Raw genomic sequence first — 109,818 nt, 5'->3', positions numbered from 1 at the left:
AGACTACAAGGCTCGTGACCTAAGTTTTAATGTCAAAATAGTATTTAAACATTATTATAATTGTATAAAAGAGAAAGAGGATGGGTTATAATAAATACAAAAATATTTATTACAAAACAAGAAGAAAAATGATATGGTGGGCTAATTAGTCCTCATTCCCATTCACATTTTCACAATTTTATTTACTTTCACATTTTCCTCAGAGAATAAAAGTTGAATAATTATTTAGACATAGACTTGGTCTCATATTTGTCATCTTATAATATACTCCAGCTATCATCAAAATAAAATTAAATAAAAAAAAGAGTCAAAATTTTCCTTTTTTTTTTCTGACATCAGTCAAAATTTATCTTTATTTATAGTTAATATTGATTAATAAGAGACGGCCCTTAGGTTTTTCTTCTCTTTTTAACAGATCTTATAGATTATTCCATACCTTTTAATGACTTAATAGTTAATCTTCACTTTTTTTTTTAGATATCAAAATTACAAGATTTTCTTTAAATAAATTTATGTAATTGATAGGTGTCTTGACGGCTGAACTACGCTCCTCTAGTATGTTCGTCCATAATTTATATTCTATTATCAACAGCAAAATTTTAAAATTTAATGATAACTTTTTAAAGTTAAAAATTAATTTAGAGATTAAAATATATGTGATCATCGATTCAACGTCCGTGGTAGGTGTAGGAGCTGGAACTTTAGATAAAAAGATTAGAACTACTTTTTTTTAATATTTATTCATAGTTTAAAATTCTTGTTCAATTTTTTGTTTAGATTATACAATATTAAAAAAAAAAACTAAAAGTTATTACTTAAAACTAACTTTTTTTCTTTTCTTTTTTTTTTCCTTACATTTTTCCATCCATCATTCTCTTTTAAGATAAAATTTTCATTGTCAACTTTAATATAAGTCACGAGTTAAGGCATCTATTGTGACCAAGAGGTAGTTCGAATTTTCACTCCAAGTAAAATTTTTATTAATATGTCAACATTTTCATTTGTCCCTGAATGGATATGGTATCAAAATAAAACATAAAAAAATATCAACGTAATATCACCCGGTACCAACGTAGATATAATATTAATATTAATAATTTATAATAGAAGTTCTATTTTTATAATTTTTCAAAAAAGTTTCCATCACATCATTTATAGCATTGGTTCTCCCACCAAAAATTCGTATCAAGAAAAAAGAAAAAAAAATTCACTATAGATGCCGCCAAAAACCTAACCGTATCTGAATTCGTCATTTTTCTTTTTGACAAGAGCAGCAAAAGATCTCTAAAATTTGACAATTTACCCTCCCAGATTTGAAATCGATTGTGGTTCAGCCAATTTCACGCTTCTTTGATTAAGTTCGGTAATCGGTGGCAACTTTTGAAGAAATCAAAATCGATGATATACAATTCGGCCGGAGATGGTTTTGATCGTTGAAATTGAAAGGACATCCAAAAAGGTTGCGACTTTTCCATTTCCGTTGTTTTCATCTCTGTGGCGCATCCCAAGCGAAAGACGTCAGCAGTTTCCCCTTTCTTTGCTTTTACGGTTTCTGATTCTCTCTCTAATTTCGTTTTCTCTCTCTTTTCAGCCGTCAATCGCCATGGAAGATTCATCGGGCGGCAGACTTTTCTTGTACTTCCACTTTCTGGCATTTTGTGCGGTTTTGAGTAAATTTTCTGACCCGGAAAACTATTGATTCGCTTGCATTTTGATTCTCTGCATGTGCCATTGCTATGAACTCGTGTGGAACAATATATTCGTGTTTTCTTTTCAATTCCCAATGCTGAAACCTGATTGTTTTCTGAATTGTTTGAGTGGAATTGTTGGGTTCCTTCTGAAACAACACAAGAAAATGGGATTTTAACTAAAATGTGGAAGGCCAAATTCTGATATTAGGACTTTGCACTCCGCGTGTTTGATGAAATGCCTGTGTGGCAATCATGCGAGTTTAAAAGGCAGAGCATCATCTTATTAATTCTGTTGCCATCATTTATTAACAATTATTGTTCTTTATGGATGTTCTTTGCTTTTTAACTGCACTTCTAATGATTACATTGGAAAATTCTAGGAGTCTAAGGCTGTGGACGTATAGCAAGAATATTAACATAAGTGTTTACTTTCTGTTACTCAGGATGGAACATCTGAAAGCCAAACTTCTCCGTTATATTACACTATTAACAAAAACTATGCATAGATCTATCAAAGGGGAAAGAGAGAGAAGAAAAAGAAGCCGAGAGAGTCTTAGCGGAAAAAAAAAAATGGAATACATCTCATCTTGTGCCTTAATTTTGTTGGAATTACTTTGGTTTTTCACTGTATTCCCAGAGCTTGGATCCTCTTAACCAGTGACAAAGAAGTTGCATTTCTCTGTTTCCAACCTTCTAGGCTCTCTATTTTTTCTTCTTTAGTGAAGCATTGGTCATTTCCATCTAGTATCTTAACTATCTGCCTCATTCTTGGTCTTAAATCTGGATTTGAGTGAGTACATGCGATTCCTAATCTCAACAGTCTCATGAGTTCTCTGTGGTTGTATTCTCCATTCAGCCTTATGTCAGCAAGTTCTTCCAGTGGTCTTTTACGGGCGTGGAATTCATGGACCTTCCTCACCAGCAATACCTCTGGCCGTCGAAAATCAACAGCCATTTGTCCTGTAATCACCTCGAGCACCACCACGCCAAAGCTGTATATGTCAGCCGTGGCCACCGCATCCCCGGAGTCTAAATACTCCGGTGACATGTATCCGAAAATCCCACGAACTGATTTGCTTTTATCTATGGTTACATGATGATTGCCGTGCTCGTTTCTGGTTAGGAATTCTGCGAGGGCAAAAGAACTCAACCTTGGGTTGAGATCAAGATCAAGAATGACAGCTGATGAAGTGATGTTTCTATGGATGACTTGTTCGTCCCACTCGTCATGGAGATAAAGAATGGCAGAAGCCAGAGATTTGATAATGTTGTATCTATGACACCATTGCAAGCCTTTATTGTCATGGTGGAAAAGAAGGTGGCTCAAGAGACGATCTGCTGAATATTCATACACCACAAGCATCTCCCCCTGCTCTGTGCACCACCCACGAAGTTGAATCAAGTTTCTATGGCGGAGCCGCCCCAAGTTTTGGAGTTCATTAGAGAATCTCTCCCTCAGTGCAGGACAAGTCTTCATTCCCAGTCGCTTCACCAGGACATGGTGGCTACTGTCCAGGAAGCCATGGTAGGCGGTTCCGAAGTCGAGCTCCGCCACACGCTGCGAGTCAGAGAAGTTATTGGTGGCTGAAACGATCTCCTTGAAGGATATTTCTCTTGGGGTTTCAATCATTTGGAAGGTTTTTGACCTGTCAAGAAACCTATCAGAAGAGTTGGTGTAATTGCTTCCATTTTCAGCACTCATATATATGGTTTCTCCATTGGCTGTGACGAAATCTGAGGAGCTGACTGTGATTGTTGTGTCTGATCTCGTCGCTGTGGTTCTGCTGCTGCTAGTGCTTCTGGTGGTGCTGCCATTAGAGGAGAGAGAAATGTACTGAGGATGAGACTGAAACGAAGGAAGAGCCGGCAAATTCCCAATTATTCCTCCAGAAAGTGCTTCCACAACCCATTTCATGCTTGGCCGAGATTGAGGGCTTTGGAGTGTACAGAGGAGGCCCAAATGGATCAAACGCTCCATTTCGATCAGATTGTAAGACCCATCTGGCAGCCGGTTGTCGCCGGAGAGCAGCGGCGTCCCCTCATCGGAAAGCTTGCGGATCCAATCCAGCAACACAATCTGATCATCAGGGCAGGTAAGGTCCACCGCCCGCCGGCCAGAGACCACCTCAAGAACCACAATACCAAAGCTGAAGACATCAGATTTTGCAGTGGCGATGCTCCTTCTCTGGAAACTCTCCGGCGGGAGATAGCCGATCGTGCCGCCGATTCTGGTTGTTTCCACCAGCCGGAACTGGTGGTGGCCCATCGACGGCACCCTGTTTTGGTACTCAAGTTCATGCTCCAACCACCGTGCCAAGCCAAAATCCCCCAATCTCGCATTGTAATTAGAATCAAGCATCACGTTGCTGGTTTTGACATCTCTGTGAATGATCTGAGTTTCCAATTGATCGTGAATATAGCACAGAGCCGCCGCCAAGCCACTCACAATCTTCACTCTCTGCTTCCAATTCAGAGCCGTCCCTCCGTTCTCCGGCCGTCGGAAAAGTACTCTGTCCAGGCTCCGATTCGGCATGTAGTCATAAACAAGAAACAATTGGTCTTCGTGAACACACCACCCCCGGAGCCGGACAAGGTTCCGGTGGCGGAGGTGGGCCACCGCCACCAGCTCCGCCACAAACGTCTTCTCAAACTTCTCCCCTCTCTCGGCCAAACATTTCACGGCCACCACCGTTCCATCACTCGGCAGAATTCCTCTGTAAACTTTCCCAAAGCCCCCACTTCCGAGAATTTCTTCTGCACTGAACCCTTTAGTCCCAATATAGAGCTCGGCAAAGCTGAAGATTCTGGGGTTGTCGCCGCCGACTTTCTCGGAGAGCTGCACCCCATCGGTGTCGTGAAACAGCCCAGAAACGCCGCCTCCTCCGCCGGACGGCGGCTTTCTGGGCCCGCCGTGGCAGCAAGAAGCAGCCCATTTCAGGTCGTTGAATTTGAACAGGGCATCGCGAAGAAAGGCGTGAAATTGGGCCCAACAATCTCGATTGTGATGCTTGTTCTGTTCTTGGTTGTTGGGTTTTTGGAGCTCTTCCCGATCAAGTGGCCGGACTTCGTCGAAGTCCGCCGGAAGAATAAAGCAGAGGCGGTTCAGTTGCATATTTGAAGAAGAAGAAGAAGAAGAAGGGGCAGTGTAGACATGAAGGGAAATTTTTGGAGAAAAGGTTTGAACTTTGGCATATTTGTATTAATTTTTGGGTGAGTGCTTTGGTTTCTTTTTTTGGGTTAAAAAAATGGAAGAAAAATATATAAATAATTCAAACTAGTTAGGTTGCATGGTTGAATTGAATGCTATCAACCAGCCAACTTAGAACCCACCCCCTTGACAAGATTATCATCAGAATAATATTCTTTTTCTTTTTCAAAAAATAAAAATGTAGTTTTGGAATTTTTACTTTACACCACATTCCAGATGGTTCCCTCTTCACACGTGTGGCATACTTCTTTGCAGAAAAAGTCCATTCCTTAATGGTCCATTTTACATGTAAAACTTTTATGAAATCTCCAAGGCACGTGTCTTACTGATAAAGATTTGAATAAATTTGAACTTTCAAAAAGTAATTAATATCTTAACTAGCTATGCTGAAGTTGATATTAAAATTAGTTTATTCATAGTTATATTTAGTTAAACCTATATATGAATACGTGGGAAAATCAATACCCCCATTTAATTAAGTTTCTAATTTTTCTGTTATGATTTGTTATTAGTTATGAACATTCTTGCCGTAAAAAATAATAATAAAGAAGTTATTAACTTTTTTGTGGCTAGATGAGAATATATATATATTTTGTAGATGTTAATTATCATTTAATGACTTGATTTTAGTGTTTTGTTAGATTAAATTTTGTATGATTTACTAATTTATTCTGAAGAAAATTTCTAATTTAGCTGTGAGGTGGTATTAATTTCTTTATAAAAAAGGATGAGATTGAAGACTTTCAAGTTAAAAAAGAAAATTGAATAGTTTTTTCCTTTTACAAAAAATATATATATTTACGCATTTCATTTTTGCTCTTGATTTCCACATCCGTGTTACATTTTACCTATAAATACTTGGGAAATACTCTGAAAAAAAAATCCAAAACTCCACTTTTAGTATTTTCTTTTAAAAAAATCTAATTCCAATTAAGAATATACCAATTCTATAAATGTCTGACATTCTGCCAAAAACAACTGAAAAAATATCAATTAAATAAGTTTCTTAAATTTAAATATAACTTTTGTTTTTAGATAATTTCAAACTACGATTTGTAATCTTGGAGGAATAGGGTGCCGACACATCGATATTATTGGGTTTGTCATTGATGTAAAGGATGAATCAATATTCCCATTATATGTAAAAATCAATGAATTATTAAAAAAATATCAACAAAATATCATTAATAACACGTCCGAATTTTAAATGTATTAAAAAATGGTAAAATGTTTATGTATTAATTTAAATAATCTGTATGGACTTTTTATTTATAATCTAAAATAGATATAAACATTGACATTTTGTTGATATTTCAATTGACATTTTTATAAAATTGGATCACAACATTTCCATCCACATCAAATTTAAAACCATTTCGAGAAAAAATACATCTATATTTCAAATTTGAATATATATAAGATTATAAATCTCATCGTTCCATTGAGTTTTAACATTATTTTTAATGAACATGCATACACGACTTATTCTATATTTACCCATACACTCAACTTAATATGCAATAGTATGGAAAAACGTTCATACTCCCATTTGTTTGTTTGTCATTTACTGGATTATTTAAAAATGATACGAGATCTATTAAATAAAATAATTTATTACTTGATGTGTCAAATTGTCAACAAAAAGAGCATGAACTATTGTAAAACAAAAAATTTTAATACAAATTTGATGATAACAAAATTATTTGTAAATTTCACAAACTACAATATATTTTAGAAGAACTGTTTTTAGTACCAATATATTTAGTAGAACTTGTCAATTTAAATATAGTTCAGTGTAAAGTATTCTATCACACTCAATTAGATACTCTATTTATAAGGTTGAACTAAGGGGAAAAAAAAAGTATTTATAGCTTACTTTTCTAAAAAAAAAAAAGGCATACTTTTCAAATTTTAGTAACTTCAAGAATTTTACTTTTCTTTTATTCCCAGGGTCAACCCTCTGAAATCAATCCTCATTTCAAGGAAAGTCCCCTTAAAATAGACAAAGAATGAACATTTATGTACAATATATATTTTTTGTTAAGAATTTATTTTAAAAATTATACTTTTTAAATTAACACGCACATATACATATATGATGAAAAATTGAAATTATTTAGATCTATAATTAATGTAAAGTTTTTATTAGTATAAACATCTAATATAATAAATCAACATATGTCATTTTTTATGTTAGAATTATTTGCATTAAATTCTATTCCCATGTTCATTTAATAAAATAAATTATCATATGACATTAAAAGAATAATAATTACAACATAATAAAATTGAAAGAATGAAGAAAATGATGGAAGGGCAATCAAGGTCAAGAACAAGATTTCTTGGTTCCTATCCATAAAATTATAATTGAGAAGAAATATTTTTTTGTTTCAATTTCAAGAAAATATTGACACCTTTAATTACTTTTTTTCAACATTTAAAGTAAAAATTTATATATGAACATAATTACCTTTTTACTTACCAGTATTTTCTTTTTATTTTGCTTTTAATCGAGTTAATTGACTATTAAGAGATGAATATAGTATTGCATACAAAATTCTATGAATTTTAAGCTAAACATAATTCAGCAAAGACATACCGCATCTAGTTCGAATAGAATCATGTTGATTTCTAGGAGTTCGTTTGATAATATTCTCGATTTTTATTCTTGTTTCCAAATTTTTATTAAAAAAACTTAAACATTTTGCGACTAAATATGTTTCTTGTTCTCGTTTTTCTATGAACATTCTCAAAATTGTATACAAATTTTGGAAACAATCAAAACAAGTTTCTTGTTTTTATTTTCAATTCGTTACAATATATAAATATAAAATTATTTGATGATTCTTAAATTTATGGATGTTCGGACTATACAATTCTATTTTTCTTTATTAAAAATGAAGAAATAAAAACAAAAAACAAACACGTTAACAAATGAACCTTAAATTATAAAAAACGATCGAGTTGAATACAGCTGTAGAAATCAAACTAGACCCAATTATTAAAGCTCTATTAATTTTGAATCATTTAAATCATTTAAAATTCTTTTACAAATACATATTAAAAAAAACTAATCAAATCATGACGACCTTTTAATCCTGGGGAAAGAAAGTCAAAGCGTAGACCACATGGAAACGCGGTGCGGTCCATAACGGCTGACTAACCTTGGCGGGTTACCTGGCTGTCACAGATTTATCCGATTGCGCCAATCACGGTCCAATCAGAACCGTTCATAGCGTGAATCATGACTGTCACCAAAGCCGTCGCTCGAACTGTCACAGTCACTGAAACATTATCTATCTCAAATAATTAACATAAAACTTCACTTATAAATAAATTCCACGTGTACTTTAAAATTCTAAATTCCACGTCAGATGACAACCAACGTAAAGTTTTGTTTTTTGTTTCTTTATTAAGTAAAGTTATTTGATTAAATTTTCATTTTCAATTTAAATCATCGTGGGAGGAAATTCAAACGGCTGGACAAATTTTATATTCTTTTGGAATTCAAGTAACATTTAAATTAGTGCAACTACATGACAATTAAATTCGGGTTAAATTATATAAAATATGCTAGAACTTTCCATATGTTCAAACTTCATGATAACTAGCTACCTTAAGAATTAGTAATTGCTATGTATTTTTCGGTCAGACGGTTGTCATGTGAGATTAGTCGAAAGTGCGCGTAAACTGACCCGAACACTTACGGATATTAAAAAAACAAAACTTTTGGGTATGTTTGAATTATATCCCAATTCTTTCAAAAGTTTTAACTTTAATATCAACTATTAAATTTTTTGATAAAAAATATTAAAATTGTTTAGAAAAAATAACCTTATAGTCAAAGTATGCTCAGGGTTAATTGACATATATCTTCAACCAAAAGATTGTTATACCATATTTAGGGTGAATTTCAATTATGTCTTTATTATTATTTTCTTAAATAAAACTTTATATAGTTAAAGTAAAAAGATTTTATAGGAAACTTATTTAAAGTGAATTTCAATCAGCTGATATGTCTTGAGTACCTGTCCAACGTCAACTTATTTAAAGTCGAATTACCCATCTATAAAACAATTAATATTTTTAGCATAATACTTCACTCATTAAATTTCTGGAAAGGTAATCATAAATTTGTATTAAACGATTTTCATCTAGTATAAAATTAATGTTAAAAATTTTCAAATAAAAATTATAATAGTCACTTTTTAAAAGTACAGAGATTAAATGTGAGATTAAAGTAGACCATTTTGAACGTATAGAGAGTAAAATAAAAAAAAAATATATGGAGACCTAAACCTAGAAAATATAATAGGATAATTCTTTTAACGAGTTTATGAAAAAGCTACATACTTATATTATTTTCTTTTCTTTTTCTTTGTGAAGCATTTATTATTTTGAGTGAACTAATTATAATTTTGAGTTCATAATTGCTTTTTGTTAGTTGAAATTTGGAGTTCGGTTGCCTACTCTTTATCCAAAAAATAAACATAAAAATAAAAAACAAAAAATAAATATTTATACATTCTTTAAATTTAAAAGAGACATTTGTCCTTATTATTTAGTGGGGGAAGAGATGAAAGCCTTTTCAAACTACCTTTATTAATTTTTGTCTTCTTCCAGAAAAAAGGGAACCACTATGGTTAAAAAAAAAAAAATTATTATTCGATTAAATAAAAGACATATCATAAATCAACTACTCTATTGATCAATAATAATAATGTACTCTTCCACTTTAAATTAGAAAAAAGTTAATGACATATAATTTTTATTAATAATATCTGTTTTAATTTGTTAAACTCTATTTACATTGAGTTAAAAAATATGTGGGGTGAGAGTTCGAGCTTTTGACCTTTTAGTTGGGGATATAATCTTTAATTAGTTAAACTATATTCAAATTGTTTTGACCTATATTTAGATTAGTAGGCTTTTCTCCCGACATTTTGGTATATGGATTGGGCAGGGTAAGTAGATAAAGATAAGAGAGTGCTTTACTGAGTGGGAGGACAGAGCACTCGACGTAAATTTCACAAGGTCTGGACTCCCATATGGTTGTATCTTAAGCCTGACAAATCTCGAATGTTTAACTTGCCTTCCCACTTTTATTGCTCGTAGCAGATGATAATTAACTCAAAAATAAAGAATATCTTAATCTTGTATTTATTTTTACACAGCAAAAACGTATAATATATAGTTTCATATGAAGCATTTTTTTGGCATTTGGAATTAATTGTGAAGTACTTCAAAAAAAAAAAATTTGTTCCTTGAATACAAATTCATTGAAACTATCAAAACGAAAGGGTTGAAGTTAGGAAAATTTGAATGATTGAGGTTTTCAAAATTGAAGAGGAAAAATTGGGTTTTTAAATTAAATAGGGATGAATCAGATATTAAATATATAAAAAGGTTAAGTTTCTTGTAAAATAATATTTTTAAATGTATTGTCCTAACTGAGATTTTATTAGGAAAAAATTTGACTGAGAGACGTAGTTAAAATTTTTTAAATATTAGAGATAATATATTGAAGGAATAGTAAGACATGTTTTAGTCTTGGATATATTTCTTATTAAGGAATAATGTTTATGTGTAATAATGTTCATTTTAATCTCGAATTTTGATGGGTTTATTTTAGATTTATTTTCAATAAATGGGTCGTTTTTCTAGTTTCTGAAGTTCATACTCATGTTTCTTATACTGTTGGTCTCGTTTTAGTTTGTTGTTGTCCGTGTTCGTGTTCCTGCTACATTTTTGCAAGCCTTTTTTATTTTATTTTTTTATTTTTTGTACCTTGATGTCAAGTGAAGAGATTTATAATTTTTTTTTCTTCCGATATACCTAACATTTACACACGCACAAAAAAAAAACACCAAAAAAAAAAGAGTGTTTGGCTAATTTTATTTCAACCACCAACCCCACTTGAATTTATTTTGAAAATGATAGCTTTGCCATTTCACCAATAATTAAATTGATGTAAAAGTAGGCTGACTTTTGTTTCATTAGCCATTGACAAAATTAACAAAATAAATAAATAAATAGATAATTAATTAATTAATTAGGTTTAACTGTTCAACCAAAATGTTTCTAACAATAAACATTTAAAATACTATTTTTGCCCATTTTATTTTATTTTATCTTTTCTTAATATGAATCTAAATTTTCCCACCAAATGAATTTGAAATCTATTACAAAACTCTTGAAAAATTTTCTCTTATTTCATTAACATTCAATATTCTTCTTAGGTATTTGATTAAAGAAAAACCTTCAAAGTCATTGACATAGAGGGCATAGATAAGTACTATTTTATAATACAAGCTAGAGTTGGGTAAAAAAATTCAATATTCTTTCTTCTCTAAATTAAAAAGATGGAAGGCTAAAAAATTCGTCGAATTGGTGGGAATTTAATAGTGTAGAAAAAAAATTATTATGATTTTATAGGTTCAACTTTTCAGTTCTCACTATATTGTAAAAATCTAAAGAAAGTGACTAGGTTTGATGAAAATCAATATATTGTAATAAGAATAAAAAATGAAAATTAATTTTTGTACTAAGAATGAATTCACTCCAAAAAAAATTCACCATGGAATAACTCTGTCAAAATCCACAAATTTCAATAATAAAAAAAAAACCTCTAATTTCATTCATATATATTTTACTATTCTTCAAATTGATTTTCTTTTCTTTTCTGTTTTGGCTCTTTCTATGATTCTCTATTATTATGTTCTTGTGGAGAAATGATTAGAAAGAGGGTTTGTGAGAAAAAAAAAAAGTCAATGTGAAAATGCAAGTTGGATTGAATAAAAAGAACAAAAGTGGTGGATTTTTCTTCAGCATATCTTCAAAAGTGTGATGCAACAATTTAAATAATGTCTTTTTTCTTTTTTCTTTTTGTTCTTTTTCAAGCTCCCTTTTATTTCTGGGTGTACTCAACTTTTTAGATTTTTTAGAGTTGAAATTTAAACATTCAAAAGAAAAAAAAAAGAAAAAAAAAGGACAAGACAAGAAGACAACCTGCTGTTTCTCGAGCAGACAATTAAAAAAGATTGTTGGAATTGTGTAAGAAAGGAAAAATCAATCGAATTGATCCGTAAATCATTTTTTTTTCCTATTATAAAATGATGAATTTTATTAAAAAATATCGTTTGAAATGTGATGAAAGGACATTTATTGAGAATATTTTCAGTTTCCTACTTAGATCGATTTTTTATTTGGTCCTTGAATTCTTGTGGATTTTTTTATTTTGGTCCTCAAATTTTAACCTTTGATGTTTTTTGCCCATTTGTTTTGGTTTTTTTTATTTAAGATATCAATTTTTGTTCGAGTACAATATATGGAGGTTAAAGATTCGAACTCATAAATTTCTAATCGTATATTAAACTCATTGAGCTAAGTTCAGGTTATGAGTTCAAATCTTTCCATCTCCACATTTATTCTAAATCTTTTATTAAAATTTTATATATGGTCACTATGATATATGATAGATAGACCGTGCATTTGGCTATTTTTAAGGCTTGTTTGGAAAATTTTTTAGAATAAGTGATTTTAGAAAAGGATAATTGATTTTGTGAAAGTTATTACTATATAATTATTTTAATGTCTTTGTTTGGTATACTCTTTTTAAAGTGATTTTTATATAATTAAAAGTGATTTTGAAGGATTAATATTTTGAGTTTAAAGAGAGAATTTGGCAAAAAAAAATTAAGAAAGAGAAAGATAAACAAAAATCTAAGATAGACAAAAAAAAAAAAAAACAATTCAAAGACAGAAATAAACTTAGAATTAGATGAGATTTAAATTTAAAGAGAGATTAAAAAATTTTAGATTATAAAAAACTTATAACAAAATTAAAGATAAATAAAGTTAGAGGGAGACAAAATTTTTAGAAAAATTTCTCAAATTTTAAATTGAAATAGAAGCACAATTTTGAAATTTAAAATAATAACCATTTCAAAAATTAATTTCCTATTATTTTACCAAAATCACTTAAGAAATCACCTCCCTAGTGAAAGTGGTTTTGGATTTTTATAAAATTATCTTAGAATTATTGTAAAAAACATACCTATTTAAAATTAAAGTGATTTTAATATTAGTAAAAGTACGTTAAAATCATTCTCAAACATGCACTGAATAAATTAAACCGGTTTTAATAAGACAAATGTCCAAAAAGGGGAGCCGATGAAAGTTAGTGGACAAGAATTGAAATTTTTAAAAATTAAAAGGGGAAAAGTGGGTGAAAACGTAAATACTAAATTCAATCTTTTAAAAACATTATTCTATTTTTTTAAAATTTTATTTGATTTATTGTTTGACCAAAATAAATGTGTTAATTGCGCTACCATTTTAATTCATAAGAGAAATTTCCACAAATGAAAATTAATAATAACTTTGAAACGACTTTTGAGAGCCAAGCTTTCAAGGGAAGGAGTTGTTTAAAGTGTTAAAAACTTTAAATTAACCAAAACTATTTTTCACAACTTCAAAAATTATTTGGAACTCTTAAATTGTATTTTAAATAATATTATATTCTATCAATTCCCATAGGAATATTAATTCAAAAATAAATAACAATAATGTTAATATTAATAATAAAAAAAGTTGTGATTTATAAACTTTAAACCGTGTATAATAAGTATTTGAATTTGTGTTGAATAAATTTTTAAAATATTAATTTTATGTCTATATATATTGAAAATTTACGAACTTATTGGCTATTTTTAAAATTTGTTTATACTGAATTTTGAGTCTAATATCCGGGGTGAACTTCCCGAATGAGCTATCAAGAATGAGCTATGCAAGAAGACATGCACATAATAAACAAACACTCCAATGCTCGAGTTAGTTTAAAGTTTGAACTAGAAGGTTGGTTCCATACAAAATTACCTACCTGCAGTAGTGAATGAATGTGTATTTATAAGACTCGGGGGAGAGTACGTGAAGTTCCAACCATTGTGGAGTTTGTTACACGAGTATTAATTGGTTCTGCACCATAGCTCGATCATAATATTTGTAGAAACATTCTCTGGTAGAGTAAGCTTCATAGATTAGTGTACTTGTCATAGATAGATAACCTGTCTTAAGTCGAGTTATTGAGCTTGATAAACGTAGAGATGAACGAGTGAGACATGATCATCCCTTCTCATTAATCCACGTGGCATGCTATACTTTCATCTTCCAACAAAGTTCAACTACTAATTAAGCATCCCCAAAACAAGCATCACTAATTGACATATATCTATATTTACAACCAAGAGGTTGTAAGTTCGATTCCCCATCGCACATGTTATATTAAAAAAAAAAACCATATTAGACAATGAAAGTTAAAAAACGAAACTTATGATTTAACCTAATAATTTATTATAAGTTGATGTGGAATTCGACCTATCCTCCCTCTCTTTTTTGTTTTTTGGTTTTTTTTTTAACTTAAAAAAGAAGGCAATGAATGAATAAAGTTCTACATTTGATATTTAAGAAAGCCCAATTTTATGCGTTGGTAGGCCTAATGGGTTTTGATGGGTAAACAGAAAAGGCCGAAAGTTATAAGGCCCATATTGTCACGCTGAACTCATCAACCTTGAGCCCAATAGGCCCTCTTGCAATTTGGAAGCCCATCTTCATCAAAATATATATATATATATATATATATATATATATATATATTCCTTTGAGGTTGATATTAGTACTTTTCGATCTCCATAAACAATAAAATGTAGAGAGTAATTCCAAGAATATTTGAGAATAATTAATTTTTTTGGGTGTTCAATGATGAAGTTACACCAAGAGACTGTGAAAACTAAATTATTTGTAAACTGAATCAGTGATAATTATTTTTTTTATATCTCATCCTAAACTTCTTATTTACCAAAAGAAACTAACCATTGATTCGTTAGTGCCAACATGTCTATTCGTCCACTCTAATTTCATTACAATAGATGAGTGATCTTAAATTAGGCCTATCTCCAAATTCGTATAAACATCTAATCAAGCTAGTATTCCGATAAAATTTTGATGACCTCCTTACGAAGACATACATGTTTATTACATCATATTGCACTGAACTTTCTCACTTTAACCTATGTTTTATACATATCTTGCTTTGGTATGCAAATTAAGTGTGATTGTCTGACCTTGTTCGGCGAGTATTTTTTAAATCGGCAACCTTGTTAAGTTAAGTTAATGAATATTGACAGTTTTTTTTAAAATGCTACATTATTATAATTACTTTTTAAAAAATGTCACACCTAATTAAAACAATAAATGAATAAGTCAAAATGAGCATAACTTAGCGGTAATTAACATATATTTACAACTCGTGATTTCGATCTTCCACTCCAGTTGTACTAAAAAATAATAAATGGAGAAAAATATTAATGTAATAAGCAAATTGTGAATAATAATCCTAACTAACTAAATGATATCCTAACCAAAACAAATCCTAACTAAAGAGCTGACTATGGACTAAATCTATATAACTCAACAAATACATCTAATATCAAATGTTCAATTAAAACAACATTCCAACATATTTATAGCAACATTTATTTCAGTATATATTTATAAATATTTTAGAAAGGAAACCTCCCCTCTCAAATTTTCACAAAAAAAAAAAAATAGTAATAATAATAACAACAACGAATAAATAAAAATTTTAAAAATTCTTATGCATCAGAAGCAATCTTTTAAATGTGGATATTATTGAAAATATTGAGATCTTACCCTTATGAAAATGTGGATGAAAATATAATAAAACGATGAATATTTTTGAAAAAAATAATTATAAATTTTTTTCCTTAAATTAACCCGTAAGGATTTACCATTTTTTGAAAAGTTACTATTTTAGTCTTTGTAATTTTAGTCTTGGTTCATTTTAATCCTTGTACTTTAAGAATGTTCATCTTGGTCCTTGTATTTTTAACTTTGATTCATTTTGGTTCCTATACTTTTAAATAGTGATCATTTTAATCCCTCTTTACAATTTTTTAACACAAATTTTACACATAACGGAAATTCTTTAGTACAAAGTAATGTTTACATTTTAAGAAATACATTGATTGTAATGTCGTATTAAAATTGTGATAGAAAAAATGTGATAAAAAATAAAATCAAGGGACAAAAATAGTCACCATTTTAAAAGTACAGGAACTAAAATGAACATCTTGAAAGTATACGGACTAAAATGAACAAAAAGTTGAAGGTACAATGATAAAATAAACATTTTCAAAGTATAGGTACCAAAATGAATCATAGTTGAAAGTATGAGACCAAACTAGTATCTTGACCTTAATATTATGTCCAGTAGTATTTTGTTATATTTTATCGATTTCTTTTACTTTATAATGAAAATGTCGATTGACATGAACTTTAACCTATAATAATAATTATATCTCAATATTTTCAAAAAAAAAATTATATCTCAATAAAAATTTAATACCCCGATAGAAATAAAAAATCAATAAATATTTATACTTGTTAAATAGTTCAAGTAATTAGGCACTAGTATTTAAAAAAAAAAGCAAATATATATATATTCAACCACAAATACTTCTTCAAATTCCCACCCCATATTTTATTGAGCTAAAAAAAAAGCCATTCTTCAAATCTCATCTTCATATTTATAATACAATAATATTCTAAAAAAAAAAACTCCATATATGTGGTCCTCTTTATTTTACATTCTCATTTATTATAAACCATTTGAAATTTCATTAAATTCTAACTCACAAAAAAAAAAAAAACAGTTTGAGAAATTATGCAAAATAAACCACCAAGTTATTAATTTTTTGAATCAACAATATTTTTAGTATGCACGTTAATGGAGCAAATACTAAAATAATCAAAGGAAAAAAAAAATAGCCGAAAAATTTTCCTTATCAATGCAATAAATAACAGCTTAAGGAGGAAGAACGAACCCCCCGCCATAACGTATTCCTCATTTTCCTCCATAAGTTTCGTATTTTCAATTCCTAATTTACCCTTCTCCTTCATCCAATATTATCGGTTACTTCTTGGTTTTCTCTCGCATCACTGTCCTCTTAATTGGGAGTGGTTAGTTCTAAAGCTTCATCTTCTTCTTTTATAATCTTTTTTTGCCCCCTTTATGATTTTTTTGGCTTCTTCATTCATCTCTCCCTCTATCTTTAAAGTATGTTTATGTACTTTCTTTTTTTTTTCTCCCCCCTTTCTCATGCTTTTTATAAATTTCTTTATAAAAACTGTTTATTCTGTCATATCATCATCTGGGTTGTTTGCATTTCCATATTCTTATTTCAATAATACACATTTGCACTTACGGATTTAGTAATCAAATAATGGGACAGTATTGGGGTATCACTATTGTGTTTGGTAATTCCATTAATTTCTACTTTCTTTCTGCTGTGATTTGTGATTTTCAATGTGGGGTTTCTTTATTATAATGGATGGGGGCATTTGAGCGTTTGGGCATTTGGGACATTTCTTTTAGATTTTTCTTTCTTCTTTCTTTCTTTTTGTTTTTTGGGTTTGTTTGAAAAATCTGCAACTTTTGAAATCTGATACAGTGTCAGATAATGGGGAAATTGGGAGGAGAAGGAGAAGAAGAAGAAGGGAAAGGACCTTTTGGCTTTGTCAACATAGAGGGGACATTTTGTTTAATACCCATTAGATATCTTTGGAATGTCAGGCAAAGGTCAATAGCTCTGTAGTAGGCCTGAAACTTTCCCAGTGAGAGATTTATTGCAATGGCCTAAAAGGGAAGCTATTTTTATCACCTTTTTTTTATCCTAGCCTCTGTAGGTAAAAGGTCTGGCTTGTGTGTTGTTTCTTTGGGTTCTCAGCCCCTTGGTTCTCTCCTCTGAGAGGAATTCATGGCTGTGACAGCTTTGTTGTACCATTTGCTTTTTTGGGTTTTTGAATCTCTACCTTATTACTGGGAGTTATTTCCAGCTGCTCAGGTAGTTGTGGTGTTTCTTGTTATCTCAGTTCTGAACTTCCAATTTGCATGATGTGAACTTTTTCTGTTGTTCTTGGCCATCTGTGACTATTTTGCATGCAGTTCAGCTTGTTTAATCTTTTATTGTAGTTCTGTTTTACTTGAGATTTTATATCACACAGTGACAATGCTTGTATCCTAAATCAAAGGAATTGTGGAAAGATAATCTTGGTGACTGGAAGAGAAGGAAAAAAGGGAGAGGACTTTCTGGTTTTTCAAGACAAAGCTCTCTGTAAAGGTCAATCTCTATGTTTTTGTCCAGTTTTCTTCTTACTGTTATGTGTTCTCTGTGAGCTGCCATTTTTTTTTTTCCAATTCTGCCCAGTTTTCATTTCTGATTCTGAGGGAAATGGTTTGAGAATAATCTTAAAAGTATATAACACTCATATTCTCAGGGCATTCTTCAAGCCAAAACACCAACACCACCATGACGATTGCACCACGAAGTTGCATCTTTTTCAGAATTTCTTCAATATAGCAATCACCTAGTCTAGAGATATTGAATTCGACCGCTTGAGGACAGATTCTAGCTCTGATTGCCCCTTGTAGACCCTTTTGGATTGCTTATAACCTCAGTTTCATCAACATCTTTGATGTAGAGTATCTATTTAGCTAAGGTATGAATGACCTCCCCTTCAGCATTTTTTGATAACTGCTCCTACTGTCAATCTTATTAGGGCCAGACTGGATAGAAGTATTTGTATTTGATTTGTAGATACCGTCGATCCATTTGGGATATATGATCGTTGCATCTGTAGTGTACATTTCGTGAGCCACTGACACTCATTATAAAGGGATATGGCAATATTCTGTGATGCACTTAGGCCTGCCCTTAAGAATGTGTATAATTATTAATTACTGTCTGGCTTAAAGCTTTTGGGGATTTTTTGTTGAAAGCTTTTGGGGATTTCTTGTTGTTTAAAACCTTTATACAACAATGGTTTACATATTTCCCTACAATATACTATAACTTGTGAAAATACGAAGCCAGTAACCCATCAGGGGCTTTGGGATAGATTCATCTGATTACGAGCCACTGAAACCTTGTCGTGGTGTAGATTCTTATGAAAGCCTCACTGATTTCACCACTAACAAATGGCTTGACACCCCTTAGATACTAAGAAACTTGAACTCTGCCATCTTTCCCATTAGAGGAAAACAAGACTATTGAAATAATCAAATGTAACACTCTCCATTTCGACCTCCTCCACCTTCCAAACATCATTATAATTCAAAAGGCCTTCCATAAATTGATCTTCTACCTTTCTTACCTCTATATTAGCTTCAAAAGCTCTTTGTAAGTTCTTCTCAGCTTCCTCAATTTTCTTTACATAACCTTCTCTCTTGTCTTTTGCTCAGCTTTTAGACCTCTGAATACAGCACCAGACTTTAGTTGTGGTGTCTCTTGTTATCTCAGTTCTGAAAAGTCCCAATTTGCATAATGATTCTAGAGAGAGAGGGGGGTATTTATCTCTTCTTGTTGTTTTTGTCCATTTATGACTACTCTTTGCATGCAATGCAGTTGGTTTAACCTTTTGTTTCTGTTTTATTTCCTCGAGATTCTATATAACTCCGTGACAGATGTGCTTGAACAGTTCAGTGGTTGATGGTAGAAGAGGAAAGGACAGAGGCAGGCTGGGGTAGTAGGAAGGAGTTGACAATGGCATCGACTTCTTTTCCTGGCGGGAAGCCATTGCCAGTGATTGAAACTTCTTCTAACTGTGTTCTGTACCCACCGCCACAAGCGACGTATGAGGATATCATAGGCAATCCCAAGATCTTCATGACATCCCTGGAAAAGCTCCATTCTATCATGGGAACCAAGTTCATGTAATTTTCTCAAACATCGGATACTGCTTTAAGTAGATAGAAGCCTGATTCTGTCTCATATTTCTGGTCTTGACATGAAAGTAAAATCTGCTTTTTATTGTGTGAAAGATTTTTCTGTATTTATTATGTTGCCTTTTAGGTGCAATTAGATTCTGTTTTTCACTTTTACGTCCCCAAACTGCAGGATCCCCATTATTGGAGGTAAAGAACTAGACCTGCATCGGCTTTTTGTGGAGGTCACATCTCGTGGTGGCATTGAGAAGGTAAAATGCTATGAATCTTGTGAATCAATGTTTTGACCTTGGAGTTGAGAGTTTTTCTTTATAACTTTATAAGGCAAATTGAAGATGGTTATCTGAGCCTACTGTTTCATTACATGTTTTGGTTTCTTAAATGGAAAAAGTGCCTGGATTGCTCTGGCATGATAAATATTCCCACCTAATGAGTTCCTCTTTTGGGTTGATTATATTATTAAAGCGTCGATGAAGTGAAAATCGAGTGCTGTGCCAAAAAGCCTCAATGGTGATTGGTCTTTGGACCCATAGTGGTTTCTGGCTTGCCCATTGGTGGAGGTAGGATACGATTTGGAGCCTATATCCACAATGGCGCGATAAATGTCATACATTCTTGCTCCAAATTGGAGAGATATATAGCTCCTTAAGTTATCGTTTGGGCTTCATTTACAATGACGTTGTGTTGTGCTATTGCATTTTTGCCATAGTTTTTGCTTCTATGATGTTCCTTCTCCAGGGTTGATGGGTAAAAGTTGAAACGTTCTAGTAACATTGGAAACACACCGTTTGTTTCGAAATCATATAATCATGTGACATGTTCGTGTAACAATCTGTATTTTACAGGTTATAAGGGAGAGAAGATGGAAAGAAGTAACATCGGTTTTCAACTTTCCTTCAACTGCAACGAATGCATCTTTTGTTCTGAGGAAGTATTATCTTTCTTTGCTTCATCATTTCGAGCAGATTCACTTCTTCAAAGCTGTGGGATGGACGCCAATGATTTCTGGCAAGTGTCAATAGAGTGCCTTTTTTTATTTCTTTGTAGAAATCCATATCCTGACATTGATTTTCTAACATAACAACCTTTCAGATTCTCCTCAGTGCCCGAGCCCAGCGCCGATCCCTACGCAAGGGACGCCCTCTATGTGGCCACCATCAGATAATCAGGCAGCCATGTCCCAGCAACCGCGGACTTCCACTACCGAACTTCCAGCAGGTGCATTCTATGGTCTTTTAGAAATATGCACAGAAAATAAGTCAAAACAATACTTTGGTGTGCCTCGACACCTGCTTTACGATTGTGATTTCTGTCTGTGCTTGCTTTGTATTTTTATAGTCAATGATGCTCGGGTTCTCTTGTTGAATGTTGAAGCTGTGAACAGCTTCTGATCAATAATTAGATAGTACTTTTCTCCCTACAGTTGCACCAAGTTCGGCGTCAGCAGCAGGGTTTCCGGTGATTGGAGTCATTGATGGAAAATTTGATAGCGGGTATCTTGTTACTGTTACCATAGGATCGGAGAAGCTAAAAGGCGTGCTTTATCAGTCTCCTCCCGAGCAACCTGCTCAGCAACAAGTATTGCAGCCTGATGGTGTTTTTGCCAAAGATGGTGCTACCTCCATGGCACCAAATGCTCATCGCCGTCGTCGTAGGAAGAAATCCGAGATAAAACGAAGGGATCCCGCTCATCCAAAGCCGAACAGAAGCGGCTACAACTTTTTCTTTGCTGAGCAGCACGCTAGACTCAAACCATTATACCCAGGGAAGGACAGAGAGATAAGTAGAATGATTGGTGAGCTTTGGAATAAGCTTAATGAGTCAGACAGAACAGTAAGGACTGCAATACTCTTATACTTTTAAGGATCAGTCTCATCTTCAGTAGTACCCGGTGTCTGATAATCATCTTCACTTGCAGGTTTATCAAGAGAAAGCCATGAAGGATAAAGAAAGATATCGAATCGAGATGGAGGATTACCGAGAGAAGCTGAGGACGGGCCAGGTCATCAGTGATGCCGTGCCATTACAACAGCGTCTTCCTGAGCCAGACCTGAACATGGTCTATGCTGACAAAAATGAAGAAACTGAGGGTGGCGAATCTCCTCAAACCCCGGATCATGATACTAGTTACGTCGAAGGCGACTCCGGAGAATATAAAACTGAGGAGAAGGAGGAGGATGAGGAAGAGGATTCGGAAGAAGATGCATCTCCACAAAGGGTTGGCAATGTAGATGTTAACGTTTTGGTCGAGGAGGAAGGCGGCGGCGAGACGAGAGCTGCAGAAGAGGATGTTAGAAAAGAGAGTAGTACAGTGGTGGTCGGCGACGAGAAAGAAGTTTTCACCAGAGATTCGTTAATGGAGGAGGCAAAGGAAGAACCAGAACCACCACCACCACCACCAACAACAGCCATTAGAGAAGATTAATCAAGGTTTCTCTCCGTTTTTTTTCTTTTTTCTTTTTTCCCTTGTCTTCATCTAGCTTTACTGCCATTCCTTCTAACCTTCCATTTCTCTTTAGCTAATACTTGTAAAGTTTTTTTCTGAGGGGAAAAATTTTGGGTCTTTCCATCAGTTTTGTTTTGGGAAGAAATTTTGTTGCCTTTTGTTGAACATTTCAACTGGATTCATTCCCTGGTTTGTTTACAAGTTAAGCTGGCTTATCAGTTCTAAGTTCAATCTGTCTGATTCATTGTTGCAAAGATCTCTCCATATAGAACGAACAGAACTATATACTGACTTGAGTATAGTTTAACTAGTTAAGATATATATTTTCGACCACAAGGTCGGGGTTCAAATCTATACTCATGTATTGTTGAATTCGGAAAAAATGATAACTGGAAATATAGTTGGATAGATGATCCAAATCTACAAGATTTATATCAACTGGTTAACAGATTCTGTACAAAGAAAGGAACTGGTCAATGGGCTTTTTCTTTTTGTTTTCTATTTTCTGTTTTTAAATTTAAATGAAGTTTGTTTATTCAAAAGATTCAATGACCAGTAAACCTTGGATTCAAATAATTGATAATTCAAATATTATTTTCAATAAAATTTTATTGAAAATTTTATTGGTTGAGTTGTTTATGGGTTCCCCTAAAATAAGTTGGATTGATCCATACTTATTATTAACTTTTTATGTTTGAAAAATAGGTAAACAAACATTGAAACTATTAATATTTTAATTATCAATGTATATTCTAAAAAATCATATGTTCAAATCCTCGCGTCTTTGAGTATAATTCTATGTATAAATTCTTTTATTTTAAATTGAATTGCATTTTTTTATTTATGAAATAAAAATAATATAAAAATAATGTACATAAATAATTTTATTTATTTTATTTAAATAATAAAATAATACGAAGGCTAGTACCCTTCGAGAAATGATTGGTCTGCCATATGTTATAACGTACTTTCACTCATTGTTAAGTTAGGTTAGGTAGGTATATTTCGATCTCACACTAAACCAAGAAATTCAAAAACGATAAATCTTGAAATATGGAGAAGAGAGGGATAGGGATCAACAAGTTATTGAAAATCGTTTTTCTCTCCTAGTCGAATTGCTTTATCAATGATTCGATGAATAGATCTATGTTAAATCCGAGGTCGGTATTAATTAAAAAGAATCTGAAGTAATCTTTGTCATTATAGACCAAAATAGTTATTATTTTAAAATTCAAGTGTTTGAAATAGATATTTTGAAACTTAAATAAACAAAATGTAATTTAAACTAAATTAAAATAAAAATTAATCACTTTCCAGCTCTTTCAAAAAAAAAAAAAAAATCACTTTCCAACTTCGTTTGAGTACATTTTGAACAATACTCCCTAAACCCTGCAATGTACTTTGTGGAAGGTAATATGGAAATTTTTTCCCACCACATCCATCCATTATATATATATATATATATATATATATATATATATATATTTATTTATTTAGTACATCCATTGTCATATTTAAAAATAATGTGAAATAGATAAGATAAAATAATATATCGATGTATTTGTGTGAATGAAAATATCTTTTGTTTTTAGTATAACATGTGGGAGCGGGAGATAAAACTCAAAATCTTTTAGATTTGATATATATATCAATTATTGCTTAATAATATTTGCTTTTTAACTTTAACTAAGTTTTTTCCCCGCATTCCCTGGGATTGTAGTTCAATTGGTCAGAGCACCGCCCTGTCAAGGCGGAAGCTGCGGGTTCGAGCCCCGTCAGTCCCGATGGATACAAATCTAATAAAAAAATACATCATTCAGCTCTTCCTTTCCTGTGAAAGAGAGAACAAATAATATAACTTAATTTTATCCCAAACAAACGGGATCTCTCTTACTTTTTTTTCCACATTTTTCATAAAAAAAAATGTGGTAATTCAGGGAGGAGCAGAGTTTATTTGCTTGCTAAATTATTTATAGAATAATACTTACCTTCTAATTAATCAAGAGAAATCTCTTATGCTGGAGAGAAAAATAAAAAGTAGAGGAAAAAAAGAATAGATTTTTAATTTTTTAGTGGTGGGTTAGTTGGAAATTTCTTGCTGAAGAGTCTTTAAATATTATTATCTTTTCTTTTTCCTTTTTAATGATAAAAAGGTAAGTAGACAACTTCTAAAAATAATAATAATAAAAGGTAAAAAGACCTAAGTCGACTTTAATTAAAGCTATGACTAGAAAGGGGAATTTTTCCCACCATTCTTCTCCTCCTCTGGACGAAGCTCTCTTTGTGGCAGCGCATGAGCAACTTGGTTAGCTTGGCATTTCACGTTTGATGTGGAGGAAAATAGGAAACCAAAAATATTTTTATGCTAAATTTCTGCCTTCAGGATTGTTTCGAGATTGTCTGATTCTCGTTGACGGGTTAGGAGTTAAAGTATTATGACTATATACATCGTCGAGGATTAAATCGAACAGGACACACGTGCTGCAAGATGTAGGACGACCATCGACGGTTATACGTCGTACACTATAGGGGAGAGAGGAGTACGTCTTCACTCTCGTGGGAAGCACGTCGAGCACTGTGACCAGGCAACTGCATCGACAGGATACAGACCTGCAGGCGAAGGCACCACCCACTAATTGTCGGAGACATACACTCCTAGGCACTGTACAGCTTGGCGTACCCCTGCCATCTCAACTATCGTCCTTCCTATTCGTCTTTCGTGTTTATAAAAGGAAGGATTCTCAACTTTTTGAGATAAGTGAAAAACATGTCACTAAAACTCTAAAGGTGTCTTTTCCTATGTCTTACTCTAATTTCTAACTTGAGCGTCAGAGCCTATTAGGTAGCACACCACACCGGTATATATATACATATATACACACACTTACATACTTTCTATTCTAAAAAGTTACTTTCGAGTTACAACAAACAATTATCCTCATCTTTCCTTCACCGGTGATAATTGGGTAAGAACTCTCGATAACTTTTGGTTAATTTATTTGTACAAAAATACTAGCGAGACCAATTTATTCATAAAAAACAATAGAAATAAACTCATTCTAATAAATTTCCTAAAGACATTCCCAAACAAGCCACATCTTCATATGATGGGCTCGACGTTAAAGAAGAAGTGACATTTATTAATAGTAACGAAAAAAGTAGACCAAATATAACCAAACATCACATAACATTAATATTAATAAGTTTCAACTTATTTAAATAAAAAAAAATCCAAAATACCCATATGTTATTTTAAATATTTATTATAAATTTTTTTTATCTTTTCTCAAAACTATTCATCAACGTCGATACTGTATCATCAAAATATGTGTCTTAACGCGTTTAATTATATGTGCAATTTAAGCTTTTGCTTGGGAGGCAAGTAAAATAATGAGCGTCCGATTTGGGTCGCTCTTAATCGTCACCGTCGGTCCCTCTTTGCCCAAAATTTCCAACTACAAGTCAAAGTAAACGCTCAATTCTTCTTCTATTTCAGTCTTCTCAGTCATTCTCTCATTCGCCGTCGAATCTCCCTCTTCAGCCATGGTTCTCTCCCGTCTCCGCCGTTGCTTCTCCTCTAAATCCTCCTCCTCCTCCTCCTATAGCCGCCTTCGCTCTCCGCCGCCGCCGCCGCCTCTCCCGATCTACCACGGACACTACAGACCGCCGCCGATTCCGCCGCCGCGTCCGGTTCCGATCGCGGCAGGAGCTTATCGACAGCCGGAGACTACGACCGGCGACGGAGCTTGCGGCCGGGTGGAGGAGGCGCCGCCGCGTCGTGTTTCGATCGGCGGCGGAAGTGGAGACGAGGAGAAAACTAGCGCGATGTATCGGATTGAGAACGAGTTGAAGGCGATGAACGAGGAATCGGCGACGCACTGCAGCTTTGGGCCGGTCGGCGGCGACATTTTCCGGTGGGAAGGGTTGGTGATTGGGCCGGCCCATTCTTGCTATGAAGAGGGCATTTTTGGGCTTTCAATTGATTTGCCCTCCGACTACCCCTCTACTCCTCCCCAGATCAAGTTTCAAACCAAGGTTAGTGATGCCCACTTTTGTCATTTCACTCACCTTCATTTTTTATGGCATATATATTTTTTTTCAGAAAATTTCACGTCCATTTCTATTCCGGAATGGGAAATTTTGTAACTGTAATTTTGCTTTGCTTTTATTTTAGTTCTTTTCTTTATTCATTTTACTTCCAATAGATATTTTTTTAGTCATAATTTCAGAACTGGAATCAGTAAATTTTTAAAATGTGAGCATAATTTTATATTAAAAATTTTTTAGTGTATAAAATTTATGTTTAAATTTTAGAAATAGAAATTAAAATGGTCACTAGAAAATTCATAGATGAACTTTTTTAATTAAAAGAAAAAAGCTAGTTAATTGTTCGGGGTTAGAGTTTGTTAGTTGAGATTATTCTGGTCATACATTCACAATTTTATTTTTATTTTTTATTTTTTAAAAAAACCAAATGTTGAAAACATTTATGATCTCTGGTATAAAAATTATGTTTAAATTTTATTTTATGAGAAATTATACTTTAATTGAACTCAAAACAAAAAGTTATATACTTTAAGGGTTAATTAACTATATTCTAAAATTGTCTAGAGAGAAAATATTTAAGAAGAATTATGAAATGAAATGAGAGTAGTTAGATATGTACGTACATGAGATTTTATCTTGTATGAAAGAGATTTTTAATTGATAATAATATTAAACTAACTAGTTATATTATATGTTCGATCCAAATTAAGGTTAGACAAATTTATAAAATAACCAAATTCAAACTTGAACAAAAGAGGAAGAAAATAAAGAAAGAAAAGAAAAAGGTGTCAAAAGGGGAGGGGAAAGCACAATCAATAAAAACCACTAGTGTCCAATAAAAGTTGATACTAAGATGCTTGAAGTCCTACAAAATATCGAAAGAAAGCACATTTACGCGGGTTGGAGGTTTAATGAAAATTCTTGATGTCTCTAGAGCTAGTGTTTGGTAACGAGATGCCGTCCACGGTAAAATTTAATACTACTTACATGGAAAAAAAATGACATTCTAAAGAAGTTTTTTCTGACATCTTAAGTCAAGCTTCCAAGGTTGGATGCTTAATTAACACGTGAAAATGTTTGATGTTATTTTGAGCTAACATTGAGATGGAGCGACCTCGTACAGGTGAACCTAATCTAATACTACAAATATCAAAATAAAGCACATGCGAGTTGGGGTTCAATGAAAACTCTTGATGTCTCTAAAAATAGTGTTTGGTAACGAAATGCCCTCAACACACAAAATTTAATACTACATACTTGGAAAAAAGTACATTCTAGAGGAAGTTTTTCCGACATCTAATTAATTGAAGCTTCCAAGGTGGACAACTTTGCAGGTTGGGGCTTCAATGAAAACTCTTGATGTCTCTAGAACTAGTATTTAGTAATGAGATGTCCTCTACGGACAAATTTAATACCACATGAAAAAGAAAATACATTCTAGAAGAAGCTAGTTTTTTTGATATCTTAAGTTTAGCTTTCAAGGTGGGAAGCTTAATTAACAAATGAAAATTCTTGATGTCATTTGGAGCTGACACCGAGATGGAGTGAAGCATCCTCATACGATAAACCTAACCTAATACTACAAATATCAAAAGAAAGCACATTTGTACGAGCTGGGGTTTCAATGGAAACTCTTGATGTATCTAGAACTAGTATTTAGTAACGAGACGTCTTCTACGGGCAAATTTAATACTACACACATGAAAAAGAAAATATATTCCAGAAGAAGTTTTTCCGACATCATTGAGGGATCCAATGTCTTTGGTGTGAACCTAATAATACAAATATCAAAAGAAAATACATTCTGAAGGGGTATGATGTCTTCGGTTGATCCTCTCAAGTGAAAAATCATCTCCACCAAAGTGGATAAAGCTCAATAATTGAGATGCATTAATACCACATTTATTGAAAGAGAGCACATTCAGATTTTTCCCTCCAAGATAGAAAGCTCGACATGTGAAAACTTTTTATGTCTTAATTACAATTGGAACTAAAATGCGTAAAGTCTCGTTTAGATAAAACTCGATACCTACAGAAATCTAAAAAAACAAGAACGTTAACATTAACAAACATGTCTTTAGAAAATAAAAAATTGAGAATGATAACTGATGTATTTGTTACATGTTGTGTAGTTTTTCCTCATTCACTCGGACTCTGATTTTTCTCTCAATTTTTGATCTAATTCTATCATATTTCTTCAGTGTCCTATCCATAATTTTTCCAATGTTTTGAATCAAGCCTTTAAAATTAGGAAGCTTATAAGAAAACTCTGAAGTCTCCTTACTAATGAAACCTGATCCAACAAATATCAAAAGAAAAAAAAAACATTCAAACATCATTTGAATCAGTTCAAATTTTGATTACTTTGTGAATTTTGGTGTTTCATATTTGAAAGCAACCACATTCCAACTTGTGCTATACCCAAATTTGCTTAGATTTTAGGCCAAAATTTGTGCCATTTCATTGTCTTTCAAGTTGTGAAGAGTCTGTTTAGTAACGTTCTTGTTTCTTGTTTCATTAAGAAATTAAGCATTTGACATTTATTTATATGTTTTGTTTCTTGTTTGTTGTTCATGTTTCCAACCAAGTAAAGTTTCATTCTTTTTTCAATAAAAGAAAATGAAAAACAAAAAATAGTTACCGAATACAATTATGTTTTGCTTTATTAAAAAAAGAGAAAACAAGAAACAAAAACCATTACCAAACGAGCCCAAAGTTCCCTATATTAAAAAGCTCCCTTTGTGCCGGGTTGAAACAGATCTTCCATCCCAATATAGAAGAAGATGGAACCATTCACATTGACATATTGAAAGAAAATTGGAGCCCAGCACTAACCATTGAGAAACTTCTTCTTTCCATTTGCTCAATCCTTTCAAATCCAGAGGCTCAAAACTCCATTAATGAAGCTTCCATGATGTACAAGAATGAATATTTCAGATTCTGTGAGGTTGCAAGAGAATGGACCAAAATATATGCAATGCCAAGCTGAAGTGTGTTCATCACTCAAAAAGGTATATCCTTTTATTGTAAATTTATGTGCACCAAAAATAGTATCTAACTAGACCAATTGGTTTTAGGGATTCATAAGAATGAGATCATTTTCATCTTGGTGATTGCTTTTACAAGTTTAGGAGTCACTTTAGTTTGTATAGTTCGATTGGGTCTACTCAAACAAAACTAAATCGGTTCAGTTTAGTGAGGGTCAATATCGGTCGATCAGTTTTCGATTTTGAAAGGCCTTGTTGAATCATTGGTTTGTAATATATATATATCGATATATAAATTTTGTTTAAAATGATACTTGAAGATCAAAATATTAACTTTTATCTCACAGATGGTCATACTCTTCTTATTTGTCTTAAAATATAGCCTCACTACCAAAGATTAAAATATCGATTTTGACCCATAGTGAAGTCTAAACATTTGTTTAGTCAATCTGAATATAGATAAATGTTTTAAAAATGGATTGCGAAGGGTTTGAATTAACTAAAATTGAACCCAACTATACTAATTAGTATGTCAAATAGACTATTTCGATTCTATTTATTTCTATTTAAAAAAAACTTTTTTTTTCAATTTTATAACGATTGAATGAGACTTCACTTAGCCTTTCTATAGTTGTTCTTCCCCTCCTTCCTCACTACGCTTCGCTTGACGATCTTGTGCTTTTATCTTTTACTGGGTCATTAATGCATCAATGGAGTCAATTGTTTCACCAACCAACCTCGACTTTTATTTTTATTATTCCTACCGGATATAAAAACCATAAGACTATTTGGTCAGGACGAATGAGCGGATGTGCAGCATGCTCCGGAGGAGATTGGTCGGTGCTTGTTTGCGCGCGCGTGAACCAACCCAACTCTCCTGCCTATCGGTGTCTCGTCCCTTCGCTTCACTCCTCTATTAACGTAAAAAAAAAAAAAGGAGTGAAAGACCTACCCGAACAATTGTGAGTCAAAGTCATCTAAACTTGGTAAATAACTAACTCTAGTTCATTGTGATTTTGTCCTATTATTTAAGATAGAAAAATATTTATTTGCTTACTCCTATTTATTTTTATCGTGTAGAAAAAAGAAAGGTAAGAAATTTTCTTTTTCAAAGTTGTCAAATTTTTATTGATAAAAATAGGTGTATGGTCGATGTATCGTTAGAATTTCACACGTCAACCAAGTCAGTCAAGAAACTTACAAGAAAAATATGGGCAACAAAATTATTGGGGTTTCAGAGAAAAAAAAGCCCCTTCAAATAAATCATCATTTCAGAAAGGAGAAAAAAAAAACACTGAGAAGATTGCATTAATTACTATAGCAAAGAACCAATGAAAGAAATAACAAAAAACCAGAAGAGAGAGGAAGTAGAGAGAGAGAGAAATTCATGAATCAGAAACTATAACAGAGCATCCCAAATCATGTCCATGTCCAAAGAAGGCATTCTACTCAGCTGAAAATGTTGTTCAATCTCTGAAATTCCGTCCGAATTCTTCTTCAAATCCGCCATTTCGGATCCGCCGGACATGTTTTCCGGCGGATACCTCGCCGGGTTCTGGCTCAAATTCAAGACTTTCGAATTCTCCGGCGAGAATTCCTTCTCCGGAAAAGAAGAAGAGTCAATGGCGGCGGCGCCGGCGGCCGTCTTTTTTCTACCGGAATTCCCCTCGGAGATCGCCTGCAACTTGGCCTCGAGCAGCGCCGCCGTGGTCCGGTTCAGGGAATTGCTCTTCAGCCGGTGCTTCTGATCGGGAAAATTCAAATGAGCAAATTCCCCGCGCAGAATATAGGCGGCGGTGTCGTAGGCGACGGCAGCCTCCTCGGCGGTGTCGAACGTCCCGAGCCAAACCCGTGTCCGGTTCCTCGGCAGCCGAATCTCCGCCACCCATTTCCCCCAGTGCCGTCGCCGGACCCCTCTAAACAGCTTCCCCGACGCCGCCGCCGGCGACTCTGTTTTCAGATTCCCCTGTTTTCTGCCACTCTGTTTCATCGGCTGCGTCTTTGTCGCCCCCAGCCAGAAATCGCTGTAATTTCTCGATGCAGCCGCCACAGGGGCTCTGTTTTGGCTGCTCTTCAGCCATTGGAGCCCTGTTTGAGCTTCAATCCGAAATGGGGTTCCAGGAAACGGATCAACAATGGCGGGTTCTCGAAGAAACAGAGTCAGATTCGGCGAATCGGACCGTGCTGGAAACAGAGACGGAGGAGTAGAAAGAGGCTCAGATTCTTGCTTTGGAAATGTCTCCAAGAAATTCACAGGAATGAATCTTTCTCCATCTGGGCAAAGATTATTACTTTTCAATTGAATCTCAGATTTTGGAGAATTGGGAGAAGAAGAAGAGGAGGAAGAAGAAGAAGAAGAGGGGGATCTTGATTGGTCAACAGAACCGCCATTTTCAGAGCTTGAAGCTCGAGCTATGGAGGCCCGGAGGATTGAATCGCCATAAAAGTAAGATCCAGAGATCAATTCTTGGAAAGAAGAAGGTGGGAAATTCTTCTGAATAAGGCTTTTTTGTTCTATCAATGGGAAATTATCATCCATGATTGAAAATTGAACACTCTGCTTCATAAGGAAGAAAAAACAGAACACAAAGGAACCAAAGAAGAAGAAAAAAGAAATGGAAGTACAGCAAACTCAAGGCATTAATTATGCTTTATATATAAAACAGAGAGAGAAATAAAAATAAAATAAAAATTACTTCAAGTTCATGTGATGGGTATCTACTTTTTGTTCATATAATAAAGTTTATGTTATCATCTGAGTCAGATCTGTAATTTTTCTTTTCTTTTTTTTTTTGTTTTGTTTTTCCCAAAAGAATCATGTAATTCCATTTGCCTCCTCCACTCCTGAGTTCGTGCATGCCATTTCTCTTATGTTGTTTGCTTTCTGTGATGGGCGAGCCAATCAGAGGGTGACAGCTCAGCCCCGTTTTGCTGACCTGGCAGCCAGGGTTGTTTCATGGTGATGGATGAATATCCTCCATTGAAAGTAACTTAAAGAACCTCAAACTTGAAAGAATATCACTTAGTGGCCTATTTCTTGTTTTAGTTCACTTCTCAACACCCATGTGTCAAAGTTCCTCCTTTTTTCACTTTTTTACTTTCCTAATTGCACTTGAATATGTTGGATTTTAGTGTTGGTGAGAACTTTCCCAAATAGTAGTCCAAAACAAGAATGATAAATGAGAACATAGACAAAGATAGAGAAGTGTGAAACGAGATCGATCATTTTATATTGGTTTATGACTAGTTTTGTGTTAGTGATGTAGGATTCTACTATAATTGACGAGAGGAGTGTAAAATATGATGACAATCACTTGAGGTGTTTCTCTCTCGACTGCTTTCTTAAAAACATTTGGAGAATAAACTTTTTGTAATTTCTTTTAGTCAGCACAATAGGAAGCCTCTAATTGACAAATGGAAAAATAGGTATTTTAAAATATGTATTGAAAGATAAAGAAGTGTGAGAGATGTTTTGATCCTTAATTTTTGTTTTCATAAGAGTGGAGATCAATTCCTCTTCAAATAAAAAATGTTCTTGTTAAGACGAGCATAGCTCAACGGTAATTGACATATACTTTCAACCAAGAGGTTGTGAGTTCGAATTATCTCCCAAAATCTTAATGAAAGAGTTTGAAATGAAATCGCTAGGATTCAAGAACCTAAATTTCTAAATTATATTGAATGGAAATTGGCCATATGGTTGACACATTTTTAATAATAAATAACATTTAAATCTCATTTTAGTCTTCAACGCTTTTCACTATTTATTTCGTTTTAGTCTTTTATTTAACTTTCAAATGTTTTGTCTTAGTCTTTTCACTTTGCATTAGAAAAGAGAAAACTATTGTGATCCTTATCTTATTTTTTAAAAAATATTTAATAAAATATTTGCATAGTGCCCTACGGTGCAAATTATCAAATTTGAAAATAGGTGGTGTAAATATTTAACACATAAATCAAGTGTTTATAAAATTAAAATCGAAGAACGCCCAACAAAGTTTCTAAAAGTATAAGGTATCAAAATAGAATTTAAATCTATATAAAAAGAATTAATAATGTTAATATCCTACAAATTGTTTTAATCTTTATAATGATTGGTCCTAAACCACAGTAAATAATCAAATATAGAGAGACAAGACACTTTGTATATATATGATATTATTATCAATATTATCAGAAACACAAGCATTAGCCTTTGGGGAACAGCTTAATTTGGAAATACTGATATGAAAATTGTTTTCTATGAGCAAAGGAGGAGGAAATTGTAGGTGGGTTTTGTGAATAAACAAATGGGCAATAAATAAATTATATATACTCTACATCCCAATCATTAATAAAGTTTGTTTGCTATATATTTTCATAATTGAATTGTTGTTCTTGTTTTTTCATTATGATATTACGTGGTTTGTTTGCTTTTAGTTATTTAGTTTTTCTTATTCATGCTCCTGTGACATTTCTAGTAGATCTCTTTATTTGTTTTTTTTACTTTGATCTCTCAGACTATGAGATCTATATTTTCCTTACAATATACATAGTCTTTAGTTATGTGTTGTCTTTCTTATTCACGTTCGTACGACGTTTCTAGTAGATCTCTTTGTTCTTTTTGTACCTTGATATCTCAGACGGTGAGATCTATATTTTCCTTGTAATATACATAAGTTTTTAGTTATGTTATCTTTTTTATTCGTGTTCCAACGACATTTCTAGATCTGTTTGTTCTTTCTATACCTTGATCTCTCAGACTATGAGATCTATATTTTCCTTGCAATATACAAAGTCTTTCACGTATATGTGTATGTGTGTGTATGTATATATATATATATATATATATATATATATATATATATATATATAATATGAGTTTTCTTTTTAAATTTTTTTTTTGAGTGTCTTTTGAGATGGGTTTTGGGTCACTCAAGAACCTCATGAGCTAAAAAGAGACAAGAGACAAGCTCCAAAATTTGAGCTTGAGAAAATGATTAGAATTCCCTTTGAGTGGTGGTAGTTTGCAGCCATTTTAAGCTACTTGCTTTGGTCAATGCCACTTGGGATAATAGCCATTCCCAAGCAATCTCCTCACAGAGAAGAACTTGATCAGCATAGAATAATTTCAATGCAAAAAAAAAAAAAAGTGAGAAAAAAAAAGGGCTTCTTGGGAATCTCTCTCTCTTTTTCTCTCTCCAGGTTTTATATATAATTGAGTTAGCACATGCTCCAAGCTAAGCTGGGTTTGCCCTAATGTTTTGGCTATCTAATTGATAATTACAAGGCAAAAAACTAAAACACAAGCCCATCTATACCCTTCCTTTGGTTTTATTGCTTTTTGCCTTTTCTATTCCCACACAACTTCTTTATTCCTTCAAAACTTGCCCTTTTTTGCCTTCAAATCATGGACCACTCTATATAATACCAAACACACAAAATTTAAGGTTGTTTCATAGATAAATTTGATAAATAACATAGAAAAACCAATACCCTTTAAAACAATCAATCTTTGTCAATGACCCACTTGACCATTTTAAAGCAATATTGTCTAAATTTAAATGGGACAATTTAACCCATTTTAATCAATATTGTTCTTGCTTCAAAGTTTAAGGTATATATATGGGCTATGATTGGGTAGGTATAGTTAATTAGGAGAGTGATTAATTATTGGAGCAACCAATAAATGGGCAATTAAGGAAAGTACTAAGTCTCCCAATTAATGGTCATATTTGGACAATATTTTATTGAAAATATGACTTGGTTTTGTCCTTGTTTTTATTCTCTCTCTTGTGAAGCATTTGGCCAACTCAAGCACTCAACTTTGGATGAGAATATAGAGACATTGGGAAGTATTATTTTTACCCTCTCTAGCAATTAGTGTACATTGTATTCAACCAATTGAGAGGGAGAGATTTGTCATTTTGGACTTTGGAAGATGTTGGCTTCACAACTACCTCCAAGACCTTTAGTAAACCAAATAGAAGTGCTTTAGTAAACCAAATATATATATATATATATATGTGTGTGTGTGTGAGTGTCTGGATCGACTTGCGTACATTTCGACTAATCTCATAAAACAACTGTCTGATCTTATTACATTTGATTGTCAAGAAAATACATAAAAATTAATTCCTAGATAGTGAAGGTTCGTGTCAAATTACACTCATCTCGATTAATCTCATGAGATAACTGTCTAACCCTATCATACTTGGTGGTTAAAAAACACCCAGAGGCAGAAATCATGGGTTAATTCCTAAATATGTAATATTATCCAAACAGCCTAAGGGCACTAGTTTTGAGTTTTTACACCATCATCTTCTAGCTCTTTCTATATGGTTCTTTTTTACCAAAAGCATTACAATAAATCTTTGTTTGTTCATATCTGTCACTAATTCTTATTTTTATTTAACTGGCAAACATTGTACTAAAATGTATAGAAATTAACATGAGAGTCACTTTAAATTAGAACAAAAACTTATAGTGCAAATGTTAAACCAATAATTATGTGTACCGTTTTGCCTTTATTCTTTTGTGTAACAATCTTTCTATCAACTATTTTATAAAATTATGTTAAAATATAAATTTCTACCCTACTCAAAAGGTTTTTTTGTTCAATACAATAAATGTGGATATGGGAGATTGAACTTCCAATCTTTAGAGAATGAGCAAGATGTCTTAACTGTTGAACTATGCTCGTGTTGGCCAAAAAAATTCTATTAAGTTATTAGATTTTAAAAAAAAAAAAGTTAGAACATGTCATGAACAAAAACACCTATATAAGAGGGCCTGCTACAAAGGTCATGGAAGAAAAGAATTACAAAAAGATAAGAGGATAGGCCACCAACCAAGGTAAGAAAGACATATAATAGTAGGGCTCTAGATTCTATAATTGCTATTTGTTTATTCTTTTTTTTTTTATTTTTAGTTCAATATATGCAGGTGAAATTTTGAACTTATGATTTTCTAGCCCAAAATATATGCTTCGATCATTTAAGCTATGTTGATGTTCTTAAATTAACTTCTTCAACTTTAAAAACGAACCTCAAAAAAATCACTATACAATATAACATTTTAACACTAGTTCTAAACATTATCTTGAAATACTTGAAAGATTGATGAAAGATTATAAAATCATGCCATATTTCAAATTAAAGCAAGAAAAAAAAAAGACCACAAAACAAAAAAGAAAATATAAGATCAAAAGTAGGGCAAAATTAAAGCTCTCTCTCTCAAATTTACATTGTCTTCTTGCCTTATTTTTTTCATAGCTTTCAAAAGGAATAGAATAATAATCATCTTTATATACTAGAATCTAGAATCTTTGCATTATCTTATCAATCTTAAAACATCTCCACACACTGATATTGAAATTGTTGTTTCCAAACCCAAAAAAAAAAAAACAAAAACAAAAACAAAAGAAAAAAAAAGAACATTTTACATTTGAAGACATTAATGTTTCTCAACTTTAGACACCTTAAAGGTGATAATTTTTTTGCACTTGCTTCTGCTTTTTGTTACCCTAAACGAATAAATGTTGTTCCAAAATGTCCCAAAAAGAGCATCTGGGTATGCCTCAAAACATGAAAAACAAAAGAGAGATCAATCGTCTATAAATTCCATTCAGAAATTAAACTCGAAAAAGAGAGAATGTCTATAAATTCCATTCGAATTAAACGTTTTACTGGTTCAACAAATGTGGGTGGAGATCAAATCTTCGACCCTAGAAAATATTATAAGTATCTTATCTACTAGGCTATGTTTAGATCGTTGAGGTTGCAATGTGTGCAAATAAAGTCTCACATTATGGTTAGGGAAAAATAGTGATCCATGGTATATAGATGAGGAAAATTATCTTTGCTGGTTTGAGACTTTTTGAGTAAAACCAAAAGCAAAGTTGTGAAGATTATGTCCAAAGTTGGACAACATCCTACCATTGGTGGAGATACTTGGGGTAAAGGGTCTCGTTCTCTTTAACCAAGCTTTGGCCATTCAAATTAAACTAGAGAGATAGAGAGGGAGAGAGACTTAGACTATGTAATTTGGATCAACTTTCTAGGTGGTTCTATAGGCCACCCAAAAAAACCATTAAAAACCATTTTTCTAATTTGAAGTATTTTTTTTAGTGCAACATGTAGGGATATATGTTAATCACCGTTGAACTATGATCGCATTGACCTAATTTGAAGTATTTGGTAACACATAAAAATTACTTTTAAAGCAATCAAATTGGTTCATAATATTAGTGTTAGAATCATATTTGTTATATACTTTATGGTAATTTAGTATCTGTAGAATCGCTTTATAACGTATAATTCAACCAAACAAACTAGTAATTAGAATCACTTAAAAAAACACACAAGTTTTTTAAACTATTTCTAAAAAAAAATTATTCTAGAAAGAATATTTGTTTAAAATTTATTTTAACTAGAAGGTAAGTCAAACTTGCCTTGGATTATATTGTTTCACTAAAATTAAAATTCCATTAAGGAATAGACATTTAGACTTGAGAAAGCAGCAAAATGAAAGAGTTTGAAGATAAATTAGAAAAACTTATCCCTTTGCTCTTAAAAAAACAAATGAAAGTTTGTGGATTTCTATATCCAACCAAAGCCATCATGACTTCCACTCCCACCAAACTAAATAAGCAAAGGAGATAGAAGGTGGAAATTAGAAATTTCAAAAAGGTAATATTTTTAGTTAAATTATTGATGAGTTTCAATGTCAAACAAGCATCTTTTAATTCAATATCAAGGTTCAAATACTATAGCCAATATGAGTACAGTTCAACGATAATTAATATGTACTCTTTTCTTTGAAGTTGAAATTTTGATCCCTCGTATCTCCAGATTGTTATACTAAAAAAAAAAGTTCGAATGATACACTGGTATGATCAATTTCTAAACTTTCATAGTCCTCAAACTTTGCATTAAAAAATAAATAATAAAAACTCATTTTGGGTTCTTGTAGTTACTTTTTTGTGTATATATAAATTATTTGATACATACCTTTTTCACATTTATCTTCGGTCGTTAATATCTATTATGGTCAAGCACTTAGAAACCACAATGGTAAGAGATTAAACGACAGAGTATTAAAAAAGACAATTTGTGATTCAGTAATTTATCAAAAACTAGAAGATAACATTTGCAAATTGAAAGATTAAAATTAGCATTTTAAAGTTTTTTGTTTTTTTTTTCTTTTTTGTGTTTTAGTGGTATAAAATCCAACCATCGATCTTTAAAATTGTATTAAAGTGTCAAATTCGATTGAGCTATATGTCAGATTGTTAAATTAATGTTTAATTTTGTTTAAGTTATCATCCTATTGTGATTAAATTAGGTGTAATGGGGATTGGAGAAAGACAGCCCTAGTGGCCTTACTCATTGGAATCATCAGCAAAGGAAATGATAATGTCAAAAAGTGCAAAGGACAGACCAATGGGGCTCTTCCACTTGTCAAATTTTTGATGGTCAACAACTTAGAGCCACCAATTTAATTGCTAAAATTTGTGTGGATGAGGTGATGAGTTGTTTTCTTGCCAATTAATATATTGATATTTCTTATGAGTTTGTGTAATTATGTGTGTGTTTTGCATAGCCAATAAACAAACATATAAGAAGTTTGTAAGATAATTCTTGTTTTTGATTTCTAGACTTTTACACTTATTTTAGTTTGATATTAACTTTAAAAAAAATAGAAATTACATTACCGCATTTAAATCTTTTTTAACTATATGAAATATGAGTCCGAGCATCAATCAAGTAGTCAGACATATGCCCCTCTCGATTATGAGTGATGGGTTGGAATCTTGCCTCATCATTTTATGATGAAATATTAAAAAAAAACTAATATCAAATATAACTAAAGTTTAGTTTAAAAATTATATCTTTTTTTACCCTTTTTCAACCCTCTTGAAAACATGAAATCTCAAATTTTTAAAACAAAAACAAGTTTTTTAGAAGTGTTTTTTCTTTTTTCAGAATTTAGTCTAGATTTTAAAATTGTTTATAAAAAATATATAACAAAACAAAGGACTACATAAGTGAAAGTAACGTTTCTAAACTTAATTTTTAAAGACAGAAAATCAAAAACGAAATAGTCATTAAACAAGACCTAAATTATTTCATTAGAAAAGCTCGACTCTCTCCCTCCTAACAAATTAATTAACGAAAAGATATATGGGTTATTTATTTTATTTTTTAAGAATATAGTTTCTCTCTATTATATATATGATTTAATTATGTAAGTATGAGTTGTAGGAAATGTTTTTATGTGGTCACATTCCCTCCCCTTTGACAAGTGAGAGGTCTTAGGATAACTTAATTTATTAATATTTTCCAACCATTTAATTTCTTCCTCTAAAAAATGACAAAAACTATCATCATTTCATGTCTTTTTTGCCCTTTTTGTTTAATATATAACAAATTAAACAAACCCCATTCATTAAAAGCCTCAAATACCCAACAACTCTAATAAACAAATTTTAAATTTTTGAATGGTAATCCAAAAATTTTGTCATTATCCCCACATTGACCTTGTTTTTGCTCCTTCCCTCCTCCTTTGATTAATTAATTAAATTTGTGTTCTTGTAATAATCTAAACAAAAGTGCCTATAACATGGTTGTGTTAAAAAAAAAAAAGAAAAAAAATGGTGAAATTCGAGACGATTATCTAATAAATTTAATTCATGAAATCAAATATTGTAGAAATAATCATTTTCTTGTCAGTAATGACTTATCTTTGATCTAATTAAAGAGACGAATTTTGATTTAAATATTTTTTAGAGTATATATATTATCACCCACATAAAATACTAATATTGACTTGTGTGTATTTATAAAATAATGTGGATATCAATCGAAATAATTAAAACAAAATTTTAAAAAATTTAGACCAGACTATCTAATACACAACATTAGTGTAGGTTGAATTTCACATACATGGAAAATGATCAAGCACAATAATATGACCTATTGTTTTATCGACATGGGAATTTGGTATCGATAAACACATGAATTTAGGTTCAAATTTTAAGACTTATTTTGATGGAAAATGCAAAAGAAATATGGTTAGAGCTATAATGTTGTTTTGAAGTGAAATATGATAATATCCGTTGGATTATACTTCTAAATGCGTTTTCAATTGCAATAGCCACAAATCACTTAGTGTACTAAGTTGCAAACGAAAGATAGGGACGATGAAGACTAAATTAAAACGTATATTAAAGTATATTAATATTCATGGGATTTCATCTCAAAATCGATTTGCAATGGAATGAGTAGCTTAGTCTATTATAAACTATTGTAAAATCTTTTTTTCTAGTCAACGTGGGATACTTTTGAACTATTAATTATAAATTAACCTAAATAAATAAATAAATATTATATATATATAAACCATGCATATGGCTTGAAAAGAAAGAATCTAGAAGAAGTGCTTTTTGGCACTTTAAGTTCTCATTGTTGACGTGGCTAAGGCAAGAGGCGTGGATAGCACGTTACACATTTGGAAGTGCTTTTTTCAAGTTCCTATGACACCACTTTTCTCCCATTACACCATTTTTCAATTCATTTCATTTATTATTATTTTTATTTTATTTTTTTAAGTTTTGTTTGACATTTTATTATCATAAGCAATCAATTTATTTTCAAACTTTTTTGTCTTTTTTTTAATCTTATAATTTTGAAAATGTTGGACTAAGTAGGCACTAAATTGGGAAATTAAAGATGAATTCATCCTTTTTTTAGGAAATTAAATAGACACCAAAAAGTGTAGTGTCTAATGAGCTCTTTTTTTATGTATATCTTTTATATATAAAGTATGATATTTAATTAGTGATCAAAATATACCCAAAAGAATTGTCTCGAGTTATCAAATGACAACCAAATAAGAGTAAAGTAAACAAACAGGGATTAAATAGTTTTTTTACATCATTACTCTTAAAACAAGTTAAACCACGTCGTCAATAGAGAGACTTTTTTTAAGAGAACTATTACAGGCCTTATAGAAAAAAGATTGTTAAAACCAAACGGCTTGTATATTGTAGGAAAATATATGTCACACTACTAGATCATTATGAAGCAAATACGTGTGCTTACTACTTAAGTTAAATGCTCTATAGAATGATTGAGTTTTAATTGAAAACTTTTTCCAAACATATGGAAGATCCTCACACAAGTGAGTCACATCAAGAAAATCACACAACTTTATTTAAACTGTGACTTGCAAAGTTGGTTTAGAAAGTGTTGAAATATCTATATATAAATTAAATTTATCCAATCCATCTGTTTAAGATTTTGGGTTCAGTAAAAATCAATGAAGGAGACGTATGATTTTAAATAATGTGGTTTTTGAGAACAGCATGACATAATTGACTTTTACTTATCATTTGCTCAAAAAAAATTGCTAATAATAAAAAAAAATTATTTTCATTAATGTAAAAATGAAGTGAAAGATTACCCTTTTTTCCCTTTTTTTTCTTTTTAACCATATAATAAAGTAGGAAAAGTGGCTTGAGGAAAGGAGAAAAGGGAAAAAGAAGAAGAAGATAAAAGTATGTGAAAGTATAAAGTTAAAAAAAGCAAATAGATATTGGACCACATAAAAGAGTAAAAAGAAGTGAGAGCAAGAAATTTTAGTAAATGGCACAAATAATATTATATTATTTTTTTTAGTTCACGATATTATATTGTTATACACATGCATAGGGTTGATTTTTATATAATATATGAAAAAGAGTAGCATAGCATTTTTTCTTTTTTATATATAAAGAAAATGGACATTGTATCTCTATACTTAGGTTGGACCAAAGTTTTAAAATGACAACGTTGATGTCTCAATTTTATGGGAAATGTCAAGAAAAATATTATAAAATGTCGGTATTGATAGATATGTTTTAAAAGGTTATAAAAATTTAAAAAAATCATAACTAATATTTAAATTAACAAATAAACATTCTTTTTTATATAAATTAAAAACTTATTAATATAAATATTAATATTAGTGATATTTTATTGATATGTTTTATATTTTGTTAATTTTATTCAATAGCACGAAAATATCGATTCACCTCTCGTGTACTCAGGAAAATATAGAAATATCAATGGAAATATCCACAGAAATTTAATAAACTGAATTAGACTACTAGTTTTATTTAAAGAAATATCCACGACTTTAGCCATTCTTTCCGCTAATCTACAGTTTCTTCTTCTTCTTCTTCTTTTTTTTTTGAAACATCTACTAATTTATAGTCATTCTTAAGTTCAAGTTTGAATCCTATTTCTATTTATATAATTTCAACTTCCTTTCATTTTTTTCGTTATATTGTGCATACTTTCAAAACGTTCAACATTCTTATCAACTTTTGTCTTTTTTCATCTACGTGTTTAGAATTGTGTTAAAATTTTATAAGACAATGACCAAAACAATCTCCACTAAAATTACAAATACCAAAATGAACAAATGTTAAAAATACCCGAACCAAAAATGAAAGTTTCCACCAAATAGATAAAAGTTGAAAACGCGATACCAAAATAATATTTAAACTTTTTTTTAATTAAAATACATATTTGTAATTATTTCAAAAGATACAGGTGCTCTGCTCAAATTTCCCATAATTTTATTTATGTGACTTCCAAATAGGCTTGATATAAATAAAAAAGACAAACTCTTGGAAATCTTACTAGGTAGCATTTAAAAATAAAAAAATATTTGCAAATGTGTTTTTAATTAATCTTGATGTTTGATCCATGTTTAATTTGTAGAGCAAACGAACTGACTTGCAATCAATTTGCCACCAAAAGATTCATAAAATTCCTTTTTTTTTCCTAAGATGGCTGATTGAAATTGATAACCATACACAAAACTAAATATTCTATTATAGAAACATATTCCATCAATATTCTTACGAAAACCAATTAAAAGAAATATTATTATAATCATATAAACAAATTTCATCTGCTTTTAAAGTTCAAAAATTTATTTGTTAAATAGCTGTATAAACATCCATCTAATTTTATAGGCTAAACAATTTTAAAAAATGATTAAATAGAGCGTACGAATTTCTTTTCCTTTTATAGCCATGGACGAGGACTTTTAGGATATTCGTGAGTGTTCGGACCAATTTATATGCATATCGACTAATTTCACAGGGTAACTGTCTGACCCTACAACGTTTGGTGCCGGGAAACACAAAGGAATTACTAATTTCTAAGATAGGTGGCCATCATGGACTAGGACTTTTATTAAGCACTTTTCATAAAAATAACTCTGAACTCAAGATCTTGGACTTGCAACTTTATCCAAGAACTCGATCCCTCACAAACTAGGCGGCAGATAATAGGAAAACAGAGTTTAAAGATTAGGTTTGTGGATAATGCTTCTATAATGAATGAGACGTTTGTGATTGTAGAGGTGTAATTGGGTCGGGTTGGGTCGGTTTTCATTGCCCATCTTTGATTCTCCAAACACAAACGTCTCATTTTCAGCAATCTTATTTTCAAACTTCCCCATGCTGAAGCTGCTTCTCAGCAATACTAAAAGATAAAACTTTTAAAAGCTTTCTCTAAGGGCTTTTCCAAAAACATCTCCTTCGGTCTCTAGAAGCAGGAGTGGGCAGAAGAATTAATGATTAAAAGAGCAATATTATAAACCGTACATGGATGCATAACCAACCAAATAGTGCATTTGAGCAGTGTTGGCAATGAAGAAACTGGCCCAGGATTTATAACACCAATAGCCTATGATTTCACTCATCTTGCCAGTGTTAAAAATTCGAGACTGTTTTTAGAGGGTAGAGAGATTTTGGGAGGGCGTTTGGGCTCTTGTTTGGTTGGTTTCATGTTTTCCTTTGGGCTTAAGTGTCCAAAGATTTTTGTAATTACTCCTTAGGTTTGATCCTGCCAGATTGGGGCCATTATTTTAGTTTGGCTCCCTTTTGTTGGGCTATTGTTTTTTATGTGCTTTTGTAATTATTCTTCTCAATGAAAGCTTGACTTTTCTTCAAAAATATTCTGGGATTATTTGGTTGAGGAAAGCTACTACTTCATCCACAATATAAAGCTATCTCTTCCTATTCCCCTTATAATGAGGTTATTATTCCAAGACTTGCAGCATATATTTTTCCCCGCACGTCTGATGTCCAAGGTGAAAGTAAGACTTAAGTCTTCATTCTTTCATAATGGTGTCTGGAAAACAAAGTGATAGACATAGAGTTGGAGAAAAGGTTCAAGAGGGTAAAATTATTTATTGTAGTGAAAATTATGAACCAAACCTAAGAGGAAGATCGATATTATGAATATCCTTTGATGCATATCATTGCAAATACAAATATAGAGGGTCGAGTCCTTTTTTCCCTTTCCTTTATGCCCCTTCTAGTGTAGCTAGACCGACTATTCAAGGTTTGGATTGGGATACAATTAGTAATAGAATCTCCTTGTTCCTTGGAGGAAATCAAGAGAATTGGATTCAGTTTTGATGGAAGGCAACAGATCCAAAATGGGTTTACTTTGACTTTTTGTCGGGAGAGCTTGGAGGCCATCAAGGATGAATGGGACTTCTATATGTTTTATTGTCAAAGAATTATGCTAAAGTAGTGAACTTCAGGTCAGGCCCATCAGGTTGGTAGTGGGTTCATGTAAGATCATTGCTAGAGTCCTGGCCTAGTTAATAATTGCGAAGGGTGGTCTAGTTTCACAAAACCAAAAAACCTTTGTGGTTAGGAGATAATTTTTAGATGAGGTCCTCATTGCTAACGAAGCAATTGAAGATTATAGAGCCTGCAAGAAAGAAGAGGTAACTTTTGTAAGTAGCTTTGAGAAGGCTTATGATCATGTTGACTCTACTCTGCTTTTCTGGATAAGATTGTGTGGAAAACCGAAAACAGATTTTGGTTTCGAGTGAAGAACCTAGATTGGGAATTGTTTACGAACAATGAATCTCTTTTCATGTCCATGGTAAACCTGAGGGAAAATCGTTGCTTCCAGGTTGGGTGCCATTTATCTCCATTCCTATTCCTTCTATTTGTCCTAAGCAATATCGGTTCCAAGGGTATGGACATAGGTCTAGTTGAGAGATTCTTCGCAGGAAAGGAAAAGTCCATCCTCCCATCTTCACATTGTTGATAACACTATCTTTATTTTCATCTGTTCAAGAAGGGAAGATGCCTTAGGTAATCTAAATCTTAGTCTTTGAATTCATTTCAAGTCTTAAAACTAACATTTAAAAATAAATAGTAGTTGGAGAAAATCATAGTCAGGCTAAAGTTTCTAAACTAGCCATGTGGGCTTATTTGGTGGGGTGTGAGATCTCTTGCCTACCTAAGTATTACCTAGACCTTCCAGGTTGGGTGCCATTTATCTCCATTCCTATTCCTTCTATTTGTTCTGTGATTCAGTGGTTGAAAGTTCAAAAATACGTAAATGCTCAGGAGACTCACTTGAATCTATTGTCCTCGATGGAATTCTAATTAACTTTCTTTCTTTATTTTAGGATTCCATCCAGAGTTTGCAATAACTTGGAGAAAATTATGAGGGCTTTTTGTTCAGAAAAAGTAGATGAAGGGGTGGTTTCATCTGGTTAAGTGGGAGGTTTATCCAAATACTCGATGAGTTCATTGTGGTCCATGTGTTATAATATAACAGATCATAATTGAATAACTTATTGTCGAGATCCAATCTCCACGAAATCCAGCATTAACAGCATAATTACCCCCAACAGAACATATCAAGATAACTCAGATCATGAACAGAAAGAAAAGAAATAATCATCAACAGTAAACGTTGACAGCATGAATACGTATCCATTCACATCACTGAGAGACAAACATTGATTACTTCTCCAAATATCAAACAGTCAAAACCACGAGATCTCAGCGGTTAAACAAGAACCAAACTAAAAATCAACATAGTTCACACGATTCAAAACCCCACGGCGATTTTATTTCTTATTGCTACTTTTACCTCCGGACGAATCACCTCCCGATGCCGCCTGAGCCGCCTTCTTCGCCGCCTTCTCTTGCAGCGCCTTCGCATCCCTAACCAAGAACACAAAATCAATCATATACCAAATCAAAAACCAAAGAAACAAGAAGCAAAACGAGAGACGAACAAACCTCTCACGGCGCTGCTCGGGGGTCAAACCATCATCCTTGCCCTTGCCCTTGGCGGTGTTGCGAGCTTGGGCCCTCTCTCGGTCCTTCTCCCTCTGGTTTCCGCGTGGAGATCTGAGTCAAGGCAAACAAACTAGGCAGAAAAACAAGAAATCTTCAAACACAGAAAGAAAAACCGCAATTCAGAGAGATCCGTAACCAAAAACAAGAAATCAGAGAGCAGAAAACGAGGAATGGAAAATTGAGAAGGATATGGGTCATTGTGGGAGCTGGAAAGTTGTGGAAATGGTGGAGGAAGCCGAAGAAACTCGCAATTTAATCTCTGAAGCAGAGGGTCAACCGTCGGAAGGACGAGAACAGGGGAAACGGAGATTCCTTTTATATATTTGCCCACTTCTTGTATTCTAATTCTCTTCTTTCCATAATTGATTTTTCCTCTATACCCTTGTTGGTTTAGAGAATATTTCGTTCCATTGGTACCGTAATAAAAAAAGTTTTTCATTTTTCCTCGACCCGACCCATAACATTCGGTGCTGAAAAATATACCGGAGTTAATTAAGTTGAACCAATTTCTTCTTGATTTACCTTAGTTTCTTTGGATCAATTAGTCATCTCGGATGGTTGACAGTTTTTTTAGGTTAAAAAATATTTTTGTTTAATAAACAACCATTTAGTCATTGATTTAGTACTTGAAATTTAGTAAGTATACTTTAGTCCATATAATTTAAAGTTGGTAATAATTTTGTTTCTATAGTGAAAATTTTTGTAAGTTTCTCATACATGTAGATCGATAAATTTATTACAAAGACTAAATTGTTGTATGATAAAAATAGACGCTTAATTTTCATAAGCACAAAAATCAAAATAAACTAAATGTAATTTTGAAAAGTGCAAAAAAAAAACCAAAATAAAAATAAAGTCAAAAGTTAGGGACTAAACCAGCATTTAGGGAGAAATTTTGAATTAAAAAAATTGCATAATTCAAATCAAACTAAGTTGTATTATATTTGAAAAAAAATGAAAAGTGATGATAATTTTTTAATTATAAATGGTGGAGTTTGTTTATGCGAAAAGTTGATCTGGGCCTGGTCAAATGTCGGCCACGTGGAAAAGCTGACTCGCCTCGACGAGAGATGACCTGCACAAGAGGCAAACTCTCTTATGCTCAAGTTAGTAAGTAGTTGAGACTCAATATAAAGATTGAGATAGAATTCGATACTTGTCACTCGATAGTACAGGGATCCGACAGTATTTTCGACAGACAGTTATCGATGTCGGAAGTCAAGTCGGACATGTCCCAAATATTTGGTCGGTCCTTGTGGTAGGTCAGACACTAAGATGATATACATATTCAAACACTAAGATGATATACATGTTCAATATCCGATTTTGTACTCTACCTCGGACCTTCGAGGTGGACCTGAGACCCATATGTATCAAGGTGTACGCATCTATGTCCTCCACGTGTCATGATGATTTACACCCCAACATAATTATTGTATTTTTATACCTTTCAAGAACATGAATTTATTGTAATTAAACTCAACTGTTAATGAAGTTGTAATAATAACTATTTCTCAACTTTTAGAATGTAATTACTCAATTGAAAGTTTATGGTGTAATTGAAACCAACCAATAAGTGAAATTTTTGCAATTTTTTTCGCGACATTAATAAATTTTGCTGTTAAACTTTTTGTATTATATCTAATAAAAATATAATTTAAATATATTACCAAAATCAATATAAACAAACAAACATGACATTAATATTTAATATATAAAAAGGATAAGTTATATATTTAGTTCTTTATTTAGTCTTCAAATTCTAAAAAGTTTTAATTAATTATGTTTCTATACTTTTATTTTTTTATTATAATAAATATTTGTTATTAACCTCAGTTTGTTAAAAGTTGATGTAACTTGTTTATTTTATTCGACTCACAGTGATGATTTGACTTAATATACTATAGTATTAAAAAAGTAGATTAATTATATAAAATAAATGTAGGTGTAAGTGTGGGCCAAAAATCCAAATCAAAATGTATTTCCACTTCGTCCTTTTTTTATATTTTAGTTTAACGCACATTCGAGAGATTTGAACCTTGAACCTATTATTTTGTAGTACTTTATCGATTTGCAATATAGAATATGCATGCTTTTGTAAAAGAATGAGGAGCTCACGACACAGAAAAATGGGAACCATCCTGAGACTACTCGAGTTCATTTTTTTGTCACTACTACTAATTGTCGTTGGAGAAACACAAATTGACGCCTCCTTGAAACGAAGTTCAACAAGCACTTACTTTAAATAGAGACCCACAAGCACCTGACTTTCCCTTTTCTTCTTATTCAATAAAGTCGACCTCTTTTTTGTTAATGTTGCTCTTGTTTGTATGTAGATAAAGAAAGTCAAATTTAAATGGAAGTTGGTGCCTTTTATTTGCACTCTAAATTCTTAAATAAGTAATATTTTGACTAGTTAATCTCCGTAAATATTTGTCGTGCCATTCATGCATAAAAACGAAAAATAAGATTATTAATAATCAACCAAGAGGTGAAGATCAAATTGCTTCTCCATGATTTTTTTTTTATTATTATTATTTTTTACAATTTAAAACATTTGAGACAAGTTTTTTTATCCCTACGTCCAAACACCACAAAAATAAAAAATAAAAATAAGAATAAAAGAAGAACAATTGAGGGTGAAATTCCGAAAAAACCAAAGCTGAGGGCATTTATAGCCACCTTTTTTCTATATGACCACAAGTGCCCGACGGAACGCAGAGATACTTCGATACGACGTCGTATAGCCACATGCTTTTGGGCACTCTACTGACCAATAACGACCACTGATTCAAAAAAATAGTAATAATAATAAAAATAAATTAAAAATAACCACAAAAATATTTTTCAAAAAGAGTTTAATTGTAAATTTGATTTGTGTAATGGTTTGTTTCAATTTGATTTTGATTTGGGCTTAATTTTAATTTGGTATTTTATGATTCGGTCAAATTGTTATCAATCTGACATGTTTTTTTATTCATATGGTTGACTAATTATTATATTAGTAAACTATGTTAGAGTCTTAATAGAGAGTAAAAAATGAAGAAAAAAGATGATAGGTTTTCGTCTATGAACAAATTTTTAAGTTTCGCCCAATAATCAACACCATCGAGAGGGGAGATTGTATTCAAAAGATTTTGTGAAATCTGCCGAAAATCTTCATGCATGGCTTTTTAGCATAGCTCAGATACTCTGTCTTTGAATTCTTATCGTGTCACGTCATATCATTATTAAATCCTAAGCTAAAGTGTATGACATAAGTTAATGGACTAGTAAATTTAAGGTTTAAATACTATTTTGCTTCTTTAAACTTTGTTTATTTTGGTTAATGTGTCTTCAAAATGTCTATTTTGATCTTTATACTTTAAAACTTTTTTCTATTTTACTTCATGTACTATCGAAATCTATATTTCAATCTTTGTACTTTTAAAAAGGGATTGTTTAAGTAGAAATCGCAAATTTTAATTCTTGTACTTTTAAACGTTCATTTTGATAGTAGAATGATGAAGAGGTTAGATCTATAATTCGTGAATTCATTCATTTACAAAAAATGAGATCAATTTAGCACTCGTCTAGAAACCATCCAGAAAAGAATAAAATTATATTTCAAAAATAAAACATAGCCTAAAATTTTGGTCACTATTTTGTAAGTAAATCATGATTATACATGTTTTAATCACCAACCATTTATATTTGTGTCTGATAAGAGGTTATAAGTTTAAATCACACGTCAGTATTCATTTATTGCATTAAAATAAAAAAAAATCTAAGTAGTATTTATTTAAAGGAAAGGAAAAAAAAAGTGAAAAAGATGAAAGTACTATCCTACCCATATGGTTGTCCCCAAAGCTTTTCTGTCTCTCTCTTCCTTTACCAAAGTTGTGTTGTGTTGCGTTCTCCATGGCAATGCCCACACTTCTCTCTAGCTTCCTCCTTCTCGTGATCGGAAGCTCCGCCGTGGCGGACGGCGCGTACTGGTGCGTGGTCCGGAGCGACGCGAGCGACTCGGCGCTGCAGTCGGCGCTGGACTACGCCTGCGCCACTGGCGCCGAGTGCGCCCCGATTCTGTCGAACGGCCTCTGCTTCCTCCCCAACACCATCCAGGCCCACGCCTCCTACGCCTTCAACAGCTTCTTTCAGCGCAAGGCCATGGCCGCCGGCTCCTGCGACTTCGCCGGCGCCGCCACCATTGCCCAGACCGACCCAAGTCCGTCCCCCCCGCGCCCCCCCCCCCCCTTCTACAATTTTATTTTAACCCTTTGAGTTTTATTCATTTTTTTTTTCCTCTTCTTTTTCAGGTTATGGATCTTGCGTCTACCCATCTTCCATCAGGTACGCTAATTTCTGATTTTTTTTTCCTTTTTCTGCGATAAAATTTATTTTAGTTGAATTACTGAGTTTGGTTCGGTGGTAGACTAAAAATATATTCTATATGGAATCGAAAATTTACTAGTCAAATTAAACATAGCTTAACTGTTTCTGATAAAAGATTGTAGGTTCCGATATCTACTAATGTTTAATTGGTAAGACATATATTTCTGATAAAAATTTTATCGGTGAAGTTTTATATAGAAAAAATTTTAAAGTGGAAGAATTTATTTGATACAAATTAGATGGAATTTATTATTTAAATTAGAATGTGCATAGAAAACACTTTATTTTATTTTTGATGGAGATTTCTTCATGTTCACGTAAATGGGTTCTCTTTTTAGGGCAAGATTTGAAAGAATTTGTTTCTCTAAGTCTTATTTGATTTCTTAATCTAGTTTAAGGATTTTAATTTCTTTTATTATTATTATTATTTTATTATTATTTTTTTGTGGGTGGGGAAATTTTAAATTAAAATGGGTAAGAGAGATGGAGAAAGAACCTTTTTTTAGGATTTTATTTGAGGATTCATGGGATGGAGGAGTGAATTCCCTAAACATTTATATTCTAAGTTTAATATTTATAATGCATTTACTAATATCTTATTACTTTTTTTTCCGTAGAATAACTAAATTATATATAACATATAGTTTTTCTCATTTGACATTCAAAAGATATTTCCTTAAATAGTTTTCAAATTGGGGTGGTATGGAAATAAGAATCACGTCTTCTTTTCTCCTTTTGGAAAATCTTTGGTTGAGTATCGATGGTAAAGTATAATTTTTGCCAACATTGTTTTCAAAATTCTCATTTTCTTCCGCTTGATAAAATCAAGATTTTCCTGTCTTTTCTTCTCACATAGAAAATTAATACTCTCTATCTTCAATGCAATTCTTATTACTTAAAAATATATTTTTTTTAATCTATCATTTTATTTACTTGTATTTTTATGACATAGAAATGAAAAATAATAAACTTATACATATATTTGAAAAAAAATAATGACATTATCAATTACCAAATAATTTAAATTTAATTAAAATATTACTATTTTTTTAATACAACATGTTAGGATGGAAGATCGAACTCGCAGTCTCTCGATTTGAGATATATCTCAATTATCACTTAACTGCTACTATTTATTTGAAAAAAAAAAAGCGGTATAATAATAATAATAATACAGATAGAACAGTGTCCAATATCTTTCGGTGGGAATTATCTTAGTTACACACCGTTGGATCAGCGTGGGCCGAGGTTGAGGGCACATCCAACGGTCAGGATAGCATGAATTTATTTTTACAATTTCAAATTAGCTTTTTATTTACTTTTTCCTTATAGAATATTTTGAATTAGCTTTTGAGTGCGCAGGCTGGTCAATAATGATAGTACATGTCAGACTCTGATAGGTCATTCATTACTGACACTTGTCAGATAAAGCTTGTCCTTTCTTGGGAAAACAAAAAAATAAATTAAAAAATGAACTGAGGAGAAAAAAAAAAGGTAGAAATCACATATTTATCCTGTGAATCTTTGTATTAAAATTTTCCTGTGAACACAAAATTGAACGTTTAGGGAATTAATAGACACAATTTTAAAAATTTCGATACAAAATTTAGAGAACATATTAGTAATTTAATCAAAATAAATATATCAATTAGTTCTTAAGTTTTAGTTTAATTAACTTCTCTCTCTTTTTTTTTTTTTTTTATCTTTAGTATTACTTCTCCTTTTCCTCTCTTTCTCTCTTCCTTTGCTAGATCTCGGCGATATCGATCCGCCGCAAAATATTTCTGAAGGGATCTCTAAGATGGTCTAGATTTTTTTTTTTTTTTTTTAAGAAAAAAGACAAGAATAAGAATGAGAAGGAGTGACATGTTGGGTTGTCCCTTAAGGAATCAATTCTTTGTCTAAGAGAATTTGTCCAATTATTTTGCTTATGTTCTCCTTCATTCCTTTGGTCCCTATGGTCCTATAAGTGTCAATAATTTTGCCACCAAGCTTTGTTCAACAATACTTCTTGCCTTGCCCAATGCACTTATCACTGGGCCCACATTTCGAAATTACGTAGCAAACAAAAAATGTTAGGAACCTTACTTTTCTTCAAACCCGTCCTATTTAAGGAAAAAGGTAGATGTACCAAGTTATTCTTACTAAACTTAAAAGATCTATGAAGAAAGATATCTAACAAAGTTCGTTTGTCACAACTTCAGTACTGCAGGAGGACCAATCACACCGACTCCTCCAGCGAACTCAAGCCCAACAATAACAGTGCCAGCCACGACCACCTCACCGAACTTCAACAACGGTGGTACAGATGACACTAATGGACTAAATCCAGTATTCAACCCGACATCAACCACAACTCCAACCAACTCGAAAGCCTCTTCGAGTTTCACGATTCCTAAACTATTGATCTTTGTCTTGTTTTCAATTGCTATCTCACTCACTTTACAAACAATTTAGGGCTGTGGAGGGGAGGGTTTGTTCAGTTTTGTTAGAAATGGGTGAGGCTTCAAATGTAGCTTTGATTTGGATGTTTTATATATGTTTACTTGTCAAAACTAAATGACATACGCAAAAAAAAAAAAAAAGGGTAGTTTTAGTTGAGCCTTCACAAATCTCCCATTTTCTTTAGGTGATTTACTCATTCAATTTAATGGTTCAATTTGATTGTTCTATGTTCCACTCTTGGTTTGTTTTGGTTGGTTTTTTTTAAATTTTATGTAAAAATTATTTTAATTTTTATCGTCAACTCCTCATTAATCATTTAATAAGAACTCAAATTTGTTTTACAAAAGATGTTTCTATATTAGATTCCTATTAAATAATTTATTAGAAGATCAACCACGAGGACTAATATGATTTAGAGATTAAAATAAAAGGGACGAAAAGTCGGGACTAAAATGAAATAAGATTGAAAGCTGAAGGATCAAAATAGGATTTAAACCGGGCCAAATTTGGAATGCTAAAATCACATCCTCATTTATCTAATGCCTCAAGAAAATTGGTTATTTAGGAGCATTAAAATTGGAGGAGTTTCAGAAGAATACAAACCCAATGCTTAACCTCCTCAATTAGTTTCCCCATCTCCATTCTGTCTGTTCTCCAGACTGTTGGCTGAGTTCATCTAAATAAGAACAGAAAGACTTTAGAAAACGGAGGAAAAAAAATCTATATAGCACTATTTAGAACAGCAGGAGTTCTCCTAAGAGTATATACCATGCTTATAATGTCACATTTCTTCTTGTTTTCCATGCCTGTATATGTATACCTTCTTTTCTACTAGACAAATCTCCGGTTGTCGTACGATATAAAGTATATCCCCAACCGATTCGTATGAGTCCTGGTTTCGGTGCCAAGTCCACAGAGCATGAGTTTCGTTTCTCACCTGCAAAGAATACTCTTCAGTTCCAGCAATTCAAACATCGCACCCAACCCGAACAAAGGGAGAGCGTATAAGATTTTAATCCTCCAAAATCTGGAGATACAATGCAGGTTTCAAGAGAAAGAGCTTATTTTATGTGTTTTTGGTGGCGCTTATTGACCTTCAATAGTTGATTTTAGAGTCGGTAGAACATTGAAGCAGTGCCTCAAGCACATACCATTAGATCTCGGGCGTCTAAAAGAGAGGGAGAGAGAGAAGGCGAACCTCCAAAATGCCATGGCCGAAACTACTTTCACGATATGCACTGTAATCAGGTTGCTGATCCCAGCAGAACTTTCCTTTAGCTGGGCCAGATGTGAAATTGAATGCACAGAAGCCGCCCATGAATTCATCCGGTGTCGAGGATGGCTCCGGGCAGTTTCCAGGTTCATCAGCATGATCAATCGCCATCTTCTCTCGGTTACCTCCATCACCTACCGTTATGTAGACAGGACCGCAAGGATCCAAAGTGTAGTTATATACTCTATTTGACCTCTCATAGGCATGAACCTGATCATAAATTTATTCCCCAATCAGAAGAAATATTAACAAACTTGTGTATGTGGCGGAAACAAATAGAAAAACCAAATATGCAATTAACCATTCAAATCCTTTTTATTTACTTAACTTGTACACAGAAAAAGAGCCTGTAAAAGAGCCATTTGCAGCTAGTTGCAGAGAATCTCAATTGGCCTATTAGATGCTTGCACCACATGCTTATGATTTTATAATCAGGAACTTATGGTTTAGAGAGAGAGAGAATGAGAATCTGAAACAAAATTGAATAGTAAAAACATAACAGGTCACCAAAGAATTGTGTTTGGGATGGGAAAAAAATGCTTTTTCAATAAAAAGATTTTTTAAACGCTTTCGGAAGAATTACTAACTTATATTGATTTTAAATGATTTTAGCTTACTAAAAGTACTTTTTTTTTAACTCTACCATGTTTGGTAATAAAAGTGTTTTTTCAAAAATCTAAAAGGTACGCCAAAAGTGACTGTGAATCATAATCTATGCAATTAAACAACCTTTCTGATTTCTCATAGAGTTTGGTTGCATAGTAAAATGTGATTTTGAAAATTATAAAACCCATCCTAAAGTGCTTTTCGATAAGTGCTAATAGAAGTATTTTACTATACTCAAAAGTCATTCCAAATTCCCTCTAAATGATAAGAGTGAAATAAAAAATTCTGTTGATAAGTTGTGTTATCTAGAAATACACATTTTAGTCGCAATGAGTAAAATGACGATATAAAGGGGACATACATGGCCATTGAAGACTATGTCGACTTTATACTTGTAGAGCAAGTCTTCCATTGCCACTCTCATGCATTCTGCTTCTCTGTAATGGGCAGTGTAGGTGCTATACCAAGGGGAGTGCCATGTAGCTACCAACCATGGAGTAACTTTCCTGTCAACTTTAGCCAGGTCTTGCTCAAGCCATTTGTACTGGTCACCTGAACCGGGCAAAAAAAACAAATCACACATTCAGCAATTGTCATCTGTCGGCAAAAATTCCGTTTCCTAATCTAAAAGATTGTGAAAAGAAAAGGCAGGCTATGGATTCACCTGTTCTGTCATATGAAATGTAGGCACCAAGCATTATGAAATGAATGCCACCTGCATTGAAAGAGTAGTAAAATGTCGAACACGAGTTACTCTCTTCGGATGGGAATGCAAATCGGGAACTATAAGCCGCAAATGTTTGATTTCCAGCTTGTAGTTCTATCTCATGGTTCCCTTCCACCACCATTAATGGAACTTTGGACACTAGAGGCTGCATGTACCTGATAATGAAAAGCTGTGAGAGATCATTTCCTAAAACCGACCTTCCCATGTTTTTTCAACAAGCTTCGAGTATGAATATGTTAGTGACCAAGAAGAGGAAGAGGGGGAGATAGAGAGAGATCTAAAAGCAAATAGTCTTTTGGCAAAGTTAGGCATAATAAACCAAGTGAAAGACTGAAAGTAATAGTAACAGAATCTTGATGTAATGATATTCAAATTAATTAAATAATGAATACAACATTCTGATATATATACAACTTAACCAAACATGATAATTAACTAAACTAACTAACTAATAAGCTAGAATAGTATTAAGTCATTAGGATGCAGATTTGCATTCACGCAGAAAAAATGTACATACATTTTGCATAGGAGGCATTACTATGTTATATAATGAATCATAGATGTAGCAGTTATAAATTCTTTTCTTTTCTTTGTCAAACATCGAAAAAAGATATGACAAACATAAACTAAGGTTACAGAATTTATTCTAACAATACCGAAACATTCGAATACTCAACAAGTTAGCAAGATAAGTAAGTTTCAAGTTTTAAAATAAAGAAAGAAAGAAAACAGGGGAAACCTGACACACCTTCCCCAGTAATCCCAACGAGGCTGGTAAGTTTCATGAATAGGAGTTTCAGGAAAGGAACAAGAGTAACAATCAGAGCCGGTGCCATTCGTAAGATATAAGTTGGCATAACTTACATCCCCAACCAGTAGAACAAGGTCAGGATGGTTACTCAAAATATGATCAACTGTTGATGTAGTGTTGTACGTAAGACCCAAATCCCCAACCACCGCTATTCTATTAGGATAACTCTTAGGCCCTGAAACAGGCATTGTGCTGAAATAATACACATCACTCGTTTCTTCTGCAACTGAAGGGTCTCCACACTGATATTGGTACAAAGTATCAGGTTCCAATCCTGCAGTTAAACAGTCGATTCTTAAAATAATCAGCAAAAACCAGGAAGATTTTCCTGCTAAACAAAAAATCAGCAAAATAACAAACGAACCCAATCCTCTAATGGGTGAAGCCGGCTATGTTTGGAAAGATGTACAAGCCTACAAGGTTCTGAGCGCATTGCAAATTTGAATTGATCATACCCGTTAGGCGAACATGGTGTATAATTCCAGAAGTGTAATTCTTGAGGCCTTCAAAGGGATAAAGTTGATTGTAGATAAGAGAGTAACCCTTGGCTTGGTTAGTCATTGGCGTTCTGAACTTTCCATACACAACAATACTCGCGACACTTTTGGGATCTAACGGTTGAATGTTATCTCCAATTTGGAAGTCCCCTGCACATCAATCGAATCTTACTGAATTGAGCCAAAGGGAGATTTATGAGTCATACGCGCAAAAACATGCAACCTTCCGATCAAAACTTGTCAAACTTCGTGACAGAAGAATCAATTCGAAGAAAATTAATAATATGCACCTGCCCCTAATAACCACCCGATGCATCTCCGTAATACAATTTTCAATCTCTGATATATTTAACAGCGTATAAAACCATCAGCCACATTGTTATAGCCTTGCCAAACACTAAATGATCTCTCCAATTCGAGCTTTTGTCATGAGGGGTGTCTTTTACGCATTTTGTCAAACAGTTAACATACATAGTCAGTTCAGCTAGAATTTCCAGAGCTTAAGATTAGCTACTAAGTAATCTCTCACATTTCAGTCTCATGACAGGGAAAGTTGCTAATTCGAGCAAGAAAAAGCAATTTCAATCGAGAAATTGTGCCAACAAGTTACAAAAGCAAGTTCACAAAGACAGTAATCGAATTGCCATATTCAAATTGATCAACGAGAAGAAATAGCAGAAACCTGTAATCCAAGAAATCCAAACGGAGTCATAATTTGCCGAGAGAGAAACAGAGATTTGCTCCGGCTGAAACCGCCCGCCAATCTTCTGGACTCGAGGATCGGTTTCCGGCAAGTCCTCGGCCTTCCCCCGGAAGCTCTTGTCAAGCGGGACAGTTACAGGCTTAAACGGCCCTTCAATGGTGGTCGGAATTCCTCCATGGACCGAATAAAACGTCGAAACAAAGAGCGAAGAGGTCAAAATAAGGGCAAATGGGAAGAGACCCATTTGCCTGGTTCGACTATTTTCACAACCCAGATGAAAATTAAGCACTGGGAGGAGGGAAAATGAGAGGGAAAGGGATTCAAATAAGAAATGACACGAAAATAAGTATCAAATCGAAGGGGGAAAAGGAACAAACATACTGCAGCTGCCATGTGAGGCCAAGGAGCGATCGCGACAAAGGAGATGACATCAAATTTCCTTTTCATGCGAATGGATTCCGTTTGGGGAAAGTAAATTGACTCCATAGCTCCAAATTCGAGGCCGACAGATTGCCAAAATGCACCGATGCCAGCGATTTTGTTACTTTTCCTTTATTCTATAACGCCGACTTCCATTTATTATAGTTTTGATGAATTATTACATGGTACAGCAATGGAATCACCTCGAGCAAGCACTCGCATTTCCAAATTTTTTATACACGAAAAAAAACACAAATTGAAAAGAAAAATTAATTACCAGAACGGTTACCATAAATGAAAATGTGTTTGGAAATTTGCATAAGATAAATCCTTTTAATCTCAAATATTTTTAAGGTTAAAAGGTCTTATATTTTCAGCTTTAGTTTATTTTAATTTTTGTACTCTTAAAATAATATTTTGATGTCTGAACTTTAAAAAATTACTAGTTTTATTTTTTATCTCATTTTTCCTGTCACAATTTCAAAATTACACTAATTTTATATAAATAATTTTTATTATGCGTAGAATTTGTGTTCAATTTTTGAAAAGATCCAAATGAATATTTTGAAGATATAAGAATTAATATGAACTAAAGTTAAAAATATAGAAAGTAAATGAACCTTTTGAAAGTACAAGAACTTAAATTGAAAGTATATGTTCGAACAGTATTTTAACTAATTTTTATATTATGTAGGTTTCATTTTGTACATTCAAAACTTTTTTTTTAGTTTTCTAGGTTTAGTCTCATCATCTTGACGTTCTCTATCAAATATATTATAAACATATATTTAGTAAATTGAGATAAATTTGATATTAAAGTGAATTTTCTTTTAAATTTGTAGGGTTTGACAAAATTATCATGATAATGATAATAAGTTTTTGGAATTTTTTATATTGTATTTTGTTAAAATTAGGTTGTGATTTGGCCTTGAACAAAGAGTAGAAGGTAACATTCTTCTAAATTTGGTTTCAATTCAATGAAATAAGTTTACCAAATTTATCAAATTATCAGAACAGTTACCATAAATGAAAATAAGAGTTTGGTAATCAACTTTTAAATTTGTATTGGATGAATCCTTATAATCTAAAATATTTAACATTTTTATTGGGTATATATTTAGTTTTTTTTAGTACATAAATATAATAGAATTTAGACAAAAATAATAATAAACGACTTTTTTAAAAAAATTTATAAATTATAACGAAATTATTTAATGGTAATAAGTTTTTGGAGCTTTTAATATTATGTTTTGTTAAAATTAGTTGATGAATGAGTAGAGAGTAAAAAAAAAGTAACATTCATCTAAATTTAGTTTTCATTTTGATAAAATAAAAAATGTATGATAAAAATTTATACGGTTTACCAAATTTAGGGGTAAAAAATGGTTTTGTCCCCTAAATTTTGGGAACTAAAAATCTAATATTTCTTTTCCTTCTAAAATACCTCGGTGGCCCTAAATCGGAAATCCAACATGGAAAACGCCAGCAACTGCAACTCTTCGGATTAACTTTTCTTCTGAAGATTTTGTTGATTTTTGGATGAATTAGGGTTCTGGGAAATTGCGAAATCGATCCAACAAGTTTATTTTCCGGCCGATTCGAGCGCCTAGAAAATCAGAATTTTCCGAGCGGGAAAATTTAGAAGAAGACGAAGAAGATGAATATCTTCAGATTGGCCGGGGATATGACCCATTTGGCCAGCATTCTGGTTCTACTCCTCAAGATTCATACCATCAAGTCTTGCGCTGGTTCGTCTTCTATCTCTAATTTTGGGGTTTTTTTTAAGTAATTTTAATTAGGCTTTGGCACAGTTTGATCGCTCGATAACTTTGTGAACTCTCTCCTGAATTGTTCATACGATTGGGCATTATGTTTTATTGGTTCTCATTGAGTTGAATGAGAGTGGAATTTGGAGAATTGAATCCGAAGGGTTTTCGAATTCTGGTTTGTTCTGATTTTCTGTTTCTCTTGGTAATTTGATTCGAGTTATAGCAGCTTGGGTAGCGCCCAATATAACTGAGGTTTCTTTTTCAAAAGCGTGATTATTGGTAAAGTAAAGAAAAAAATAAAGGTTTAGATTGCTTTTTAAGGGTGTTTAGGTCATGACTCAGCTTAAGAACTCTAGTGAGCCACCTGCCTTAGGAATTAATTCTTATTGACATTAAACATTATAGGGTCAGGTGGTTGCCTCGTAAGTAAGCCTGCTTGGACAGATATCAAAAAAATAAAAAACCCTAGTGACCTAGTTTATGTTCGGGGCTTATGAACCCACATTTTATACTATATACTAACTTTTACAAATCATAAACTCAAAGTCACGTAAGGCCAAGTTTCTATAACCACATCCAATTTTACAAATTACACGAGCTCAGGTGCAACTGGGACGAGATCTCTTTGATTTATGAAATCTTTGTCTTTGATGGATGGAACCACCACGAGTTGGTTTAGTGGTCCTTGTGACAAATGAAAAAGGTAAAGGAACTTTGGGAAATGTGTTCAAATCCCATAGTCACCTAATTTTTTGACAACCAAATATTGTAAGGTCAAGTAGTTGTTTGTGTCTTGTGAATCTAGTTATCTAGTTATGTGGGTTAGCTGGCACAACCACACAGGCAATAACAAATATCTTTGATTCATGGAATTAGAATATAAATTTGTGTGAATATCGAGCCAGTTTGTTATCTTTGGATTTTCTGCTATCATTTTTTTGATCATCGAACTACTCAGTTTGTTGTGTCTCTGCATGTCTACAAGCATTATGATGTCTGAATTTGGTAATTGATTCTGCAGGCATTTCTTTGAAGACTCAAGAACTTTATGCCCTGGTTTTCCTTACTCGCTATTTGGACATATTTGGTAGATTTGTATCAGTATACAATACTATAATGAAATTAATTTTCCTGGCGAGTTCTCTCTCCATTGTTTGGTACATGCGACGTCACAAAGTCGTGCGCAGATCTTACGACAAGGATCAGGATACCTTTTGCTATCAATTTCTCGTATTGCCTTGTCTGCTGTTGGCACTAGTTATTAATGATAGGTTTTCATTCAAAGAGGTAAATATTCTGGTCCTTTTTCTTCTGTCTCTTCTTAATCATTCATTTTACAACTTATAATTAAGTCCTTTTGCTGATAGCCTTCCTCATGCTGTTAAACGTGTTACTGTAACTGTACTGTGTTAATGTTCACATTATATACGAGCTTTGTGTCGTTTTTTTTCTTCTTTCCATGTTCTATGTCCTTAATGAATGCAAATGGGTAGGTGATGTGGACGTTTTCCCTATATCTTGAAGCCGTTGCCATACTTCCTCAGTTGGTGTTGCTACAAAGGACAAGAAATATCGACAACTTAACGGGACAATACGTCTTCCTTCTTGGGTAACTCTCCATTTCCAAAGTCTTATCTCAGTATCTTCTTGGGTACATTATATTTTATTTTAGTTGTGTATGGTTTTGAGGGATTCTAGGCCAGAGATTTGTATTTCATCTGTAAGCGTAAGCTACATCTTATTCTTGTCTCTTACCTTCATGTTTCGTGACATGCTTAATGTCAAATTTATCTGCAGATTATGTTCATACCAAACGGTTACTAATGTTTTGGTGTTTTTTGAATCAAGGCCTTAATTTTTAACATTTTCGATTATTTTCCTGTTGGTGAATATTAAAATTGGCTGATGATAAGCTTAAATGGTATCGTACCATCAGTCTAGGTAGAAATTTAGATGAATCAGGTCACTTAAAATAGGAAAGTTTATAATTCCTCCATTCTCCATGAAGTTAGTTCTTCTCTTCGGTTAGATGGCTTAAAACTCCTCTTCTAAATTTCTGTCAAAGTATCATGTCACATACTTACATAAGTTTATCATCAACCAATTTTAACATTCACCGATATTAAAAATCAAAAGATAAAGGACTTGGTTGAAACTTTTAAAACAACAGGGAATATATGGAAAATAACACTCAAAACATTACAGATCAGAACCTAAAACATATATTTGACCTAGTTTAGTTGGGGTATTGTTTTTCTCCTTGATTCAAATTTTGTGCTGGCTTGGTCAAATTGTCAGGATTCATTCATAGGTTTGAGACTTGATGTATGGAAAGCTTTCCAGTGGAAAAATGTAAAAATTTTGATATTTAGAGGTTATATCATATCATATGTTCGTCTTCTCTTTGCTTCTCTTTTCAGCGCGTACCGTGCATTGTACATACTGAATTGGATCTATCGCTACTTCACCGAGCCAGACTTCATTCGATGGATAAGTACGTTGCTCTCCCTCTCCCACACACTCTCGCACGCACCCTCTTGCACACACGTGTGGTGCATCCATAAGGAAAGAAGAAATATATACCTTAACCAAGGAACCGAATTAGCTACTAATTATTAAACGAATCCACTCTTGCAGCTTGGATAGCGGGTCTCGTGCAAACATTGCTGTATGCCGATTTCTTTTACTACTACATCATAAGGTAAATTCAACACTTTAATTTTACATTCCTTGTATATAAATATGTGTCCGCGCCCTCAATTCTTGATAATTTTCCTGCATTGACTCCATTTTAACTGATGCTTCCCAGCTGGAAGAACAACGTCAAGCTTCAGTTACCAGCTTAGCTTTAAGGATTAGTGTTGAGAATTTTTAAGCTTTGGCAGAAGACGCGGTAGATGAAGATCTCAGTGCATATTTATTTTCTCAGCTTTGAATTAATTGTACTTTAGGGAGTTTATTTAATTAGGAATTTGTATTTTTTTTTCTTTTTTGTTCAGATTTTATATAGGATAATTGTATAACATTGTAAATATAGTCTTCATCTGAGTCATCTGCTTCGTTTGCCCTCATTTTCCATCATTTTGTTAGTTTACGCTCTTTAAACGAAGACCAATTTCAAAATTGACAATCTATTTACAGATTTTCTTAAATTAATAGTAGATTTTTTCGTTGGCAATCACGATAATTTTTAGCAAGTCATGATAATTTATTTCCAATTCAACTTTATAAAAGAAAGCTTCGCAAGTCATGATAATTTTTAGCAATTTTTTCTATAAAATCCTTAGTTCTAATTTTAGATAAAATAAGAAAGTTAGGCTTCATGGTTTGTTTATTGTCCCTCATTTATATTTTCGAGAAATATAGGCATTTGATAATGGTTCCTATTTCTCATTATCCATTCCTGAGAAATATCGTGAAATCTGTATAAAAGTTTCGAAAATAACAAAATCACGTTATTCATTTTTTCGGTTTTTTCTCAAACATAAATAAAACGGTATCTTATCATTTTTTACTTATAAGAAATGAGAAACAATGAATGTTACCAAGAGCCCTTCATAACTAATAACTAAGGCCTGTTTGATTAAAAAAAAAAAAAAAATTATTTAGATTTTATAACAAATTGAAAACGGAAACATGAAATAAGAAACTTGTTTTTGTTAAAATTTCTATATAATTTTGAGAATATTTCTACAGAAAGAAAAAACAAAAAAACGATAAACATAAATAGTTTTCCAATACTTAAGTTTCTTAACAAAATAAAGAATGAGAAACAAAAAACAGAAATATTACCAGACGAGTCCTGAAATTCTAACTTTCTAAAAAATTCAAGAGGCTGAGGGAAGTCTTTCTAGAGATTAGAGTGTGTACGGATCACGGACACAATGAAACATTATGCTAATTGATAGATTATAATTTCAACTATCAACAAAGAGGATATTGCTAGATGGTCGTCCTCAAATCCTCTCATTTATGTGTTTCAATATCATTTTTCCTCAGTAATATCAAGATGACAAACTAAACTATATGTTTCAACTTTGTATATCAGAATCAGCAACTAACAATGCATATGATAAAGGTGCTCTAACGAAAAATAGAATTCGCACCTGTATACTTTTAGAACTCAAGGATACAGAGGTACAACCTATGGAACAGATCCTGTTCAAGTAAGGTTGAAGAATTCGCACCTGTATAAGAATGTGCAGCTGATCCATTTACAAATTTGTTCAATCTACAAACCTAACTTCTTCATTGAAAAATTTGGATCACGTATCAATATAATCTGCAGATTGAATGATCCTCAGAAGCTCCTTCAAGTTAGCCAATATGTGGCGTGGGCCCAAACTCTTCATACCAATGAAGTTTAGAAGTTGCTCCAAGTCCTGCAATAGATGGACAGGTGAATACCATCACACAAGTAGTAGCTCAAAAGATTAACACGATGTTGCTTGTCTCCGCAAAAATAAAATCGAGATTCTAGTTTTTAAGCTGGAATGACTAGGAATCAAAAAGCTGCAACAACTAACAAGGGTACACTTGAAATGCTTGAAATAAGAATGGTTTCTATAGAGAACTGAAGAGCAGTGGTGTGACCATCTTTTGCATGAGAAACCAACTAATTATTTGACAACCTAATAAATTACAAAATCAAGTCATCATAAATGAAGGAAACTACACCTTGTTTAACAAAAATACGGCGTAAGCAGCTCTCGTTGTATCTTGTCCATCTAAAAAGAGAGGGAACTCGACATGTTTCATATTTGTGACAGGTAGTGAGGTGGATAAGGAAACAGATGACGAGGGTTCTATTGAAGGCGCGTAGTCACAAATGTAGGAATGAGATCCACCCATGTGCAAAGGGTAGCGTAAAGGAACTTTTAGATATGAAGATATGAGGGAAACAGCCTGCAGAAAACACAGTATAGTGTGTTATATTTTACATTATTGACTCTAGTCTCAACCTAGCATCAAACTTTAAAGGTTAACCATAATCAAATCATAGTATTCTGTAACCGAACCAATACAAATGCCAGAACAATTACATTCAATACTATTTGCAGACCAGAGGGTAGAAAAGTCAATCCAACATTTATAGCAGATAACCAAGATAAGAGAGAACATACATGAGCAACATATCCAAGGGCAGTTGCAGACCTCTGAGTCTCTTTCTTATCACTGAAAAAGCTCATTTTTTTAAATGGAAGCACATTCAGATTTAGACCTAATATCGTCAAGGATCCATGATTGACAGGTTTAGAACCAGAAGAATTCCCTGGTAGAACAGAACAAAATCAAAAGGCACGAACAAACGAAATCTAACACGAGAAAGGAAAATTCTGTAAAGAGGGAAACACTAATATCTACAGATAAAATACAATCTATCTAGCATATGATGCATCCTATATACAGAAAGGTATCACTTGAGGCAGGCTTAACACAATTGATATTTGCTTGGTACTGGTAAAAAATTGATAGGTCTTGCTTCATGGATAGTAGAATCAAATTGAACAGATAATTGAATTCTTATAAAAAAAATAGGCAGACATATCGCAAATTCCTGGAGATAGAATGTTAATTCATAAAAATTTTCCAATAGCTGGGTTAATAATGTCGCTACTCTACTGAAAATAATTCCTCTGACTATCTTGCAATACCTGGATCAAACTAAGTCTCGTATACGAAGAATTATTGAATGTCTCAGACTTACTAGCATATACCTAATCTACTAGTGTTAGGAAATGATTCAAGCTCCTGATCCCTAGCAGGTCCGGTTGAAATTTTTACAGGATAGAGAAATGAAACTTGTGAAATCATATATTGCTGCCTTCTTCTCAGCATCTTCTGCAAGCTTTTTAGACGATCATAGCCTTCTTCTCCAGTGAGTAGTCTATTTGATTCCTGTCAAAGATATGGAATGATGACATCATGCCAGTTACCTAGTTAGTAGAGTGCCGAAGACAGAGTGCTCCAATAACTTTATTTGTTTACTTTTATAAGTTTGTGGGGAAGCCTAAGACAAATTTATATACAACCGGAAGAAATGAAAAACAAAAGAAAAAAATACTATAAATATTTTCAATCCTCAACAATGCCTAGAACATAGAATTCACAAATTTACATTCAGTTTGAGCTGATAGGACATATTAGTAACTGAGGGTTTTTTTCTGCCAGAGGCATCACATCCACATTTAGTATCTACAGGGTTTTCTTTTTCTTCTCATTCTTAAATTGAGAAGAAAAAGAAAAACAAATTCTACAAAAATTCCTAATCTTATACATGCTGTCATTTTAGGGAGATTAAGGTGTGGGATGATATATGTTAAAAATCCATCTCTATGATTTTCAAATATTAAAAACTTTACGCCCCGTTTTACAACCCTTTTTTTCTTTTTTTTTTTTAAAATAAGCCTGTAAACACTACGTTCACGGTATTTCTTTTCTATGCTATCTACTTTTTGAAAACGTTTTCAAAATATAAGCTAAATTTTGAAAACTAAAAAAAGTAGTTTTCAAATTTTTGTTTTGACAACCAAATCTCACGGACAACCACCTGATCCTACTACATTTGGTTGTCAAGATAACTCGTAAAATAGTAAACCCTAGGTAGGTGGCCACTATAGTTTGAACTCATCTCCTCAAAGCCCTTTACTATTGGCCCTTACTGACCACTGGGCCAAACTATGATGGTTGAAATTTGGTTAATAATTCAAATGTGTTTTTAAGAAAAGTGAAAACTTACTTTAAAAAAATTGTGAAGAACTAGCATAATTTTCAAAACAGAAAACTAAAAACAAAATGGTTACCAAAAGGTACCTTCGTGATTATCCTTTTTATGTTATTGACAAGTTGGAGCCTCTCACTATAAGGTAGTTTTACGTGAATGTGTGTTATGGTTCTTTTCACCGGCATGAGTTTTCTACATATGATTACACATTTCAGGTGAACCCAACATACTTCTTGCAAATATTAATGAAATTTATGTAGTGGTTTCTTATCATGTTGAATATAATTACCTGCAATCGCTTCCTAGCTTTAGACAAAGCAGTCCCCGCAACCAAAAGTGATCTAACTTCCACGCTAAGACTCTCCTCTTGTTTCTTAACATCCTCCGATGCAAGTTTAGAACGCATTGACAAATTCTCCACAAAACGTTTCCTCGCTTCAAGTTTCTCTACCATTTCTGCAAGCTCATTTGATCGACTAACAGACTCAGAATCGACCTGCCAACCAAATGACAACCGAAAATCCATAGACTTATCTACAAGGCTTGGGATCACTCAGTCACAGGCAAAATTCTTAACTAAATCATTCAGAATCCAACTCCCCCAAAAAGACAAGCGCCAAAACCAAATCGAGAAGGCCAACGGTCATCTATTTAACCGTTCTCTAAAAAAAATTCACTTATTAGCTTCCTGAAGTGCAATTAAACACCAATAACATGAACAAAAAAGTCTAAAACCCTAGGCCCCGTCCAGTATGCATTAGTTCCCCCGCGGCATAAACAAAACAATGCTCGTTTCTCACATTCTACTTCTCCAGCATCACTCAGACGCTAAATAGATCCTAATACCTCAATTGAATTGAATACAGTCGCCAATATTGAATTAAATCAACCAAAACCTGAATTAGGGAGTCGAGCTTCTGCTTTAGAGTTTCCTTCTGGTGCTTGGCTTCCTCGAGTGCCGAAGAGAGACTCCACAGCCTGGCAAGCTCCTGCTCGAAGTCCTCCCATTCAACGACCTTCGCATTTTCCGGATCCGAAATTCTGCTGGACTCTGAAGGAGAAGAAGAAGAAGAAGGGGCTTTGCCGCGTTCCATGAATCAGTGGAGAACGGAAGACGATCTTCGAGTTCAAGAAGTCACGGCGCCTCGGCGTCATCGTCCTTCCAGTGGAGCTACTGGAAAAGCCTCAAGAAACCATCGGAATCGGAATCGGAATTGCTTATTTCTTTCTTTCTTTCGGACTCTGAGAACAGAAGAGGGAGAAGAAAGAGAGGTTGAGACTTTGAGATATGAATTAATTAATCCAATTGAGAAATTGGGGAAATTTTTGGTTTCAAGTTTTTAACAAAAATTTCCCTTTTTATTAAATGAAAATATGAAAAAATAAAATAAAATAACAGTCCTTCCAAACTAAAATTTAGGGCAGTTTGGGTAAAAGAGGAAAAAATATATATTTTGAATGCTAAGAGAAAATCATTCGATGGTAATTTTTTTTTTAATAAAAGTTTTCCAAATTATATAGGAATTTTGGAAACAACAAAAAAAAATTCTTCTTTGTTTCTTTGTTTTTATTTCTAATTTTTATTCAAAATGTAAATAAAAATATTAATTTATCATTTCAAAAATAAATCATACTAAAAATTTGTAACATTTAATTTTTAAAAATAATTTTCATATAGAATTTTATTCTAAAGTTCTAGAGAAACAATAAATTATTACCTGACATATTTTTTTCCCTAAGAACAAAAAATAAGTCATTAACAAACATGGTTCTTTTCAATTTTTAATTGAAAAGGAGAAAATAGAATACATAAAATGAGAAACAATAATCAAGAAACATGAGTATTATCGAACAGATTCTTTATTTTTCGTTTATTGATTTATATTTCATTTAAGGGGGTGATGTTGTGGAATTTTGGTTCAGTTGATGGTGCCTACATAATTAAGGATGAAAGGGGTTTGACACTAGCATGGTGTCTTATAAAATACTTTTCTATATATTATGGGTCTTAAATTTTTCAGAGCAATCATAGTTCAGTTCATCACTGTTTTAAATGTCGATGTCGATTGAAATTTTGAGATCTCAATTTCACTGATATGTAATTGAGTATACTTTCCACACACTTATTGGCTTATTTGTTGTCAAAGCCTAATTAACTATATAATTTACTAACATATGGTTGATCGATTTCGACTGGTAGTAATAAGAAATTATTGTATGAAATTTTCACTCTAGTTTTGTAGTCGGGTTGGAAATAATTTTAGCACAATTGATTTATTTTAACGTTTGGCTGCATACGATTTTTAAATAATTAAAATTTTATTTTGAATTATTAATATTTAAAATTTATAGAGAAGTTGAAAAAAGAATTTTAAAAAACAAAAATCTCAAAGAGAACTAAGAATTTAGAACGAGATTACAAAACTTGTAGCGAATAAACAAAATTAAATATAAATAAAATTAAAGAAGGATAAAAAATTTATAAAAGAAAGAAAATCTTAAAATTTATGGTGAAAATAAGTAGAATAGAAATACAATTTTGAAAATTAAAACAATAATCATTCTAAAAACTGATTTTATATATATTGTCAAAAATCACCGTAGATTGAATCTGAATAATTTGATTGCTTGATAATCACTTAAATAATTTTAAATTTTTAAAAAATTACTTATAAATCCTCGCCAGATATAAATATTATATTTTAGAACGAGGACTCAAATATTATATTTTATTTTAGAATGTGCCAAAATCACCACACCCTAAAAAGTTATATATATATACTATAAACATGATTCATGACTCAATTCTCTATTATATTCTCTGCTTTATTCTCCATTCCAATCATCTCTCATAATTTTTTTCTTTATCATTAAAAATTTTGCATCTTTTTTCTTTATCCTTCAAAATCTGTAATTTTTCGACTTTTGACTCACACTACTTTATCTCTTTTCAAATTTTCTTGTCTACACATTTTATCTTTTCCCATTCTAATTTCTAGAATTTTTTCATTAAATTTTCTACTTTCTTTCTAACTCTACCAATGGGAAGTCAAATTTTTCATTTATAAAAAAATAATTTTTTTTCCAAACAGATAATTATGCATACGGCAATATTTAAGATAGAGAGAATTCTTATTTCTTACCTTTTCCACCGCCATTCAATTGCAGTAAAAAAATAAAAAGTTAAAAAAGGCAATGAGAATACGCGCAATTAACTGAAAAATAAAACATTTAAACCTCAATTATCCAACAATTTTAATGTCTCAAATGACTCAAAAATAACGACAACAGACCATAAGAAGATGAAAATAGCACAAAACCAGACGCATAATAAGACTAAATAATTAAAAACCTTCTACCGAGTAGAGCCGCTCTATACAAAGTAAAAAGCCAACTCACAACTAGCAAAAACCAAAAGTCTTCTTTAAAACCTTCTCTCAATGACTCAAAACGCAGGGTTTGGCTGGTTGTTGGCTGGCTCTCTTATTTCTTCTTGGCGGCGGACTTGGTCACCTTGGCTCCGGTTGGGTCCTTCTTCTCCACACTCTTGATCACACCCACCGCAACGGTTTGACGCATGTCCCGTACCGCAAAACGACCCAATGGTGGGTATTGAGAGAAGGTCTCGACCACCATAGGCTTGGTGGGAATCATCTTAACCATACCGGCATCACCGTTCTTCAAGAACTTGGGCTCCTTCTCGAGCTCCTTACCAGAACGACGATCGATCTTGGTGAGGATCTCGGCGAACTTCACGGCAATGTGGGAGGTGTGGCAATCCAGGACAGGGGCATAACCGTTACCAATCTGGCCAGGGTGGTTCATGATGATAACCTGGGATGTGAAGTTGGCAGCCTCCTTGGCTGGGTCATCCTTAGAGTTGGAGGCGACAAACCCTCGCTTAATATCCTTGACAGCAACGTTCTTCACGTTGAAACCAACATTGTCACCGGGAAGGGCCTCAGGGAGAGACTCGTGGTGCATTTCAACAGACTTAACTTCAGTGGTGAGTCCAGTTGGGCCGAAGGTGACGACCATACCAGGCTTCAGGACACCGGTTTCAACACGACCGACAGGGACGGTACCAATACCCCCAATCTTGTAAACGTCCTGGAGTGGAAGACGGAGGGGCTTGTCCGAGGGCCTCTTGGGCTCGGTGATCAAGTCAAGAGCTTCAAGAAGGGTTGGTCCCTTGTACCAGTCGAGGTTGGTGGACCTCTCAATCATGTTGTCACCCTCAAAACCAGAGATGGGAACGAAGGCGATCTTCTCTGGGTTGTATCCGACCTTCTTCAAGTAGGAAGAGACTTCCTTGACGATTTCATCGTACCTTGCCTTTGAGTATTTAGGAGTGGTAGCATCCATCTGCATTGATAAGCCCACATAAAAAAGCACAAACAATTCAGAATTTGAATTCACCAATTGGAAAGAATCAGAACTAGAACATGAAGAAAACAATAAACAATTGTAGGAACATTAAACAATATGCAACTTCGGTTTACAAAAAGAAAAGGGTGTACATCATGTGTGATAAGAGAGGGGGATTTGAACCCCCAATGATTCCTGGGAAGGAATCAAAACAAATGGCCATCTCTCCACAAGACATCAGAACTTTTCATCTAAGAAAGTTGCCACAGATCATAGTCGGGAAAATAAACAATTAACGTCCATTGATTCTAATAAAGAACCACAACATTGCATCTCCACTATAATTGTGACCCTTAATCAGATTATGGATGATGGTTTGGGCAGGTTATTTAAACATATGCTGATTAATCAATTTATGTTATCAACTATGGCACATAAGAATATAAGACGTGAAAGATTAACAAAATATCAAAATAAATGAGTGTTATATCGACCTTGTTGCAGCAGCAGATCATTTGCTTGACACCAAGAGTGAAAGCAAGGAGAGCGTGTTCACGGGTCTGTCCATCCTTGGAAATACCAGCTTCGAAACCACCAGTTGTGGAGTCGATAATGAGAACAGCACAGTCAGCCTGTGAAGTTCCCGTGATCATGTTCTTGATAAAGTCACGATGACCGGGGGCATCAATGACGGTGCAGTAGTACTTGGTGGTCTCAAACTTCCAGAGAGCAATGTCAATGGTAATACCACGTTCACGCTCTGCCTTAAGTTTGTCGAGCACCCAAGCGTACTTGAATGACCTCTTGTTCATCTCAGCAGCTTCCTTCTCGAATCTCTCGATCACACGCTTGTCAATTCCTCCAAGCTTGTAGATAAGGTGACCGGTGGTGGTCGACTTTCCAGAGTCGACATGGCCAATAACCACGATGTTGATGTGAACCTTTTCTTTACCCATTTGATATTAACCAAATGGAACTGCAAAAAAACCCAAGAGGAGTTAGTTCTTCCCACATAATAACATATAGCACAACAAATGATGATTAATAACACAGATCGACTGCAATTTCTCACAAATACAGCCACATCAAAGTTATACAAGTATGTACAACACAAATCTAACATTCCTGGAACATACAACCATCTCAAAAATATTAAGAACGAAAGCTATATACATACATGTACTAGGGTATAAAAAAAACTTTTAACCACAGTACACAACCATTACAAGAACGCTTTAAAAGGAAAACTAGTAAATAAACAGAAAGATGTCGGTCTCCAACGATGAAATAACATGGACTAAAAACATCAGATTTCACGAAACCAGCAATCGCTTAAAACAGTATGCTATAAAGATTCAACGATTACCGAACGACTTAGATGCTTCAGTTATTGATGTAAAAAACATAAATCAACTCGAACCCAAAACAAGATCCATAAACTTACGAAAATATCCGCCGTCATACAAACAGATCTGACTCAGAACAAAGCAAAACAAGCATACGAAACCAAATCAATGAACATACATGAGATTCTTGAGACTTAAATCATATACAAGTATAACGAGAAGCATAAACAAGAGAGAAAAATTGAACTGAAGAAACAAAATAGGGCGAAGAATCGAGGGCTTACCCGCAAGAACTTGAAGAGAAAATTCAGAAGAAAGAAGCAGCCTAAAATTCACGCAGGAGCAAGCAGCGAGCTTCAAGCAGTTGGATTTATCGCATATTTATAGCCACTAAGTGCGTCTAGGGTTTCTTTGAGACCGTCGTGTCGCTGATCTTGTAGTTTACATATTTGCCCCTCGATTGGGATATGTAATGACGATAGTACCCCTTGCCACTCTTGCCCTAATTCTTGTTATTCAACAGATAGACTTTGAGGCGCAGACGGACGGCAGACCACAGGATCGAGGACGAGAAGATGTCGCCAATAATAATATTTTTTACCTTTAGTAAGTTTTCACCGTAAATTTTCAATTTTATTCCATAAATATTGTAATTTTTACCTCGCATATTTTTTCCGGTCACTCATTTTACCACGAAGTAGAGTAAAAATGTTTAGAAAAGCACTAATTTCAACTAAAATTGAACCTAATGCAAAAATCCGTACAAGTAACAAACATATTTCCGAAAGTAAAAAATATCTACTTTCAAACCTCCATAAATTTCAATAAATATTCACTTTTAGTACAGATTTTCTCTAAATGTTATCAATTTCATGTTAGGACTACGAGTATGTTTTATAATTCATTGAACTGCACACCACCTATCATAAAGTAAAAGTTACAACAATTATTTACCCTTGACGTAAAAATTGCAACACTTCTTTTAGTTCCAAGACTAATTTAACAAAGTTAAAAGTTGGAACAAAATTGTTACATCATAGGTAAATATAGATTTTTATTTTCCTTTCATTTGTTACTATTTTATTGATCCAACAAAAAGTTTGAGTACATGCATTTTAACTTATGGCTTTAAAAAATTTTAGTACTAACAAATATAGTTTTTTTTCCTCTGAGTAGAACAAATATGAGTTGCTTTGCTTAAATGGTTTCATTTTATTTTAAAAAATTAATAATTTTAAACATATAAAAAAATAATTACCTCTCAATAAAATTTGTATTTTATTTTTAATCGACAACAGTGGAGTAATAATTCTAACCCAAACTAAGCGAGCTGCGATAATTGACATATATCTTCAATGATGAGGTCGTGAATTCGATCCCTCATCCCATATGTTGTACTAAAAAGAAGTTAAAATTGTATTTTAATTCTGCAGAAAAAAATTAAATTATGAATTTATAGTGTACATTTAATTTGTGAAATTGTAACTTGTGTACGTTATAGGTAGCTTTGATGCGTGTTGGGTTTAGCCTCCTTCAGTGAAAGGTCCAACCATTGAAAACGGACCGTTTTGGCAATTATGATATTTCTGGTAAATTTTAAAACAATTTGACAGCGATTTTATGACTTGGTTTTAAATATTATTGCCAGTGTTATAAACAAACTTTAATACTTCAGGGAAAAAAAGGAAAAAAAGAAAAACCATTTTAAATTTTGTATCGAGTCGCGACAACATTTTAATTTCAATTTAACATGATTCAATTAAATATAATATAATATATAGAATAAAAATAATAGGGATTTTTCCATTTGACTTGGGGGTGAAAATTCCAAATAACGACTTTTTTATCGAATATATAAGTGCTTTAATTTGTTGATGTTCGGGTTGGTAGAATAATTGAATTAATAAATGATGAACTATTTAGAGACAAATTTGGAGTTTCAAAATTATGCAAAGGTAAAATTTGATCCATAATAATAATCAAACATGTTATAAAATTTATAATAGTAAATAGAACCATCAAGATATTTCATATGTTTTTCTTTTTTTTTTACAGAAATGTAAACATGTTATATTTTTACGTATCAATTTTTTTATTTTTTCGTTTTTTCTTTCGATTTTATGTGTACATTTTTCTTTTTGTAGTACAACATGTAGGTGGATCCAACTCACAATTGATTGGAGATATATGTCAATTACTGCTGGATCGTGCTCGTTTTGGCGTTTTATCTGTATTTTTAACAGTCTCTCATTGTAACTACGAAAATAATTTTATATAACGAAATTCATATACTAAAAATCAGTTTATCTTTGTGACTTTATACTCACTTAATTCATGAGTCAAATTTACTCTTAATTAAACCTTTCAACTTGTAATTTTGGAGTTGACTCTCCAAGTTCACTAAATGGTGGTATTAATATTGTCTTAAAAATCAAACTAACAAAATATCTACCAATCCAATCAAAAACTTTGGAATCCCACTGTTAAAATTAATAAATAAAATCCAGTCAAAATCACAACTTACATAACCAAACTACATTTAATACACATTTCTTAAACGTTACTATTTATTGTTCCTCGTTTTTTTTTCTTTTAAAAGTTGCTTGTTCCTCATTTTATGTTTATGGTAATTGTTTGTCTATGGTTTATTGGAAATAGGTAGATTTTTCCGTTATTAACAACCATAAATAAGCAGGATTTCATTTATAAAAATAAAATTATCTTCCCCTAATATATCCAAGAAAAAATTGTCTTTTTCTGTATATTTCAAAATTTCGAAATTTCATATATTTGAAGAAATATCCATTCCAAATGAATTATCCATTATAAAACATGGGCGTAACTTTTCCTTTTTTTCCCTCAAAATATATAGTATAATAACAACATGAAGTTTATTACTGTGATTAATATTATATTTAAATTTGAACCGTATTTGAGCTATTTTTATAAAGACTTTAAATTTGTACTTTATATATTCACTATTTTTGTAAATGAAACAATTTAAAAGTGCAATAGAATATAGACATACCATATCTGGAAAAAAAACGTTTTAAGTTGTTTATATGTCATAACAAACGGCACAATACTTCACATTACAACCAAATTTTAAATGTGACGTGGATGGAAATGTTTATATCTTAATAAAAAAATAATGTTATGGATATTTTTGAAAAATTAGAAAATTCTTGGTGATTACAAAAATGGTTGGGTAAATTTAATTCATGAATTCTAAGACTCCCCTCACTCGTGGGTTTGAAAAACAACATCTGAAAATTATAATAAATGAGGAGGAACAACAACGCAGGGGTTCGACCACAAGACCTCTCACTCTGATACCATATTAAGAATGAATAGATCACCACTCAACCAAAAAACTTGAGTTGATGGGTTGGATAAATTTAATTCGTTGGTTTAACATATGGCTAATAAAACGAAAAACAAAATACAATATAAGTCTATATTTACACCGTCAAAGTGAACATAGGTAAACGGTAGTTGACATATATCTCAAATGAAATCAAGAGGTTGTGAGTTCGATAGTTCACGCCGTTGTACTATAAAATCTATATTTGCACTCTCGTAAGTATTAAGAAAAACAAATTAGCTCGCCTAATGATTGGTAGAGTTTTTTTTTAATATAATCAAATATAGAAAATGGAATATTGAACTTCCGATTTTAATGGAATGAATAAGTGTTAGTGAACTATGTTTGGATGTGCTTTGGAGTACCTTTGACCATGTCATTGTCAATATCACTTTTTTTTTTATGATAATTGAGTTTATAAAAATTTAAAATCACTTAATTTATGAGATATCACTTTGATGATGATTTTGGAAAATCAATTATACTATTTTTTAAGATCACTTACTTCCAAACATACCCTTCATATTGATATCTGTGGAATATGTTATTTTATCATATGTTACTTTTAATGGTGGTAGATATGTAATTTTGAATTATACTTATATTAACCAACTGTGATGATATAAATATTTATCGATGTGAATTTGCACTATAATTATGTATACATACACAAACCCTTAATTTGTAGCCTGCGTAGATATCTTGTAGCCTAGATAGAATACACGATTTAGTTAATATGTTTGGATTTTATTTTCCAACTTACTGTTAATAGAATTTCAAGTTAGTTCATCCAACTTTGGGTTGATATTAGAATTAATCGATGATATTAGTTTTATGCCGTATAAATGGATCATAATCCTCCAATTTTAATATCTACGCAGGAAGATGATATAGTTTCAAAATAGTAGAGTGTAAGTGGTTAGATTGAAACTTCTAAAGTAATAAGGTACATAAAATATTAAAGTGCTATTGGTTGGTGATCTAGATTAAATAAAAAAACTATGTAATATTCTATATTTTTTTAGTATTTACGAATATATGTTTGATAACATGTTTGGAAATGAAAAATGATTAAGAATTTATATAACATTGACTGCTATTGAAAATTTGACAGTTCATTATTTTTCGAAAAATTACATATTTTTATATTTACCTATTTTGATGTTAAATATTAGAAGATGACTAGGACCATATTGATATATAAGGAGCAAAGTATTTTACTTTTGAAATTTGAATTTGAATTTTAAAATTTGATCATTTACGCGTACTTAGTAATATATTTATAAAGGGGTGTACCAATTAAATATTTATAAAACATTGTTTGGGGGAGGAAATATCCTGGACACGTGGAGGACAACTATTGACGTTTCAAGATGACTCATGAGTCATGCCCAACTCGAACCGCCGAGATTATCACCTCCAGCATTGACAGGTGCTAAGTATAAGGGCCGAGGTGCGACCTGGTCAAGGTCCGATCTACCAAGAAGCTCGGCGGGTCCGATATGAGCAACTGTTAGCGGCATGATTATCGGGTGTAATCCTCAGTCCCGAGATTTACGGGATTAACCGTCGATCCCGAGAATACCGGATGTAACCGTCGCGAGATTAACGGGACTACCACCCATAAGTAGAGGACCTCACTCCACACTCAGGTAGGATCTTGGACCTCGAACTAAACTGGGAATCCGACCTATACTGACTTGAGCGTCAGAGTGTTCACCTTTTTGTGCAGGTCGGCCCAAGTGTTCAGGTCGGTCCGGAGATCGGGTACGAGCTAAGATCAGACAAACACTGTTGTGCATATTCTTGCATAAACAAACATTATCAACCAATAAGATATATATTATAAATTTTGTATAATTATTGTTTTATAATTTATAACATATTATATTTGATATGTTTTAATCTTAGTAAAAAATGAAATATATTTATGACATGAAATAATATTATATGCACAAATGTCAAAAAGATCTTGTGAAAATGGATTCGATGGAGCGAATTCGAAGATGAAAATAAGAAATAAAATTCCGGATTCCAAGCGAAAAAAGGGGAAAAAAACTAATTGCAATATTTAACACGAATAAAATGGTAATTCAAAAGTCGGATCAGTTCAACGAGTGCAGTGCGAGTGCGGTGCATTTTAATCCAGTTCGCAGAGCGAGCGCATGCCATTTCTTTTCTTCGCATTTCCCACCAAACAATCCACCAAAAAAACACGGATCATCAAACGCAGGAGGAGAAAGATTCCCCCGATTGCAGCCAACGATTTCGATTCGAACCCTGTAATTCGAGTCGAGGAATTCGGCATCAATGGCGGGCCTATCGCTCAAGTGCGGGGATTGTGGCGCGCTCTTGAGATCCGTGGAAGAAGCTCAAGAACACGCCGAACTCACTTCTCACTCCAACTTCTCCGAGTCCACTGAGGCCGTGCTCAATCTCGTCTGCGCTGCTTGCGGCAAGCCCTGCCGATCCAAGACGGTACGAATTCAGGACTGATAATTAATTTTGGTGTTTTGATGGAATTCGTAATTGTATTTAGTGGAATTATTTAGTAGAATGATAGATTTTGAATAGTGTGTGGTTTTTGGTCGCGAAGGAGAGTGATTTGCACACGAAAAGGACTGGCCATACCGAGTTTACTGATAAGACTTTGGAGGCTGCAAAACCAATAAGTTTGGAGGCCCCAAAGGTATCTGCGGAATCAGAAGATGCTGGTGATGAGAGTGCTAGCAAGTCTGAAGGTATAGAACAATTGTTGTTTGTTGTAATTTATTGTTTTACTTTTCATTCATCAATGAAAACTGAAAAGTGTGTTTCGTGTTAAAGAAAAAACAGATTTGTAGAAATGGACCTAGTCTTTACAATGTAGTTGGTTTAAGGTTAAATGATATGAAGGATTTGTGGCATTCTGATGGGTATCCATTTTGACGATTCCGGTTGTTGAGTTCGGGTTATTGAGAACAGACACCACTGTTGCCCTGCTCCGAAGCTAAGTCCCTGATGTAGTGTATGTGTTTTTAGTACACCAACATACATGGGGCAAGGATTAAAACCTCTGATATTTTGGTTGAAGATACGTGCCTTAGTTGAGCTATGATCGCCCTGTCGTAGGATATTAGGCAATATACTTTCTTAGGTTGTTATGTTAAATTGATTTATTCTACAAAGTGTTCCACACCAATGTTTCTTCCCCAGAGATTCTTGGAGCTAACAAAGAAGCTCTAAGCCAAAATAATGTGGAACTAGGTAAAACACTGAAAATTTTATTAATCAAAGAAAGGAAATGAGTATAACCTAATTATCACCACTATTTATAGGTTGGCTCACCTCTAATTACGAAAAGTATCAGTGTACCACTAACAAAATTATCCTTTTTTTTTGTTTTTTTTTTGGTTGATAAAACAACAAAATCATCCTCATTAATAGCTAACCTAGTTAACCTGAAGTAAAACAATAATACAATATAATAAATTGTTTTGGTGTAACAACCTAAGAACTACATGCCTAATAGCCTACTTCATTTTCTTTCCCATTCGCTGGTACATTTCATTTGATCAATGGAATTGTTTCTTGTAAGAAAAAGAAGATTCCTTTTTCCGCACCATCATCCATCATCCATCGTCGTCATCTCTCTCTCTCTCTCTCTCTATACTTATATCTCTCAAAATTCATTTATCTCTAGACCCTACCTTCAACTTTAAGTCACATGGAATCATGCATGAAAAGTTTTCCAGAAGCCATTATTTCTGAACAACAATGGTCTGTGACAACAAGTGGATCTATCCTATTAAAAATTAGTGTTATGCGGGGAGAAATTGGTCTTAGAGGCTGTGTATGCAATTTAAACTTCCAAGCTGCATTTTTGTTGTCTTTTTGTTTGCCTACTGGTGCTCTTTTTCCCCTTAAGTCAACATTTGACTTAATTGTTTGTATCCAGAAATGGTTGTGCCAGAGGTGGACAAGAATATATTAGGGGAACTTGAAGCTATGGGCTTCCCAACAGCACGAGCAACCCGTGCTCTTTTTTATTCTGGTGAGTTGTATGTAAGTTTCTTTTTATTTTAGTCTGTTTCCTGATAAATGATCAAATACAACCCGGCTTAAGAATCTTTAAGTTGGAATTTTTGATAATTTAATATGGTATTAGACTAGGAGATTTTGAATTTAAATCCTTGCAATGTTATTTCTTCATCACTTGAGTATTAATCGTCAATTTGCTGGAACTCACTAGTCAAACTAGTACCGAAGTCCACATGTGCGACTTGTAACTACTCTCCAGTTAGGGCTTTTTAATACTCCGAATAGGAGTGCCAAAGAAATTTGTAACTTTTCACCATTCTAGTGTAAAATTATTTGTGAACCTTTGTCCCTCATCATCAACGGTTGGAGCCCTTCTTTGTAAATGTTCTTTCATTTTGTTGTCTTTTCTTTTGGCTCCTGTTCAGGTGGGCTGATTTTTTATTGTATTGTCTATGTGATTTCTTTCATTTTTCTTGAATAAACTTGGATCTCTCATGGTAAGCAAAGAGAAAATTTAACTGTTGATGTAAGTTTAAAGAGATTTTGGATTCAAAAGATTTTCAAGTATCTTTCCTGATTGGATTAATTGTATCCAAAGTTAAGATATTTTATTCTTCTATGTTCAAATTACTTACTTCCAAGTGGATGAATTTTGCATGACTGCATGGTAGTAATATACAAATGTTCTTTAAGGCGTGAGATGCACTAAAGCACAAATGTTCTTTCTAGGGCTTTAGAAAGTAGGGCGTTATTATTTTTTTTGGGACTTACAATTGAAAAATGTGAATAAAATTAATTCATATATGTAAAGATATAGTGTTATGAATGATAAGAAAGAAGCGAGGTGGTCTTGAGGGGTCTTTTTCAGAAGTCCTAAGCATGTTTTTCAAAACACCGGTAGTGTATTCTTTTGTTCTTCTTTTAAGCCCTATCTCATCCACCCAGTTATACACACCATTTTAATGGATAATGTATGGATATTCATTTTGATAGACTATAATTTATGTATCTATTAATTAACAAGTATTCATTTCTCTCGTTTAGGTAATGCCAGTCTTGAGGCTGCTGTAAATTGGGTAGTTGAACACGAGAATGATCCAGAGATAGATCAGATGCCTTTGGTATGACTTTCTGTTCGTCAACTTTAATATCTTGTATGTTGTATCTTTTCTTTGTTCTCGACCCTCAATTTTTCTTCTTCTACACATTCTAACAATTTTGGTTAATCAAGGTATGGAATATGGATGAGGTAGGCATGCAAGTGAATTGGTTTGGGCTGAACTTTTTTTGAGATGCTGAATTGATACATTGGGAAAAAAAAAGGCAACTTTTATAAACCAAATAATAACCACCCCCCCAGACACACACACACTGAAAAAAGGAAAAACTGATTGAACTGATCAGAATCAGAACCAAATAAGAAACTGGGAAAGTCAACTAAATCTGTTCAAATCGATGAAAAAATCGAATCAAAAAATTTCTGAGCTTAAGATTATATAAAACTGAATCAACTCACACAATGTTGCCAGTAGGATATATGGCATTCTTGCAATTACTGTAATCTTCATTGGCCCGATGTCTTACCAATACCATCTTTTTGTACATATTGTATTGTTTATTTTTATTGACAGGGATAATAGGCCAATAGGATATATGACATCCTTGTAGGAAGCGACAATTTACTTTGTGTTTATTTCTCAGGTTCCTAAGGACACTAAGGTTGAGGCTCAAAAGCCTTCTCTTACACCAGAGCAACTGAAAGCAAAACAGCAGGAGCTAAGGTATAGAGTAGGTCACTCATAGTGAAATGAAGGAAGCATTGAAAAAACATAAGCATGATTATATTACCAAGTTGATTTTTTGGTCTTTGTAGTTAGGTTCTTGTGTATAGGCTTCTTTTGTGGTATACTGTCTCTTTTTATTTTCTTTTCCTTCTTATAATGTACATATATTTATTTATCTATCACTATCATAATGAACACTTGGTTTCTCATCAAACAAAAGAGTATTACCAAGTTAATTCCAATGAGTTTCCCTCGACTTACCCAACTTGGTTGTACATTTATGTTACCTTTCCTTATCCTCTTTGACTTGAGCTTTGTTTGAATGCTTCAACATCAATTGATTTAATATTTCTTTTGCTGAACGTTACAATTTTTAAAAATTATATGATTTTGGATTTGTGGATCAAGCATGTCTTGTACCAATTTATCAAATTAAAAAAAAAAAGCTTGTTTTTACCTTGCTTCTTGAGAGAACTTTATCTTTTAACACTTGAAAATATACTTCAGTTTTTATTTATTAAATTCAACATTGAGTTAATTTTTTTTTTGTTTGAAATTATTGTATTTTGAACTCTACATTTTTTTGGGTAAGAATGAATTAATTAAAACAGAAAGTAAAACCAAAGAGGGGGAGTAAAATTATCTCCCAGAATTCAAAAAAATTCAAAAAAGGACTTCCTAGTTCCTATTAGATTGTATTACTATTACAAAAGCAAAAGGATTACCTATACAATATATATATATATATATACTTTGGACGTAGAAAAGGAATACAAATAATAAAGTGCCTGGCCAAAAGAACCCAACTTGGAGTAGGGAAAATAATTCTATCAACTAACTTATTATCGCTAATTCATGTATCTTCAAAGGTGCACTGCTTCTGCTCTAATTTAAAATATTCGGAAGACTACCCCTGCCATGATAATACACAACATCTTGCTCTTATTTTTAAGTCTAATGCCCAACAAAATTCTGAATAAGCCAATCATGAATATTCCTCTGACTGCACAATTGCCAATTAAAATTGTTTGTTTGGTGAGCTGGGAAACTTTTGGTGATTTGCTTGCCATTCTTTCCTCATATGGTGAACTATTTTTAAGGGAACGAGCTCGGAAGAAAAAAGAGGAGGAAGAGAAGATAGCAGAGAGAGAAAGGGAAAAGGTATTTATGAACTACCTGGATTGCTCACATTATTTTTTTCTGTCGAAATCTTTCAAAGAATAATTATAATCAATGTGGAACGTCAGGATGAAGACTTATTGTCCTTTCATTCTAAAATTTTATTCGAATCAAGCTCTTTTTTCTTTCTTTCCTTTAGTGATAGAACTAGAAGTCATTTGGCCATGGGAAAGTTAAGATTAGTAAAAACAGATCTCTTAGCTTTTATTGATTGTGACAACATGCCTTGGATATATAACTTATTATGTATTTGTTTTTCTCAGGAGAGAATTCGAATTGGCAAGGAGCTCTTAGAAGCAAAAAGAATTGAGGAAGAAAATGAGAGAAAAAGGTTATTCTTGGGTCCTTGTTATGGTATTCTTACTATGTTGTATTCAAGTTTGTTCCATCTTTTACTGCAAAATATGTTTCCCTCTGCAGAATAATGGCCTTGAGGAAAGCTGAAAAAGAAGAAGAGAAACGAGCCAGAGATAAAATTCGTCAAAAACTTGAAGAGGACAAGGTATTGATAACTCCTAATCCTGGAAAACTCTGTTGATGAATGCAATCAAGTATGTACGAGATTTTCTTTTGAAATACTTTTGACGTGTGTTATTCTCTATGAATCAACTTTCATTGATTTATTTTTGATGTAGGATTTTCATTGATTTATGACTCTGATTACTTTTCAGATTAATCTGAAATGTTACAATGCATCAATGCATGTTGGATTATTTAGTGTTGTAGTTTTACTTTACACTTTTACTAATTTATTTAGTGACCTCAGCTCTGAAAAAGAGTGATAATGCGTACCCGTCAGTTTCAAAGAAGTTGGTTCATGAGTATGGTTCATATTGGTAATTAAGCTGCAAATGCTAATTCCAATTAGTTAACTAGTGAGTTGGTCTACTGGTCAAAAGAGCAAATTATAGAGAGAGTCTTATTTCTCTGGATTGTGAGATCAAGCCTTTGTGGTGACGTGTGTCCCATCATTTTTTAAGTCAAGTTGGCCAAGCTAGGATATTTATATTCTTCATGTTTCGGATTCCAAATATTCTGAGATTAGTCAAGATTTTTGTGAGCAAAATTTCCATTATAATAGTCTTTTAATAGGAAAAAGTATTAATTAAAAAATATTTTGTTTGATGGGATGAAAATATAAAAGCGGCAATGCCAATGAGCTAATTGATTAAAAAAACTTCCCAGTTAGCCAAAAGATTATTTACTTGAAAGCTTAGTCTATAAACTTCACCTTTCAAAGCTTAGTTTCTCATAAAAAAGGTGAAACACTTATATCTATTTAGTATTAAGAAAAGTTAGAATAGAATTTCCGCTTATCATGAAATGTTGAACTAGAAGAACGAAGTGATTGGACCAAGAGGAATGCTATTTTGGCTGGTAAAGGGTTGTGGGAAAGTCGATAATAGGATGTGAATTTTATTTTAAAAAGGTTATTTGTCACAGGCAGAAAGAAGACGGAGGCTTGGACTGCCGCCAGAAGATCCTTCGACTGCAAAACCTTCAGCACCTGTTGTTGAAGAGAAAAAGGTACTGCCTGATCCATTGAATGAATCTGGTATTTACTCTTTTAATTCTGCACTGCTCTGAGTTTCTGTGATCAAATGTTTGTTAATTTGAACGGCAGATCTCATTGCCTGTTAGACCTGCTTCAAAGGCAGAGCAAATGAGGGAATGTTTGCGATTGTTAAAGTCCAATCACAAGGTAAATATGTTTGGAAAGTACAATTACTTATATATGGGGTATAATTACAAAAATAATTTGAGAGTAGTGTACACCAATTAGAAGCGTGAACTTAGCCAATTCAAAGGTTCCTTCTCCATTGGTTCTCCCTGGTAGCTTAGGACATTTTAGTTGTCCTTTCTCTGCATTACCAAGACTTCCCAATCAAAGATACCATAAAAGAACTGTAGTATCTTGGATTTATGGACATGTTGTTTGGCCTTAAAGATAAGTGCGTTCTTATATTATTAAAGTAATTGTTTGAATACTTAGGAAGACTATTACTTTTTTTTTAAACCCATGTGTCTGGGCCAGCTTGCACGCACCTCGACTAATTACGGGTCAACTGCCTGACCCTACTACATTTGGTTGACAAGGTAATTCCTAGGATATTAAATCCTAGGTAGGTGACCACCATGGTTTGAACTCATTCCCTCTAAGTCCTTTGCTATTCACAATGTCCCTCATTGACCACTAGGCCATCCTATGATAGTTCTTAGGAAGACTATTACTTAAAAACACTTGATTAGTCCTAAAAATCACGATAAAAAGTCTGCTCTTTTTCATTTTGATTTCTCGACTGATGGTACCCAGATGATAATTTTTAGTTTATCTTCCATTCCTTTTTAAGTAAGTTCCATTTGATTAGAGTGACCACTTGGCTTAACTTCTGTTGAACTAGGAGGATGATGCTAAAGTGAAGAGAGCGTTTCAAACCCTTCTAACTTATGTGGGAAACGTGGCAAGAAGTCCTGATGAAGAGAAGTTCAGAAAAATCAGACTAAGCAACCAAACCTTCCAGGTAACTGGTCTAATGAGGATGATTATGGGACCATTTTACTCCTTTTTTTTTTCTTTCCTTTTTCTCCCATGTCTGGGAACTTTTTATGGTACATTCATTCTCCAAGAGTATTAAACTTCATTCTATCACACGAGTAAGCAGTGTTTAGGTTATAGGTTAATTCTTGGTCAAAGCAACTCTTCATATGCATTTTGTAGTTTGCAATTCTGTATATTCAAGTTTGTGCAATTCTTTATATGCACTTTGTACTTTTGTGCTTTCAAGTTTGTCTTTTTTAAAAAGTGTCAGATAGGAACTTTCTATTTTTTATTTCATAGGTCATGAGTGTCTAAAGAGTCTCCGAACTTTCAATTTTGTGTCTAATTGGTCCCTGACCTTTCAACATTAGCATTTTTAAAAATCTACCGTGTCTAATAAATTTATGAAATTTAAAAAATGTTCCATAGTTTAGGAATCCATTAGACACAAAATCAAAAAGTGTAAATGTTTATTAGATGCTTTTAAAGTTCTCATTATTAGATATTTTTAAAGTTCAGATACCTACTAGATACAAGATTGAAGTTTATGAACTTATCATATACTTTTGAACTTATAGTTGAAGGACCCATTTGAAACAACTTTGTAACTTAAATTCATTAGAGATTAGATTCATAACTTAACCGTAAAAATATATCCTCCAATACATTGTTTGTACTCTCCCTTTCTTGTTTCTTGTTTCCCTATAGATCAGTTATTTGCATTGCATTTTCCTAAACTTTGTTCACTCCACTGATTGGATGCAACAGGAAAGAGTGGGTGCACTGAGAGGGGGAATTGAGTTTTTAGAGCTGTGTGGGTTTGAGAAAATTGAAGGTGGTGAGTTCTTGTTTCTGCCCAGAGACAAGGTTGACAGGGCAGTTCTCAATTCTGCTGGCTCGGAGCTCGACTCCGCCATAAAGAATCCCTTCTTCGGCGTTCTCTAATTTCATGTTACAAAAATTTCAAAAATCAAATCAAATTTTAGTACTTTTGTTTGTGCTGTGGATATGGACCAGATTGATGATGATCATGATATTTTGGATCAAGAAATTTTTAGAGCATTTAACCTTATTAAATGTTATTCAACAGCCTTTTGTTTTGGTGATGTCCTCTCTGTAATTAGTGCCTTTTCATCTCATCGTCCCTGTATTTCGAAGTTTTTCGTGTTAAATCTTTTGTAATTCGTTGTTAGTTTTGTGGTACGAGACAAATTGATTTCTAGGCAATTGATTAGGGTAAGGTCTTATTAGACACAAAATTGATAATTGGTGGACTTACTAAAATCTTCTATAAGGTACCATTAGAAAAGATCTTCTAAAGTATCGACACTAAATATATACTTCGTCACCAAATTTACAATTGTTTTAAATACTTGTTCTTGTCTTCATATTTTTGTTTTGCATCATTGTAGTCCCTATATTTTTAAAAATTTGATTTGGTATTTATACTTTCAATTTTTGTTATTTTAGTAATCAAAAGTTCAATTTAGTCTTTATACACTAATTTTTTTTAAATAAATGTCTACATTTTTGCTAATGTCATAATAAAAATGTGATAAAAAAAAGGTTAAAAAACACATTTGATCATTGTACTTTCTAAAGTACAAAAGTGAAGGACAAAACGACAAAAACCAAAATAATAGTTTAACAAAAAAAAGATACACGTTTAAAGTCTTGAAAATAATTAGCTATTACTTATTAGAGTCATGATATTAAATATGACATGTTGATATTTTTATATGATATTTTCATGTATTCATAACTTATCTAGAAAGGATGAAATGTTTATATTTAATATATTTTTTAAATTTTAAATTTTTATAACTTTTCTAAAAATATCTATTTCATCCCTCCATGAAATTGAAACTTCTATGGTACCATGAAAATCATACGCATGCAGGCGTTTCAATTTTTCCTTCCATGATCAACCTCCCTCGCGTTTCCCGCCTTTTTTACACGTCTGATTCTCTCAAAATTTTCTAAAATGTCAATCAATACTTCGATCATTTCAGTTCTTCTTGTCATTGGATGGAACTGGAAGTAATAGAATGAAAGATCTTCATGTTCTTTTGAAGCCAAGCCTCGCCTTCTTTAATTCAATGCCTTCTTCATCGTCTTCTCAGGTTCAATCTCTGGAAACCCATTTCATCGATCTAATTCATGCTTCCAATACCGCCCACAAGCTCCGGCAGATCCACGCGCAACTATTCCGCTGCAATATCTTCTCCAGCAGCCGGGTGGTGACCCAGTTTATCTCTTCGTGTTCTTCGCTTAATTTGGTTGACTATGCCATTTCGATCTTTCAGCGGTTCGAGATGAAGAACAGTTTCCTCTTCAATGCGTTGATTCGAGGACTCGCTGAAAATTCCAGGTTCGAGGGCTCAATTTATTACTTTGTTTTAATGCTGAAGTGGAAAATCAGCCCTGATAGGCTTACTTTTCCATTTGTGCTCAAATCAGCCGCGGCTCTTTCCAGTGGTGGTGTAGGGAGGGCTTTGCATGGTGGAATTTTAAAGTTTGGCCTCGAGTTTGATTCTTTTGTGAGGGTCTCGTTGGTGGATATGTATGTGAAAGTTGAGGATCTGAGTTCTGCCTTGAAGGTGTTTGATGAAAGTCCTGATAGAATTAAGAACGGAAGTGTGTTGATATGGAATGTTCTTATTCATGGGTATTGTAGAGTGGGAGATTTGGTAAAAGCTACAGAGCTATTCGAGACAATGCCAAAGAAGGATACAGGATCTTGGAATAGTTTGATTAATGGATTCATGAGAAAAGGGGACTTGGGTAGAGCAAAGGAACTCTTTGAGAGAATGCCTGAAAAGAATGTTGTTTCTTGGACTACAATGGTGAATGGATTTTCACAGAATGGAGACCCTGAAAAGGCACTAGAAACCTTTTCTTGTATGCTTGAAGAAGGTGCACAACCAAACGATTACACAATTGTCTCTGCACTTTCAGCTTGTGCAAAAGTTGGCGCCTTAGATGCTGGTTTAAGGATTCATAATTACCTTTCGAGCAATGGTTTCAGATTAAATCTAACTATTGGAACTGCACTTGTGGATATGTATGCAAAATGTGGAAATATCGAGTCTGCAGGAGAAGTGTTCTGTGAAACGAAAGAAAAGGGCCTTCTTACTTGGAGTGTTATGATTTGGGGCTGGGCGATCCATGGACATTTTAAGAAAGCTATACTATATTTTGAATGGATGAAGTCTACAGGTTTTAATTCATATCGTGTTTGTTATTTGATGAATTTTGATACTTTATTGTCCATAGACTAAAAACTCGCATGTTTGCAGGTATGAAGCCAGATGGTGTGGTTTTTCTTGCTGTTCTTACTTCTTGCTCACATTCAGGGAAAGTAAATGATGGACTTAAGTTTTTCGACAGTATGAGGCGTGATTACTTGATTGAGCCCTCTATGAAGCATTACACACTGGTTGTAGACATGCTAGGCAGGGCTGGTCGACTAGATGAAGCTCTCAACTTCATACGAAACATGCCCATAAATCCCGACTTTGTGGTATGGGGTGCACTGTTTTGTGCTTGTAGGGCTCATAAGAATATTGAAATGGCAGAGTTAGCCTCAGAGAAGCTTCTTGAGCTTGAACCTAAGCATCCGGGGAGTTATGTCTTTTTGTCGAATGCATATGCTGCAGTAGGAAGATGGGACGATGCAGAGAGAGTGAGGATTTCAATGCGAGATAGAGGTGCACAAAAGGATCCGGGATGGAGCTTTATTGAAGTCGATGATAAATTACATCGATTTGTAGCTGGTGATAAGACTCATAACCGTGCGCGAGAGATATACTCGAGATTAGATGAAATAAGTGCAGGTGCCAGGGAAAAAGGATACACATCAGGAATTGAGTGTGTACTTCATAACATTGAAGAGGAAGAAAAGGAAGATGCATTGGGACACCACAGCGAAAAGTTGGCACTTGCATTCGGGCTCATTAGCACGACCCCAGGAACGACCATTAGGATAGTGAAAAACCTTAGAGTTTGTGTGGATTGCCATTCTTTCATGAAATATGCCAGTAAAATGAATCAGAGGGAGATTGTTTTGCGGGATATAAAGCGATTCCATCATTTCAAGGACGGTGATTGTTCATGTGGAGATTATTGGTAAAGAGGTAAATATAACAAGTTGTGTTGTAGTATGCGTGTCATGTTTTATTTATGTTATAGCAATTTCCTTTTCATACGGCTGCTGGTCCACATATTAATTTGCCCTTGTTTCCAAAAGATTTGTGGGGTGGGGTGGACCATGAATTTCAAATATATCAAATTAATTCATCTTTTTTGTTTGTTTGTTTTTCTCCAAGAAACAGAGGTAAAATATATTAAATAAAACAGGAGGAAGATACAGCCTAAGGGTTGGGATAGAGAGAATCCCCGCTCAATAATCACGAGAAGGCTATAATTACTGGGATTGCCACCAGCATAGATCTAGTCTGCAAGGCCAAAAGACATGGAGTGTACTAAAGGTTTGATGCCCTGTTATGATTTCTGATAATTAAACATAGGTGATCCAAGTTCTTGACTGCTGATATGGTTTTGTGCATCTCATCTTGGTCTATCTGCAGGCCAATCCCATTGTCTGCAATCCTTCGTACAATTCCCGATCGAACTTTTACGTAAAAGTTGGCTTGGACACTAAGAAAAGGAATGATGCATTACCATAATTACCAACCAAAAATTCTTGCACTCAGGCTCCCCTTTTTGTCAGATAAGTTTACACAGATTGTAGATTATTATGTATATATTCATAAACACTCCGCAAAAGGTCTACTAACTTCAGTGTAGAGATGAGAAGATCTTCAAGGACATATCAACAATGGGGTTTGGTGTCAAAGAGGGGAGGGGGAGGCCAGCTCGAAGGACTGTCAAGGGATGATGCAGCGTAATCTGCGTATTTCAAACTCGTTGTTGCTGATTCTTCCATCGATGGACGCTTTCCAGAATTCTACGTCTACAAGCTTCAAAGAGTACAGAAACAGTCAAGAACGGGCTGAGTTCATCATATGTTTTCACTAAGCTAGGATATGAATTCTTGGGGATCCATTGCATTGATGGAAATAATGTGATTGGGCCATGCTTGCAGAATGGTTAGTGAATGTCTATAACTTTGTGGCTAGTTTTTAATTCCCCTCGTAGTGTTTAAACAAGAAATAACCTTTCTTTGTGCTCTCGGAAATTTGTTTCATGTAGCTTGGCACGACAATTCTAAATAAGGCCGACTCACGAAAGAAAGCCCAGCAACTATGCTACGACCTTCTGGTATTGTAAGGTTTTACCTTCCATTTCAAAAGATAGCGTCCAAAATGTTAGATGCTATCATTTTACCTCTCTTGTAAATTTTCTAGTCTTTCCCCTCTTGAAGATAATTCTGGGGGTTCCTTCTTTCAATGGAAAGAAGCGATAACTATTTATGATTTTTGTTCTCTAAAATTTTAGATTAAAAAGTAAAATTTTATATGAAATTTAATTTTAAAAATTAAATATACAAAATTTTTATGTTATATTTATTATGCATTTAAAAAAATAAAAAAGGATGGAGTAATTATGTTTTGGAAAAAACGGGAAACATGATTAAGAAATAAGAAACTTAAGGCCTAGTAAGTGGTAACGTTTCTGTTTCTTGTTTCTAATTTTATTAAGAAATAAGAATCGGTTTGATAATAAAACAAAATTTTTATTAATGTTTGAACAAATTAGAAACGAGAATAAGAAACAAGAAATTTGTTTGTGTTGTTTTCAAAAAATTTATACAATTTTGAAAATATTTCTAAAAAAATAAGGAAAAAAAGAAATACAAATAGTTATCGAATGCTTAATTTTCTTAATAAAATTAGAAACAAGAAACATCCATAAAAAGGGTCCAAATATTTGATAATTATTTATGTTTTTTTATTTTTTTTAAGAAACATTCTAACCATTGTATAGAAATTTTGAAAACAATAAAAACAAATTCTTGTTTCTATTTTCAATTCGTTTCAAAACATAATATTATTTTATTTGAGTGTTGAGGCATTGGATCCTGGAAACAAAATCAGACATTTTGTTTAAAGTAACAAAAACAGACGTTACCAAATTGGCTGTGAGGTCCAAATTCCCAATTCCCTCCTTAAGCTAAAAAATGTGTTACAAATTATAATTTTTCCTCTTTGACACGTTAAAATTTAAAATTAGATTCAACTTAAACATAATATAAGGTATTAATAACCTTTATTTTCCAACTGGATCATTATTTAATTAGTTAAAATTACTATCTATCTACGACCAAGAGGTCGTTAATTCAAATCCAATTCAGGTTGGAATAGTTGTATAAAAAAGAAAAGTTATTTTTGAAAAGTATATTAAAAATTTTAAAAATGGGTGAAACAAATAAAGTCCAGTTATTTTTATGGAATGAAAATGCAATCTCTAGATTAGCAATTAATAAACTTGTCATAATGACTTCCACTATGTTTCTCCATCGCGGCGTGGCGCTTTACCATTTGTCGGTGACGAAACTTTTTGTAGGTCTTGGGTGATCCAAGCATTTCCAACCTTCTCCCAGTTTCGTCCACAGAGTTTCTTTCCAGAGAGAGAGAAGCAACGGCAAACTCAAGGAAAAAATTTGTTTAACGAATAATTAAATCGGAAGAAGAAGAAAAAAAATGGAGGAAACTGAGCTCGGAACCCTAGAATTCGAAGAGGGAGTTTGAAGATCATCTCAATTTGTTGCAGTAATTCTTGTTCTCAAATTCGTAAAAATGGTGAAGAAACGTGTGCCGGATTGGCTCAACAGCTCTCTTTGGTCCTCCCCTACCTCCGCCGACGACGATCGCCTCCACCGCTACTCTTCCGAACCCGCCGCCACCACGTCATCGCCGGAACCCGTCGTCGAACCTCCCGCTCCGATTCCTCCGCCTTCTGCGACCACCGCTGTTAGAACCGAGTCTCCAAAGGCCGATTCTAGAGACTCCAGGGCTAATAACAATGTCGGCAACGACGATAATGGCGCTTCCTCGGGCCCTTCTGCAGAGGATGTATCTCGCCAGGCACAGCTCCTCGTTGAGGTTAGTTTGAGTTCCGCTTAATTTCCTTCATTTTTTGTGATCTTCTGCATGTTTTGAATTGTTTATTTGATGATTGTTCCATATCTTTTGGATGGCAGTTGTCGAAGAAGGTTATAAATCTGCGTGAATTGCGTAAAATTGCATCTCAGGGCATACCAGACGGTGCAGGAATTCGTTCAACCGTATGGAAGGCATGTGTTTTGTAGTTTTTTATTAGCTAGATTCGTCGCAAACTTTATCTACTGAGTGCAAAATGTGATTAAGAAGGGTTTATTTGATTGATCGCAGCTCCTATTGGGTTATCTGCCATCAGATCGTGGGCTCTGGACGTCTGAGTTAGCTAAAAAGAGGTCTCAATACAAACATTTTAAAGAAGAGCTTATGATGAATCCTGTAAGTCATTGTGAAGCTTTGCTCCTCCTTTTGCCCTTTTCCTTTATATCGTGGGCTGATAACTTACTTTGGGAATATGAAGATCTTGTTAATGAATTGGAAATGAAATTAAGGGAATTACAGCCATGTCTCTTCATTTTGTTTTTTCTTGGTAATCATTCATTCGCCCATGAATCGGGTTTCTAATTTTCAGAGAAATGACATTTTTTTAGTTGAGAATGTTATTCCCATTGTCTTAATTCATTCTCTCTTATCTACTTTTCTGTGGCTTCACACCAATTTAGAAGTTATTTTCATTCTATATATTAGCATATAACGTGATGGTAATTTCTATTTACCTTTTCTACAATACTTGTAATACGCACAATATCAGTTTTCTTGTACCTATCCAAACCAATATCGTTATGATTCTCCTCCAAATTTGTTCCCATATAATAAACAGAGCTAAAAAGGACATGCTGCAATTAGTATTGCTTGTTTGCATGTACAAACATGGTTTTCTGAATGTTTTTGTGGCTAGTCAGTCAGAAATTTCAAGGAGGTTGGAGAAGGCCAAAAGTTATGAGCATGATGAAACGAACAAAGGTTTACTCTCAAGGTCAGAAATAAGTCAAGAGGAGCATCCTTTAAGTCTTGGGAAGACCAGCATCTGGAATCAGTACTTCCAGGTAGCCTGTATTGTTAAATTGCGGATAAAAATTTTATCCCCACTTTTAATCTGAAGAAATCCATTATAGCAAATGTAACTGCAGCGAAGTATACATATAAAGTTACTGGCCACTCTGGACTGTACTTTAATCCAAATAATAATGTAAATTTCAACATTTTATCAATCAGAATCCTTTTGCCGATGTGATAAAATTTTCTTTTCACTCTATGATGAACTTTGAACTAAAGTAGTTGTGTTGGTTCCTTCCTTGAACTAAAGAACCAAACCTTTTCTTCTTATCTTAGTGGGATGGAATGAGGCTTGGTGATTTTAGAATAACCATGCCAAAATAGGAATTTTTTATTTTCTAGATGAACTTGAATATTTCATTTGTGACCATCCTCTATGAGTTTTCTTCTAGGGCTCTTTTAATGAGAAATTATCAACCTTATGGATGGGTCAACTGTACATTCAACTGGACTCCTAGAAGTGTACATGTAATTGAAGAAGGGAAATGAAGACTGGAAAACTCAATTTGGAAAAACATATTTTGGTGATAAAGAGTTTAAAGCACTTGAAAATTTATAGTTTGTTTTATTTTGCGATCCTGATAGATGTTTATTTGAAATTTCCCTTCTCTTAGTTTTGTAATGATCTGCCCTTTCAGAACCTTGGCCGTGGTAGAAACTATCAAATGTCTTGATGGAAAGATATGCTGTATTTGATTTCGCTGGTGTTTTGTTACTGAATTTTTTATGTTACTTCAATATTTTATTCTGTCATATCCTGTATTCCTGTCTCTGAGTTTCATATATATCCTTTCTGTTCTCACTGTTTTACAGTGTAGAACAGTACGATGAGGTGTTTTAACATCATTCTAGTCTAATTTATTTTATACATGTTAGGACACTGAGATTATAGAACAGATTGACCGAGATGTGAAACGTACTCATCCAGATATGCACTTCTTCTCAGGAGACTCATCATTGGCAAAATCTAATCAGGTTAGTCTTTGATTATTGCATAAATAATTGACATGGTGGTAATTTCAGCTTTATAGAAGTTAGGATGTTATCTTACGATAATTGTCTTTTTACTTTCAGGATGCTCTGAGAAACATCTTAATTATATTTGCAAAGCTGAATCCGGGAATAAGATATGTTCAGGGGATGAACGAAATTTTAGCTCCTCTATACTATGTATTTAGAAGTGATCCTGATGAGGACTATGCGGTAATTTTTCTTTACATCCCTCATTCCCCAAACGGTTGAACATAGGTGATGTTAGCATTGTAGTGTTGAAAAAATGACTCCTAACTCCTAAGTAAGTCGGATTTTTTGCCTCATGCCTATTTTTGGCACACATTTTAATAATTGGAAACTCTGGTAGAGTTAAAATGATTGTTCGTTTGTTATGCATTTTGCTTTGAACCAACAGGCGAACCTTGGTTACGTTGGATTGTGCATGCATCTTTAAGATGAATCATTTAAGTTAATTTTTGTTTCTAAAAAGGTCATTTAAGTTCATTTCAATTGTGAATATCTTTAACCGATGCTATTCTGTAGAGGAACCAGTATCTCTCCCTGAGGTCAACTTTTGCATATATTAAATGGATTATTTTTCTTAATGACAATGTTGTTATCTGGTTTCAGATGTCAAATGAGAAATTCTTTTCCAACTCTGATCACAATTCCTTCTAAAGGAACAATAATTCTAGCCAGCTAACTGCTAAATATCATTTACTTCAACTATAAAGATATGAGAAACGAAATTTATGCTGTTTATATTATTATCAAATTTTACTCCTGACCATGTCTCTTGAACTTTATATTTCGCTTTTCTTAATTGACTTTTACTGTTCAACTTTCAGGCAAATGCTGAAGCAGACACGTTCTTTTGTTTTGTTGAGTTGTTGAGTGGATTTAGGGATCATTTCTGCCAGCAATTGGATAATAGTGTTGTGGGAATCCGTTCCACAATCACAAAGTTGTCTCAGCTTCTGAAAGAGCATGATGAAGAGCTCTGGCGTCACCTTGAGATCACTACCAAAGTAGGGTTTAATTTTAAAGCAGTTTTGAGTGTTCGATTATTTATTATTGGTTTAAATACTATTTTGGTCTCTGTATTTTTGTTTGAGTTCATTTTGGTTTTTGTTTTAATTCAGTTTGGTTCATGTACTTTCAAAATGTCCATTTTGGTCACCGTCTCAACTTTTTTCATTTTAGTCTTGTATTTTCAAAACGTTTGTTTGGTCGTTTTAATTCATGGCTCCATTTCAAAAAAGATTTACTGTGAAGTATTATGTTAAACTTTTTTATCAAAATAAATGAGAAAAAAAATGGGTATACGAACTAAAATGAACAAACATTGACGTAGGGACTAGGGGCTAAAACCCAGGCGAAAGTACATGGACAAAAATAATATTAAATCTTTATTATTTTAATTTTATGTATGACTATTTCTATACTTATTTCTTGTCATGACTCCTGTCGATCTCCAGTTTGTTCATCTTTTTTGATGCATGACACAAAACGAATTGCGTGATTAATTACCATTCAGCATGAGAGTGCAATCAAAATTGAATTGATAAAATTTGAAGTACTAACACTAAGGTTTTCATAATTATTTCAAAATTGTTTGGGAAAAAGTTCTCGAACTATTTTCTTTGCTTTTGTAATATTCATATATTCTAAACTATGATTTAAGTTCTTTTTTTTTCATGTCTATTTCATAGACTATAGTTTCCCTGTGTACAAAAAGTCCCCAAGAGACATGAGTTTTTTTTATTACCATGTAGGAAACTGTTAAAATTGATGCTCCTATTAAATATCTTCATAGGTATAGGTTATGAAACGAAGTTTGTTATTTGTTTGTAAAGAATCCCCTGATTTGTTTACATTGCTCTGTTTTGTGAAATGACAGGTAAACCCCCAGTTTTATGCATTTAGGTGGATCACTCTTCTCCTGACCCAGGAGTTCAATTTTGCAGACAGTCTTCACATTTGGGATACAATTTTGAGTGATCCTGAGGGCCCACTAGTAAGTTCTTCTTTCTACATTCAAATTCTTCCTCTTCGAGTTTTCATTTCCCTTCCCTTGTTCTCATGCATAAAATTTGAACCATTTAATAAACTAATAAATGAAAATGGTCAATAATCTTTGAGTTTCGGGCCTTTTGGCACATTCACTTGAACATTAACTTGAAGAGAGCACTTAGTCATAAACAAGCTACATTCTGTTAATCAGTATTTTCTTTTTGATAGTTATTAGAAATTATAGGCATTGTTGACTTGATGCTCATGCATTAATGCACGCGCACATCGTGAGAATGTGCCGAAACCATATGAGAATTCTACCATCACTTCTGTGCATACTGAGAATATATTTTTCTTGCTGCCCCCCAAAGTGAATATGTATTTGTAGTTGTGGACTGATTAGATCCATTTCAAATGAATATATTTCACTCTGCTCAGTATAAAACTAGTTGTACAAAACCGAGCTAGACCTGATATTCGATCAATTTGCAGGAAACACTTCTCCGAATATGCTGCTCAATGTTGATTCTCATTAGAAGACGCCTTCTTGCAGGCGATTTTACGTCGAATCTCAAACTGCTCCAACACTATCCCCCAGCAAACATCAGCCATTTGCTCTACGTTGCGAACAAGTTGCGTAAACAACCCTCACTCTGATTTCCTTTTCTATGCTGTAGTTTGTCCCACTCTTCGATTTCCTGTTTTATCTGTCTGTTCTCTAAAAAGTTTCTTAGTGTTGGTGGTGAATTATTACTAGATGTAAATGTTGGTTGGAAAAAATGACTGTTAGGGGCAGGATATAAAAGATTGCTTCACTTCATTAGATGTTGACTTGTAGTTGTGTTTACAGGACAATCATGTATCTTTTCTGAGAGATTAGTGAGTGATTTTTATCAACAAATTTCTCATCCCTTTTGTAGTTACACATTTTTTGTTCATTGGTATCCTTCCCATTTCATACCTCTTAGTTTTAGTTTTTAGTTATTGAGAGACTTGTAAGTACTAAGTATTAGGTAATCCATCTTGTTTCTTGTTTAAAGTTTCTTATTTTGAGAAATGTTTCCAAAAAAACCACAAAAAAGAAAATTCCATCAACGTGTGTCTGTCCTTTTAGGTTGCGACGATGCTTGCACTAATCTACGACCAACAAATTTTTTTGGTTGGAGAGGTGGGGTTGCTGTCGCCTGATAGAGGCAGACGTCGGGGCCTTCAGAGTGTATCTGTGTCGAGTATCCATGTCGAGTGTGTTGATTGAACTTTTCCACGTTCAAATAAATAGGACCATTTCCTAATAAAATAGTAAAATTAAAATGAGTGACAAAATGAATCAAAATGTATATTATTAGACTTCAAATGAGTGATATGGTCTCATTTAATAAAATACACGGGTAAAATAATAAATTCCTAATAAAAATTGCCAAGTGCCATCGGTTGAGCTAAATGAATTAGAATGTACATTATTAAAATTAAAATGGGTGAAATTAACTCAAATAATTAAATCCACATTAAAAAAAATAAACTCTAATTAAAATGAAATCTAAAATTTTCAATTAAATTTAGAAAAGAAACCTTATATTTTAGGTTAAAATAATATTTTTATTATTGTAGTCTCAGTTTTGATTCATTTTAATCTCGTACAACCATTCTACTAACGATACTAGTGGATTTAACGTTGGAGTTTATGGAAAAATTGTCTTACAAATGTAAAATTGTAAACAAAATATATACCGAACGAGCTATGTCTCAAAAAATAAGATAGAAAACAATATGAAGGGATCAAAACAACTCCTTATTAGGAGCAAAAATAAATAAACTAAAATAGATAAAAGTAAATTACAATAACTAAAATAGGATTTTAAGTTATATTTTAAGATTTAATATACTTTATAATAAAATTTAGTAAAAGTTTAATATTCCGACCTTAGCTCAGTTGGTAGAGCGGAGGACTGTAGTCGTAGGCAGCTTTAATCCTTAGGTCGCTGGTCCGAAACCGGCAGGTCGGATTCTTTTTCTTTATTTTTTTTTTTCATTCTTTTTCCTGCTCTTCTTATTTTATTATTTTATTTTTGTATTTTTTAGTAAATAAGTGCATTATAAACTCCTCCTAGAGAGCATTGTTCATCGGCTTCATTGCGTAGAGGGGTGATCAAACAAAGTCGAAAAATCGATCCAATCGACTAAAATGATCAAACCGAGTCGGTCGGTCGATTTAAAGGATGAATCGGTTGGTGTCGATTTTTTCCCGCTCTTCTTATTTTATTATTTTATAAAAAAAAAAGAAAAAGTCGAAACTTTCTTCCACGAGAGAGATTTCCAAAAGTGGAACGAGGGGATAAATGATAACTAAAAGTGAAAAAGAAGAAAGATGCAAGAGTAAAGAGACGAAGATAGAGAAATTAAGAGAACAAAAAAGAGAGGGGAGAAACAAATTGAAAAGAAAGGGAACAAAAAGGGAGTGGGTAATAAAAAGGCACGTGGCTGGAAACATTAAAAACAATTTAATTCTTAAGTAAAATACTTGCTCCTCATTAGTAAAGAAGAATCTTGTCCTTACCACCATTTGAATATTTCACAATTCATCCGTTAGGAGTAAAGTATTTTCTTTCCATTGATAATAAAAAAAAAATAAAAATGAGGAAAGAAAATTTCATAACTTAAGAATGGGTTAATTATTATCATAATAATTATCAAAGAAAAAAAAACACACACGCACTGCGTTTAATTTTCTTTTTAGATTCAAATTCAAGCTGCAATTTAATTTAATAAATATAATATTTTTGTAGGGACTGAAGTTGTTAAGGGCTTCTATCTACTTACCCGGGCTCCAAACGGGACTTGGTATGCATAATATTCTTTAAAATGATTATTATAATTTTTTATAATTTTTTAAGTATACATCCGTTTTTTCTCATTTATTTTAAATTTACCCACAAATTTTCAAAAAATCTGTTTCTCTATAACCTCTTGTACTAGAGATGAAATCTTATTTTTTAAAAGAAATAAATTTATGTAGAAGGTTCTAGCTTCATTTTATTTTTGAAGATTAAGTTTACTTATTTGAGAAATAAGTGAATTTAAAAAAAAACTTCGACCTTTACCCACTCATAAAACGGGACGTCTCTATGAAGAGAAGGAAGAAAATTTTAATACACGGTATAAAACTTTACTGTTTAGTATATAATATATTACAGTATTTGTTTTTTCTTTAAAAAATAAATATTGTTTGTGAACAGATGACCACAAATGCGTGCCAACACATGGTCAATTAAGAGATCGTGTCTTGATTTTTTTAAAAAGACGACCAATTGGGATAGTCGTCTCTTCAAGAGACAATCAAGTCCCACCTAATTTTCAGGCATTATTTTTTAAATAAATTTGGAAAAACACATTTTTTTTAAATTTAATTTATATCTAACATTATTTTAAAAATAAGTTTAAAACAAAACATTATTTTAAAAAAATCCGTCTGAGATGAGGTTTGATAATTATTACATTTTTTTAAAATTGAGCCAAAAAACCATACTTTTGTTGGATGGATGTGTCTGTTTTGTTATTTTCTTTTAAAAACATTGCAAACATCCAAAAAATCCTTTACCTAATTTTGAACTGTCTTCCCAATCTAAATTGTAAGAGGCCTTGAGGTTGATCAGTTCACCACATTATAACCTTCCACCTTTACCCACTAATGATGCATTGAGCTAGAAATAAAATGAAAAAGACTCTGGGGTCTAGATAGCTTTGCGCAAATGGAAGGAATGAATGAATGGAAGAATAAGAAGGAAGGTAGATGAGTTTTTGCAGTAGTGGGACCCTGGAGAGATCAACCTCAGGACGAACATGTAGAAATTGTTAGAGAATAACATGAAAAAGAGTTAACGTACGTAGTTCATATACAACAATCTCAAGACACAGTCTGAAGAAGTTTTATATAACAACCTCAAGACGAAGGTGATAGAGAATTGGAATTGGGCATGCCGGTGCTGAGGAGGGCTCTCGACGACAAACGATTGAGAAGTTCACAAACTTGTCAAGAGTTCTGCAAGAAGATCAAGATCAATGACCTGCGTTGAACCAGCTGCATAGAGCCTGATGAGGTAATTAGAGGCTCAACTGGACCGGGGGAGATGCTTTGTGACAACATCCAACCAGTTCGAATCGGGGCGGCGCCTCGAGACTCTACTGTGGGGAGAGGCAGGACTTGTTTACTTTATTTTCTGGACAATTGGTTTTTGATTGATGAACGGTTAACTTTTATGCAATTTTTTTTGTGTGAAACTCAGAATGTTTTGTTGTTTAGAGTGCTGTCAAAGGGGTGTCAGTGCCCGAACCGAACCGATGAACCGATTCAATTCGGTTCGGTTCTCAGAGACCGAATAAAGAGAATTTGCAATACTGCGCTGCCTGCCCTGCTGCCCTCTCTGTCTCAAGTTTCAACAACCCACAAGTTTTATCTCTCTTTCTCTCAACAAATCGATTTCTCACTCTCGACAAAATCCGTTCTCTGTCTCTCAAGGCGGCCAACCTTCCGACGGAGAATCCGACGATATCCAAACAAATCTAAGAAACCCACGACGGCGATTCCAACCTTCCGATTGAAGGATTTGGATTTTGGATCTGGAAACTGTTGCAAAATAAGGTGTGCATTACATCTTCCATTAATTGAAACAAAAAATTGTTAATTAAACGTTTTTTTCTTTTTTTTTTTTCTGTCACGAAGGTGAAATTGGTGTTACTGAAAGAAAAAAAAAAGGTGACCCGACCCGAACTGTAATCGACTAATTACGCCCCAAAATTATTAAAAATCGAAATTATTAGGAGAAAATGGTACTGTAACTTATGTTTTAAGTTTGGTATTTTTTATAATATAATTCACCCAATGTTCGTCGATCCGACCTTAGCTCAGTTGGTAGAGCGGAGGACTGTAGTCGTTTGCAGCTTAATCCTTAGGTCGCTGGTTCGAATCCGGCAGGTCAGATTTTTTTCTTGTTATTTTATTTTTTTGAGAAGTAAGTGCATTAATCAGTTTTTGAACAACATTGGATTTGAAAGGCAGGAAGGGAAATTATCGATCCAATTCCACTCCTCCTAGACAGCACTGTTCATCGGCTACTACGTTGCGCACTGTTAATTTCTCTTCTCATCCACGGGCCCAAATAAATTTAAGTTAGGTCAGAATCTGTGTTGTTCGATACACGAATTGTTTCAAAGGAATCGGATTCCAGGTAAAGGGTTGCTTGTAAATTGTAATCCTCTGCAAATACCCAAGATTTTCAAGGGTTTTAACATCCCTTTGTTCTTTGATGTTGCAGCACCCGGCTTTCATAGTCTCGCCAATTGCCACCTCCGCCGGCGTCGGACGCAGGGAGCTTGATCTTTGCTCTACATAAAATGGTGGGTAACAAACAATTCTTGTCTCTGTTGATCTTTGCTCTTTCTAAAGTTGTTTTGAATAATTAGAAGATCGTTGCTAATGGAGTTCATTTGTTTTAACTTAGCGATGTCCGATTTAACTTATTTTTATAGTGAAATTGATGGTGGTAATGGACATGGAACAATTCGAGATTCAGTGTTTTGCGGATTTCTTCATAGTATCGAAGGAAGCTGGCTTTGCTCCCATATGTTTTTTGACTTTTGATCATGTGTTTGGCTTCAGTAATTTTTTGTCAAAATGAGATTGTTCTTTTGTCTTGTTTTCTATCCTGATTTTTCTTTCTGTATGTGAAAACTCAGGCAAACACTTTGCGCTTGTATTTGACGTGCATACGGAACACTCTTGAGGCTGCGATGTGCCTTCAGGTATATCTGTCATCGTCGTGTTGTTGCTTCGATTTAATTTCGGTTATGAGTGCAGTTATTTGTATTTTGTTATATTATTTTTCGAATCAAACTTATTAGATTCTGTAAAATAGTTTGTCCTTGAATACCTGAGAGCTACGTCAACTGACTTTTCATTCTATGGATTATTGGCGTTAGAATATGAAGAATGCAATGTTAAGCCGAACACATTGTTTGTATTTGTTTCTTGCTGAATATACATAGATGTGTAAGTGAGTGGAAATACTTCTTTACGTTTCGCTAGGTTTTCTTAATTTCCATCCAAAGTGCAAACATTCATTAAATAAAATGTTAATTTGTCATAATAAATCTAGAGAGTGCCATGCTTTTAGTATTTTTAGTCACGAAGAGGTCAAAAATACTTTCTAATTTATACTTCTTGTTGAAGGAGAAAGAAGTCATTGAATTCTAATATTGAGTTCTCTCTTCTGCTTACACTTCGCATTATTTGTCTTGGAGAAACTTCATAGATAGTCAGGTGGCTTAAGTGGTCGAACTCGAATATCCCTCTAGGCTCCAAGTTAACAGTGTGTACGTTAAGAGTAGTGAATATCAGTATTCTCGAGTAGTAAGTACATTGAGTTGAGAGTGAATGAAGTGCAAACCTATGAATGACCGGTTATATTTTTGTATGGTGTTCCTCCACTTTCTATTTCTTGAAATCATTGATTACTCTGGATATTTGCTCTAATATAAATATCCTTGGTTGTCTAACTTACTTCAACATATTTATAACGTTTGATTTGTCAAAAAAAAAAAAATTTCCACATAATTGCAGAATTTTCCTTGTCAAGAAGTTGAAAGACATAACAAGCCAGAGGTTGAACTAAAGTATGGTTTTGTCTCTCGTACATTTTAAAACTTCTTACTATAATTATTTTAGATATATCATTGTTTGTGAGCCATTGGTGACCCGAGTTGCCTGGTTAATGATTTCATTAATATGCACCATTGCGAACATTCTTGAGGTCACTGTATGAAAAATCTCGACACAGCCTTGTGAAGTTTATACAAAGCAATTGAACTAGGGAACTTTTAGTCATCGGCTCTTTTGGTTATCTGGTAGTTGTTCGCTTATCAATATTGCGTAGGGGTGTAATATTGTGATTATCTTTCTTTTATATAAATCATTTCGGTTACTTCTTAGCTTTACTGTTACGTGTTATGTCTTTTAAATGCGTTTTCTCATTGGTTGGTTTATTTCAACTAAGCCCCAGCTTGTATTGGTTAGTTTAACATGTTGTTGATAATTGGTTAATAACTACCTGTCTTAGTGACTTGTATGAATACCTGCCATGCTACTGGGTAAGCAGATAAATAAGGACTACTTTTTAGAAAGGCTAAGTATATTGTTCTTGAAATATTGTTAGTTTCTTGTTTACCCCATGCTAATTATTTTATTGTTTTTCCTCTTCCAGGACCAGCCCGGAACTTCTTCTCAATCCTGTAAGATCCCTTTACAGCTTAGATTTCCTATTTGACGGTTGCCATTTCCATCATTAAATGCCATTGTGCTTGGCAATTTACCATTTGTTGATGTCGTTTTTTCTCCTTTTAATTGGAGAATCATGGGCATGCAAAAAACATTCTTAGGAGTTAGGGTGCAGTCGGGGAATGACTTCTATACGTTTATATAACAGTGATATGTTGATGGACATCTATGATCCTTTAATGTTTTGCTCTTGCAGATCTCAATATGTAGAAATGAATCAGAGAAGTGTTTGATTGAGACATCTATAAACTCACTTCGCATAAGTCTCAAGGTGATTTTATTTTCTTCTTACTTTTAATCTTTTGGCAATAGACTTGAAGGTGAATTTTGAGGAATTTTGTTTCTATGCTTTGCTGATACTGATAAGGCGATAAAGAGAGAGGTACCTTTGTTCTGTGGGGCCATTTTTTTTCGGCTTAAAATGCTCCTTTGAATTGGAGTTAGTAATTTAGAATGTTTTTCATGGATTGAGTTGAGTTCTTAATATTGTAGACAGTTAATCACTAGGCTATGCATATTATTGATGTATAAGCGGAAAAGTGGACACTTACGTCTAAGAGGGTACTTCATAGTTGTATGTTTTTGATTCTTGGTCATCTTTTTAACATTTAGTCATTGGTTGGGTTCGTCCCGAAGGTTTAACTTCAACCTTGAAGGGCATATGTACTCCCTTTTCCATCCATTCAATTACTTAGGCTAATTCTTTTGATCCTGTCTAGCTTAGCTGAAGAAACACGGCTGAATGTCTGAGATATTTATTACAGATCACCATCAACTTATTCACAATTATCTTATGCTCGAACTCTTTCTTGTGCATAGGTTAAGCAGACAGATGAACTGGAGAACATTTTAACTAAGAAGTTCCTTCGATTTTTGTCAATGCGGGCAGAAGCTTTTAAGGTTCTGAGACGAAAACCCGTACAGGTATTGAGAGTTTCGAATCATGAAGTTAACTTTATGCTTAAATTTAATATAATATATTCAAGAAACTAATTGAGGGAAAACTGTAATGTGAGTTCTAGGTTCATCTTTGTGGTATAGAGAGATAAGAGACGTTCTCCAATTACTTTTATTATCAGAGTGGTTGGAACAATATAAAACTGTACCCATAATCACGTATGGTGAAACCTTTTAACGACACTATTTGTGTCTACGTAACTTAGTTACTGTGGTCTTGGGATTGACCTACCCTTAGTTTGTCTTTTCAAGAGAGAATTTTCTCAATAAGCATTAGATTGTTGTGGTGTCAAATATTTATGGCCACTGGTCAGGCATGTCTTGCCTTGAACTTTTAAAGATTCTGGATTAAGCATGGTTTTAGTAATGTTAAAGTCCTGTCTCATTTCTTTCTCTTTTCTTTTTCCTCAAAGCTAAAGTGAATAATAGCATGAGCCTCTAATATCATGAATCTTGTCACGCATAAGAGTTTTTCAGAATATTAATCTTTTGTTTCCTTTCGGCTTCATTTAACAGGGATATGATATTAGCTTTCTCATCACAAACTATCACTGTGAGGAGTTGCAGAAGCAGAGACTCATTGATTTCATTGTACAATTCATGGAGGCAAGAATTTTATCACCATCACATACATTTTTTCGGATTTTTTTTACTTGATTGCATCTTATTCAACTTAATTTTCTACATGATTTTTGCACCTGTCGTCCTACTATGCAATCTGCTCTTCTTAATTTACCTGTTCGAACAAATTAACCGTACTCTTTATGTATGCTGTTTTCTTTTCTGGGCTAGCCACAGACATACATTATTTCAGAAGCTTTCTTGAGCTAGTACAACAATCTTGTTTGTTTTGTTCCACGTGCAGGATATTGATAAAGAGATCAGTGAACTTAAAATGTCCGTGAACACTCGAGGAAGGCTCGTAGCATCAGAGTTTCTAAAGCAATTCACTTGACGTCTCTAGTATAATACTAGTATCTTGGTAAAACTTCAATTCTCTCTGAGTATTTCCTCGAGGTTATTCTGTTTCTGCTTGTTGTGCATAGCCTTCTACTCTATTATATTAGAGAGAGAAAATTCATTGTAGGTAAAGATGACAGTAGCATGGAGCGGGAGTGAGGATGTTCTTTCCCATTCTTGAAAATTTTTAGTCCCTCATCTCCATTTTGTTTTTTGGTTTGGGGATTGAAAATTTGAATCCATAATTTATTCTTTCAACTAAATAAAAACATGTCAATATGAGCATAGTTGAGCGGTAATTGACATATATCATCTCTGACCAAGAGGTCATGACTTCAAATCTTCCCCACCTTTATTTATTATACTAAGAAAAACTATAAATGAAAAATAAAAACTAATTAAACTAACTAAATTCTTAATAAGAAATTGATTTGACTTAGCACACCAACCAACAATAATAGCAATGTAAGAAAAAATGAGTTCTTTGTATAGAATCCATGTATTTCTCTTTTATTTTCTAAATCTCTATCTTATTTGTCAAAATTTAAGGTTGATCATCGAGAGATAATGTTTTCATAGACTAAAGGTGAAATCCTTAAATTTGTTGTCATTTTTTTTTGAATATATATATATATCTTTTGTATCTATAATTCACATATTTATTCAACAACTCTACTCTATTCGATGATAAGTTATTATTCGTGAGTCCAAACGACATTCAACATCAACCTTTATTTAACAACGTTTAAAGATTAAATAGGCACCATCATTAAAGTATTCAAAATTCACTTTTTTTGAATGGTTTTTATTATTTACCAAATATTTAGATGTTTATATAGAGAAATGTTAAACCCATATAATGATTCAAAAGTCAAAAGTTTCTTAATAAATCAAAAGATACTCTATTTACCAAATTAAGATGTTTATTTATTTTTGTGGGTGAAATTATACACTATATTTCAGTTTTTTTTCATATTTAGATTTGGAGATCTAAGTTTTTAATTCTTGACCTTAAATTGCCCTCAATTAATATCAATTGATTTAATGAGATCTATAATAATTTTCTTCTGGACACGTATTCAAACGAAGATTTTTTTAAAAAGTTTCCGAATCCGATTTGAATACACCAATATTTTTAATCTTTTCCCCATAATCAAATATATTCCTTTTTATGGCAGCCATAAGTTTCCAATTTTAATTGCAAATTTTAATTTTAAAAATCAGTCATGTTTTTTTTTTTCTTTTGGTTTCCCCATAGCTGGAAGCCGTGAATATCTCTACATGCCTCCCCCAACCCTAATTTTGGGAAATTTGACCATTAATCATTTTGGATTTATGATCCCTTTAAAAAAAACTAATCGTGACCCTAAAAATTTAATTGTTTAATATGGAATATCAAATGTAGGTTCGAATTTAATTAAAAAAAAAAGTTAAGATTTCATAAATTTGAGCATTTAATGCAATATTGACCTAAGATTTATGAAATTTTGACTTTTTTTTATAATTAAATTTGGACAAATTTTTTTTTATTTTAATAACGAGGAGGGAGGGATTGCTTGATTTTGAAATAATTTAACATTTAAAATTATGAAAGGAATCAAAATTAAGCGGGTGAGGTCAAAGATTAGTTTTTTTGTGAAGGGGATCATATATTCAAATTTCCCCCTAATTTTCATTTTTCATCAACCGCTTCTTCTTCTTCAAGTCACCAACCCTGCACTGTCGCCCTTTCTTCTTCTTCTTCATCTTTCTTTTTCTTCTTTCAGCGTGTCACGGCCACGATCATGCTAGTAAACAAGCCCTAATTTTTTGTTTGTTTTCTTAATCGGAACGTTTCGATTCGTCCGTTTTTCACAGTTCCATCATCGGAAACTGGGATTCAAATCACGATCTGAATCATTTTCCCTTCATTTCGTTCTGAATCGAATCGCGTATCGTACGTTTTGCCTTCGTTTTGTTCTGGATCGAATCGCGTATGGCAAATTTCAGGTGCGTTCTCATTCTTCTGAAATCTAGCTCTTATGTTGAAAATACTTATCGTTGGATTGTCGTGGTCTCTTAGTTTCTTAAATTTGTTTGTTATTCTATTACATCATCCTTGTGTATATCTAGGTAGCTTGTGTTTAAGTTGGAATTTTGAAGGGTGGGTTTTAGTGTTGAAGCGACTGATTTGATTCTTTTTCTGTAATTTTGGGTCGAAAAACAGAGTTATTGATTGAACTGAAGTTAGTTATATAAAGAATCCTTCATTCTGGAAATCAAAGAGAAAAAGCATGTCTAGCAGGCGAGTAAGTTTGAAGATTGTGATAGACATGACTGAGAAGCAGATTCTATACCGGTGAAGCCGACAAGAAATTCATAGACTTCCTCTTCACCATACTTTCTCTCCCTATGGGAACTGTGGCTGAGTTGGTCGCCTACGGCCCACCCGACTTTGGCATGGATCACGTAATATCGTCCCTCGCAAACCTCTACCACAGCGTACACACCTTAAACACCGACTATTTCGAATCAAACACAGCCTCCTATACCCCATCCTTCCATCCAGTACCACCAAATCCCAGCTTGGAAACCTCTTGAAAATCAAATATTCTTCTTCTCCACACACCAGCTATTATACATGTTCTACTCCCAGCTCTCACTCTAGCTTTACCTCTACATGTGCTGCATTGTGTCCCAAATGCTCCGAATCCATGAAGCAAGACCTATGTCAAAGAAGTTCATGGTCATGGACGATGATCTTACTGTCATTCCCATCTCCTCCTCCTCCGCCCCCCTCTTGGATAAGTTGCGTGCGGACAGAGCTGGCCACATTCAAGAGAAGCTTGTTTATTTGGACATGGAATTAGTATGTATTTAATTTTTATTCAAATAACATTTTCATCATAATAAATATAAACATTTTTTGTAGGGACTCAGGTTGTACTCACGCACTTGTGCTCACTAATGTGTTTTTTCCCAAGTTTTTCAGATTTCCAACACAATCTGGTATGCATAATATTCTTTAAATGTCTATTACAATTTTTTACAATCCAGAAACGTTATTCTTTTGGTCATGATCTGTACTTATGCTTGCTTATAAATGGTAGTTCTGCAGGAAGGGGTTGCGATGAATTGTTGGCAAAGATTTAAGATCAACGTCTTTCTGCAGAAAGAAGGAACAAGAAATCAAAGATTAAAGATGAACATCTTTCAAACAAGGAGGCTAAGATTAAAGATGAAGAACTTCTTGTTATCGACTAAACGCTAATGATTTATCTTGGACCCCGGTCGTGCTTCTGGTTTCCATTCCCATCATCATATTGATGATAAATCTCCTCGTGCTCCGCCATAAGAACTTGGAGTCCGTATCATGGTGAAGGTAAGGTAACGCTGTGATTCTTGCTCAAAAAACAGACCGAAGGCGTTCGAGTTATTGGCTCGTCCAACCCGGCAGCATTCATGAGTCGCTCGTTCAACTGTCCCTCGGAGACACGGTCGAGAAGTACCATGCATGGTTGCCCCCCGTCCTTTCTTTCTCTTGGTCCCACCCAGCAAGATACGGGTCAGCCAAAAAAAAAAGGTGAGCGCCCCTTCCCTAATGATCGAGTCTTAGACGAGGTTCGATAATTATTTCATTTTTTAATTTTTGTTTTTAAAAATTGAGTCAAAAAACACTACTTTTTGACTACACCAGGAGTGATGGACCATATATCACTGATAGATTAAACCGTAGATTATAAAATAATTCATTAAAGTAACAATTTAGTTCATAAACTTTAGTTTGTAACGATTTAGTTCCTGTATTTTTAAATTAGTAACAATTTAGTCCTTCAACTTTAATATGTAAGACTTTAGTCCTTGTAATTTAAAGTTGGTCACGATTTAGTCCTTATTGTAAAATTTTTTTTGTTAAGTTTCTTGTATTTATAGATTGATAAACTAAAGAGGGACCAAATATGCTTATGAATTAAAAAGATTAAATTGTTATACGATAAAATTTGACATTTAATTTAAAAAAAAAATTACAATAGAGACTAAATTGTTAGAAATTTTAAACTATAAGGATTAAATAGTTACAAGTTAAAGTGTATGGACTAAATTATTACTTTAGGGAAAGTATAAGGACTAAATGTGGAAGTATAGGGATCAAATGTGTTTTTTT

General features: G+C 33.2%; 14 protein-coding genes and 3 non-coding genes across 49 annotated transcripts; 11 read left to right on the top strand and 6 right to left on the bottom strand.

The window, feature by feature from the left end:
- Nucleotides 1–2,092: 2,092 nt before the first annotated feature.
- Nucleotides 2,093–5,139, bottom strand: AP4.3A (protein kinase family protein). Its single transcript, XM_022282662.2, has one exon. The coding sequence runs from the start codon at nucleotides 4,801–4,803 to the stop codon at nucleotides 2,314–2,316; it is 2,490 nt and encodes an 829-aa protein (XP_022138354.2). The 5' UTR covers nucleotides 4,804–5,139; the 3' UTR covers nucleotides 2,093–2,313.
- An 11,657-nt stretch (nucleotides 5,140–16,796) lies between these two features.
- On the top strand, nucleotides 16,797–22,379 carry LOC111009817 (HMG (high mobility group) box protein with ARID/BRIGHT DNA-binding domain-containing protein). 13 transcript variants are annotated; one of them, XM_022283028.2, is made up of 9 exons: nucleotides 16,797–16,938; nucleotides 18,010–18,098; nucleotides 18,256–18,477; nucleotides 19,456–19,690; nucleotides 19,875–19,953; nucleotides 20,548–20,710; nucleotides 20,795–20,920; nucleotides 21,105–21,535; nucleotides 21,621–22,379. In XM_022283028.2, the coding sequence occupies exons 4-9, from the start codon at nucleotides 19,467–19,469 to the stop codon at nucleotides 22,125–22,127; spliced, it is 1,530 nt and encodes a 509-aa protein (XP_022138720.1). In that variant the 5' UTR covers nucleotides 16,797–16,938; nucleotides 18,010–18,098; nucleotides 18,256–18,477; nucleotides 19,456–19,466; the 3' UTR covers nucleotides 22,128–22,379. The 13 variants fall into 13 exon arrangements, with proteins under 13 accessions (XP_022138720.1, XP_087982871.1, XP_022138719.1 ...); XM_022283027.2 differs by having other exon boundaries at nucleotides 16,808–16,938; nucleotides 17,983–18,098; XM_022283029.2 differs by lacking the exon at nucleotides 16,797–16,938 and adding an exon at nucleotides 16,969–17,035.
- Nucleotides 22,380–23,858: 1,479 nt separating this feature from the next.
- TRNAD-GUC (transfer RNA aspartic acid (anticodon GUC)) lies at nucleotides 23,859–23,932 on the top strand. The gene has a single exon. It is a non-coding gene; the product is annotated as a tRNA-Asp (tRNA).
- A 1,707-nt stretch (nucleotides 23,933–25,639) lies between these two features.
- Nucleotides 25,640–30,238, top strand: LOC111009786 (ubiquitin-conjugating enzyme E2 5A). 2 transcript variants are annotated; one of them, XM_022282996.2, is made up of 3 exons: nucleotides 25,640–26,183; nucleotides 28,954–29,206; nucleotides 29,979–30,238. In XM_022282996.2, the coding sequence occupies exons 1-2, from the start codon at nucleotides 25,692–25,694 to the stop codon at nucleotides 29,182–29,184; spliced, it is 723 nt and encodes a 240-aa protein (XP_022138688.1). In that variant the 5' UTR covers nucleotides 25,640–25,691; the 3' UTR covers nucleotides 29,185–29,206; nucleotides 29,979–30,238. The 2 variants fall into 2 exon arrangements, with proteins under 2 accessions (XP_022138688.1, XP_022138687.1); XM_022282995.2 differs by lacking the exon at nucleotides 29,979–30,238 and having other exon boundaries at nucleotides 28,954–29,526.
- A 220-nt stretch (nucleotides 30,239–30,458) lies between these two features.
- Nucleotides 30,459–32,023, bottom strand: LOC111009794 (Integrase-type DNA-binding superfamily protein). The gene has a single exon (XM_022283004.2). The coding sequence runs from the start codon at nucleotides 31,746–31,748 to the stop codon at nucleotides 30,582–30,584; it is 1,167 nt and encodes a 388-aa protein (XP_022138696.1). The 5' UTR covers nucleotides 31,749–32,023; the 3' UTR covers nucleotides 30,459–30,581.
- Nucleotides 32,024–45,907: 13,884 nt separating this feature from the next.
- On the bottom strand, nucleotides 45,908–46,714 carry LOC111009581 (uncharacterized). The gene is made up of 3 exons (XM_088126219.1): nucleotides 46,530–46,714; nucleotides 46,278–46,381; nucleotides 45,908–46,199 (listed from the first exon to the last, which is right to left on the bottom strand). Exons 1-3 carry the CDS (start codon nucleotides 46,533–46,535, stop codon nucleotides 46,103–46,105), a joined length of 207 nt encoding a protein of 68 aa, XP_087982345.1. The 5' UTR covers nucleotides 46,536–46,714; the 3' UTR covers nucleotides 45,908–46,102.
- A 3,363-nt stretch (nucleotides 46,715–50,077) lies between these two features.
- Nucleotides 50,078–53,390, top strand: LOC148210477 (Carbohydrate-binding X8 domain superfamily protein). The gene is made up of 3 exons (XM_088126624.1): nucleotides 50,078–50,544; nucleotides 50,636–50,669; nucleotides 52,916–53,390. The coding sequence occupies exons 1-3, from the start codon at nucleotides 50,238–50,240 to the stop codon at nucleotides 53,166–53,168; spliced, it is 594 nt and encodes a 197-aa protein (XP_087982750.1). The 5' UTR covers nucleotides 50,078–50,237; the 3' UTR covers nucleotides 53,169–53,390.
- A 229-nt stretch (nucleotides 53,391–53,619) lies between these two features.
- Nucleotides 53,620–58,316, bottom strand: LOC111009826 (purple acid phosphatase 15). 2 transcript variants are annotated; one of them, XM_022283041.2, is made up of 8 exons: nucleotides 57,753–58,316; nucleotides 57,029–57,220; nucleotides 56,511–56,847; nucleotides 55,700–55,917; nucleotides 55,397–55,587; nucleotides 54,355–54,639; nucleotides 53,977–54,093; nucleotides 53,620–53,832 (listed from the first exon to the last, which is right to left on the bottom strand). In XM_022283041.2, the coding sequence occupies exons 1-8, from the start codon at nucleotides 58,015–58,017 to the stop codon at nucleotides 53,776–53,778; spliced, it is 1,662 nt and encodes a 553-aa protein (XP_022138733.1). In that variant the 5' UTR covers nucleotides 58,018–58,316; the 3' UTR covers nucleotides 53,620–53,775. The 2 variants fall into 2 exon arrangements, with proteins under 2 accessions (XP_022138733.1, XP_022138734.1); XM_022283042.2 differs by having other exon boundaries at nucleotides 53,925–54,093; nucleotides 57,753–58,313.
- Nucleotides 58,317–59,613: 1,297 nt separating this feature from the next.
- On the top strand, nucleotides 59,614–63,033 carry LOC111009929 (ER lumen protein-retaining receptor). Its single transcript, XM_022283173.1, has 6 exons — nucleotides 59,614–59,941; nucleotides 60,984–61,249; nucleotides 61,456–61,571; nucleotides 62,383–62,456; nucleotides 62,600–62,663; nucleotides 62,772–63,033. Exons 1-6 carry the CDS (start codon nucleotides 59,851–59,853, stop codon nucleotides 62,806–62,808), a joined length of 648 nt encoding a protein of 215 aa, XP_022138865.1. The 5' UTR covers nucleotides 59,614–59,850; the 3' UTR covers nucleotides 62,809–63,033.
- Nucleotides 63,034–64,032: 999 nt separating this feature from the next.
- LOC111009884 (UV radiation resistance-associated protein) lies at nucleotides 64,033–68,003 on the bottom strand. 2 transcript variants are annotated; one of them, XM_022283117.2, is made up of 6 exons: nucleotides 67,583–67,999; nucleotides 66,976–67,182; nucleotides 65,680–65,860; nucleotides 65,086–65,234; nucleotides 64,640–64,867; nucleotides 64,033–64,344 (listed from the first exon to the last, which is right to left on the bottom strand). In XM_022283117.2, exons 1-6 carry the CDS (start codon nucleotides 67,778–67,780, stop codon nucleotides 64,228–64,230), a joined length of 1,080 nt encoding a protein of 359 aa, XP_022138809.1. In that variant the 5' UTR covers nucleotides 67,781–67,999; the 3' UTR covers nucleotides 64,033–64,227. The 2 variants fall into 2 exon arrangements, with proteins under 2 accessions (XP_022138809.1, XP_087982951.1); XM_088126825.1 differs by lacking the exon at nucleotides 66,976–67,182 and having other exon boundaries at nucleotides 67,583–68,003.
- A 1,894-nt stretch (nucleotides 68,004–69,897) lies between these two features.
- LOC111009637 (elongation factor 1-alpha) lies at nucleotides 69,898–72,843 on the bottom strand. The gene is made up of 3 exons (XM_022282780.2): nucleotides 72,685–72,843; nucleotides 71,549–72,030; nucleotides 69,898–71,051 (listed from the first exon to the last, which is right to left on the bottom strand). Exons 2-3 carry the CDS (start codon nucleotides 72,008–72,010, stop codon nucleotides 70,170–70,172), a joined length of 1,344 nt encoding a protein of 447 aa, XP_022138472.1. The 5' UTR covers nucleotides 72,011–72,030; nucleotides 72,685–72,843; the 3' UTR covers nucleotides 69,898–70,169.
- Nucleotides 72,844–77,865: 5,022 nt separating this feature from the next.
- Nucleotides 77,866–86,392, top strand: LOC111009800 (ubiquitin-associated (UBA)/TS-N domain-containing protein). Its single transcript, XM_022283010.2, has 12 exons — nucleotides 77,866–78,242; nucleotides 78,361–78,505; nucleotides 79,702–79,797; nucleotides 80,829–80,905; nucleotides 81,486–81,565; nucleotides 82,669–82,729; nucleotides 83,011–83,078; nucleotides 83,168–83,249; nucleotides 84,191–84,274; nucleotides 84,372–84,449; nucleotides 85,150–85,269; nucleotides 86,055–86,392. Exons 1-12 carry the CDS (start codon nucleotides 78,075–78,077, stop codon nucleotides 86,229–86,231), a joined length of 1,236 nt encoding a protein of 411 aa, XP_022138702.1. The 5' UTR covers nucleotides 77,866–78,074; the 3' UTR covers nucleotides 86,232–86,392.
- Nucleotides 86,393–87,123: 731 nt separating this feature from the next.
- On the top strand, nucleotides 87,124–91,954 carry LOC111009584 (Tetratricopeptide repeat (TPR)-like superfamily protein). 6 transcript variants are annotated; one of them, XM_088126349.1, is made up of 6 exons: nucleotides 87,124–88,505; nucleotides 88,586–89,422; nucleotides 89,615–89,776; nucleotides 89,876–90,397; nucleotides 90,525–90,569; nucleotides 91,815–91,954. In XM_088126349.1, exons 1-2 carry the CDS (start codon nucleotides 87,335–87,337, stop codon nucleotides 89,416–89,418), a joined length of 2,004 nt encoding a protein of 667 aa, XP_087982475.1. In that variant the 5' UTR covers nucleotides 87,124–87,334; the 3' UTR covers nucleotides 89,419–89,422; nucleotides 89,615–89,776; nucleotides 89,876–90,397; nucleotides 90,525–90,569; nucleotides 91,815–91,954. The 6 variants fall into 6 exon arrangements, with proteins under 6 accessions (XP_087982475.1, XP_087982472.1, XP_087982474.1 ...); XM_088126346.1 differs by having other exon boundaries at nucleotides 90,501–90,569; XM_088126348.1 differs by having other exon boundaries at nucleotides 90,525–90,574; nucleotides 91,815–91,891.
- LOC111009585 (uncharacterized) lies at nucleotides 91,912–97,353 on the top strand. 2 transcript variants are annotated; one of them, XM_022282711.2, is made up of 9 exons: nucleotides 91,912–92,353; nucleotides 92,452–92,544; nucleotides 92,642–92,746; nucleotides 93,271–93,414; nucleotides 94,301–94,399; nucleotides 94,499–94,627; nucleotides 95,266–95,445; nucleotides 96,318–96,434; nucleotides 96,923–97,353. In XM_022282711.2, exons 1-9 carry the CDS (start codon nucleotides 92,048–92,050, stop codon nucleotides 97,085–97,087), a joined length of 1,338 nt encoding a protein of 445 aa, XP_022138403.1. In that variant the 5' UTR covers nucleotides 91,912–92,047; the 3' UTR covers nucleotides 97,088–97,353. The 2 variants fall into 2 exon arrangements, with proteins under 2 accessions (XP_022138403.1, XP_087982476.1); XM_088126350.1 differs by lacking the exon at nucleotides 93,271–93,414.
- Nucleotides 97,354–98,345: 992 nt separating this feature from the next.
- On the top strand, nucleotides 98,346–98,433 carry TRNAY-GUA (transfer RNA tyrosine (anticodon GUA)). Its single transcript is given in 2 exon segments — nucleotides 98,346–98,382; nucleotides 98,398–98,433. It is a non-coding gene; the product is annotated as a tRNA-Tyr (tRNA).
- Nucleotides 98,434–100,839: 2,406 nt separating this feature from the next.
- On the top strand, nucleotides 100,840–109,548 carry LOC111009679 (actin-related protein 2/3 complex subunit 4). Of its 12 annotated transcripts, none has more exons than XR_015792235.1 (15): nucleotides 100,840–101,066; nucleotides 101,329–101,399; nucleotides 101,484–101,652; nucleotides 101,740–101,821; nucleotides 102,161–102,226; nucleotides 103,044–103,096; nucleotides 103,684–103,711; nucleotides 103,954–104,028; nucleotides 104,577–104,681; nucleotides 105,231–105,320; nucleotides 105,580–105,696; nucleotides 107,532–107,663; nucleotides 107,881–108,522; nucleotides 108,594–108,662; nucleotides 108,772–109,548. XR_015792235.1 is itself a non-coding variant. In XM_022282848.2 (12 exons), the coding sequence occupies exons 4-11, from the start codon at nucleotides 101,819–101,821 to the stop codon at nucleotides 105,667–105,669; spliced, it is 510 nt and encodes a 169-aa protein (XP_022138540.1). In that variant the 5' UTR covers nucleotides 100,840–101,066; nucleotides 101,329–101,399; nucleotides 101,484–101,652; nucleotides 101,740–101,818; the 3' UTR covers nucleotides 105,670–105,696; nucleotides 105,802–105,973. The 12 variants fall into 12 exon arrangements, 2 of the variants coding, with proteins under 2 accessions (XP_022138540.1, XP_022138541.1); XR_015792231.1 differs by having other exon boundaries at nucleotides 108,764–109,548; XR_002601265.2 differs by having other exon boundaries at nucleotides 108,586–108,662.
- On the top strand, nucleotides 101,319–101,405 carry TRNAY-GUA (transfer RNA tyrosine (anticodon GUA)). Its single transcript is given in 2 exon segments — nucleotides 101,319–101,355; nucleotides 101,370–101,405. It is a non-coding gene; the product is annotated as a tRNA-Tyr (tRNA).
- Nucleotides 109,549–109,818: the final 270 nt, after the last annotated feature.

The sequence above is a fragment of the Momordica charantia genome, assembly GCF_013281855.1.
Source record: "Momordica charantia cultivar OHB3-1 chromosome 7 unlocalized genomic scaffold, Mcharantia_2.0 BLBB01000007.1, whole genome shotgun sequence".
NCBI classification, from domain to species: domain Eukaryota; kingdom Viridiplantae; phylum Streptophyta; class Magnoliopsida; order Cucurbitales; family Cucurbitaceae; genus Momordica; species Momordica charantia.
This window is presented reverse-complemented; position numbering and strand designations above follow the sequence as displayed.

Excerpts from the sequence above, each read along its gene's own strand:
- LOC111009929 (XM_022283173.1), top strand. The coding sequence starts at position 59,851 with ATGAATATCTTCAGATTGGCCGGGGATATGACCCATTTGGCCAGCATT. Across the intron at positions 61,572-62,382 it reads CAATACGTCTTCCTTCTTGG|CGCGTACCGTGCATTGTACA; the intron begins GTAACTCTCCAT and ends TTCTCTTTTCAG. Across the intron at positions 62,457-62,599 it reads AGACTTCATTCGATGGATAA|CTTGGATAGCGGGTCTCGTG; the intron begins GTACGTTGCTCT and ends CCACTCTTGCAG.
- LOC111009826 (XM_022283041.2), bottom strand. The coding sequence starts at position 58,017 with ATGGGTCTCTTCCCATTTGCCCTTATTTTGACCTCTTCGCTCTTTGTT. Across the intron at positions 55,918-56,510 it reads CGTTGGGATTACTGGGGAAG|GTACATGCAGCCTCTAGTGT; the intron begins GTGTGTCAGGTT and ends TTTCATTATCAG. Across the intron at positions 53,833-53,976 it reads TTTGTCTAGTAGAAAAGAAG|ATGAACTCAGCCAACAGTCT; the intron begins GTATACATATAC and ends GTTCTTATTTAG.
- LOC111009581 (XM_088126219.1), bottom strand. Across the intron at positions 46,200-46,277 it reads CCCGAGCAGCGCCGTGAGAG|GGATGCGAAGGCGCTGCAAG; the intron begins GTTTGTTCGTCT and ends GTTCTTGGTTAG.
- LOC148210477 (XM_088126624.1), top strand. The coding sequence starts at position 50,238 with ATGGCAATGCCCACACTTCTCTCTAGCTTCCTCCTTCTCGTGATCGGA. Across the intron at positions 50,545-50,635 it reads CATTGCCCAGACCGACCCAA|GTTATGGATCTTGCGTCTAC; the intron begins GTCCGTCCCCCC and ends CTTCTTTTTCAG. Across the intron at positions 50,670-52,915 it reads GTCTACCCATCTTCCATCAG|TACTGCAGGAGGACCAATCA; the intron begins GTACGCTAATTT and ends TCACAACTTCAG.
- AP4.3A (XM_022282662.2), bottom strand. The coding sequence starts at position 4,803 with ATGCAACTGAACCGCCTCTGCTTTATTCTTCCGGCGGACTTCGACGAA.
- LOC111009794 (XM_022283004.2), bottom strand. The coding sequence starts at position 31,748 with ATGAAGCAGAGTGTTCAATTTTCAATCATGGATGATAATTTCCCATTG.
- LOC111009584 (XM_088126349.1), top strand. The coding sequence starts at position 87,335 with ATGAAAGATCTTCATGTTCTTTTGAAGCCAAGCCTCGCCTTCTTTAAT. Across the intron at positions 88,506-88,585 it reads TGAATGGATGAAGTCTACAG|GTATGAAGCCAGATGGTGTG; the intron begins GTTTTAATTCAT and ends GCATGTTTGCAG.
- LOC111009679 (XM_022282848.2), top strand. Across the intron at positions 102,227-103,043 it reads AGGCTGCGATGTGCCTTCAG|AATTTTCCTTGTCAAGAAGT; the intron begins GTATATCTGTCA and ends ACATAATTGCAG. Across the intron at positions 103,712-103,953 it reads CGGAACTTCTTCTCAATCCT|ATCTCAATATGTAGAAATGA; the intron begins GTAAGATCCCTT and ends TTGCTCTTGCAG.
- LOC111009786 (XM_022282996.2), top strand. The coding sequence starts at position 25,692 with ATGGTTCTCTCCCGTCTCCGCCGTTGCTTCTCCTCTAAATCCTCCTCC. Across the intron at positions 26,184-28,953 it reads AGATCAAGTTTCAAACCAAG|ATCTTCCATCCCAATATAGA; the intron begins GTTAGTGATGCC and ends GGGTTGAAACAG.
- LOC111009800 (XM_022283010.2), top strand. The coding sequence starts at position 78,075 with ATGGCGGGCCTATCGCTCAAGTGCGGGGATTGTGGCGCGCTCTTGAGA. Across the intron at positions 78,243-78,360 it reads AGCCCTGCCGATCCAAGACG|GAGAGTGATTTGCACACGAA; the intron begins GTACGAATTCAG and ends TTGGTCGCGAAG. Across the intron at positions 80,906-81,485 it reads AGATAGATCAGATGCCTTTG|GTTCCTAAGGACACTAAGGT; the intron begins GTATGACTTTCT and ends TTTATTTCTCAG.
- LOC111009884 (XM_022283117.2), bottom strand. The coding sequence starts at position 67,780 with ATGGAACGCGGCAAAGCCCCTTCTTCTTCTTCTTCTCCTTCAGAGTCC. Across the intron at positions 64,868-65,085 it reads CCCTTGGATATGTTGCTCAT|GCTGTTTCCCTCATATCTTC; the intron begins GTATGTTCTCTC and ends TGTTTTCTGCAG. Across the intron at positions 64,345-64,639 it reads CCGTATTTTTGTTAAACAAG|GACTTGGAGCAACTTCTAAA; the intron begins GTGTAGTTTCCT and ends CATCTATTGCAG.
- LOC111009637 (XM_022282780.2), bottom strand. The coding sequence starts at position 72,010 with ATGGGTAAAGAAAAGGTTCACATCAACATCGTGGTTATTGGCCATGTC. Across the intron at positions 71,052-71,548 it reads TGATCTGCTGCTGCAACAAG|ATGGATGCTACCACTCCTAA; the intron begins GTCGATATAACA and ends TTATCAATGCAG.
- LOC111009817 (XM_088126745.1), top strand. The coding sequence starts at position 19,467 with ATGGTAGAAGAGGAAAGGACAGAGGCAGGCTGGGGTAGTAGGAAGGAG. Across the intron at positions 19,954-20,547 it reads CTCGTGGTGGCATTGAGAAG|GTTATAAGGGAGAGAAGATG; the intron begins GTAAAATGCTAT and ends TGTATTTTACAG. Across the intron at positions 21,536-21,620 it reads TTAATGAGTCAGACAGAACA|GTTTATCAAGAGAAAGCCAT; the intron begins GTAAGGACTGCA and ends CTTCACTTGCAG.
- LOC111009585 (XM_022282711.2), top strand. The coding sequence starts at position 92,048 with ATGGTGAAGAAACGTGTGCCGGATTGGCTCAACAGCTCTCTTTGGTCC. Across the intron at positions 95,446-96,317 it reads ACCTTGAGATCACTACCAAA|GTAAACCCCCAGTTTTATGC; the intron begins GTAGGGTTTAAT and ends GTGAAATGACAG. Across the intron at positions 96,435-96,922 it reads GTGATCCTGAGGGCCCACTA|GAAACACTTCTCCGAATATG; the intron begins GTAAGTTCTTCT and ends ATCAATTTGCAG.